The sequence below is a fragment of the Cyprinodon tularosa genome, unplaced genomic scaffold (assembly GCF_016077235.1).
Source record: "Cyprinodon tularosa strain WSP-4 unplaced genomic scaffold, ASM1607723v1 ctg531, whole genome shotgun sequence".
Lineage (NCBI taxonomy): Eukaryota > Metazoa > Chordata > Actinopteri > Cyprinodontiformes > Cyprinodontidae > Cyprinodon > Cyprinodon tularosa.
Genome location: NW_024039265.1, coordinates 881993 through 1026171, shown reverse-complemented (window position 1 = coordinate 1026171; position 144179 = coordinate 881993). Strand labels below are relative to the sequence as shown.

At 39.3% G+C, this 144179-nt stretch overlaps 4 protein-coding genes across 8 annotated transcripts; all 4 read right to left on the bottom strand.

Moving 5' to 3' along the window:
* Positions 1 to 4505: 4505 nt before the first annotated feature.
* bsk146 (brain specific kinase 146) lies at positions 4506 to 27540 on the bottom strand. The gene is made up of 5 exons (XM_038304364.1): positions 27295 to 27540; positions 7242 to 7504; positions 6938 to 7140; positions 6173 to 6364; positions 4506 to 6090 (listed from the first exon to the last, which is right to left on the bottom strand). The coding sequence occupies exons 2-5, from the start codon at positions 7477 to 7479 to the stop codon at positions 5356 to 5358; spliced, it is 1368 nt and encodes a 455-aa protein (XP_038160292.1). The 5' UTR covers positions 7480 to 7504; positions 27295 to 27540; the 3' UTR covers positions 4506 to 5355.
* Positions 27541 to 33368: 5828 nt separating this feature from the next.
* Positions 33369 to 97580, bottom strand: wu:fj29h11 (protein NO VEIN). 5 transcript variants are annotated; one of them, XM_038304326.1, is made up of 49 exons: positions 97278 to 97580; positions 96964 to 97031; positions 85654 to 86428; positions 81314 to 81400; positions 79578 to 79764; positions 79153 to 79490; positions 78889 to 79008; positions 78618 to 78815; positions 78404 to 78544; positions 75717 to 75977; positions 70884 to 71067; positions 70632 to 70798; positions 70390 to 70530; positions 70138 to 70319; positions 69878 to 70050; positions 67412 to 67636; positions 67208 to 67317; positions 65855 to 66070; positions 63437 to 63560; positions 63100 to 63322; positions 62875 to 63022; positions 62585 to 62762; positions 60176 to 60353; positions 59970 to 60096; positions 59728 to 59847; positions 56839 to 56989; positions 56644 to 56756; positions 56395 to 56545; positions 56058 to 56306; positions 55751 to 55966; positions 50415 to 50596; positions 49815 to 49998; positions 48669 to 48811; positions 47467 to 47648; positions 46233 to 46492; positions 45924 to 46161; positions 45660 to 45843; positions 44644 to 44770; positions 43548 to 43634; positions 42802 to 42975; positions 42433 to 42713; positions 40813 to 40961; positions 40104 to 40183; positions 39378 to 39497; positions 35348 to 35479; positions 35098 to 35262; positions 34462 to 34609; positions 34204 to 34369; positions 33369 to 34115 (listed from the first exon to the last, which is right to left on the bottom strand). In XM_038304326.1, the coding sequence occupies exons 3-49, from the start codon at positions 86422 to 86424 to the stop codon at positions 33711 to 33713; spliced, it is 8886 nt and encodes a 2961-aa protein (XP_038160254.1). In that variant the 5' UTR covers positions 86425 to 86428; positions 96964 to 97031; positions 97278 to 97580; the 3' UTR covers positions 33369 to 33710. The 5 variants fall into 5 exon arrangements, with proteins under 5 accessions (XP_038160254.1, XP_038160259.1, XP_038160258.1 ...); XM_038304331.1 differs by having other exon boundaries at positions 39378 to 39492; positions 40105 to 40183; XM_038304330.1 differs by having other exon boundaries at positions 79153 to 79487.
* A 15649-nt stretch (positions 97581 to 113229) lies between these two features.
* On the bottom strand, positions 113230 to 136198 carry LOC119796021 (sulfotransferase 2B1-like). Its single transcript, XM_038304318.1, is given in 7 exon segments — positions 113230 to 114325; positions 116342 to 116525; positions 116635 to 116729; positions 118269 to 118395; positions 119692 to 119850; positions 119852 to 119904; positions 135956 to 136198. Coding segments are annotated over 7 exon segments (867 nt in total). The 5' UTR covers positions 136095 to 136198; the 3' UTR covers positions 113230 to 114215.
* LOC119796020 (zinc finger BED domain-containing protein 4-like) lies at positions 126453 to 128254 on the bottom strand. The gene is made up of 2 exons (XM_038304317.1): positions 127163 to 128254; positions 126453 to 127032 (listed from the first exon to the last, which is right to left on the bottom strand). Exons 1-2 carry the CDS (start codon positions 128159 to 128161, stop codon positions 126766 to 126768), a joined length of 1266 nt encoding a protein of 421 aa, XP_038160245.1. The 5' UTR covers positions 128162 to 128254; the 3' UTR covers positions 126453 to 126765.
* Positions 136199 to 144179: the final 7981 nt, after the last annotated feature.

Here is a 144179-nt window from a genome sequence, read left to right as displayed (position 1 = left end):
TAAAATTGAACATTTTTATTGCTTCAGTCAGCCAATCAGCTGTCTACAACTTCTTTCTAACATTTTAAGAAGGTTTATTATTATTTCTACTCCATCCAATCTAGAATAAAAGGTGAGAAAGAAAGGTCAAACATCAGCATCTGATCAGAATACATCCAGAACATGTATTTGAACATATTCATATTCATATTCAAATGCTGCAGATAAAAATCTAATCCAAATGAAATAATCAACAGGTTTCTTGGCCAAAAATATCAGCGAGCAGAGACAATTATTTTTTTTTTTTTAAGTTATGTTGAAATGTATGTATCAAAAATGTTTTTCTTGTTGTTTTTCTTATTTGAGAACTATTTCATCAAACCTGCTTTATCTAACTAATCTTTTTAGTATTTGTAGAATTTAATATTTTCCACATTTGGATGCATTTTATGAGCAACCTAAAATGTTAGCGATTTTTTTTTCTTGGTTTGGACTTGTTTTAAGTTTTATTATTTTATCACAGCCGTGTCAATATCTGTTCTCTTCTTGTTTAATCAAACACTGGTGTTTCAAATACATTTTTCATTTTTTTCTCTCCCACTGTTTACTTTATTTGCACTGGAAAAAAAAGAGAAATGTTGATTTTAAAGGAAGCATGGGCAATTATGAGGATCTCAATGCATGATAACCTTTCAATTCAGAACATAAGAATTTGTTCTTTCCTATATGGGAAATTTCAAACTTCACAAACTTCAAGTGCAGCAATTTTCCACAAAATCCACTTTAAATTTCCAACCAATCACCCACCAGATGTTGGAGGCCACAGAATAAGAAAAGATAATATGTGCTTTGAGAACTCTGAACCCTGGATGGGTTAAAAACTCTTCCATTGCAGCCCTGAGAGAAAAAAAAAAAAAAAAAAGACTGGTCGTAGTGAAATTTTTACAATATTTGCATATAAACCTTAAATAAAAAAACAGTGATCAATTCTGCATCTGGAAAATCTTATATAGAATATTTGTTATTACTCTTAGAACATTATTCTAGCTTGGATTCAGAGATTGAAGGGATAACAATAGAAAAGACTATTGTTGCAGAGAACAGGAGAGTTTTACATCATTAAAAGCTTAATATTTATTAGTTCAGGCTTTAAGCCTACAGACGGCTGAATTAAATGCAGCTCATAGATTTACAGTTTTCAAACTAATATGTTTGTTCTCCGTGCGCTTTAGACAGCTTGTTCTGACATTTTTAACCGCATCTCACTAAATAGACTTTCAACCATAGAAAACACATCACAGATCATCGTAACTATTTGACACGGGAACTTTTTGAGTCTTTTGTTAAACGTAGATAACAGGATTTGGAGTATTGCTTTCTCAGATGCTGGAATTATAGCGTCATTGTAATTAAGCAGGGATAAACAAAGGCCAGCAGAGTTAGGACAATAAAACACAAGGCTGCACTGACTTATCTATGGGGAGCTTTAATGGCATGATGAGCTCACATACAGGTTTTATGTGGTCATGTGAATTTGGTTTGCTGCCCACAGCCAGCTGGAGAAAACAGCAGAGCTACAGTGTCTGTATCAGGATGCTCCTTTGTTCTGAGTCAGAAGACTGCTGATGAGGTCAGAGATTGTCACAAGATGCTGGACTAAGTATTCGTACCCACTGATGCGCGAGAACGAGATGAGAACGCACAGGGCTTTAGCTGGGTCTAGCTGTTCCTCAGTGGGGAGGATCCATGCTGAGGTTACTGACACTCACAAGATAAATAAACTTTTTTTTTTTTTTTCGGGGTGGGGGGGGTAGCTACACTACATCTATAGGTTACTATGGTTTGGGATCCAGGAAACACTGAGCAGGTTTGCACAAGGGAGCTTTTTAGCACGTACACATCCATGCAGGTTTATGTATGGAAAGCAACGGCCATTTTTATTAGTGTTGCACCGATACCAATACCAGTATCAGGTGGGGCAATCCAGCACTAAAATGGTGGTATCGGAATCGGCGAGTACCAACAAATAGGGCACCGATACCATTTTGAGAGCCAAAAGTTTATTCAACAAATGTCATCCATTCCAGGTAGGCAATAAATCGTTCTACTGGATTTAATTTGTTTTAGCTGCAGCAGCTTGAAAAAGCCATGATGGCAATTATTTTACATCCAAGTAGTATGCAGTTCTTCATATATACACACACTCATCAATTCCAAACAGATGGTATCATTGTTGTATCAGTATGGTATCGGTATACCGGCCAAATACCAGGTATCGGGTATCAGGGCCAAAAAATGGCATCGGTGCAACACTTATTCTTATACATGTTTTGCTGCTTTGAAAAAATCTTTTTCTTTAATCATATTCCTCACAAAAAGAGTTGGTTTGCTTTTTTTTGCCACCATTCTGAATTGATAAAAATACCTCACTGCCTCTTTAAAGGCCATTTAGAAGAAAAGTCTTAAAGCTTCCTAATCATCTCACTCTAACGCCCTCATGCTTATTTTTTATTAGCTTTTTTTTAAAGTGACAAGATAATCTCACGATAACAAATATTTCACCCAGAGTAGAAACTAATTGTGCTACTGTAAAAATAATAACATAGTTCTTCAAAAACATTTTTTTTTCATAACTAAGGTCTTATTTATTTATTTTTTTACTGTAAATGTGAACTAGTCATGCGATTACAAAGTTGGTGTGGGTTTTTTTCGGCTTCTTTTCTCTGAATTTTGTTAAGGTAATCTCTCTTTTAGTCTACAGACAGGATTTCGATATGAAATCCAAAAAATGGGTTCAGTTGAACCAGAAAATAAATAAACATAATTTAAAAAAAGCTTTGCTGACAGACTTTTCCTGTGAAGCTTCAAAGATAAAAGTTATAGGAAAAGAATTTTAGGAGTGAATACAAAAATAAAAAAACAAGACATCAGAAGTCTTTTTTCTCTTAAAATCAGGACAATAATCATCAGATTTTTTCCCCATCAGAAATCTGTTGATCTTGTCAAATAATGTACATTAATGCCAGTAGGGGTGTAACAGTATTTACTGATATAAAATATGAGATACTAAAATGTAATGAAATGGCTTGGTGTTTATTATTGGACTGATGTCGTCTATTGAAATAAGCCTGCTTTATGAAAGAAAGTCTTTTCAAGATACATCTAAAACTTTTTTCAAATTATTTTTCAAAGTAAGGAAAAAAGGTATATTTCAATGGTTGGCAAAATGGACCATTCATTGAGCTGGGAGATCAATTAGCTTTTAGAAGTTCACGGAATGACTTTGAAAACATTTCTGAATAAGTAATTCAATGCCCAATAGGGAATTAAACTAGAAAGCTAACAACGCTAAAGCTAGCATCTAATCTGAAACTTCCTATCAACAATAAGCTAATTAGCTTTTAATTGTCCTCTAAAGCAGGGGTCTTCAACGTTTTCCAGGCCGAGGACCCCTAAGCTAATGCCGAGATGGAGCGGAGGTTTCTACCTGTTAAAAAGGGAGTTTTTCCTCTCCACTGTCGCTACAAGCATGCTTAGTGTGAGGGATTGCTGAAGAGTCAATGAGTTCAGTCAACTGGTTTTCCTTAGATAAAAAACTTTGAATCAATTTAACTGTATGATCAGGTGAACTGTAAAGTGCCTTGAGATGACATATGTTGTGAATTGGCGCTATAGAAATAAACTGAATTGAATTGAATATTTTATGAAATTGTGTTCTATGAAACTGGTCTTATAGTCACTCTATTACAGACGGAGTAATGTAATGACAGTCATTTCTCCCTGGGATTATTAAAGTATTTCTTATTCGGATTCCTCGTTGATTGGTGTTGTGAATGAAACGGTAGGATTCTCAGTAAACTTTCTCTGAAAGGTTTGTGGCTCTTGACTTTGACTAGGCCATTTCAAGACTGACTGTAAGCATCAGCTCCATAGGTGCGACTCGTCTCTCTGGAGGTTCCCAAGTCTTTTTAGGTTTATTTTAAGATTACAATCTTGAGAGTAGGGGGTCCCTTCCAGGGGTCGCGGACCCCCTGTTGAAGACCTCCGCTCTTATTCATAAACTATGACTGAGTATTAGGGACCAACTAAAGAGAATTTTGTTTTTTACAGACTGCAATTAGAGAATAAAATAGTAGAATTACCAGAATGAAGTCATTATATTATAATAATAAAGACATAATATTGTAAAGTTGTAATTTACGAGAATAAAGTCAATAATATTTAATGAGAACTCTTGCGCTATCATCCCCTGCATTGAAATGAAGACTGTTGAGGAACATGTAAAGTTATACTTTCATATCAGTTTTACAAATAAGGAAATAGTAAACCTTTTTACACATTAGTATCAAATTATTACTATTTTCGCACAAGGAGGTCAGATTGCTGTTTGGTGCTTTGGCTGCGCTGGTGGTCGCTGCTCAAAGATTTTTTTCTGAAAGGATTGATAATCTGATTACTTTATTATCATTACTTTACTCTAATCTCTTCATATTGCAAAAATAAAGTTGTAATATTCTATTATTTTATTTTATTTTGTTGTTGGCCCTAATAGTCCGTCGTAATAAACACTCCAAGATCTAAAAGTAAAATCTTTCTACTTAATAAAATGTTTGTGATTGGTGAAAAGTTCAGATTATTTGTAAAAATAAAAAAGGTTTACTGGTTGTAAACCAGGTATCATGTTGTGTCATAACACACCGTTACACCCCGACTTATTAGGTAAGTGGAATTAGACGTTACAGTGTTCACTAAAACAGAAAACATAGACAGTTACTTTACAAAAATAACAAAAAGAAAGAAAATAGTAAAAAATAGCTTAGTCTTTAAGGAGTCAATAAATAAATAGTATTTCAAATTAAAATAAATACACTTTTCTTAGATTCATACAGACACAATCCACAAACATACTTTTCATATTTTTTTACACATTGTCCCACTCCTTGATCTCTTCTTCATATTTTAGTCCTCCTTATAAAACAAATCCTGCGTCACTTTGTCAAAGCTTTTTCCTTGTCCTTCCTTTCATTTTTTTTTTGCTGCAAGTATTGCTCTATAAAATAAGTTTTGGTTTTCTTTTCTGGTTTCCTTTTTATTAGTCTGTTCTCTTTCTTTTTCGAATGAAATGCATTTCAAAATGTCACTAGATTGTAAACAAAGCCTCTCTTGTTGACATCCAATGAAAAATGTTTCCTTATGAGGAAAGTTTGCCTTCAGTCAAGATCTTCGTAGCCTTATTGTGTTTTACCATTCTTCCTAACATGTTGAAAACAAGATACATTAGTGTTTTTAGTCTGGTCATTTTTTGAGACATGCACAACTATTGCAGTTTGAGAGGTATAAAAGTGTGGGTTCAGTCTGTCGCCGAGCCGGCCATGCTCACACGCAGATTTCAATGGGTGTAGCCACCAGGAGGCGACCACCGGGGGAACCATTTTCTCGTGGCATTCGGTCATAACTGTTGGTGGACGACACAGAGCTGTTAGTGGAAACAGACACAAAATGTCCCCCGCCGGGGTCCATCATGTTTCCCTTTGCGCCGCCACCACCGCTGCCCCTGTCCACTGCCACGGGAGAGAGTGGCGAGAGTGGCGAGCGAGGCGACAAAGTCTGCTGCTTCATCCTCTCTACCAGGAGCTCCTCGTCTTCTTCCCCTGATGAAGAAGTTGAGATGGTACCGTCTATATCACCACGCATATTCCCTCCTCCGCTGCCGCCTCCAACCATCTCCCTGCTACCTCCCCAACCTCCATTGCCATTGTTGTCATGCTCTGAATCTAGCATCCAAGAGTGGCTAAAGTATCCGAAGACCTCCTTAACGGAGCAGCGGCGGTCCTGCTCCACTGACAGCAGTCGGCGGAACATACGGAGCGCCTGCTCTGTAAAGCGCCTCCACTGAGACGGCACCGTATTTGTCCTCCTCCTCTGCCAGTGGATGAACTCTTGATAGAAAGTATCGGTGGGAAGCGCCTTCTCCCACGGGAAGTTCCCAGTCAGCATGCAAAAGAGCAGCACACCAAAGGCCCAGACATCGGTGCTGTAGTCCACACAGAAACCCTCCTGGCGAGAGGCGTCACAAAGCTCAGGGGCCGTGTAGGGAATGGTGCCACTCACCTGGGGGGAAAAAAACTCAGCAGGTCACATCTAGGTCAGGCAAATAGCCAGAAGCAACCCAGATACCTAAATAGTTACTCACTCTTTTTACAGGCGAGCCAGCGCGACGAGTCATTCCGAAGTCTGACAGCTTGACTTTGCGACACTCTCTGTCAAAAATGAGAATGTTTTCAGGCTTGATGTCCCTGTGGACAAGCTTCTTACAGTGCAGATAATCCAGAGCAATGGCCACTTGATGCACACAGCGCTTTGCCACCGACTCCGGGAGACCAACCTGAAAGGTCAGAAGAAAGGAATATTAATATTAAGCACTAGCCGAGGAATAGACAAGGTTGAATGGTTTACAGAAGGTGTAAATTTAAGATTCATCTTCCACCATCTGAAGTACTCTGGGTAGCAAGAAAATTTATGAATTAGGACAATTCTAGCTCTTTGCCTCAGAATGGAAAAGTTTTGTTTGGAAAAATGCCATTAAAGTATCCAGTTACATCAGCTATTTTGGGTTGGTTAAATGGCATTACATCTTTTTAGCATCTTTTTAAAAAAGCTCAGATTGCATCGCTGGTGTGCATATTCAACTGCTTGCTTCAAGAAATAATGGAGAATTGCCATATTCAAGCCGGAAGAGAAAACTATTGGTACAATTGGAAATATACAGAGTACAGAGTTTATCAATTAGGAATTCCATGTCTATGTCGCTTAGAAATGTGGATTTCTTTTGAAGGACCAGAATCCTGGTGATGCACTTGATGTACAGTGATGTTCTATGTTAAAGGGAGTTTTAAAGGGAATATCAAGAGTTTTGTAAAATACAATGAAACAATCATCAACTGTAGTATGTTGGCACCTGTGGAGGAATGATGTCAAAGAGGTCTCCTGCCACAGCGTACTCCTGGGCAAAGACATAGTACTCGTCTGTCTCAAAGGCGATGCCGAACATGTTGATGATGAAAGGGCAAGGGGACAGGTAGAGTGAGATGCTATACTCGCGAAGAAACGATTTCAGCTTGGTTGTCTTCTTCTTCAGAAACTTCAGGGCCATTTTTGTACCTTTTGAGAAAGGACAAATTAGAAATTCTGGATTATTTTCCCAAGAAACACCCTACTGTATCTAAGCAGGATGTAAACTGTGCATCCGCCTGATCCCTCACCTCTGATCTTGTGGATGACCAGGTCCACCTTACCATAGGTGCCCTTCCCCAGCTCCCTGATCACCTCATAGTACTTGTTGACCTCCAGCCTCTCCAGGTTCTGTGCAGCGATCAGCTGCAGCTCATCCAGGATATCCACGTTAGAGCGAGAAACCAGCGGAGAGGAGCTCATGGTGGGGGCTGCTTCAAACGATGGACTGGGGTGAAGAAGCGGTGAGTGAACTCTCAGGCAGGACATACGAAGCAGCCAACAGCTGGTTTCACTGCACAAAAAAACAGGAAGGGGAATGAATCTCTAATATTTTGGCCTCATTTTTATTTTTCACTGACCACATGCCATGTACCAGCCTGCATCACAGCCTCCACAATCATCTCTATCTGCAAACAAACAAAGACTACAGGATCGGTGCAACACTAATTTTTGGATCTCCTGCACTTCACTTACAGAGCCATCAAAAGTCATTAGAGGATTTAACTAACATGTCATTTACTACACCCTGCCTCATTAGAATGCCCTAAGAACCTACACCAGGATCCTCCTTATGCACTTCAGCTCTGCTTTTACACCATCATCCTGGTCCTGCAGCAGGACCAGCTCCCCCAGCTAACCATACCTGACCTTTACTACAGCCGCCACACCATCCAGCTCCTGAAGTTTATGGATAACACCACCCTTATTACGCTCATCTCCAGGACAAGTCTGCTTACTGGTTAGAGTTTACTATCTGGTGCAGAATTGTCTGAAGATCAGAGCTTTGAAAACAATGGAGAACAGAGGAGTTGTATATTTTTTGACATCCCCCCATGCTCCCCCATCATCCTGTGGCATTCTACAGTCACCTCCGTAGACTAATTCTACCACCTATGCACTGTCATCTCTAATGACCTGAAGCAAGAACTGAACACCGTCTCCCTCGTCAAGATGAAACAGTAAAGGATGTGCTTTCTGCGGTAGCTTTAGATTTTTAGCCTGCTAAAGAGATTGGTGATGCTTTTCTACTCTGACATTATTGAGTTCATATTTTTTCACTCTGCAGAATGAGTGATTGACTGCAATCTTGCTTTTCTAGAGGAAATGAAGCTAAAGCAAAAATGAAATCTGGAAGACTCTTATCAGCTTCACCTGAACCACCTGTGATTTCCCTCTTTCAGCTCCAGTCAATCAACTCGGGAGCCGCATCTTCTTCGAAGCCAATCATTTTGCCTTTATTTCACACCTTGCCCAGCTTCTCTTTTTCATCCACCTCCACCCCATCTGCTCCCACATTCTCAGTCCCACTAACGCTCTGGCTTATTCCACCACCACTGTCCGGATCCCAGGTTTCCCATCCAAGCGTACGCCGATTCACAGCATCGAAGTCTTCCGCCGGGGCCCGAGCCCCAAATAACTTATTTCGTTTATCTCTTCTTCTCCTGTCTCCTTGAACCTCATTCGGCCTCGGCAGATAGCCACTCCCTCTTAACTTGGATCTGCCAGAGGTTTCTTCCTGTTAAAAGGGAGTTTTCCTCTCCACTGCTGCTACATGCATGCTCAGTTCGAGAGATTGCATAGAATCATTCACTCCTTGCAATGAGCTGTTTTTCCTTAGATAAAAAATATTTTGAAGAGTATGATTGTGTTACCTGTATAAATAAAAACTGCAACTGTTCTCTATGTGAGTCCTTCCAGGTGAACTGTACACCTCTAGGACCCAGAGGCATACCAGTAAAATTGCCTCTGACCCCTGCCACCCTGGACACAGAGTGTTCCAAACTCTCTCCTGTAGCAAGAGGCTTCAGTCCATCAGAACCAGAACTTCCTGCCACAAAAACAGCGTCTGCAGATAGATTAACAAGACCTGCAGTTGAAATTTCTTTTTATATTGTCCTTATTGTATACTCACACTGGAAAAATTATCTAGAAATAAGTATAAATTTCTTAGATTAAGTGGATTTACCCTTAATTTAAGTAGGTAAATGAGGTAGTCTGCCAATGGAATGAGTATTTTTACTCTTAAAATATGATAATTAGATAATATGGACTTGAAATAAGACAATGCATTTTTTTTTTAAGTGTAAACCGTCTTGTTCCATTGGCAAAATGTCTCTTTTAATTCCTCAATCCAAGAACAAATACACTTATTTTAAGAAAAAAAAAGACTTATATAAATTTCAATTTTTTTCCATTGTACAAGATCTGCTATGCTAATCTTCCTCTGGAAAATCTTTCTGTATTCTCACATCATTCCACACAACTTGCTGTTCTATACTTTGTTATTCTACATTATTTTATGTGAACTCCAGGTTTCCTTGTTAATCCAACATCGAAACCTGACAGTAAAGCTTCTCTGGTTCTGATTTACTCTTAATTTAAATAGCTCACATCATTTCTCTCCATGGATGAGTTTGTGGTTTGCCATGAGCAGACTGTGAACTTCCAACACAGCTGCACTGTAAAGAAAATCAGCGGTAACATATTGACGGCGCATCACCATCATCAACAACCTCTGCGGTTCTTTTTACACCTTATTTTCCCTCCAGACTGCTGGGAGAAATAGAACCCTCAGTGCTGCAAGCGAACGCGGCTGAAATGATCCTATTTTGTACCATTTCAATCTTTCCGTTTAATGCATGACTCTAAACTTGCCTCATAAGATAAGGCTTGATCCTGTAAATGTTGTATAAGGCTTAAAAGCAAAGGCTAGGTTGCTTTGCAACTGAACATCTTCAGGCAAGGTTTCTCTGAATCAGAGTGAAGTTTTAAAGTAATAACATTGGTTTCTTGTTTCAGCGCTTTAACAGAAGTACCTGGTTCAGCAAAGGAAAACAACATTGAAAACTGTGTTAGAAATCATTTAGGTAGATACATTTCAGGTTAAATTTGATTCTTTGTGGGCTCTAAAGGGTCAGAGAAAGGATCTTATCCAAAATAATTACAAAATATGACCAATAAATACATATTTTCTACAGACAGGCTATAAAGCAACCAGATATCACACATTTGCTCTATCGTTATAGGAATGAGACGAGCAACAGTTCAGGTTTTGTTTGCATCTTTCTCTGAACATTTAAAATGTGAAAGAAATCTAAAATTTTTGGCATCATTTGTTCATTCAGGTTGGTTGAGCGATGTTAAGGTGGTTGCCCGTCAGGTCTGCAGCGTGGTCGTCGCTGAAAATGCTTATTATCTGCAGTGAGGGCCTAAGTAATTTTAAATGCTACTCCCCATGGGTGGCTGCTGGAAGCTGAGTCACACATACACAAACAGCCAGCCAATAACAGTCAGCTCCAGAAGATCCCTTTCCTACTGCAGTGTGTTTATTCTTACCGATTGCTTTCTTTTTTTCCTCCTTCCTGAGCAGGCTGATCTGCCAAGTCCTGACCTACAGCCTTATAGATCCAGGCGCATGTGGAGGAAACACGGGAGCACATACAGCCCAACACTCAACAATTATATAAGCTGCTCAGAGAGTTGGATTGCTCTCATATTTACAGCTTTTTTTTCCTCCTTGTCTTCAACACTCTGCTTTGCCAATCTCCTCAGAAATCCTCTTTACATCATACTTCCTACAGACGCTTTGCTATTTGCCACCAACTTCTCTTTGATGTCTAAAAAAAGCACCGGCGAGCTCTCATAACTCCTGGCTTGTGAAGTCAACTCTTGTCATTCCCACTGCAGGTCTTTATGTTCCTCTGTGGGGGTTTTATCTCCTTGAGCGATGCCGACTGGGAGAGAGGTTGATGGCAGCAGGTGAGGAAGAATGAGTCAGTTTGGGTGATGCATGGCGCCACAGAGAGCTTGCACTTTTCTCTTTGTTTCTCTTGTGCAATAAAATACAAATACACATTTATAGGAGAGGCCAGGGAGTTGTTGTGCAGACTAGGCCATTTGTTTCTGTCATGGATCAGAGTTGCTTACTTTATCTAAACACTTTTTAGTTTTTTTGTTTTGTTTTTGTTTTGGTATTTTTTTTCGTGTTTGTGTCCATAAAATAGAACTGCAGATTAGATAATAATGAGTGTCTTGTAGCAAAGATTGCCATGGATTGTAGGAACAAAATAACAACTTGATTGGCTGTCAGAGAGAAAAATTTGACTTTTGTTTTTAGCAGATCAAAATTCAACTAAACACTACATTTCCAGTGATCCTGTCTTCTAGCTTATCATCTATGCCGACATTTAAGTATAAAATGGAGTTTGATGCAAAGAAACCAAGCACAACTTGTGCTAAATTATTTCCTGTCCTGCATTTAAAGTGTCACTTTTGGTAGCGTCCGAATACTGTCCCATTTTTTTCTTTGTTTTCTAGTTTTATTGGTTTAATTCCTATTTTGTTGTGTTTTCTGGATATATTTCAGTTCTTAGGTATTTCTTGATTGCCCTCTGTTGCCCTCCTGTGTTGCTCTCTTTTACCCTTCTAGAATCCTCTGTTCGCACCTGCTCCCAATCAGCTCATTAGTCCAGCCTTTGTTCAATCTAACATATCTACTCTCTCTATGCAGTTCCTTATTGTTGGTTCCTCATCTTTTCCTGGCTCCCCATCTGAGTTTTCCCATGAAATTGTATGGTTTTTCGTTCCATTTATTTTGTACTTTGTTTTTTGGATTTTTTTTTTTTGCCTCAGTTATTTAATTAAATCTTCAAGAACTCACCTCTGCCTCATTTTCTCTACATTTGGGTCCTCAAAACCTCAACCCAACCCTGACAATTACTGTATGCAGATCCATAATGTGGAATTAGCAATGATATGCTACATCATGCCGTCAAACTGGATGCATTATTATTTCAACAAATCATTTTATAATGGTGTAGTGAAAACTTGAATATATTTGGCATAAAAACATATTTTTGAATACTTATAGAGGAGGGCAGGAATGGATGGGAAAATAGATTTCTATGTGTTTAATTGCATTTGTATGTTTTACGTCAATGCATACCTATAGTTATCTAATGTGTTTTACATTTGTGAAATTAATGTAATTTTTCTGAAAAAAAAAAAAAAGCTTCTATTCACCCCATTTTAGAACAGGAATCTGTTTTGAGTGTGGAAGTTTTCTATGTGTTTATTATCCATATTCTTTTGTTTGTATTTGAAATACATGTCTTTCTTTCCTTCATTCATAATAATAATTTTATACAGTAAAGAATCAACTGAAAATCCAGGAATTAACTTTCATTGAATTGATTGCCTCCATCTCATACATTTATATATAAAATTAACAAATAAAGGAATAAGGAAATTCAAAGGTTTAAACTTTTTAGGAGATAAAAAAGAGGTTTTCTTAAAAGTCTTCTGGGTTTTCATGTTTGAGCTCAGTTTCATCTATTAATTTAGCACCGATTTAAAACACGTCATCTCAAGGCTCCAATCAGATCAGACAGTCAGATCGGTAAAATGTCATCTACAACCATTGTGTCATTTACTTTGCAGGATTCTTACGGAGCTAAATTGGGGCCATAAAGTTTATTCAAAAGAAAAACAATTTAACCTGAAAGAATGAGGTGACAGTACATATTTGCTTGCATTGTGTCGTTGACTACAGCAAAACCTCAAACCTGGTATGCATGCAGCGACTGTGGAGAGGAAAACCTCCCTTTTAACAGGAGAAAACCTGCAGCAGAAGCAGGTTCAGTGCTAGTGGCTTTCTTTGTCTTTGGTTCATCGACACTGAACCAGTACTCCATGGACAATTGAAAGAAACGGTTAAGCAGAAGAGCTTCAAGTTGGTTTTTATGTCAAAAGGCATGAACGAGAGCGCATGCACTTAGCAACAGTTAAAGCTTTTAATGAACGCACTCAGAGAATGGGCTGTCGACTGGAAGTGGAGGAATTTGAGTGACTCCTCTTCCTCTGACCTGTGTATGTATCATAACTGTAATCCAATCACAATAACACTCTATAGTTTAGATTCTTTTAGAGGGAAGAAAACATGCTCTGTTCTGTCAATTTTAAACATACTAGGTCTGTGGTCTGGGAGATGCTGCTTATGGAAATATTGGTATCCTTCTGAAGAGCCTAGAGTTAAAACACTGCTATTTTAGTAAAGCAAGCTGTGCTTATAAACATGTAGGTTTAAAAAGCCAAACCCTCTGAAGAGAAACCTTTGTTTTAATAAAGTAAATCCCTGTTTCTTTTCTTCTCTCCACATTGGACCAAGATAATGTCTGAGACTCCGGTCTCAGGCTATAGGAGTCCAGGTCAGTTCTCAGGTCTTATGGGAACAACTCAAAGGTCGGTCTGGTTTCTTGCACCTTAAGAAAGAAGCCGTTTCTCAATTTACTAGAAAGCGAGTTTGTATTTGTGTCCTCGCCAAGTACCTTCTTGACAAGAACACAGGAAAGTATAGACTTGGGGAAAACGGGAGGACACAGCATAAATCTGGGTGAATTGGAACAGAAACCTTACTGATGATGACATCACCACACAATCGTTACCTCCTGTTATTAATAGTCTCTAGATAATAATGAATTCTTACTTTTTTTATTTAGTGGGGGACTAATCATTAACACAGTCAGATAAACACAAATCAAATTAACCTTTTGCCAAATAAAACAAAAAAATCACCATCAGAGCCAGAGGCGTTGCAGACGGGGTGCGGTTAGCCCTGGCTGCCGTTACCCTCGGAGGTCCGCTGGTTGCTGCGGTCCTCTTAACTTCGGAACATTTTTTTAAATTACACACTAAACCAGTAAATGGGCCATATAGTGAAACTTAAAAGTATTATACTGGACAAGTTTGCTCTGTTGCATACTGGGTAAATAGGGAGGGGTAAGAACAACATCCTGGGACTTTGTCCGTTCTCGGTCTGCTGTTCTTGTGAATTGGAACAGTACTAGGGCTGAGGTTCATGACGTTTCACGAGTACACAAGAACGCACAAGTACACATACTGAGAAATGGCCAGAGTCTTGAGCTCAAGTCTGTTGTAAATCAGGATAAATGTTGTGTAAGGCATCTTAGCTGTTGGCATGGTAACGTCAGCAAGATTAATGGAATAGCAGTTTCTGTGTGAATTCCCCAGATTATGTAGGCCCTGGAGGTGAGATTGCAAAAAGTCGAAAAGCATTTCAATAAAACATCATCTAACAGAGAATTTAAAAGAAATTTAATGCTATACCTTAAAATAAAATCACCTTAAAAATAAAGCCTTAAAACTCAGAGCTCAAACTGATTTAATTGTTCAATTAAATTAAACTGATGCTAATAAAGGCTTTTTGGATTCTCTGATTTATCTGAGCTTCGCTGGAGGCAGAAGTAAAACGAAAAGAGACAACATTGATCACAAGAAATACAGAAACCATTGATGTGAAAAACAAGAACCTTTAGGATGAAGGGGAATCTGAATTATGTCTTTGGGAGTAATTCAAAAATATTTTCTTCCCGTTTTTAAACATTCATGCTCAGTATTTATCCAAACAAGTAATTAGGCTACACCTAATGCTGCCACGCTCATGTTGCTGTTCACCTGAGCTTTCTTAAGCCTGCTTTTTTTAAAAAGCCACTATTGGATAGAAGTAATAAAGAAATGGCTCCTTTTTTAATCCCACAGAAATGTTTAGTCCCACGAGGAGGAACATTCAATGTCCTGGAAACAGAAACAAAATACATCATGTTCCCTTCAGCTGATCTCAAATCCTCCCTCCGCCTCCTCCGTCCTCTGAGCTCCACACTGACACTCAGTGCCACCAGGTTTAAGGCTGTGTGAAAACAGTGCCGCAACTACAGGCCACAGCTGACTCAATCCCAGACTGCTTATGCAACCAGCAGGCAGCGCTGACTCTGGCCAAGCATATTCAGCTCGCCAAGGCGATGATTGCGGCCACGTCCGCCTCCACTGATGCAGAAGCAAAGTCCCCCAACAAATACAGCTACACCATCTTCTTCTTCTTTAATATTTTGTTTTTTTTTAGCCTGATGCATGTGCAGCATAAGCCCATAATTCTGTTCTCAACATGCAGAGACTCAAAGATTTAGACATAGATTTTCTGTAAACAAACTATTTGTCTTTGATTGCAGATCCTGGCATGGATGGAAGAAGTTACCGACCACTCAAAATATACACAGTGCACTGACAGGGACCAATCAGAATGAGAAAAAAGGAGATCAGGGGAGCGCAGGGCACTATGACAAGGAGTGGAGATAACGAGTGCATCTCCAGGCAACAACCTACGGACACAAGATGCAGCAGGTTAAGGACAAACCTTACAGATTAGTGTATCAATTTCAGCTTTTTTTCATATTCAGCATGTTTTACAAGTCAAGGACTTGATGCAAACTGTGTTTCCTTGATAGTAACTTTCAACGGTATTGTCTCGGTAGGGTGCTTTAGATGTGAATTGTGCTGTATGGATAAACTGAATTCAGTTTAAATGTACAGTGCCTTGGGTACATCACAACAAACAACCTTAAGTGCTTTATTATTGTATTTTATGTGATTGTCCAATTTAGATTAGTGGATAATTATAAACTCTGATGGTGCATTAACACAAAAGCATAGGTGCATTGAGAGGTCCATTGGCATGATTTGAATGTTGGGAATTGCAAGTCTTGCAGCGTTTTCGTGTGGTCAAGAGTCTAGCATCCAGAGCTGCTGACCTGGAGTTTGGAGATCTGAACTTTCGCGTTAACAGTGAAGCTGATCCAGGATCAGCCCAGGAGATAAACACTACATATAAGCTGTGATCACTACTATGGAACTGTCAGCATATAACTATGAAAAATGAATCGAAAAATAACTATTTGAACACCCTGCTATTCTGCAAGTTTTCCCACTTAGAAAATTGTCATCATAGGTGCATGTCAACTGTGCGAGACCTAACCTAAAGAAAAATCTAGAAATCCTAATATATGTTTTAACTATTTGAACACCTATCAGCTAGAATTCTGACCCTCAAAGACCTGTTAGTCTGCATTCAAAATGTCCACCTCCACTCAATTTATTATGCTAAATTAGATGCACCTGTCAGCTGCATAAAGACACCTGTCCACCCCATACAATCAGAAGAAATCCAACTACTATCTATACTATATATATACTTCTTTGGTTCTGTTTGAAAAGGGCAGGTGCATGTCCCTGATCACAATTCCTTAAAAAATACTTTATCATTCCCAAAGGGAATTTAAATGTTGAAGCAACTTATTGCAATAATTCTGTACTGTTAGGTTTCTTTCTGTGTTTTCTAGGTCATTTGTTGTTTTCTGAATGTATTTGGGTTCTTATGTACAGTATTTCTTGTTTACTCTCTGCTGCCCTCTTGTGTCAGGCTTCTTTCCCCTACCTCCCTTCTAGATCCTTCTGTCCACACCTGCTCCCAATCAGTTGATAACTCTGTTCTTTGTTCTGTTTGGCAGTTATACTCCTCCTCTGCAGCTACTCAGTGCTGGATTATCTTCATTCCTTCCCATTTTGACCTAAGTGTTCCTCTTTGTTCTGGTTCCTGTGTGTGGTGATAGTTATTTCTGGATTTAAGCTTCTGTTTCCACCACTTGTTATTAAATCTGAAAGAAACCACTTCGGCTAGCTTTTCTACATTTGGGTCCTCTAAAAACCTTCACACAACCTGACACTTATCTGCCCTAAGATAAGATATGCCTCACCCTTGTCGGAGCGTGATTCTGGATACAAGCACCCCATTGGGTTAAAGCTCCTCCATGCAGGAAGGTGGGGGGCAGTAGAGCTGCTGCTACTCTGCAAGCGAGAGATGTCAGAGTTTTTCCTTCTGGTCGTTGTGATATTAGCACCCTGACCCGATCATGGATGAACAATGGAAGGATAATAAAGTAGTTCCATTCTAACCCAGGTGTCTGCAACCTGTGGCCGTTTTCTCCACTGACTGATAGCATTGAATTTCTAAAAAAGCATTGACTGATTAACAGAAATCAATCTGTCTGTCTGTCCGTCCACACATCCGTCCATCCATCAGTCTATCTAGTTTTTTTTTCTCCTTTTTTTTTTAACATGAATTTCCAAAAAATATCAGTAACCTATTAAAGATTTATGTTTGTAATGTTTGCTCTAATACAGTTCTATTAGCCTAGCAGAAGTCTTAATTAGATGTTTTTTTTATTTAATTTACAGAGTAAATCAAATTATTACAGTAGAAATACATATTTATCTTTTTTTTAAGTGGGAACAATTTTGGTTTTTCAACATAATTTTCCAAAAATATTAGCAACCAATTAAAAATATGTTTATTCACTTTTTGAAACCTAAAATGAATACATATAAAAAAAAAAAACTAAGATTGAAGAAAAATGCAACAAAATCTTTTTGACAGAAAATGTGTATATATATATATATATAATAACTAAAAACATTGAATGTTCCTGCAGCATTTCACGTTAGAAGGAAAAATCCCTTTCAGCAGTAGGAGACCGATAGCAGCAGCAGACTCAGCATGGGTGGCCATCTGCCTTTACTGGTTGGGGGTGAGAGGACATGTAAGTTCTTCAAGGCTTAGATAATAAACATTTAAACAGACATTTCTTTTTGGATTAATATACTATAATTCTATGAATTCCATTTATCAGCATTAGAAATCTGTGGAGGTTTAATAAAAAGAAGGAAATAAAAAAAAACAGTAAAAGAGTAGGAACAGCGGCATATGGCAATAAGTCGAGTTTATAGAGAGGAGGAAGCAATGATGCAGATTTTAAAAGGGAGAAACAACCTTACCGCCTCTATAAAACAGAACTACGTTTTTTTTAAAAGGCTTGTGTCTCTAGATTTCACCTCGCGGTTAAATCCAAAAACAGAATCGGATTTCTTGGCTTATTTTTAGCATTTTTAGCAAAAACAAGGGATCTGACTTTTCCTGCACATGCTCTTAACATATAGACATCTAAATATAGATAAGAAGGTGCTGGTGTTAAAATTAGAATATCATGAAAAAAGTTTTTTTTTTTTCAGTAATTCCATTCAAAGAGCAAAACCTGTATATTATATTCAGTTAATACACACAGACAGGTATAGTTAAAGTACTCATTTCTCTTAATTTAAACCAAGCATCCCCAAAGTCGGTCCTCTAGGGCCGCTATCCTGCAGGTTTTAGAGGTTTCCCTGCTCCAGCACAGCTGATTTACACTGATGGGTTGATTAACAGGCTTTTTGCTGAACTGCAACGATCAGAATCAACTGTGGTGAATCAGAGAATCCTCTAAAACCTGGGATGCCTGATTTAAACTGTTATACTTGACAACTAATGAAAACCCCAAATATAGTACCTCAAAAAATTCGTTTACTTAAGATGAATTAAATAAAAACTAATCCTAAAATGTTTATAATGTAATTTACTGCAGTAATGCGGTGTGGCATGGAGTCGATACATGTGGTGTCTGTAACACCCTGTTTAGGCTGATCTAATGGTGGCCTTCAGCCCTTCTGCATTCTTAGGTCTGGTGTATCCAATCATCCACTTCTCAATGCTCCATTGATTTTCTATGATGTTAAGGTCAGGTGGGTTTGCTGGCCAATGAAGAACAGCTAGCATGGTAGTTTTTGCACGGGGTGCAGGAACCATGATATATTGGAAAATGCATCTCCATAAAGTTGGTCAGCAGTGAAAGGCATGCTCTAAAACGTCCTGGTAGATGACTGCGTTGATCTCGTGTCTCGCACTTTTGTTCACTTTGTACACTTTTGTTCTACAGCATCTTTGTCTTCCCTTTACCTCTATGAATTTGCTTGGACACAGAGCTCTGTGAACAGCCAGCCTCTTTAGCAATGATAGCGCCTTGTTCACCATGTGCAAGGTGTCAAAGGTCGTCTCAAGGAACACAGTATACTCAGCAGTTTTCCTCAGGATTCTTTAACCTACAGAGCTATAGTGATAGACCATTTAAAGGCCTTTGCAGGTGTTTTTTACTTTTTCAGTGGAACGAAACATACTTTTTCATAATATTCCAATTTTATGATCAGCACCTGTATATTATATATGGTACTGTAAATAATACAATTTGCAAATTGACTTAATAAAAGGTGTATATATAGTTTTCGGCTGCCTTTTCATTTAAAATATACCCCAGCTTTAGTATGAGGCACTAACAATAGTTATCAGCATCTGGGTTTCAAATAGAGCTACACAATACTGAACTGCAATAGTCAATGCAATATCAATGTGGGAAATTTCACATTTTGTTGCTGAGATATTAAAGCTCCAAGTGTGATGAGACATTATAAAAATGTAAAATAGACAGTATCGTGTAGAGCACAGGTCACGGATTAGCGGACCAGGGTCTGGATACGGACCCAACCTGATTTAAAACATTTATAAATTACTGCATGTTGTCCAACAGCAGAGTCTAACTTCACTTGCACCGCTTCTGTTATTATGATAAAGCTCTCAAGAGCGTCCGGCACCAGGCTACACGTGATCCACATTAGCCAATGAGCTGCTGTCAGTCTGGGTTGCTGCTGCTGCTACTTTTAGACACAGCAGGCAAACCTGTGGCAGGCCGGGCGATGGGAAAGAAGGAGAAGACGATGAGAAAAAGAGAGCAGAGAAAGTGTTGACTGCTGGAAGAACTGCGGTGAACTAGTGAAAAAAAAGTGAAATGGCGTGCTCAAAGATTACCCTGCACATTTAGAGTATGTTTGGCTCAACCTGCTGCTGTGAAGCAGGATTCTCCACCATGAACATAATCAAAAATAAATATGGATCCAGGCTCAGAATGAGCTCCTTGATATGTGCTTTAGAATGGGTTTATCTCCATCGAAACACAGGTTTAAAGCCTTGCAGGGCAGCATAAAGCCCACTGCTCTCATTAAGACATGAAAAAAGAAAGAAAAGAACAAACAAACTGTCAGTTCAGGTGTTTTATAAAAGGGTGATTTAGGAAATTGTCAATATATACCAAACTGGACGATTGTTGTTCTCTACTTAAAAAAAAAACAGTTTAGATTTTAAAAAGGAAATATGTTCTATTTTTCTTATATATATCTTTTTTATTTAAAAAGTCAATGTATAACATGGATGCATAAAAACCTCATTTCATTTTAGTGTTAAATTTTGTGTAAAGTAATAGATTATAATTTAAAAAGTCTTCTGACCTTTACTGTTTGTTGACTTTCTTTATTTAGACTGCGCTGATTTTTAATTGGTTACCCCTGGTGTAGAGGAAATGTGTGTTAATCTTGACCGGTTTTGTCAGCATTTTTCCCTGATATTTTTTCACCTAGTTTGAACACTGATTGCACTCCTTGACCTGCATCACCCAGCGATCCTTGGCATTGGTCAGGACATCCTCAGATAACACATTAGGCTTAAATAAAGAGCTTCTCTAGAAAACAAACTGCTTATTGAGCAAATTGATCCATTTAACTTAAATTACATTTTCAACTGAATTCGCTAAGGTCTTTGCTCTCTTGCATTGATCTCTCCGTAAACCTCAATCAATAAATGTCTTACTATGTTTCAAATTTAAACCACTCTCAAAGATAATATTGTTTTCTCTTCCTCCTCCCAGCTGGGTGCCTTGCAGGTTGCCAAATCAAAAGAGGACGCATCGCAGTTAAAATTTAAAATGACTGGTGAAGACAAAACAGCCATAGTAAGTTCTTAAGATACTTTTGAAGGATGCGGAGGATGATTAGGGTTGATTGAGGCCATTTCTCATCCTGTTGCTCTTTTTTTCCGCCCTGCTTTGGTAACCCCGGGAACTAGAAACTGACCGGTCAGATCAGTGTCTGCTGATCACTGCATCAAATCCATATTTTCTTCAACTGCTGTCTGATGTACAATGACATTATGTTGTTTGATATCAAAGTCAAAGGAAATGAGAACGTATTACATATTAACTAATGTTTTAGTGAAGGAGGCAGTGGAGAAGAGCTTTTTTTAATCAAAAAGGAAGCTACAGAAAATAATGTTGACAAAGGATGATAAGAGAATTCTCTTATCAGGTTTGTAGTTGCTTTTAAAAAAAGCAGTTTTAATTTAGCCCCAGAAGGACTGTTTCATCATCCTACCTCCAGCTTAATTACCGATGAGTTCACCGTGCTTCTTGGGTTCTTCACAGTCTAGCCTATGTCAGCTGTAGCCTCTCCCCGCCCTGTCGCTGTTCCTAGGTCCGAACTTCCGAATTGTGCTCCTCTGCTCTCCTCTTGAGCTGCCCTATCTCCCCGCTCCGGTGCGCTGTCTGCCCAGTGATCTATCACTCTCATACCTTATCCCCAGACAGGGGCAGGGCTGGCTGACGGTTATGTTCTGTTACAGCCGCTGTTCTCACACTGATTTCCTGCTCCCCCTCCATTAGATCAGGAACGCTTTCTCACCTTACCTCTGTTGTCTGGGTTATACCCTTGTTTTGGAAACTCTGACTAAAGAAATGTGGCCCATGTGCAAGAGAAAAATGTGCATCCGCTCAGAAAAAAATTATTAACAACACATGACAGGCCGGTTGCCGATCAAATGAAAACTGGACGATTTCCGAGCACTGCCGATTGACCGGTACAATTCTACCGGGACCTCTCATATGATTGACTCTGAACGGCCGCCCTAACCCCTATATGGAGCACTATATAGGGCAGGGGTCATCAATGTTTTCCAGGCCAAGGACCCCCAAACTTATGGCGAGATGGAGCGGGGACCCCCTAATTATATATATTGTATGAAATTGTGTTATATCAAACTGGTTCTACTCTTTTATAGATGGAGTAATGTAACGGAAGTAATTTTGCCCTGGGATTATTAAAGTACTTCTGATTCTGATTGGGACAGGTGTTGTGAATGACACGGTGCCCAGATTAAAAGAGCTCCTGTGTGTCGCTGAATGTGTGCATTGATGACTAAAAGACATCTTCTACCTCCATTTATCTGTTTTCTACAGTGTGTTGAATAATGTTACGTGAATTTAAAGACATTTCAATTAGTGGAAAAAATTGCAGGGGAGGATATAAAAAAAGTCTAATCAACCAAAACTTTCGCAACCCCCATGCAGTACCTCTGTGGACCCCCTAGGGGTCGTGGAGCCCCTGTTGAAGACCTCTGATATAGGATGCATGCCCTTTTAGAAGAGTGTCTGAACATCTAGTGGAGGAAAAGTAGTGGACAAAAACTTTCCCACAATGCACCTTTAAAGTAGTGATCATCAAGCAGCGACAAATAACAAAGATGGCGCAGGCACCATGTGTCCCAATGACCCTGATTAGGACATTTAAAAAAAAAATATGTATATATGTTTTTTTATAATTTAATTTTAAAACGTCAGGATCTGAGCCATCATGGATAAAGACAGATAGGACCAATTTAAAGCACTTTTTAGAAAAGGCAAAGAAGAATAAACAATCTGGGATTTACACGGAAAATAATATAATATAGTGTACTTTTTCTAGGTGTTTGTTAATTTGCATAGTTGCTCTTAAATAAACATGTTCTTAGAAAATAAATAGTTTTAATATATTAAAACTATATAAAGCTGACCAATCGCTTCTCCATTATTAAACTAGTACATTATTTTTTTTTTCTTTTTAGGTTTGTGACACAATATCGGACAAAAAATATCCAAAAACAAAAAGTAAACCTATACATAAAATAGTTTTGTTTTTATAAAGTGTTTTTATAATGTTTTTTATTGTTGGAATTCATACGAATATACTGGTGTGATAACTTAGCATTTGGTATACAACTATCTTTATTTCATAGCTCCCCGCTGGAGTAAACACCAGCCGCAACTGCAACGTGGAGCGAAAAGTAGAAATCATCTGTCCGAACGGTCAGTTAACTGAGTTTGCTATAAAGTCCACTATGTAGTTCCTGCTCTTTAAACCAATTAAGGGGTCTAGGGTTTAGGGCCGACGTTCGGAAACAGCTATAGTGTTGGGAACGCCATAAAAGTTCAACATTGATTGTAGCTTTGTTTGCATCAACAACATGTCCTGATTCATTCTTTAGGTGGCTGTAAAAACATCCAAGATGCCTACTCTGGTTCTATACAAAGGTTTCCTATAGGCTTATTATATTATTTTTCTATTTTAAACTTTGTTTTAACTTTATTAGTTAGTGAGTGAAAAATATCTTTCTGTAAAAAAGACCAAGTGTGCAATGAATAACAAGGAAATAATGGATTGAGGTGAGGAGGCGACTCCTTGCGGAGGTGTAAAAAAGAAAGAAGTTCAATATCAAGTGTGAAAAAATATAAAAGACAAAAAAATAGGTATAAGAAGTAAAGCTTGGAGCAGAATATGAACACTGGTGTGGATGCGTGAAAGCTGCCAGCGGATGGCGACAGCGCACGCCTATATGTCTACTGACCGCATTGGTATATTTTTAGGCTCAAAAGGGACAAATTAAAGATTATCAGGATGGAACTTCTGGTTTTGTACATTTTCTGGTGTTTTTCACCATCAGCATAGCTCATGACTAGGCGCCTTTAACTGTCCTCTCAGCCGTAGTTTAAAATGACAGGATGTTATTAAAAAGCATGCTAAAACATAATTATACAACTTAAAGCAAACCTTTCAATTCAAACAAGCAAAACTGCAGGGTCGTGGTCAGACGAGGACAAATCACAGGTAAAGCATGAAACCTTAGCTGGACTCTTACTGGTTGAGGGATTATTTAGCCCCAGATGATTGATGTAGCCCATATTGGAAGCTATGACTCATCATGCTGGAGTGTTTGTGGATGTGGAGTGGATTTACTTTCATTTGAAATGAAGGAGCAGGCCCTCTCTGAACTGCAGACACACAACCAGACAGCTTCCCATTAGTTTATAATGCAACACCTTTACATTGATTAGGTTTTTGTTTTTGTTCCTTAACTAATTATTAATCCTTGTACAGATTTAGATTCGGCCAGAGATCATCATTTTTGCATAATTTCTTCTTATTATTTATTTATTCATTTATTATTATTATTATTATTATTATTATTATTATTAACACAGAAAGCCTAAAAATGTCCACATTGTTTAGTCTATTTAGCACTTTCACATCTTATATTGTATTTTGGTAAAGATCTGCTGAAAGTTGAAAAGAAAAACTTTTGGGTTTTTGTTATTTGATTTTTATTTTATTCTTTCTTTAATTCAAACCTGCTAACCTAGTAGTAGTTAAAAAAAACTGCTAGAGATGTTTCATTCTGTGTGCTATTGTGTTTAGTAGTAGGGCTGTGACAAAATGTTTATACTTTTAAATGATATTTCTATAGATTCAAAATACTAATATTGTGATATTTCATCAGACAGCGTTGGCACTGATTCAAAATATGCAGAATGGATCTTACATGTAAAAAAATATATTTCTTTAGGCAAACATTTCATAAAACTCTTAAACCTCCAGGCACTAGGTGGCAGTGCACAAAATAAGCTATTATTCAGCTGCTCTGAGGCAGCCATAGCTGAAATATTACAAATACCATAATATATTGTCTTTTTTAATGTATTGGGATATATCTGGATAAATCATATCGTTATGTGTTATGACATGCATCAAATCTCCCGATTGTTGCTAATTCACAACCCCTGCTTAGTAGGGGTTTAATAATATTAATATGGGAGGATACTTCCCATCAAATTTAAATACTTTTTTTAATAAATAAATTACAAAACAAAAGTTTGGGCACACCTTCTCAGGCAAAGAGTTTTCTTTATTTTCATGACCATGAAAATTGTAGATTCACATTGAAGGCATCACAACTATGAATTAACACATGTGGAATTTATATACTTAAAAAAGTGGGAGAAAAACTGAAAATATGTCTTATATTCTAGGTTCTTCAGAGTAGCCATGCACAGTCTTGGCATTGTCTTGATGAGCTTCCAGAGGCCGTCGCCTGAAATGGTCTTATAATAGTCTTGAAGAGTGTGCGAAGCAGTAATCAAAGCAAAAGGTGGCTACTTCGAGGAACCTAGAATATAAGACATGTTTTCAGTTCTTTTACACTTTTTTGTTAAGTATATAATTCTATATGTTAATTGATAGTTTACATGCCTTCAGTGTGAATTTACAATTTTCATAGTGATGAAAATAAAGAAAACTCTTTGAATGAGAAGGTGTGTCTAAACATCTGGTCTGTAATGTGCATCTAATTGTCTTCAGTGTAAACCGTTCTTGATAGCAGTAGTTCTCTAGGCGAGTGCTTTAAGTTCCATTTTGCATATCTAAGGTGTTTCCTGTTTAATGTATAACGCCCTAGCCAACCAGATTCCACTTCCATTTTGAAGTAATTTCTTGGTGGCATTACGTGTACCAAGCAGAACTCATATATACAGAAATACTGTAAATCATAACCAAGGAACTGTAAGCTGCTACGGACCCTGAACATGGTGCTTACTTCATACTGGAGCTAAAGGATTAGTTTAGTTTAATGAGGAATCTCTCTTCACCATTCACTCAAAATCAGAGTTAAAATTTAAAATCCTGAACTTGGTACTTTTACAATCAAAAGTTTTATAGACCATCTGTGATTTTCAAAACCTTTATTTGTCCTTTTCAAAACGCTGAGGTGTTAGAAATGACAGTCAGTGTGTCACTTTGGTAAAATAAGTATTTATTTTATTGGCCAAAGTGTTTTTATCTTGAAAATAGGTACTAGACTCTTATTTATTTGTGAGAAAGGAAACATTCCTTAATGTTTTCTCGTGTCAACACAGTTGATGATAAACACATTTTCAGGATACTCAGAAATAAAATCAGAAAGGTGCAAAATCAGGGAAGAAGCCTTACTGACTGTTCAGGGTTGTGGGTTCAGAATTTGGGGTAGAAATGAGAAGACAGGATGGAAAATTTATAAAATGTAGGCTGGTGTTTTTGTAGTCGAGACTGATTTAGATCTAAAAGAGATTATTGAGATGAATAAAACCCTTTCTTTTTACTTCCTTTATCAAAATACAAAAAAGTTATATGGCTTTTTTAGAACCAAATAAAATACTGCTTAAATCTTAACTTCTTTTCACCTCCTGAGCTTGATGTTCATTTTACACACTGATTCTTCAGAGAAAATGTAAATCTGTCAAAATCAAAACAGTCAGCACGTCAGACTACAAAGAGAAACTAAAAACAGCATCGGTCAGTGAACCTCTTCAAAAAAGGACGAATCTTTTTCTCTCAGTGACAAAGCCGCCTAAATCTGCATCAGAGTGTTGAGCTGCAGCCATGCAAGATGTAAACACTGTACTGAGGTCCTGAAGGGGCCGTCAGCACTATGATGCATTTTAAACCCGCTTAGAATTGGAGGAAAATCAGGGGTAGAGCTAGATGGGGGGCCAGGGGTGGCCATGGACACCCTTAGCCAATCATTGGCCACCCCTACTGTTTTCTTCTCTTAGGTAGAATATTCAAAACAATTTAATTTAATATATATTATGTATTATATATATAATGATTAGTACAGAATTCATGCTCTTTCAGAACTAGATGATGTGTCTCTGCAAGTCATCTAAGAGTCTTCAGTGAAATCATGTAAATAACTGTTATTATAAAAACCAATTAAATTATCAATTTATGTAGATATTAGTGCTTGTAAATAACAATTTAATGCAGAATGATATTGATAAAAGTAGGTAAGTAATGACGATGGAAAAGATGTTCGCTCCAGAACTCAAACCTGAAAGAATTTTATCCCATATACCTTTTATCTAGATGGGTGTTTAAATATATGCATCTATTTGTTATCAAAGGCTGTTGGAAAGTATAATTTGTCTTTATTTAGAAATATAGACGTTGTGCTGGTTCCTGTTGGATCAGTGTAGACTGACCCCAAGGTTCTGGTGCCTGTCCGCTTTCGGCCACCCCTCAGTGTACATTGGTTATTGCCTGGGCACCCTTATAAACATTTTCTGGCTACGCCTCTGAGTAAAATCACAGCCGCTTTACATTCAAGGAGTCAGAAATAATCACAGAGGATGCAGCAGAACCCCACCCCCCCATCAGACCCCCCTCTAACCAGCATCGAAAAACCAGAATGCATAGAAGAGATGAGAGGAGGAAGCAAACACACTCTCACAGCATCATTCCTTTGCAAACATTGTTTATAATGATGCTCTAAGGTGAGTTAAAGCACAGTAGGATTTCACATGCTGCTTCTGTCTGCACGCTCCAGGTGATGATAGACTGGAGATTTCTCCCTTTACTCACCCTTCAGTGGGTTCCCATATGGAGGCTGCGGTGTCCACCCTGTCCTCGCAACAATAAACACGCGTGGCTCATACTACAGCCTGGCAGGAGCCTCCTGGCTTGAGAGCAGCGCGTCGCTGCTGGATGTGCGTCCGGGCATCCTGCTGCCTCCCTGCGGATCTGCGTCCTTATTGTCTCCGCATCGCTCTGATCTCCAGGATGGGAGGAGAGGACCGGAGATGCAGAATGTACAACCCTCCCCCCTAAGTCCCCCCCTCCTCTCCTCAAGGATCCGACCAATCACAGCGCTGCTCCGCCGGGAGCCGCTGCTGCTTGCTGTCTCCGTACAGACTATGCTGCCTTCAGGGCTCATCGGAAATATTTTAAGTGAACGCAAACAAGCAGAAAATAATGGAAAAACCAAAAATATTCTAGTATATTAATATATATTCCAACATCTCTTTACACGCATATCTTGTATATACATTTATTTCTTAAAATAATACAAACACGTTACACAAGACCAATAAAATGTGCATTTTATAGCACATGTTATAACATGGAGTAATAATTAAAAGTCAATAATAATTATTATTAAATAGTCATTACCATCCTCTGCAGAGAAAAAAATTTTGTAAGTTACAAGGTTGGTTGTTCATAAAGTGTTATATACGTAATAGTTATAGAAAGTTGAGTGGAAGGAAAAGCTGTGCTAAGCTTACAAGCCACAGTAATAAAAATGGACTAAACTTGGAAGTTGGAGTACCCGGTACTTTATCTCCTCCCTCTGCTGACAAACTTTTTTGCAGATGATTATTTTGCTTTTCCAAATTTCCAAATCCCTGTCCACACTGTTAAATGAAGCAATACTGATTTAAAATGCATGAAACAAGAAGCAACAATCTTCTAAATAAAGCAAAAAAGAACACATTTATCAGGTATTATATTATTGTTTATGGCACAAAATTTTATATGCGAATGCTAGAGAGCATATCAAGTAATTGATTATTGCATCAGCTATCTCTAAACTAAGATATTTTGTTCATTTAAAGATGCTTCAAGCTTTGTTTAGAGCTAATAAAAGAGGCCTGGTCATGTTTTGGCTGAGGTTTTTGGCTCTCATTGGGCTGTCCGGCCTTTGCGGGGATGCCGGTTCCTGGCATTGTTTGGGGGTCTGGGATGTTTGAAAGGTTTTGCACCGTCCTTGGGGAGATGGCTGACTGTACGGCAGGTGGGATTGCTGCCTGCCCTGACAGTATGCCTGCAGTCGGGTGGGGGGACTCTGGTGGGCAGGCTCAGACTGGTAATCTGTGATACCGGGCATTTGCCCGGTGGGCCGTTCCTAATTTCAGCGTAATTTACACTTAAAATAAGACAACACAAATGCATTGTGTTATTTCAAGTGAATATTATTTAATTATCTTATTTTAAGAGTAAAAATACTCATTCCATTTGCAAACTATATCATTTACCTACACAAATTAAGGGTAAATACACTTAATTGAAGGAATTCTTTACTTATTTCTAGATCATTTGAAAAAGAGTGGGGATCCAGGAGATAAAGTGTTGCACCTCGCTCTTCTAGCTGGTCCATCTTCACGAGTCGTTTTCCACAATGGCGGTCATACAAACAAAACAAGCTGGTAAGGTACCAAACAGGAAATATGCATAGAGTAGAGCGGATGTAGATTTGACCAATCAGAGGCCTCCTGTCTGCAGTCACCTACAATTTTGGAGAGCTGCAGCAGAGCTTCTGCACATCTGCGTTAATTGCGACACACCCGCAGATGACCTTGTTTCTGAGTATAAATCAGCCTTAAAGCTGGGATTGTGTGAATGTGACTGGATGAAGGGGTGTTTGCCCCCTCTGCCTTATCTAATGAACATTCTAGCCCCCAAGTATGAGCAGAGTCTGCCTTCTCCCCCTTCTTATGCTTCCCGCCCTTGCCAGGTGTCTGCTGTCACTCTGAAGGTTCTCTGGGTGCGGGTTGGGTGCTTCATTGGGCTCTGTCTCAGTCCTGTGGCTGCCGGACCGGGCCTATGGGGTCCCCGCTAAGGGGTGATGCTCCCCCAGACCTCGGGGCTTTCATCTGGGTCCACCTTAGGCTGCTGCAGCCCCATGGAACCTCTGCACTATGGCCTCCAGGGTCAGTGTCTGGGCTCCTTTTGTGTTTGGCCCCTGGGGGGATTGAGCTACGGGTGCTCTGTCAGGGACAGATTTCCTTTGTGTTTATTATTTATTGATATTTTGGGATATGGAAAAAATATCAACCCTATATAATTACTATGAAACCAATAATTATTAATAATTTAGTCACAGCAGTAAAGAATAAATGTAAAAAATGGAAATGGGAAAGGACCAAATAGGAATATGTAGTTGCTGAGGAAGGATTGGCAAAGTTACAGGTGCTGGTCATAAAATTAGAATATCATGAAAAAGTAGATTGATTTCAGTAATTCCATTTAAAAAGTGAAACTTGTATATTATATTCATACATTACATACAAACTCATATATTTCAGATGTTTATTTTGTTTAATTTTGATGATTACAAATGACAACAAATGAAAATCTCAAATTCATCATATCAGAAAATTAGAATATTGTGAAAAGGTTCAAAATTGATGGCCCCTGGTGCCACACTCTAATCAGCTAATTAACTCAAACCACCTGCAAAAGCCTTTAAATGGTCTTTCAGTCTAGTTCTATAGGCTACACAATCATGGGGAAGACTGCTGACTTGACAGTTGTCCAAAAGACGACCATCGACACCTTGCACAAGGAGGGCAAGACACAAAAGGTCATCGCTAAAGAGGCTGGCTGTTCACAGAGCTCAGTGTCCAAGCACATTAATAGAGAGGCGAAGGGAAGGAAAAGATGTGGTCGAAAAAAGTGTACAAGCAAGAGAGATAACCGCACCCTGGAGAGGATTGTGAAACAAAACCCATTCAAAAATGTGGGGGAGATTCACAAAGAGTGGACTGCAGCTGGAGTGAGTGCTTCAAGAACCACCACACACAGACGTATGAAAGACATGGGTTTCTGCTGTCGCATTCCTTGTGTCAAGCCACTCTTGAACCACAGACAGCGTCAGAAGCGTCTTGCCTGGGCTAAAGAGAAACAGGACTGGACTGCTGGTGAGTGGTCCAAAGTCATGTTCTCTGATGAAAGTAAATTTTGCATTTCCTTTGGAAATCAAGGTCCCAGAGTCTGGAGGAAAAGAAGAGAGGCACTTCATCCACGTTGCTTGAAGTCCAGTGTAAAGTTTCCACAGTCAGTGATGGTTTGGGGTGCCATGTCATCTGCTGGTGTTGGTCCATTGTGTTTTCTGAGGTCCAGGGTCAACGCAGCCACATACCAGGAAGTTTTAGAGCACTTCATGCTTCCTGCAGCTGACCAACTTTTTGGAGATGCAGATTTCATTTTCCAACAGGACTTGGCACCTGCACACAGTGCCAAAGCTACCAGTACCTGGTTGAAGGACCATGGTATCCCTGTTCTTAATTGGCCAGCAAACTCTCCTGACCTTAACCCCATAGAAAATCTATGGGGTATTGTGAAGAAGAAGATGCAATACACCAGACCCAACAATTCAGAAGAGCTAAAAGCCACTATTAGAGCAACCTGGGCTATCATAACACCTGAGCAGTGCCACAGACTGATCGACTCCATGCCACGCCGCATTGCTGCAGTAATACAGGCCAAAGGAGGCCCAACTAAATACTGAGTGCTGTACATGCTCATACTTTTCATGTTCATACTTTTCAGTTGGCCAACATTTCTATAAATCCTTTGTTTTTATTGGTCTTCAGTAATATTCTAATTTTCTGATATGATGAATTTGAGATTTTCATTTGTTGTCATTTGTAATCATCAAAATTAAACAAAATAAACATCTGAAATATATGAGTTTGTATGTAATGTATGAATATAATATACAAGTTTCACTTTTTAAATGGAATTACTGAAATCAATCTACTTTTTCATGATATTCTAATTTTATGACCAGCACCTGTAGCTTTCACCAAACAGACAATGTTACAGACTGTAAATAATAAAAACACTTCTAAACATACTTTGTTTTCAAAGAAATAAGACACGTGTATAAACTGATTAATCTCCAGAGAACCAGAGAACTCAGCCACCAAAGACTTTCACTGAAAATTATGTTAGTTAAATGTAGTAAATGAAAAACCAACACAGAGGAACATCAACAGCGCCCAAAGTGGCTTTTATTAATGATAATTCGACCAGAAACTCAAATGTACGAGCTCCACCTGAACGTAACACCAATTTAGAACAGAGGGGCAGCTATGCAGTGCAATAAAAGATTCCCTTTTAATCCAAATGAGGCTTTATTGAAAACAATGTACCTCCAAGCCTCCAGCTAAGCTAGGGATGCAAAATGTCCTTCCATCGATTCAATCAGCACCCGTCTCAGAGGCTGATCCTTTGGAAGCAAACAGCTCCATAAACCAGGGGGAGGTGATCAAGCGTGGAAACTGTCCCTCCCCACAGGCTGTTTTCTAAGATCTCCACAAAAGACTGTTGGAGAAGAACTACGCCGTTTCAAAAAAACACCCACAGCAGACTTATGGAGATATTAACCGGGGCTTCAAGAAACGATTTTTATGATAGAATTCAGAAGCAAGAGGCATGAGGAGAGTGCCTATTAAAGGACGCCTGAAAGAGTCTGAGGAGGGGCTTAAAGTTAAGTTAGGGAGGTCAGAGTGCATCAGGCCTGTAGGGGTAAAGGGTAAAACTCTTGGATGAGGGTCAGTAATGGAGAGGATGTTTGGATTTACGTTGTGTTTCATAGGAAAACTCAAACATCCCCACATCATGATGCCGCCACCACCGTGCTCAGGGTGATATGCAGTCTACAACACGGAGCTCTTTGTCCCTCCTCTCAGTTCAGGTGGATTGTCATGTTCACAGCTTTGGATGTCGGCTTCCTTTCTGATAAGCTTGATGTGTTTCTTGCTCACCTGAGAAAAGTTGCTCCGAAAATCTGAACAGAAATGTGTTCAAACTGTTGGTTTGTACTGCTGAAACTTTGTCATTTTGATTATTTCAGTCACCGTCCATCCTTCCTTATATAGACCCCCGAACAGCACAAGCCTTTGGTCTGGAAAGCACACTTTGCAAACAGGCAATGCTACAAAATATGTTTAAACAAGTACTTACATTTAGGGTATTTTCTTTATTGTACCCATTTCCAATTATGATTGTTTGTATAACTTAAAGAAAACACTTTTTTTCCAACGCCGCATCACATTTTAACCGATTAATAAATGTTTCAGCAATAGGTTGATGAAAATAACAGAACGAAAGTTATAAAACCTCTTAACTGTGTGTGTGTAGTGGGAGGGCCTGTCTTAATATCTGTCAATACCTCCAGAAGGTCTTGTTAGAAACACATAAAAGGGAATAAAGTAATCTTGGTTCCCTCTCTGCTAAGGTTGGAGAGCTAAAATTTAAATCCCCAAATATTTCATGTAAATATTTTGTTACAACTTAAATTTGCTCAAAATGTGTAAAAAAAATGCCTCCAGGACGGGGCCGCCTTTTACAGCTGCTTTTTGTATCTCTGCTTCTGTCTCCTTGAACCCCAGTCGGCCTCAGCAGATGGCCGCTCACACTGAGCCTGGTTCTACTGGAGGTTTCTTCCTGGTAAAAGGGAGTTTTTCCTCTCCACTGTCGCTACAAGCATGCTTAGTGTGAGGGATTGCATTCTAGTCAATGCAATCAACTGGTTTTCCTTAGATAGAAAACTGAATCAGTGTAACTGTATGGTCTAATGAACTGTAAAGTATCTTGAGATGACATGTTTTGTGAATTGGCGCTATAGAAATATCATATTTAATGATAATGGGGAAAAAAAACTCTACTATACCTATTTAACCTATTTTTCTTAGGGTCCCCCGTGGCCCCCACTCCTCTAAGAAACCATCACAGAACAGACTAATAGTGTGAAATTACACAGAGATGGATTCTTTTTCCTTTAAGGTGATATTTCTAGATATATTTCTGAATTGGTTGCTCCTGCTTTTATTTTAGGGAATCAGAGTAAAGGGAAGTTGAGAACAAATACAGACTGTAATTAATTAAAATATTTTTATTTGTAAAAGAACCAAACATGGAGCATTTTCCTTCCAGTTAACAATAATACCACATTGTTTTATGACATTAAACTACCCTAAATTTCACCTTCATTACATTCACTGAAGTTAAAGAGACAGGAATCACCTTTTCAGACATAGAAACTTGTATCGATTGAAAGTAAAAACGTTTAATTTTAAAAAAGTGCTTAGTTAAATAAAAAACAGCTGAAATAAAGTTTGTGGTTAAATGCCTGCTGAGCAGCAGATAAAACTTTAAAAAGGTTTTAAAAACGACATCGTCAGTGAGAAAAAGTGCAAATAGTAAATGAACGGCTACACAAAGAGAAACAGGGACAGGTCCTTGGTGTGGAGGTGCTGCGCCAGGTTCTGGATGCGGCACAGACGGACGCTCTGAGCGTCCCCGGCGCTGTACACTCTGTAGACGTGGTAGCGCTCCTTCTCTTTCAGGGCGAAGTCCAGCTCGTTGGCCGACATGTGGATGAAGGATTTCTCTCTCTTCATGGTGGATTTGACCTCCACGAATGTGGCCCCCGCCTCGCCGAAAGTGAGCTTGAAGTCGTAGGGTTGGCCGCTCTCTCCGCTCTGATTGCACCACAGGACGTGTGTGGGCCGCCCGGGGTCGTCGCTGTCTCTCCACTGGCACAGGAAGGAGTTGACCAGCTGCTCCCCCCAGTCGCCGATCGCCACCAGGTCCATCTGTTCGTCTGAGAAAACCACCTGCAGAAGAAACGGAGCAGTTAAGGATGAGGACGGCAGGAGCTGAACTAACGGAGCCCAGCATGCCGGGGTTGGGGGGAGTACTGACGGCTTTGGGTATCTGACAGGGGAGGTCCATGTCCTCCAGAGTGGCCTGCGGAGACTGGTCTTTGTCCCACAGAGGGAAGTCCATGTTCAGGAGAGGACGCTGAGAATCCCCGGCAGCTGCCGTCCCCTGGAATGTACCGCAGGGCACCACCGCCTCGGGGCCCACCCTGAGGGGTGGAGGCACACAGAGAACAACGAACACCAACGTTAGCTTTCTGTGTGAATTATCAGATAACTGAGGCACGTAGCAGAAACCTACAGGCTGGTTGGAGGAGGCGGGCAGCTGGAGGACTCTGAAGCCTGATCAGATGGAGGCTTTGGAGTCGGTTCTGGTCTGGGAGGAGCCGGGCCTTCCTCTCTCCTCTCAGCTCTGTGGGACTCGCTGGTCTCAGTCCGCTGGCTGCGTTCTGGTGGGTGACAGACGGCACCAAATGGAACAGGAAGCTTTAACACAATGTGCTGAACATTCAATCTGGGAGGCAGTTTTTTTTTTCTTTGTGTATTTTTCAGACTCTCCAAGCTTTAAAGTTGTTTTACTCTCAAGATTGTAATTTTAAAATGAACCTAAAAAGACTCGAGAACCTCCAGAGAGACGAGTCGCACCTATGGAGCTGATGCTTACAGTCAGTGTTGGAACGGCCTAGTCAAAGTCAAGAGCACGTGTCTTAGAAGTCACAAACCTTTCAGAGAAAGTTCACTGAGAATCCTGCCACACTTTTTCAATTTTTAAAATCCTAATCCTTTTTTTTTCAGCCTTTTCTAAGACGTAACACTTATTGTTGGTCATAAGGTCCCTATAATACCCTAAAGTTTGTTGTGAAGATGCTGGAAGATGTGAAAGAGGATGTGAAAACTTTATGGATAGAGAGGAAAGTGGGAATCGATGTGTTCAGACCTGTGCTGACAGCTGCAGCATCATGGCTGGGGTCTCTCTGAGGGCCTGCAGGTCTGCTGCTCCTGGGTTCCTGCTTTCCTTCCTTCTCTGGGTCTCTGTCTTTAGGACCAGCAGGAGGGGGCCACATCTTTAAGACGGCCTCCACAGCCTCACTATTCTGCTGACCTAGAGGACAAAGCAGGATTAAAAGGTCATTAAAAGACAAGCTTATGACCAGATGTGTTGTACGTCTGTGAAAGAGCTGCTGTACCTGCATGGCTGCTGCTTGCGTTCAGCATAGGAGCTCGCGGAGGCCAGCAAGCCAGCGTCTGCTCCCCCTCTGGTTGATTGGGACAGTTTGGCTCCACCGGGGAGCTGACGGATGACAGACTCCTGGAATAAACTGAAAGAACAATTTACTGATGAGTTTTGGATTTAAGGCCAATCCGGCTCCCTCGTGTTCATTTCAGACACCAACCAACTGGCTCAGACAGTCACACTCAAATGTCCCTAAACCCAGATTGCTCAGGAACCGTCAAGGAACCAAATTCAAACTTGGTAAAGATTAGTGAGACTTTCAGACTTGCAAAGACTTCAGCTTCTTCATCCTTGTATATGTTTGTGTTCTGCTGCAGTGAAGGATTTTCTCCTCTCTCTCTAAGCTTTGGCATCAGCTGTGCTTTTATGTCGCTGCATCCAAGTTAGCACACACAAAGAAAAAAGCCACACCAGATAGCCTGCTTGTGCAGGGGAGAAAGATGTTGCTGCAAAGATAAAACCTTAATGTCACAGAGAAAGCTGGGAAGGCTGCAGTCGATCAGACAGCAGGAGGAGGTCAGAAACTCATCTCATGCTTCAGTTTTCTCTCAAACATCAACATCAGGCTGGACACCAGGATCGATGCTGATGATCTTTTGGGATCTGGGGCTTGTGGAATTAAAACTGCACCAAACTGACAACTATATGTGCTATCAAACCAGGAGCTCTTAGCTTCAGGATGCTTTCAAATTTACCTACAGACTTTTACTCCCTCGGTTTAACCTCTGCTCTCTACAAACCCCACACACCCATCCATTGGACGCTATATAAATGGTAGCAACTTCATCTGACCATTTAGATACAAGTCTATTAGTAAAAAAAGTTTTTTTCTTGCATTTTCACTCAAATAAAGTAAAGTACTGTCTAATCTGGTGGCAGCATTACACACAGTAAGACAAAGTAGGAGAGGGGTATAGAAAAACCTGTGGAGATGACCCACAGCCATGGAAAGCCCAGCCTTTTAAATCAAAGGAGGACAAAAACTCAACTATTTCATTTGTGGAGCAAAAATGTTGAAGTATGTCTGTTTGTAGCCTTACAGGCTCCAAACGAAGGTCATTAAATATATAAATGAGTCACACAGCCTCCTTCATGGCACGAAGGGGAGAACTGTTGTTTTGAGGAGATGCATCTGGCCAGTGAAAGATATATTAACCTAACAGCGAACGGCCCTGATGAACTCAAGTTCTTTTCCCTCCAAATGGTCAAGTGTGAGAAAGTTCTTTATGCAGGGGGTGGGTTGGTTCCCCTGGGGGGAGTGTGTGTGTTTCTTGCAAGAAATGCCTCCGCCTCAGCTTCCTAACTTCACACATTCCTTTTAAAACCTGTGTTAAAATGATTCAGAGTGATTATTGTTCAGGGGCAGATAGATCCTGTCTCATAACTTCTGAATTGATGTATTTCTATTTTATAAGTGGAACTTGTGCATAAGGTTCCTATGTTATGACCTGGACTCAGTTTTGTCTGTTTTTCCTTATTTAACAATGGAGTACTGGACAGAAGGATGACCTTTAGAGGTGAAGCAGCTGAGAAACTACTAAAGAAGCTGGACAAAAGAGGAGGAATGATCCTGCTGTTGAAGAGGTAATGAGAGGTAAGCTGGTTTGGTTACAGAAAGTAAAGAGCTGAGAGTGATTTAATACGATGAGGAGAAACCAGACTAAATTTGAGGTACAGTTGAGGCAGTCAGTGAAAGACGTAGCCTTCCTCAAACCCCAAAAAACATGGATACCAAAATAACTAAATGATCAATATCTGCTTATAAACATATATAGAACTTGCTTTTTTATCTGTACATTTTATTTGATAGCTGAGAAAAATATCGAAATATATAGTGATATTGCAAAATCATGATTATATCATATTGTGACCCAAATATCGTGACATGCATCGTATCGAAACATCCATGCCAACACTCACCCCTATTTTAAAGGACAGCATGTTAATCTGAAATTAAAGTTAGATAACATTCATAAACTCTGAGCTGATGTAATGAAACAGTTATCAAGAATAGATAGATTCCTCTCCTTTATCTACAGTCAGTAAGTGTCTTCTGGTCTGCATTGTAGAAGTGCTTCAGCATTTTTTTATGTATTAACAGCTTAACTCTGTTGAGGACATTAAAAACATTTGCCCTCCGTATTTTTTTACAAAACTAATTAGACAAACAGCTACACCACTGACCTTTTCTTTATTAGTCCTTCTTGTGGTTTAATGTGTTAATGTTAATAAATTCGATTCAAACGGCTCTTTAGCACACAGCTATTATCTGTCATTTGCTGCCAATTTATAAACAGTTGAAGCAAAACGCTCCTCAGCTGTAGCTAAAAACAGGGCTTTAGGTCGCTGACGAACGCCGACTTGTTTCCTTTTAAAGATGAAAATAAATACACATCATGGGGTTTAGCTTTTTCTTCCTGCTGTTTGTCCTTTTTTCTTGGATTTAATAGATATGTATCTGAGAAAGAAACAGGTGGATTTTTTTCTGATTTGTGTTTTAGTTAAGTTTCAAAATCTGCAAGAAAAACTGACAGTGCAGCTTTTTTTTGTTTTGTTTTTTTTAAATCCCCATATAGAGCTCTGCTCCCCTGTGTTGCTAGAAGGCTCTGCATCAGTAGCGCAGCCTGGATGGAGTAAACGTAGCGCCTCAGTGAAGACACAGTGAGGATCATTCTGTCCAGAATATAAAGTACATTTCAAATGTAGTTTTCCTTCTTATGCTGTTTCACATTTTCTTCAAGTTCCAACCAACTCTGATAGATTTATTCAGGGATGTTTGAGAAAAAGAATGAAGTAATGCCTACTGAAATGGAAAGATGCTCTTTCAAACACACAAATAAAAGCCTGATACATGCGGCAGACATTTATATTCAGCTAGCTATGAGTTGATAGTCTGTGGAGGTTCTTTTCGCAGCAGCTCTAGGTCTTTTTGGGCTGCTTACGTTGTGCCTGGCTGAAACATGTTCATGTTTAATCACTCAACCTTCTTTGAAAGGGATGCTCATTACCTATAAACCCCAATTTTAGCCTCATTACACTGGCTCACTGTACATTCTAGGATTAATTTTATTGCTTGCTCCATCTTATCTTTGTGAGTTGCTGCAGCTTCATGCACCCTCCTGTTCGCTCAGGTCAGTCGATCAGCTGCTTCTTCAGGTGCCAAATCTAAACGTAAGCTTTGTGGCGATCGTGCTTTCTCTGTGCAGCTCCAATAGTATGGAACGACCTTCCATAGAAAATTAAATTGTCTACTTCTTTATGTGATTTTAAATTGCTCTTAAAAACTCATCTCTTTTCCTTGGCTTTCTAAACTGAGTGAGATGTTGATTTTAGTCTGTGATACATTATTTTAAAATTACTTTTATTTTTATTTTATTATAGATTTTATAGTTCTGATTTTAATTTTGTCTTTTATGCTGTATGTTTTATTTCTTTTGAGTCTGTGTAATGGTGTTATGTTGTTTCACTCTCCAGCACTTTGGTCCTTTGAGAAATTTTAATGTGCTTAATAAATAAAGTTGGATTGGATACAAACAGAAGGTTTAAAAGCTTTACCTCAGAGTTTAGAAAGGATTTATACACGAGGTTGTATCAATGTAAATGGGTGCTCTGGATTGTATTTAAATGGTTTTATTAGGGATGAATACAAATGGAAATCAAACATGGTGTATTTTTGTATTTATGACAAAAAAATCCCCACACAATTCAATCTTTAGAGCTTTATGACACAGTCATCCGGTCTCCGTCCATCTTTCACCTCCGTCTGTGAGGCCATTTTCCCAGGAATAAGCTACTTAGTGGGATCTAACTGGTTCTTGATCAGTCAACTAGTCACCATGAGGAGAGTTAGATTTAGGACTATAGGAATGCTCTGGTAATGTTTAGGTTTATTCTTAAGGTTAGGAAATAGAAAGGACTTAAAATAAGCAATCAATAGAAGTCAATGGAAGTCCCACAGCTGTGTGGGTGTGAATGTTTGGTACCTCTGTCCATAGTGGGCTCTAGCGTGCGGGGCTCTGGAACCTCCCAGTGCTCCTCGTCGGCGGGCAGCTCTCCGATGTTCTCTTTCCTCATCAATCTGTCCAGAGCCCTTTGATCCTGTAGACGGTGGTTTAATATTACTTCTTTTGCAATTCAAATTTCCATAACAGTTAATTAAAAAATAAAGGTGAAACTTTTTAGATTCAAACAATAATAAATTCAAAAACTGATGGAAAAACTGAAGGATTTTATTTTGTCATTTTTGTGCACCAATTGTATAAAAAAATAAATTTCGTTAAGTAAAGCTCACTAGACTTTTTCTTTTTTTAAAGTGCACCCTTGATAAAGGTTACAACTGTTTCTAGTATCTTTATAATTCCTGAATATTAATCGATGTTAAATTTCTAACATAATTTATCAGGAAAATAACTCCAATATGTTCCAAGAATTCAGCTGAATTTTATGCAGACTTTCTTTTGATCACCATGAGCTGCCTTTGTTCTTCAATGCAGAAGAGGTGAGGAGAGCACCTTCATCAGAGGAGGATCAAAGAGGAGGCCCAGTGTGAGCCCCTCTGCAGAGATTAACGGTAAGCCGCAGTATAACTCCCCTCGGGGGGAAAAAAGCCATTTCTTGTAGCTACAGTGAGGGCTGGTGACAGGAAGCGAGTCTCTGAGCGAGAGAGGACTCTCTTTAAAGGGAGAGGATTAGCGATCGTATATCACTTACGCTGTTTATGGCGATGCTCAGGAAGTGCTTCAGGTCTTTTCTGTGGCTGCTCTCAGTGCAGAAGAGCTTCACCAACTCACTGCAACAAATAAACAACCTCATCTCAGACATTTCACGGTTAAATCAACCAGTTGATTTTCCTGGAACAGATGGTTATGTTACAGCAACAAACAAACACATAAAAACCAGCATCCCTTCAGAGCAGACCTGTAAGGCCAACAGCAGGGATTCATATTGTCATTGGTACATTTTGTACGTTTTCAGATTCGATGAAAAGTTCAGTTCTTTTGGATGAAAGGAAAGGATTTAAAACCAGGATTACAAATTTCTGTATTTCTTCAGAGTATAAAAATGCTTTACTCAGAGCGCTTTAACTGCTCCAGATTTTTTCAGACTGTATAACAAAAAAAGTGTATTTTACTTAACCCCAGGATCAAAGAAGTTAGGGCTTAGAAGAGATTACTAGAGGCACTATGAGATGATTTAAGATTCACCTATCTAAATGAGCATAACTGAAAGAATGTATCCAGAAGACAGTTTAAACCACACTCCCTCTATGACAGATAGATCTATCTGCACAGACTATATCTATAAAAAGAAGAAAATGTACAGAACAGAAGAGGCGACTCGGTGCGACCAGATGATACGAACAGCAATGGTTTGATGAACGCTTAAGGCTTCAGGTGAAAGTTTGAGCAGCACACAAACCTCAGGATTTCCAGTTTCTCTGTGATGTGGTCCATCTGGATGTAGAACTCCTTCTCATCTGTCAGCAGGCAGATGACATCCTTCAGCTCTATCACTGGAGCCTCTCCTTCAGCGATGTCCAGCTGGTAGCGAATATACAGCTTCCCCACCTGAGAACAGGCAGTGAGATGGAATTAGATTGTAAGTATGTTGGTTTCAGCAGAAGAGGCAGGAATCCAAACCCAGATCCATTTATTTTGTGATATATTAAAACATCACAGAACCTAAAGTGGGAAGATAAGATTAAAGTGACCAAATATGAAGTTGACCTACATGAAAAACCCAGTGACTCTGACTCATTAAGGCACGCTGCTAAGAAGGACAACCCTTCATCTAGATGGGCAAATGCTAGGGGTTAGTATCGGCATGGGTGTTGCGATACGATTCGTGTCACGATACGGTATTATCACTATATTGCAATATCATCATACATTGAGATATTTTTTATATATTAAGATATTTTTCCTGCTATCAAAATAGCAGTCCGCTATGAAAAAGCAACCCCTGTTTATGTTCGTCAGATGATATTGATCGTTCAGTTATCTTGGTATCCATGTAGCTTGGGGTTTGAGGCAGTCCCTGATTGCCTCAACTACAGATATAGTGCTGCTCTGCACAGCAAAAGGGCTCCACAGCGCCATCTGCCAGAGTGGTGGTACAGAGGTAGCTCATTTTTCTTTTTCAGGTAAAAATGTTTTGCTTTAAAAACTAGGATACTAGGAACTAGTGTTGCGCTAATGCCTTTTTTTGGCCGATACCCAATACCTGGCTGTGCATTATTGGCCGATACCGATACCATCTGTTTGAAATTGATGGTAAATGGCCTGTACTTATATAGTACACTACATTAAGTTGTTAAGTTATTCACCCATTCACGCACACACTCACACACTGATGGTGGAAAGCTACACTGTAGCCACACCTGCCCTGGGGCTCACTGACAGAAGCGGGGCTGCCGTACACTGGCGCCACGGGGCCCTCTGACCACCATCAGTAGACAATGCAGGTGAACTGTCTTGCCCAAGGACACAACGACACTGAAAGTCGGAGCCGGGGCTTGAACCGTCAATCCTTCGATTTCAGGGCAAACTCCTACATCCGACGCCACTGTCTCCCCATATATGTATATATATGAAGAACTGCATACTACTTGGATGTAAAATAATTGCCATCATGGCTTTGTCAAGCTGCTGCCTACCTTTGTGAAGCAAAGACTAATACAAAGAACTTTTTATTGCCTACCAGGAGTGGGTGACAATAGTTTATTAAACTTTTGTCCCTCAAAATGGTATCGCTGCCCTATTTGTTGGTACTCGCCGATACCGATACCGCCATTTTAGTGCTGGATCGGGGCCCTGCCCGATACTGGTATCTGTGCAACACTACTAGGAACTGAAAGATTAAGATAATATCAGGCAGCCAAAAATTATGATATATTACCAGAAGGGTTTTTTTTTCATATCACAAGCAAATACTGGTAGAGAAAAACCAAAATACTCCAGATTCTACAACATGTCAGTTCACATCTCTCTAGAAATGAGAGCATCTAGAGGGGAATTTCTCTCAAAATGACTTGCCCACCTGTCCAAAGGAAAGGCTCTTGAGTTTCTCTGCTATGTTCCTGTCCTTCAGCTCAGAGTAAACCTCTGCCAGCTCCTCACGGTGGTAGAGGAACCTCTGGATGTAGGGGATGACCGAGCGCACCAGGGACTGCATGGGTGGACAGGGCCTCCAGCTCTCGGTTTGGGACTGGGACTTCACGCAGTCGGAGAGCTGACGAACGCCGCATATCTCCAGGAAGGAGAGTCTGTCCTCCTCTTTGAAGGCGGGTTTAGTGGCTCGATCTCCTGTGCCTGCTTGACCTGCCCGTCGACCACACAGCAAGTAAGAATCTTTTAAAACACTGCATGAGATTAAGAACTTGAGATCCTTCAGGCGGCAGCTTCGTACCAGTCTTACTCTTTTGAACGCTCTTCTTCTCTGGTGGTGGCAGGTGGAGGAGACAGACCTCATTGCGATGCTTGAAGATCTTCTCCAGCTCTTTGTCATCATTGATCATGGGTTTATGTCTCAGACTCACCCAACTGTCCTTCGTAGGGAAGACCCGCTTGTCAGACACCATGACTGAATGGAGAGACAAAGGACAGCAAGATCCAATCACTCGCTTTGGATCAAACTGTTTGTTTCTCTGTTTAAAATTAATCAAATCAACAGTGAGTGTTTGGGGGAGACAGATTATTTCAACTCCATGTTTCACATTGCTGACTGACCAAAACTAGATAAGAAAACAAGTAGAAAAATTAACTTTCCAGAATAAAACTCCATACGCTGGAGGTAAATAACTTGTGTGAAACCCAGAGAGGTGATGCAAGCAGCTGCAACCTGTCCCTTTAATTGCTTACTGATGCTGCGGCTGAAATGATCCGTGTTGCCGGGCGAAGAACCCAGTAAAGTCCACCATTTTTAGAATACACCCCTGCAGGTTACTAAATATTTCACATTTTAGGCAGGATTTAAAATACAAAGTGCCTCTAAGATAGATGATGAATCTGCACTATAAATCACTCCTTTCTTCCTTCGTTCTCCTGGGAGAGTTTTTCCAGGCTGCTGCACCAAATTCTCCCCACCGACAGACAGCATGTTGGGTCTCAACAGAGGGTTTGTCTGATTAAAGAGGTAAGGGGCATGTTACTCACCTTTCAACTGGGAGGTATAATTCTTATCAAATCTGCTCTGAGGAATGTTTTCCTGCTCTCCAGTCACTTTGCGCTTACATTTATGAGCTGTGAAAATAGAATAAATGATATCACTGTATTTATGTATATCACTGTATTTAATGGTGCCACATTAATCCCAACTTGTTGCAACAAGACGAGTCATCTCACATTTTTGTTGTAATTTTTTATCTAAATCTACTTATGGGTAATCTTTTATTCTAGCACATTGCTTCAAATTGACTACTGACTGACCTGCATATCACCACCTTCTATTATGGGAAGGTTGTTTACATGTGGGAGCTGTTAGTAACATGAGCTTACACACAAAGGTGATGGCACCCTTTTAACTTTAACTCATTGCACATTACCATCACAAACGTTTAGACGCTTCAGTGGATTTAAGTGACAGACTAACAGTGAGGAGAAAATGACACAAATGCAATTAGGAATAATATAGAACAATTTAAACTACAGCTACATTTCGGGGGCAAATATCTACATATGCATTATTGCAATGAAAATATGCAATATCGGGTCTGTGCAGGAAGCCTTTGATCCTGCATTAATGGATTTGCTGCATTTAGGGACATGTATTAACATCCTGCATGTAAATATATTTAGACAGTTGCATGCAGTCTTACTGCATTTGTACTAACCTGCTGCAAAATTCAAAGTGGTTAGAATGTTATGATGAAAAAGAAGAATTTTCCTGCTTTCAATAAACTGCATGGTAATTATTATCTTTGCCCATAATGAAGTCTGAATTGTTCATTGCAAAACAACTTAACACATATTTAAGAGCAGCTTCTATCAACAACAATTTGAAGTCCCGTTGCAAGAAAGAAAATCTAGTAAAATGCGACAGACTGTGAAACAGTTCACAGGGTATGAATAATTATTAAGAATTTAATACTGAATGGTACTCATTACAATAAAGATGATCAGACAAAGAAAACTAGTCAGGATGTAGCAAAATGTCTTACTTCCTCTTGAAGACAAGACTTGTTAACAGATGGGACAGAGTGAAGAAGTGTGAGACACGGAGTGAGAAAGTGTCTGCAGCTGAAGTCCTTACCGAGTTTGGCGTAGAGCGCAGAGACGTCCTGCAGCACCTCAGCAGTCGGTATGGCTGCAGAGGAGCAGATGAGCTCCAACAAACCCACGTACTGCTTCATGCTGGGACTGTCCTCAACGTTCAGCCGCTACAGATATAACCACAGATGCATCACTACCTCACATTGGTGCACATTTCCTTCTTTATCCCACCTCATGTTTCTCTAAGCACAATCATTTCTTGTAAAATGTGGTATTAGAAATATTATAAATAAAATTTGATTTTTAGTATTTTTTTTAAGTATGGGCTAACTCAGCAGGCAAACTAATATTAATACACTGAAAAGCAGACATCCCAAGTCTCCTGGAAGTTCCGGGATTCACGGAAGCCCACGAGTCGGATAAATTATCCCAGATTTTAGACTCTTCGAGATGGTGTTTTTTTTATGCGAGTGAGAGCATGCAGGCAGTACAATAATTCGGGCATCATGTGCGGATTAGAAATGATTTGATTGCACAGACACAACAAGAGAGAGCGGGGTGTGAGGAGGAGGTTGCTAGTGAAACTTGACCTAATCTGTTCAAAGCGATGCTCTCTTCAACGAGCGTTTCAGGAGACTGGTTGTCAGAGATCGCACTGATAATCCAATCATTTTCGGTTTACTCTCACCTAGTTACCACTCAAAGCTGTGCATCCTGTGAAATGGCAGAGGTTGATTCCTCGAGTACAAAACGGAAATATAAGACTCATTTTACAGAAGAATATACTAAAGTATATCCATGTTTAGTGAAGGTGAAGAATGACTAAGTCCCCTGACGTACATGTACATGGGTCGTGCACACTAACCACTGCACCACCTGCACGCCCCAGAACCTGGATATTTTTTAGGTTTACGAGCCGTATGAGAGGAATGAAAGGTCCCAGGGTGACGTCACATGTGTGACTCAGTCTGAGTGATTTAAAAAGGTTAAACAGCAACCTTTGCTGTGAATGTTGTTAGCCGGATATATTAGAACGACCTTATCGGAGGAGCTTACTTTCAGGAAGAAGTCCCTCATTCCCTCCAGCTGGCTGTAAAAAGGAGCCAGCACTTTGGGCTGCAGGTTGGGGTTGTCTTCTTTCTGAGTTAGCAGTTTGTAACGCTTGAACATTTCTGTGTTGTCACTCCAGCACACCTCCTTCAGGTGGTAGAAGCGTCCCGAGCAGACGCAATCATCAGGCCTGCAGGAAGTTTTACACAGTGCTTTAGGGTTAAACCCAAATGTTAAACCAAACGGCTGCGCATGGTCTGCACACTATACCTTTTACTTCCTACAAACACAGCGGGGGTGTGCTGGAAGAGCTCCTTCAAGTCTCTCTGGTTACATTTGTCATCCAGGTAGGTGTAGACGTTGTGAATGTGCTCTACGGTTGTAGTGAACTGCGCCCCCTCCGTCTCCTCTTCGGCTGAGCTTCCTTCTTGATTGTCCTCTTTAGGTTTGATGCACCACTTCTTCAGGAACTCAATCAGAACATCCACTGAGACAGTTTCTCTCATCCCTGGAATTGAGACGGACGGTTCAAACAGGTCCACTACATCAGGACTGGCGTTCGGAATTTTTTGTTCTCACCTAGAGCTTTGCTGAAGGCGCTGGAGCTCATGTCCACATAAAAGACGTGCATCCCCAGCAGCCTGGTGACCTCGTCTGATTTCAGATAGACTGAGCTCGGACAGAGGTACTGTCTCTTCTGGTTTTCTTCCTCTGTTGGCCGATAAGCAGGCACCCATTCCAGACGGGACAATAAGTAGTAGAAGGAGGACCTGGTGTTCTTGACTGGTCGCCTGTCGCTGTCAATAAGCTGAGCTGTGAGGTACTGAGAGTAACAGTGTCTGGAAGAAAGAATGTTAGAAAAATGTAAATGTCATTATTTTATTTGAACTGTTACAGGCATTAGCCCTGCTAGGAACGTTTTGTTTTTTTAACTTCAAACAGGGAGAGAAAATGTTTGTTAGAGGAAGGGCCTGGCCTTATCCAGCTATGCTGTTGCAGGTGACTGATCACCATCGGTGTAGGTACCAGATCTGCTCGGGTGGTCAGATCTGCCTCTGCAAACGTCAAATCTGTCTCTATGCGGGCGACCACGCCTCCTGCGTCCGACTATGTGTCAGACAGTCGCAAACCCGCATAGACCTCAAGCGGAAATACGCAGACAAAAAGCAGCTGTGATTGGTTCTTGGTATGCCTTTCCAGCTGGCTGTGTGGTCGTCCTTTTCGATTCGATGCCGGGACGCGCCTTTTATAAAAACTGAGGAACAACTACAATAGAGAACCTATGTGCTCTCCTTTGTAAATGGTAAATGGCATGTACTTATATAGTGCTTTTTCAAGTCAGGACACAACGACACTGAAAGTCAGAGCCGGCTTGAACCGTCCTTCGATTTCAGGGCAAACTCCTACATCCAACGCCACTGTCGCTCCAGTGGCCTGGAGTTGTCTTTTTGCCAACTCCATTAACAGCACCTGTTCCTCTTCAATGTCTAGCAACTCTAGATCCATCTCAGTGACCGGGATGTCTTGCAGACGCGCCGTTGTTGTTTTGGAAGATAAACACTTCCGCCGAAAACAGGTTTGCAACCAGACCCAAGCGACATTTAATGTGTGCGGTTGCAGAAGTCTAATCTGCCCTTGACTCTGCTGACCGACATGGTCTCCTCCATAAATCAATAATGACCTCATGGCTACAGCAGAGGTGAAAAGGTTTACAGTCTGTCTTAATATAATCCCTAAACCATTATCCATAGCTATTCATTTAAACCCCAACAGGAATCTTCACATAATTGCAATTTTCGGATCAGAGGGTTACCCGGTGTCCCAGTTGGTCTCCAGCAGCTGTAACAAAGCCACCCTCTGTTGCAGGAGAACGGGGTCTGGGAGCTGAGCTGTGGCCAGGGCCTGGAACTCCTCACAGGGATAGTCATCCAGCACAAAGTCCTTTCCTGGACTTTGGCGCCATGTTGAACTTTCAGCTGACCAAGGACTCGAAGCCTGGCGGAAGAGCAGGGAAATAATGAGTTGAATAATGAGTACAGGAGAAAATTGGGCTCTTCCAGAGTTTAGATATTTTCATAGATTTTCCTCTCTGTGACCTTTCCATATAATCCTTCCATAACTTCCAGGTATTATTAGCATGCAGGGTGTACTGTTTGAGCTGAGTACAGTTTTTTTTTTTTCGTGTGATGTATGAAGAAATCACAGCTGCTCGCTTAGTAATTGTCTCATCTTATATCCATGTTATATCCCTTGCAGCTGTAGCCCAGGATAAAAGAGGAAAGCAGGAATGTGGGATGTCGACATGTCACATCAGTCACCTTTCTCTGCCTCAAAGCCACCACGGATCTCTTGTTCTCGGTCTGACTCATAATCCCTCACATTTTCCTCTTTAATCACTAACCTATTCGTCACGATGACTCACTGATGCAGAACAGGATCCTCAGCTGCTCTCACAACCCATCCAGAGGTTTTCTTCCAGCGTGCTCACAGACTGTGAGGTCCAGGGTTATATTTGTAATTATGATCCTCAGGGTTTATGTGCTGGGGAACATACTGACCGCTTTTCCTCGCCCTTATCTCGTCTGCTACTCTCCGTTATTAAATTGTTCACATCAGTTATTTTATTATGAGTTTTGTGTTTCGTCTCTTTCCATCAAAGCGACATCTGACCCAGTTTAGCTGTGTCTCTATCCAGGTTAAAGCCACGGCTCTGTAGTTCTTTCCAATAGAAAGTACACCTGGCTCACCTGTTCCCTGTCTCTTCCTAGGAGAGTTATTGCAGGGGAACTAGCGTCACTAATTTAAAAAAACAATTAACCGGATTTATCAGTGTTGTATAACAGAATAAAGATGATTTTTAAGTAGATTTAAAAGTAACTTTTTCATTATTTTTAAATGGATTTTTAAATGACTGATAGTATATAACAGCATTTTAATGGTACAAATAAAGTGGCTTATTTTACATAATTAAAATGATTTGGATCCCTTGATCTTGTAACAAGATGCCCTCCTCACCAGCTCTGCAGAGGTGAGCTTCCGGCGCTCTTTGCGGATGATGAGGCCGTCTCTGACGCCCAGTGTGCTGAACAGCTCTCTCCATCCCGCTACATCGCCGTCTGACTCCACGTAACAGGGACTCAGCAGGATCCAGTCGCAGCCTGGTGGAGGGGAGAGCAGACAGGCAGCGAGATGAAGGTTGAACAAGAGAATAAAAACAAAAAAACCACGAAGAAAACAGAAAGGTAAGCAGCTAACAGTGTGTGAAGCTTTTAAAAGCTATTTTTAGTTATTAATCATCTAAGTAAGGTAAAATATCAGTTTGATGAATCTGCTTTGTTGATTTTTAGAATTACCGACTGTAACATGGCAACTATATTTCTATGACAAGCTGAGTCAAAGTAACCTCAGGTTCTGGCAGCAATGGAAGGCAAAAAAAGCTAAAAGACATTTGTTATTTTAAAGGAAAATTAACTAGAAAACTCACATCTCCACATTAAATATTTGCCTTCAAACGCATAAAAAATGCATCAGTTTATCAGAGATGGATCCTAACAAAATGGGTTTGATAGAGTTTTTAAAATCCTTATCACCAACAGATCATAAGCAAATACATGGAAGAAAAACTGAAATAATAAACATTAAACATAAAAACCAAGGATGCAGGCGGGGTAGGAAGTTCGACATTTACTCTATGCTTTTTTATTTCTACAAGGTCAAGAGTAAACACTTAAACAAGAATATATTCTGTAGGTGAAAGGAATATAAAAAAAACACAATTTTGGAAGATTTTAGATTTTTTTAGATCTTAGATTATTTACTGTTAATATAAACAATATACTTATTGATAATTGGTGTTCTTTGCTTTTCTTTTGTTTTTTTTACTTTTATGTAAAAAAGGAAGGAAGGAAGAAGGAAGGTAGGTAGGTAGGTTATGGATCTGTTTTTCCCACAGTATTATAAACGCTTCACAGCTACTTCTATAACACTCACATTGTGTCCTGTTCAATATTTCCTCCAATTTTAATGTTTTTCTTTTTAACACACATTTCTAGACTGAGAATCAAACACAGGTGATCTCAGAAGATCTGAGACTCTTAATGCATCTCTGCAGTCTGAAACGAGCTTTGAACGTCTGTTTGATTGTGCGTCTGTTGTTCCTACCAGGCAGAGCTTTAGGCAGGTTGATGTTGCCGTACTCCTCAGAGAAATGCACTCTTTCGGTAGCCGGGCACAGCAGCCCCCTGCAGGTGAGGACGGGTACTGCGATGTCTGAGTACTCCTGGCTAGAGGAGGAGTGCTGCTTGATGAAAACCAAGTAACTGACAACCACCGACTGAGGCTTTGACTTGAGTTGGAATAGACAGGAAGATCAGGTAGGAATAAAACAAAATTAAGAGAAAAAGGTTAAATAAAACAATTTCCAAAGGTTTCTCTGTGATATTTGTTCACCTTACCACTGCAAAAACAATCCAGAAATAAGTAAAAAATGGCTTAAATTAAGTATATTTAGCCTTAATTTGAGCAGGTAAATAAGATGATTTGCCAATGGAATGAGTATTTTCACTCTTAAAATAAGATAGTTAGATAATATTTACTTGAAATAAGACGATAAAATAGTTTTTTCTTATTTTAAAAGGAAATTGTCTTGTTCCATTGGCAAAGTGTCTTACTTACCTCCTCAAATCAAGGAAAAACACACTTATTTTAAGAAAAAATAACTTATTGAGATTTATATTTTTTGCAGTGTTGAAGTTGTCTTACCTTCCATTTGTTGCCGTTGATGGTGGGGTAGATGTGCTGCTCCAGCAGCTCCTGCGGCTCCATTTCATGGACTCCGAGCCTTTTTAGCAGCTCCCGGACCTGCTGGCTTTCCAGGGGATCCAAACAGTTCAGCAGGGTGGGGGGGACCATGCTAAGATCCTTGTACAACGCAGAGAGTGGACCTTCAAAAAGATTTAGATCAAGGACTGGTCGGATTAGTGATTCTACATGGATACCCTGCCAAAAATATAAATATATATAATATTTTTTCTTAAAAGAAGTGCATTTGTTCTGGAATTAAAGAGGTAAGTGAGACACTTTGCCAATAAAACAAGAAAATTTACATTTAGAATAAGAAAAATCAATTGCATGTGCATATTATCTAATCATCTTGTTTAAGGGTAAAGAAACTCATTCCATTGGCAGATCATCTTATTTACCTACTCCAATTAAGGGGAAATACACTTAATTTGTGAAATTTTAACTTATTTCTTGTTTTTGCAGTGCACCAGGCACTAAGTACTAATATAAGCAACTTATGACCAATCAGGAAAAGACTTCTGTATAGTTACAGTCTATGAATGAATGAATGGTGTTACAATTTACCATTTCTCAGCATTTCTTAGCTGGAGTTTATGGGAAAAAATATAAAATAGAAGAGAAAAAGTAATTTTCAATTTGCCACTTTTAAAAGAAGACTCAGAATAATTATGTCACAGATATTTGAAGAAGTTTAACCATATATAGATTTTCTGATATAGAGAGAACCGGCTAAGCTACTGACAAAATCTTTGCTTTATTTTTATGACAAAAAGATTTTCATTTTCACTTTATCTAGAAAGAGGAATAATAACAATAACATTTTTGTTTTTAAGGAGAAATTCAGCAGATAAAAACTTTATAAGAATGCAAGATTAGAAACCTGTTACAGAGAGTCTGACTTCAAATAAACTAAAGAGGACATATTCAATACATTTAGGCATAATCACAAGAATTGATTTAAAGCCTGTTTTTTAGTTCCAAATAATAAACTGTTTGGCTTTTGCTAAGATTTACCCTCATTTTTGATTTATTCACAAACATCCATCAGCACTTTGAACAGAAAATCTCTACTGACCTACTTTGCTGCTGTGGTCTGAAGCCCACTGATGCCTGCACTGCTGAATATTTCAGGAGAACACTGTCTTCAACTTAGCTGTCTCTGAAGTTAAACACACTCATCTCTGTTCACGTCACCTCCAAGCACAGCCTGCACACTGTTAATGCAACAGCAATCTCTGGCCTGAAAACTAACCAAATCTATTTCTATGACAACGCAACAAAATGCATTTTAAATTGCATCTGCAGCCAGAAAAAATTCACACTTAAGATCAGGGATAACCAATTAAAAATCAGCAGGGTCTGAATAAAGAAAATCCTCAACCAGTAAAGGTCTGGAGACATTTTTAATTATAATCTGTTACTTTAAACAGCATTTAACAACAAAATAAAATGCTGATTTTAGTGCATCCATGTTATACATTGACTTTTTAAATAACAAAATATATAAAAAGAAAATAGAACATTTTTCAATTTTAAAACCTAAAGGGTTTTTTGAAGTAGAGAACAACAATCGTTGAATTTGGTATGTAGGCAATTTCCAAATTAACATGTTTCATAAAACACCTGAACATGAATGTTTGTTTTCTTTTCTATGCCTTAATGAGAGCAGTGGGCTTTATTCTGCCCTGCAAGGCTTTAAACCTGGGTTTGAATGCAGACAAAGCCATTCTAAAGCACATATCAAGGTGTTCATTTTGAGCCTGGATCCATATTTATTTTTTATTCTGTTCATGTAAGGCTATTGATAAATAAAGCTGTGGAACATCAGCCTTCTGAGCAGCTTGCAAAAACACAGAGCCACTTAACCTACAAGATTATTCAAGAGGCTAAATGGCAGAAGAAGAATGCTTACATCAAAGTGAGAAAAATTAATTATTCATGCTTGGCACACCGAGGCTGGGCTTTGGTTGCCGTTTCTGAGCGTTCTGACGCAAAACGAAGGCGGTGAATCTGTACTTTCATGTTCAGATAGAAGAGTCTTTACATCTGTTCATTTTTAGAAACAGGTCAGCTTTATCCTGACTGTGGAGCGATTTCCTACACCTACAGCGCTGCTCTGAATGCCTGAGTCTGCTGACTCCTATAAGGCAGGTGCTCTGAGTTTTTATGAGTCAGGTTTCCATAATTCTAAAGCTGCAATGTTTACCCAGGTGTTTTTTTTATTATTTTTATGAACTTTTCATGCTTTTAGAAATATCCTCTCAGAGAGATCATCTATTTTTTGTCTCTTTATCGGATTTTTATAAACTAAAAACTTAAAAACTGTGAAGCTTACAAAGCTGCCTCATTTACCTCGATTTCTGAAGCAGTTATTTAAAAGCCTCATTATTCCAAATCTATCTGATAAACAACAGTGTGACAAAGCTCCATTCAGCACCTCTCTCTATCTATGAGTCACCGCATATGATTATGCTTCTAGAAACATAGAGTGCTAAGGTTTTTAAACAACATAAAAGTGTTTATAACTACGGAAGCCGAGAGCAGCCATATTTGATTTTTCATTTTTAACTTTTTTCTTCTCAAGATAGCAACATAACTATCTCGTTAGCACATTAAAGGAGAAGTTCGGTTTTTTACACTTTAAGCCCATTTTCTGTAGTGTCCAGGATGAAATCGAATGATCGACACCAAAAGTTTGACAATTGCTCCTGTCTCTGCTTTTTGGCTCATTTAGAATCACCCCCTGGCTGCTTCATAATGGCTGCCATAGTGCATGTCGGATAATGTCCTTAAAACAACCTTAAACGTTCTTTTTTTAAAATATGCTACTCACCGGGTCGTCAGCGCTATTCAATGATGTTCCAAAAAAAGTCGAGGTGCTAACGTCTCTGTTAAACACTTTAAAAAACTCTGAAAATGGAATACGAAAGGTGGATTCTTGATTCTCGACGTCGGAGTACACAGAGTGAAGCGAAAAGACTTCAACTGTGTAAACAGGCCCCATTTCCGTTTCCGGTGGCAGGGGAATATTGACTATTCCTACAGAACTCAATGGGATTTACAAAATGCTAAATAAAACAAGACAGGAACGGTTTTTCTTTACGAAACTTTTTTTGGAACGTCATTGAACAGCGCTGACGACACGGTGAGTAGCATATTTAAAAAAAAGAACGTTTAAGGTTGTTTTAAGGACATTATCCGACATGCACTATGGCAGCCATTCTAAAGCAGCCAGGGGTGGATTCTAAATGAGCCAAAAAGCAGAGACAGGAGCAATTGTCAAACTTTTGGTGTCGATCATTCGATTTCATCCTGGACACTACAGAAAATGGGCTTAAAGTGTAAAAAACCGAACTTCTCCTTTAACTGTTATCTTGTTGTAACGGGATAATTACAGCTATTAAACCGTTATTGATTTCTTGAGATAACGAGTAACGATTAAACTGTATGAGTAATGAATGAGGCTGGCCAACCAATTAACCTAACAGTCTCTATGCAGAAAGACCGGGGATTGTTTTTTAATGAAAATCTTTAATCTGGACTCCTTTTGGACGTTAATGCATCTTATACCTGTTACAGGCTTAACACTGTTCAGAAAACACCCAGTGACAGAACACTGCATAGGTCTAATTGCTTATTAATCAGAAGAGGAAGCAAATTATCATCAAACCAGAGGTGTCAAGTAACGAGGTACAAATACTTTGTTACTGTACTTAAGTACACTTTTTAGGTATCTATACTTTACTCTATTACCTATTTTTCTTCCTACTTCTGACTTCTACTCATTACATTTTCACACTGTTCTTTCTATTGCTTACATTTTTAAAACAACCGTTACACGTTACTCTTGTCTTCGGTTTAATGCAGAGGTCAGGGCTTAGCGGACCGCTGTCTGTTGTTATGCCGAAAAGTGCATCCCTGCTGAGATATGCATCCCCAGTGGCGGGCGGGAGCATGCCTCGCCCTGTACAACTGCATATCAACGAGGAAAACTGATCAAAATAGGACCAATGGAGCTACTTGTTGTTATATTAATGATATAAAAACGTTTAAATATACCTCTTGTGGGAAAAAATTTTGGTTATTTGGCAGATTCATTTACAAAAGTAGGGGTGTTATGAACAACATTAAATCCAAAGATTTTGTCCGAGGTACAGCTGATTTATTTGTTGTTGTCTCTTGTTATTCACACACAACAATAAACAGTGATAGCCGACGTGAGTTTTGAAACTGCAAAGTTTGTTTTAAGCGGAAAATCAAGCGGGCATCTACACAGACCAGTGTGAAGCATTCACGAGCGTCAGATAGCTATGGTGCATTCAGGACCATGGGACATTTCACACTTACAAGGAAAGAGGCATAAATGGAACAGAACTTAAGTCATACAATAATGTATCTATTCAGAAACAGTGTGGGCTTTATTATAATACTGAATGCCTGTTTAAAAGCTCCAAATGAGGCTTCAGATCATAAAGCAACAATTACGCTGTTATTGTTTTACAGGCAGAATTAGCATTTGCTGACCCTTGTCCTTTAACTACTGATGGATATACAGGAATAAAGTCATACAAGTGTCAACTCCTCTGAGATAGCACGGGATGCAATTTTTGGCAATTTCTATTTTATTTTATTTTTTTAACTCAGTGTATAACATGAATGCATAAATACCTCATTTTATTTCAGTGTTAAATTCAGTGTTAAAGTAACAGATCATTAAAAATGTCTCTAGACCTTTACTGGTTGATGATTTTCTTTATTCGGACCCCGCTGATTTTTAATTGGTTACCCCTGGTTTAGTGTTTATAAATATTTATTTCACGTCACATCTAGTGGAAACTAGTGTCATTGGATGAGTCGTATAACGCAAACACTCATTGGTTAGCTAAAGGAAATCATCAGAAGCAAGCAGGTGTTCTTCAAACTGAAAACGTGAATTGTCTATGCCATGCTACAATGTCGGAATCAGAAAACGATGTTGAAATGTCTGAAAGGTCGGACACAGGCGCTAGCATATTGGGAGATGGATACCAACAAGACTTCCCTCATCCTTGGCCCTATCTCAAAGAAATTTTCGAAATAGTTGAAAAATTGAGGGACGAAAACTCAATGGTAAAGTAAATAATTCTTATTTCAACTGTTGCGTATATTAGCTGCGACATATAAATCTATAGTAGTCTTTATTGTCTGATCAAGAGTACATTTATATATATGTTTAAGCCAGAATGATTTGACATTTAAATATGTTTTCCCTACGACTTTAATAAAGGTTATGAAGGTGGAAACCATCACATTACCTGTCTGAACCTGAGCTTTCTTCTTCTTCTTCGTCTTGGTTTCTTCTGGGGGGAAAAACACGCTCTCCGCGCTGAGTGCCACCACACGTCCGTCCGCCAGAGGTATGATGGTTAGCTCTCTGAGGTTCTGGAGAATGGATTCCGCCTCTCCGTAGCCATGCTCAATCGCTCGAAAGTTACAAACCAGTAGCCTGGCCAACTGGCGAAGACCCCCCTCTGAAACCGTGACAGATACAGTCAGTTTCTCTAAACCTCTACAACTTTTCTTTTTTTAAATCTGGTTAGTTTGAACTGTTATGCCACACACCTGTATGGATGCCCTCCGCTCTCACCAGCTCCTTTGCCATAGCGGTGGTTACTGTGGTAACGTCTGCTCCCCGCAGGTACCGGACTCCCATGTTAGTGAGCAGGGAAGCGGGAGGTGGGGGGCTCAGACCTGGATGGAGGTAAGACAGAGACAGATGCCTTTCCAGCTCATTACTGCCGATCACGTCACGGATCACGGCGTCCTGACAGACGGCCACCTGGGACGGCAGCTTGTACACCACCTCGCCACCTGGGAATCACAGTTACTCTATGCTGAGTCTGAACTCTGCCTGATCGTTTTGAGTTTTCTTTTCACAATATGCATTTGGGAGTATTACCTGAACCAAGTGTCGGCAGGAAGGCTCTGCCTTTCAGCAGCTGAATAATCTGCCCAGCAACAGGCTTGAAGAAGTCCAGCACCTCATCAGGCAGGGGGATAAAATGCAGGAACTGACAAAGACCTTTCAGCCCACTGTACTCTGGATGAGCCTGAAACACACGAAAAACCTCTCATTTCTTTTCCTCATTCATAAATGTATCACTAATATTGTCTGTATTAATCCTGTTTAGGACCATTTTTCCCTTACAGTGAAGACTTCCATGGCTTTGAGGAACAGTTGCGGTATTTCTGATCGAAGCCACTGGTTCCAGGAGCTGTCTCTATCAACATCTTCCCTAGAAGAAGGGATGTCGAAATCGCCTAAAGGAAAAAAATGAAACTAATTCATCCCAGAAATTTCTTTTCTTCCACAAACCATTTATTCTGGATTCTCTCTTCTCACCTTGGATGATAAAACGGAAGCCAAAACTACGGAGGGGCAGGTAAGCAAAGACTGGCTGCTTTTGTGGCTGGCAAACGATGTCAGAGTCTGCCTCGTTGGCGCCCAGCTGAAAAGCCAGAGCGAGCTCGGTCGACTCAACGTCTTCTTTTATCTGAGAGAGAAACATCTGTTTGAGCACAGCTGACAGACAGGCTGGCTGCTTCAAGTAGATCAAAAAGGGAGGCCTAATTATAAGCACATTGCTGAAAACCGTGTTATGAATGGAAACATGCAAAGGAAATTGATGTGACAACCCAAAACAAGTCAGTTCATAGTTATAAAATGCAAAAATAAAAATAATAATACTTGGTTTTTTCAACCATTTTTTAAAATAGAAATAAAATTTTTGTTATTCTTTGAGTTGGTGAAGTTTATTATATCCTCATAAAACAATAGTTTTTTTTCTGATGTGACGGTAGCATCTTTACAAGGCAAGGCAAGTTTAGCTATAGAGCACAATTCAGTACAAAGACAATTCAAAGTACTTCAAATGAATTAAACAGTAAAATAGAAGGTAAATTAAAGCATAATAAATAATAATAAATAAAAACACCATAAAGTAGGTAGTAAACTAAATAAAACTTAAACAAATGATAACAGTTTAACAGTCAAAAGAATCTAAACCAATGAGTTTTTTCCTGGCTTAAAAGAACTCAGGCTTTTCATTAGTTTTACAGCTCTCTGTACTTAATTTCCCTTCGGGTTTAATAAAGTATTTTTGATTTGAATCTGAGCTGAATAAATGGAGTATATGAACCAAATGCTGCGTCTCCCTGCGTTAAGAGTAGGCCTGAACTAGAATATCTGAGCATTAAAAGAAGGGATGCTAAAAACGCTAATGGAACACTGCAACAACGGCTTGATTTTTGCAACAGAGATTCAGTGATAATTCTCAATGACATGAGCTTTATGTTTATGTGCACAGGCTAAAAAGTACAATACAGTGAACCCTCGCTATAACGCGGTTCACTTTTCACGGTCTCACTGCTTCAAGGATTTGCATCATGCATTGTTAAACTTTATTGTCAAACATAATCGATGGTGACATGTCGGTTTATAAGGATCTTTTGGCCCAGAAGAAAAAAAAACCGACAACAACTACCGATAACTATGTTCTTCTCTCCAAAAAACACACCTGCACCGCAGGCTTTAGAAGAAAAAAATGCCACAGAGCAATCAGGATGCAGCGGCTCCATCAAAGAGCAGTGAAATAGTGTACTGTACACGTCAGTCACTATTTGTCCTACTGTACTTTGTATTTTTTTTAATAATCATTTTTCATTTTCTCCCGTTCCAATCAGTCACGGTGGGGCGGTGCTGATCCCCGCAATATTAACCCTTCAGTTCGTATTGATGATTAAAATTATTATTTATTTATTTATAACTATATTATTTTACAGTACAGTACAGTAGTTATTTGTTAAAAAAAAAAAGCAACAAACGTTTACACTTAACTTGTATTTGTTTAACAAATGCTTGGGCCTGTAAAAAGATTTTGTTCCTTGATTTCAATGTTTTATGGAGTATTTCATTGTATAACTGTAAAAAAATAAAGGTTTCTACTTCATGGATTTCCAAGTAACTCAGAAACTCTAAATCAGGTCACAAATCGAGACTCTGCATCACACTGATAACGTCATACTTGCACTACATGGTACCATATATATTTATTTATTTTTGCAATGCTCTCACACTATGTACATTTGATCACTGCTTCACTTTATGAATGGAAATGTTCTTTTTCACTGCTAAGCTGCTCATTCACCGTCAAAATCTGTATAAACGAAATTTCGTTTTGTATACACTGTGTATACAAAATGACAATAAAGTTTGTCTAAGAAACATCCAGATTTCAGTAGCCCCTGCTCATCTTCTTAGCTCCTGTTCCTTCTTCTTTCATGGGATCAGCAGTAGAAACATGGCAAGAAATCGGGACAGCCGGATGACCTGAGTGGGCTGGTTGACCTTTGATGACCTCTAAAAACATCTCTTTATATCTTTAAAATAATTGCGGCACAAACAAAAATTTTTGCTGCACAAACCAGCACAAACGTAGCACAAACTTTTGACACTAATTTTGTCTGATTTAAAGAAGGTGGGGGGGCCAACTTCACTCAGGTAGCTGGATGTCATTACGTGATAGAAATTAACATCAAAATGGGACTACAGCCGTCCAGAAAACAACTAGAAAGTCTCATCAATGCAGCGAACGCCTGAAGCTCTCCGTTATAAACCCAAAACATAAAGAGGTGTGTCTCATACAGAGTGCACATTAACAAAGTCCTGTCATGCAAAGGATTGTGTGAATCCACATAAATCTTAAGTGCCAAATGGAAACATTTGTAGGTTCCTTTGCTAAAGACTATCAATAATAAACCTTTGGTTACTCTTCCTCATTTCTTCTTTACTGCCAGACAAATTCGGAGAGCACCTTTCACGACAACGGCTAACACATTTCCATTTTGGCTTAGGTGTCCTGACCTATACGCACTATTCAGATGAATCCCTTAACTGCATATTGAGGAGGTATTTCAGTTATTGGATTCATGAGTGTAGAAGCAGAGAGAGCCTAAAAGGTGCCGGACTGTAATTTAAGACTCCCAGAGTAACTTAACAACCCCCCAAAAATCATACAAAGTTGTCTGTAGATTTCTTGTCTGTAGAAGTATTTTTGTAAATGTATTTTGAATTTCTTTAAACTATTTTCACAAATTAAGACAATGAAAAGTAACCTCTGGTTTTTATTGTTGGATCTTTATTAGAAATAATTTGCCTCTATATCAGGAACAGTATCAGTTTTAGCTGGTTCTGAAATAAAAAGTGTGACTGTATTTAAGAAATATGCTTTACCTTCTTGGGCTGCAGTGTGGTTTTCACCACCAGCCAGCGCTCTGTACCCTCTGTATGCTCCACCTCCAACACATTGTGACTAAGATCTTTGCGAGTCATTGTCACGAGACGCTTCTCGCTCTGCAGATGGAGGCAGGAGTGATAAAAAAAAAAAAAAAAAAGATGTTGCTTTTATTAGAAGGGTACATTATTAACGTAGACAAACTGCATACACACATCTGCATGTGCAAACAATGACCGACCTGGTTGCAGATGGTGATGGAGCGCAGGCGGTGCAGAAAGAGCAGCAGGGAGGGATGAACGTCATGGAACAGGTTCCTTGTTTGATGACTTTCAGAACGCAATGGAAGGCAGATTTTTGTGGTCCAGCTAAAAAAGGAGGCAAATAAAAGATGGTCTTGGCTGGTCTGTGTAATAGAGCAACATAAAAAAGACCCAGCAATCCTACCTCTGTAGATGGATGCCCTTGAGCTGTGCATCCAGAGGCCTCTCCTCTTCGCTCCAGTGGGGGAGGATGTATCCCATGGGGCCGCAGTTCTTGTCGAAGCGCAGGTGGAAGCCGTTGGAGTGGATCTCAGGACAATCTGTGACCTTAAACACAGACTTGAAGCCAATCCCTTTTTGTCCTGCACGAAGCAGCAAACATAAAAAAGGTAATAATATAAAGATCAGTAAATGTACGTTTAGACTTCATTTTAAATGCTGATGAAAGTGGTAACAACATAATCTTCTCTTTAGTTCCATGCATACAGTCAGAACATCACAAATACTGTCCAAAAAATAAAAAAACACTTAAACTTACATTAGACAAGTGCTTTTTTTGTTGTAAAAATAGTTTCAACAGCAAAAAAAAAAATACATGAGTATCATCATCCTGCAGCGAGTGCTCCCATGGTAACACTCTTCAATGTTATTGCTGTTACTGATGGAAGACGTTAATATAAGTAAATGATTTAAAGTAGTCCTGGGATTTTAATGCATTCAAATCAATGAATTAATTGTAACACAATTAATTTCATTTTCTCATATACACACTAAAGTCCCACATTGGAACCTTCGTACTTGTTGTTTCTTATACACACGTAAATCTGATGCACGAGCAGGCATCTGACAAGGCATCTGGCCTTTTCTCAATTCACGAGAACGTGAGTGAGCCAGCAGCATAAATCTGGGTCAATTGGAACAGAAGCGCACTCGTGACGACACCACACGCTCGGCTCCTTTGGAGCTGCATTTCACCCCCTGTTATTAATAGTCTCTAGATAATAATAATTCTTAATTTTTTTATTTAGTGGGTGAATAATAATTAACAAAGTCAGATAAACACAAATCAAATAAACATTTTGCCAAATAAGACAAAAAAACGCCATATAAGCCTGCAGTCCTTCACACACGACTATGCTGAGAGAGGGCTGCTGAAGAAGGGCTAACGTTCGACCTGGCTCACGTTACCCTCGGAGGTCCGCTGGTTGCAGCGGCCCTCTCAGCTCCGGAATTGTTTTTTTGAATTACAAATTAAATCGGTAAATTGGCCATATAGTTATGCTTTAAAGTATAATATTCTCGCCTCAAATTATCTTACAATACACTTTTATTGCACAACAGCAACAGAAAAGAGAACTTTTAACTGAATACTCTGAGCTCTGTGAGCGCTCTATTGAAAGCTGCTGCAGTGCATGCTGGGACAGCTGTCAATGTCAAGAACAGACAAGTCTGCTGTGATGCATGCTGGGTAAAGAGGGAGGGGTGAGAACAACATCCGGGGACTTTGTCCGTTCTCGGTCTGCTGTTCTTGTGAATTAGAACAGTACTATCTGTCTCTGTCTTACCAGGAGTACAGGAGATGGTCCTCCTGGGATATTCCAGCTTTGGAACAGTGGTTTGATCCAAATACCACAAATTGGTAGGGACATCTAAGCTACGGCAGAAGTGCTTCTGTGGTCGTCATAATAAGGTCTATCCAAATAAGCCTGGCAGTAAGGAAGGAAAAATGACCAGGAAGGATTATATGTGTTGGTAACTGGCTTAATGAGAAACAGTAGCCTCAGTGGTAGGCCTAAATGTTTAATGGTACTAAATGCTAAATATTAAATAGTAATTGTTAAGAAATGCTTAATGCAGAGCTGGACTTTCATAGTTCTGTCAGTATTAGAATTCCTCCTCCCCACATTTAGCGTCCTTAATGTTCATGGACTGGGCGCACTTCTATAGATGCGTTTTTTTTTTTTTTTTAAGAAGGAACATAAAATATCAGGCATTTCTAAATAAAGCTAAATAGTTTCAACCAATCTGAGGGTTTAATAATCTAAATAATTCATTAAACCCAAGAAATATATGTGTTGCTGTGCTGCTTATATGGTTATTTATTCAATAATTGATGAGCAAAAAAGCTCTATGAATTAAAAAATTGGTTTATTTTGTCCATATGGTTTTCGAATAAAATTGGATTATTTGGGATTTATTCATTTCAGGCCCTTTTTAAAAAAATCACATTCCACCTTTGGTTTAAATTAAAAATAGAAGACTCTATTCAAAGTTAAATATATTTCCTATTACATTGTGGGAAGTGATATTCATACAGGCTAGGAGAGCCAAAGTGCAAATCTTTTAATAAAGAACAAGATGGCTGAGCCAATCAGAGAAAAGCAGTTTATTCTTTTTGGCTTTTTTTGTTTTTTTTACTTTCTCTTTAAGTTTCACTCTAATTATATAAATCTGGCGCTGTTGCACATAGTTACAATTAATTAAATTAAAAACTTTTATGTTTATTAATCTGAAAAGAAATTAAATTACACTTTTAAATCAATTAAACCCCATTGAATTAATTAAATCTTTATTAATTAAAATATTAAATTACCAATGTATCCATATTTGTGTTTTCCCTTGGTGCTGCGGCCAACATCACAGATGGCTCTGATGTTCTTCTCCTGGAAGCCCGACTCGTTGTTCAGGACAGTGATGCAGTCTCTCTCGACCACAAAGGCGAGGGCTGGAACCACGCCACCCTCACAGGGATAGCTGTTGTCGTCGGCATTCTGGCAAAAGATTGCAGAAAAGTCAAAAGAAAATCGAGGGGATTTCGTCTCGTTTGTTGGAAGTCGATTAAGGGGTTATGTTTTAAGGGTTTTCGAGTGTTTGAGGAGCCACCTGAATGAGTTCCAGGACAAAGTGTGTGTCTTTGCTGTAGAGCTCAGTGGACAGGCGATCCAAGCTGCGGCCCAGTCGCTCCTGGTGGACCTGCATCAACTTCTGGCCTTCTGCATTCAGCTCCACCCCGATGCCAAACTCACTTTTCCTGTAAGAACAGCAGGAATTATCAATAAGCTCTAATCAAAAACAAAATTGACACCTAATTGCAATAAATACACAAACCTGATGTCTTCAATGATGCTTTTCTGAGGACAGAGGGATTCCTCTGCCTGACAGCTGACTACGTCCTTTTCTTCCTCCTCAGACTTGTCGATCTGTTCTTCGCTCTGACCGCTTTCAGCTTCACTGCTCATGTTGGAGGTCTCTCCATTAGGAATTGAGACCAGCTCATACAGCTCCTCCTCATCCTCCTCTTCATCGATCTCTCCTGCTTGGTCTCCATTCACTGGAGGAAGATAGTTGGGGAACAATGAAGGAATAGGTTATTTTTAATTCAGAGAAACAATACAAAAACAACCCAGAAACTTGATTTAAGTAAAGAAAAAAAGGTTTTATCCACCCTGCTGAGTGCCGTGATTGAGTGAAGACACAGAGCTGCTATCCGCGATGTCCTCCTCATTGAACTCGTCTTCACTCATATTCAAAGCGGACAAACTGCTGCTGGCAGAATCTAGGAGATTTGGCTAAAAGAAGAGAAATGAAAGGATAAAAAGATGATTAACATACCACATTTTGCTGCTGAACCATTAGCTCTCCAATCTGTTTACTGGACTCTCTGCATGATGGCCTATTTAACACAGTGCTCTAGAAAATCCTTCTACCCTTAAATTTATTCTTTTTTTCCCACTCACTTAAATTTTTTGGACTTTTTTACACTAATTGTTATATTAGGCAAAGAAAAGTTGATAGAACAAAAATTTTTTTTTTTATTATTGTTATCTAAGCTACAAACTCTTTCCAAAAAAAAAAATATACGGCAATGGAAAAGTTGTAAAATTTCCATAATGTTATATATTATAGCTTTTTGGACCCAATATTAAAATTATTTCAAGTAATTTTTTTTTTTTTTTTATGGAATTCAGTTCATAAAACCAGGGGATGCTCAGTGGAGCAGTGGGCAGCTCTGCTGCCTTGCAGCAAGAAGGTTCTGGGTTCGATTCTCAGCCCGGGCACTTTCTGCATAGAGCTTGCATGTTCTTGGTGTTTCTGTTGGTTCTTTCTGGGTACTCTGGTTTCCTCCCACAGTCCTAAAACATGACTGTTAGGTTAATTGGCTTCTCTAAATTCTCCTTAGGTGTGAGTGTGTGATTGTTTGTCTCTGTGATGGACTGGCGACTTGTCCAGGTTCTACCATGCCTCTCGCCTGTACAGCTGGAGATAGTCACCAGCACCTCTCGTGGGTTCATATAACCAACAAATATAATAAAATTGTTTTATAATGAATATAAACCAATGAAAAATTTAGAATACTGTGAAGAATTTTGCAGGAAACTAATTTTCTACACTAACTGTCACATCCTAAACACCCAAAATGGTTAAAAAAAAAAACAATAAAGGTTTCCACAGGTGTTCAAACTGTTTAAATTTGGTTTAATATGGGGAAGATCGCTTTCATCACTACTGAAGAAGACCACCATTGATACCCTTCATAGGATGGGTAAGCCACAAAAGTCCATAGGTAAGGAGGCTGGCTGTCACAGAGCGTTGTGTCCAAGCATTTCAAGCAAGAATTCTAGTGGAAGTCAAAATGTGGCTAGATGATGCATCAGCTAAAGAGAAGACTGTGGGCTTCAGCCAATTATCAAAAAGAGATGATTCAAAGATGTGGCAGAGATCTAGAAAGAGCAGAATGAGGCGGGAACCCAAACTATAAAAACCTCCTCACTCAGTAGGATCTGGTCCCTGCCCTTACCTTCAGATGCACCGAAACCTGGTTCGATGTTCATGCCACCAATTCAATTCAATTAAGATTATTTATATAGCTCCAATTCACAATACATGTCATCTCAAGGCACTTTACAGTTCACCAGATCATACAGTCAAATTGATTCAAAGTTTTCTATCTAATCACCGTGCTTGATTGGGCAGCCAACTTGCCCAAAATGAGGGGTCAAGGAAATTATGGTTTCCATATCTCCCAGGCAGTACCAAAGGCTTATTGAGGCAATGCCACGTTCCATAGAGGCAGTGTTTATATCATATAAAAGTACCATATTTTGATTGATTCCACCTTCCACTGAGGCTACTCTGAAAGTGAGGTTCCTGGTTTCTTCATAATTTGCTTTTTAGTATCTTTTAGTCTATTTCATGTGGTCAGACTAGTTATTTTCTTGTAATCTAGGGGTCATTATAAGCAACGCTGTGTAATCTTTGACCAAAGTATTGGCTTACTTTGATGTATATTAAACTATTTTTAAGGTCAATATGCAGCATTTGCCATGTATCAATGATCTGTGTGGGATAGTCTTTTCAAAAATGTATCTATGTATTAAAAAATGTCAGATTCCATCACTAAACAAGTCTTATGACCCAAAGTGCTGCTTTACGGCAGTCTCAGCTCCCTTCAAGCTTATTAACTGTTTAAAGCCAAGTGTATCATATTTAATACATGAGTTTTTGACTCTGACATTGCAACATCAGTGCAGTGTTTTTGTTCTTGAAACCCTGACCTACACAATCAAACACATGCAGTGAACAGAAAACATAAAATATTATACAGAAATGCCTGTATCAAAATTGATCCAAATAGATGATCTAATTTACCTAAGTACCAGGAAACTGCTTAATTTCAAAAAGTGCAGCGTTAACAGAGGGGGGATTCGGGGTACAATAAATCTAGGAGTTGTAGGTCAAACACCGCCTGGTGGCTAGAGAGTACAGTGTTGTTTGATATGATAAGTGGGTGTAGTGAAATACAGGCCATTAGCTGATTAGCTCTCCAAGTTAAAAAGAGTAAACATTTTTCTTGCACTGTCACCTTGGTGTGATCCCGATGGGCTGAAAAACCATTACTGTTCAGGTTCTGCTGCGGGGTCAACTTTCTGTGGTAGTCTTTGACCCAATCCGTGATTCCCAGCAGGATGCCCAGCTGGTGCAGGCAGTTCAGATGTTTCGGGTCAGACTGAGCCACTGTGATCAGGACCTCTTTGGACTTGGCTTGGCCCAACACACGGGAGAAAGGCTCCAGGAACACCTGCGAGTTACATTCAAACAGAACAATAAGCTTCATATCTATACATCTACAAGAAGTGTAGGGGACTTACCTGAGGCAAGGTACTTATTCTACATTCACTCCACAAGCAGCAGGAGCAGCAAAAATGCGCATGCTGCTTAATTTTTAATACTTGTACAAGTTTAGTCCTGATGCACAGCTGAAGCAACTTTGCTGCTCTAGCTGAGCGGTTGAAAAGTGAGTCTGATGCATGTTGGGTGGAGCTACCCTATCCTTTCTTTGCCAGTAACAATGGCAGCTTTATATGCTGTGAAGTAGCTTGAACGTTTTTAAGTGAAAGAGTTCACCTGAAAACTTCATCTTTGCAGTCAGTTCATCCAGCTTACCATCCTGCCTTCACACCTAAAGCAGGACTCTGCTGCTTTAGGTGCAAACGTAGCATAAGAATTAAAGGTGGTGACAAGCTAGATGGTGATACATGGAGATGGTTCACCAACCAGAAAATGATACTAGAGATGTCCCGATCCAGGTTTTTGCACTTCCGATCCGATACCGATACTGGCCGATACCAGCCTATCCGAGCATGTATTTAAGTTTAAGTTAAAGTATTTAGCCTTAGTTGTAAGACTCATGTTGAAAAGGGTTTTAGTGCTCTTGATAACATCTAGCCAGCTAAATTAGGTGAGATTGAATAAAACACAATGCTTGGTAACATCAAACTTACCTGTTTATTAAGAGATAAACACAAACTGGACAAAATTATGAATAGCAATCTAATATTGCACAGTGAACAGTAAAACCGTAAACAGTTAAAGGTGCAAGTATTACTGTAAGTTTTAATAAAAATGCAAAACAGGGAAACACTGGCGCAAAAAAGTGGAATGGATCGTTTCAATCGGCGAAACTGGAAAATACGGACCGGATTTTTTTTTAAAACTGGATCGGCAGTCTGGATCGGCATTTTTTTTGCCAATACCGGCGTCCGGATCCGATCCACGTATCGGATCGGGACAAGCCTAAATGATACAACCTTGAAAAACCTGTCCTCGTGATTTTGTTCTTATTATTGCAATGTTTGGCAGCTATTATAATATGGTCTCTAAGAACTGATCCTAATCAGGTCTCTCCAATAATTCCCAGTGGCCAGTAGTTACTGACCTGCTGCAGAAGCGCCTGGCAGGTTCTCATGGGGATTTTTGTCAAACATTGCAGCAGAAAGTTAGCCACTCTGCTGTAACACCTCACATCCTCTTCCGCCTTGGACAGATCTGAGGAAACACGTTAATTTGCTTCCAAAACATGCAGCTGCAGGTAAAATCAAAGCTCTGCTTGGTTATTTTCTTCACCATGAAACCGACCTACCTTCTTTAGCAACGGCTGCTGCCAGGGAGTTCTGCATGTGATTGGCCAGGAGAGCTGTAGGAGCATTGTCGATCCCGTCGGCCACCACCATGGAAACCAGGTGGCCGGCTGTGCCCACAGGGTCCAGGGCCGCCACCGCTTTGCTGAAGTGTTTGTCCCCTGTGTCTGTGGTGATCCTCAGCAGCAAACCTGGTGATACCTCTAACACGGCCAGGCCGGTATTAGCTGTAAGAAGTAAAAAAATAAATAAAATGCATTTAATCTAAGAGAATGGGACTCTGTGTGATAAGCCAACACATAGCAATGCTTAATTATAAAGAGAAAAAGAATCGGTTTCACCATCTCTATCACCTTTCAAACTCATACAGACTGGACAGCATGTATAAATATATAATATATATAAACAATGGACCTCAAATCCTACCTAATCCAAACACAAGAATATGCTTTGATCGGAACCGTTCTGGTTCCAGCTGTCCAAGAGGAAGTGAATCCTAAGCAAAAGTCCAAAGTCTTAGCAGCTTCTAACAGATTTTTCTCTTGGATTTCCCTGTCATTAGCTCAATCATCTTCCCTTCAAACCTTAAAGGATTCCCCTACCTCATAGAAGGAAAGAATAAACACAACATGATGCTGCCATGCCTTATAGTAAGGTGTACAGTGTCTTTTTTTCACCAATAGGTGCATGTATATCATATTTTCTGCTTCCCCTACAATGCTGTAGAAAAGAACAAACAGAAATTTTCCAAAAGTGGCTTCTTTCTTCACATTGGTGTGAGGGGAAAAAAAAAAAGTCTTATATTACCATGAAATGAGCATCGGTGCTCTTTATTCAAGCAGTAATTGCTAATCTTTGCAAGGGAGAACATATAGTCTTCTCTGCCTGCTCGAGACAAGGTTTTCCTATGTAACCTTAAAGTCTGCAAAGCATAAATGTACAGGTCTCTACATTCAGTACAGCTAATCAAAACAAGCTACAGACAGTTGAAGAAAACATTAAAATGTTAAATAAACCTCCAGTCTAGAGGAGTTTTGCCTCTAACCTAAACATCTAAATCTGGTTTCAAAACTTTTTTAAAGGCATTAGCAAGATAAGACTCTCATCTGTCACCTTGAACCCCAGTCGGCTTCGGCAGATGGCCGCTCACACCGAGCCTGGTTCTGCAGGTTTCTTCCTGTTAAAAGGGAGTTTTTCCTCTCCACTGTCGCTACAAGCATGCTTAGTGTGCAGGATTGCCTCAAGTCAATTGCCGTTTCTCAATTCACAAGAACGCGAGTACGGACTTGTGTCCTCGCCAAGTATGCTCTTGAGAAGAACACAGTAAAGTATGGACATGGGGAAAATGGGAGCATGCAGCATAAATATGGCTCAATTGGAACAGAGGCGTACTTGTGATGTCACCACATGCTCGGCTCGTCTGGAGCTGCTTTTCACCTTCTGTTATTAGATAATAATATATTATGACATTTCATTTAGTGGGAGAAAAAAAAATTAATAGATAAACACAAATCAAATGAACATTTTGCCAAATAAAACAAAAAGCTCGCAATCAGAGCCAGCAGTACTTCACAAACAGCTATGCAGACCTCTGCAGACGGGCTAATGTTAGCCCTGGTTGCCGTTAGCCTCGGAGGTCCACTGCTTGCCATGGTTCGCTCAACGTCTGAACTTTTTTTTTTAATTAAGAATTAAATCAGTATATGGGCCATATAGGAACACTTAAAAGTATCATATTCTTGCCTCAAATGATCTTAAAACGTACTTTTATTGACTAAACAGCAACAGAAAAGAGAACTTTTAACTTAGTACTCTGAGCTTTGTGCGTGCTCTACTAGAAGCTGCTGCTGCCGCAGTGCGAAATGACCAATGAGTCGATGCATTCAACTGGTTTTTCTTAGATAGAAAACTTTGAATGAATTTGACTGTATGATCTAGTTGAATGAAAGTGCCTTAAGATGTCATGTGGTGTGAATTGGCATTATAGAAACAAACTGAATTGAATTGAATCTAGCCTTGTCTAGCAGGTGTTCTGCTTGAGTAAAAACTTTTGGTCAATAAAGAAAACAAAACAAGCTCACAATCACAGTTATTAATTCAATAACCTAACAGGAATTGAGTGTAAAATAATTTTTTCCATCATATTTATTGAGAAAATGTCAATTCTATAAAAAAATAATAGTCCTGCTAACAGAATTTCTCACCTGTGCTGTGAATGTCTTCAATCCCTGCAGAGCTGTTCCGAGATGTTCAAAACTTGGCATATGCTCTTAAATTACTAAACTACATACTAAATAATAGATATTGTTTGCACTAAAATATATATCCAGAGGCCTCAGAGTGGTGGGGATACAATATGAATGCATACAATGCAACCTGGTTTTTATTTTAAAGCATTTTCCACACTGTGCATCATTTTCGATCTGAACAAAACTTCATTAAAAGGTTCAAGATATAATGTTTTGTACCTGCGTTTCTCTCAATGAAGTCTTTTAAGGGGCCATAAGATGGTTTAAAGATCAGCTCCCATTGGCTCCAGGTGTTTAAATCCTCCAGCAGAGGGCAGGAAAGCAAGCTGGCCAGTGCCTGGGCTTTAGACATCTGACCCAGGCGTCCCACTGACTCATAGCCACTTTCAATACTGTTTAAGGTACAAAAAACAAACATAAGAGGTAAGTTGCAGCACTTTTTCTCGGTTGAGAAATTTCTGCGTAGCAACAACACCAACCTTGATTTGCTGTGTTTGGCCAGCAGAACAGACTCGTAGTATATGGGACTCAGTCCTCCTCCTCCAGCAAGCTCTCTTTGCCTCCTGACCAAGTCAGATAGATGCTGCAGCGTCCCATAGCCTAAGTCCCGACTATCCCGGACTCTGTAGTGGGACCTCAGGGCTGATTCAATGTGAGCAAGCTGAGAAAATACGTGAAGATATAAACGCTGATCTCTACCTTCACAGCAAGACGTGATATCAGGCACTCACTTCCTCTGGGTCAGTGGAGGATATGCTGCCGCACTGTTTAATGAATTCAAACACATCTTGTCTGGAGGGTCTGAAACCACTGCCTGTGACCTCAACACTAGTTCCCAGAAACAAAGCTGATCCCAGAGCTTCTTGCAGCAGCTGCACACAAACACAGACAGGTTGGGATGTTGTCCACAATTCTAAAAAGATTCTAAAGATTCACATTTTACCACCAGAGACACAGGAAATAGTATATGTACCTGGATGTGTTTGACCAGGAAGTTCAGGAAGGTTCCTTGTTTTAAGGAGAGGAAGTCTTTGATGTGAAAGTGTTCGGTCAGCTTCTTCTCCAGAGCAGCGATGTGTCCCAGACTGATGGCTGACTTCTGAGCTGCCAGGCTCTCTTTCAAATACTGCTTCACTTTGTCTGTAAGTTATAAATCACAGGAATCCATTCATTGTCAACTCAGGCTGAAATCAAGACTTTAATGTTTTATTTTCTCATTAGAAACCTTCACTGGGGAGGGTTGCTGCTGCTGAGTTGTCCACTGTTTTAGCCTCTGCAGCGGTTTTGGGGGTCTTGTCTTTGGGCACCAGATCAAGGGGAGCAGCCAAGGAGCCTCCACAGATAGCCAGCTGGAAAAGAGCTCTCGCCAGCCGATCAGACGACATCATACTCAGGAAGCTCTGGACTTGCTGCAAGGGTTCAAAGAAACATGGCTCTGTATCAGAAACATGACATAACCTCTGAATAGGCAGAGAAACAGGGCTGCTCGGTTAGACTGAACTGAACTGTAGTAATCCTTGCATGCAGGTAACTTCACAAGGGCCGATTATCCTCCCGCAGCATTGTGACGAAGTGAGCTTGTTGCAGATATTTTTGATTAATGCCAAATTTTGAAGCGTGGTCTGCGCTATGTTATGCCATGCCACGCCACAACGCAAGAGGGACTACCAGGAACTAGCTGTGGGTCTAGATACGGCCAAGGTGGTGAGGAAGTGGGGGCAAGTTTGTGCGACAACGGAAGAACATGAGGGCGAAAAAGAGCGGGAATCCAGGTGGGAAAAGGGTCCCAGCATTCTCTGGCACTTCACTCTTCTAGCTGATCCATCTTGACGAGTTGTTTTCCACAATGGCGGTCATACAAACAAAACAAGCTGGTAAGGTACCAAACAAGAAATACGCATAATGTAGAGAACGGATGTAGAATTGACCAATCAGAGGCCTCCTATCTGTCCTGGGTCAATGTTGGAGAGGAGCAGCAGAGTTGCCCCCGCCTCTTCTGTGGAACGCAGACAACCTGGTTTCTGAGTATAAATCAGCCTGAAGACTGTGTAAAGTAGAAATAACTGTGTGTTCTTGGTTTGTCACACTACAAAAATATGTTGTATTAATCACCCATCCGATTTACCGTATTTTCACGACTATAAGGCGCACATAAACGTCTTTTTTCCCCTCAAAATGTGCGGTGCGCCCTATGGTGCGGTGCGCCCTATGTGTGTTACAACTGCGACTTTTGAGACCACCTCATTGAGGAGATGATAAAAGAGTGGCTGAATGTAAGGAGACCAGGTGTTTTTTTTTCCACTCATCACCAGACCATCGCTGTTAATCTGACTCCATGCGTGCCCATCTCACAGCTGATGTGAAAAACATGGTGAAACAAATTAATGCTGTGCTCGCTGTGAACCGGACGCAGCAGGTGCAGCAGAAGCAGCGAGTTTACATGCAAAGTCAACGGTTGACGAGCGTATAGACGCAGCAAAAGGTCCCGCAGCGCGTTTTGAGCGAGTCGGGAGCGCACCGCCAACGCGCTGCTGCTGCTCGAGATGGAAAAAATTGAAGTTTTGCTGCTGGAAGCGCCGCATCAACCAATCAGAGAAGCTGATCTGGGAGCTGGCTGTGAGACGACACATCGCTCTGATGACATATGATTTTAAAGCAAATGAAAGGGCTGGATGGATGAGGAGATGATGAAAGCGTGGCTGAGGGAGGTGTAGGCTATGTGAGGAGACCAGGTGGTTTTTTTCCACGCATCACCATCGCTTTTAATATGTGACTCCATGCTTGCCCATCTCACAGCTGATGTGAAAAACATGGTGAAAAAAAATAAACGCTGTGCTCGCCGTTATCTCGGGGGTCTGACAAAGGAACTTCAACCGCTCGACATCGGTGTGAAGCGGCCGTTCAAAGTAAGGCTGCGAGCGGCGTGGGAGCGATGGATGACCGACAGAGACCACAGTTTCAGGATAAGTGGAAGGCAGCGCCGGGCAAGTTACGCCACCGTTTGCGGATGGATTGTAGATGCTTGGACGAACGTGTCTGCTGGCTCTGTTGTTTGAGCTTTCGCAAAATCCGGCATTATTTCTGAGGAGCCGCCCGGCACGGAAAGTGACTCTGACAGCGAAGAAGGGGAAATTGGCATGTCTGATTTAGCGCAGCTGTTTAATTCAGAAACAGAGGATGATGACTTTGATGGGTTCGATTAATACTTTGTAATAAATACATGAATAAAGCACAATCATACTCAGTTTTGCTCCCGCTCTATTTTTCTACCTGAAAACTTAATTCAACAGCAGCCTCCGGGCCGTGTCTCCTCCTCTTCACCGCGGTGGCTGGCAGGTGTTTTTTCATCTAAATAATCTAAATCTTGCAGCTATATTTGCTGTGATCAGTGGGAATAAAGTAGTTTTAATATGTTTTTAAGTGAGAAAGTCCACCTGAAAACTTCATAATTGCAGTCAGTTCATCCAGATTATCTATTTCTGTCGGAGGCGCTCAGACCCCCAACATACCAGCGGTGCGCCGACAGGAGAAATCCTTTCATCAGCAGCCTCTAGGCTGGGCAGCCTCCAGGTTCACCGGCGGCTGGCAGGTGTTTTTCATCTAAATAATTTTAACTGCAGGCACCAGGATACCGGTAATAAAAGCGAACATATTCCGTCGGCAGGTTTCAGGATTTTAAGTTAATTTAGGAGTGACCACAGCGCTGTGTCATCTGCGATGTGTCTGTCTCACGGCCAGCTGCCAGGTTTGATTAATGCTTTGTAATAAATACATGAATAAAGCACAGTCATACTCAGTTTTGCCCCCGCTGTATTTTTAAATACGCAGTAGAGGTATTTAAAGTTAGTAGAGGACATGTACCTGTATATAAAAAACGCGCCCTATAGTCCGGTGCGCCTTATGTGTGTGTTAAATACAGAAATGGGACACATAACTGAGAGTGTGCCTTTTAGTACGGTGCGCCTTATGGTCGTGAAAATACGGTAAATGATTAAAAATACTTCTGGTGAGACGTAACAGATTCACTTCTTCTTTTGACTGCTGGCCTACGTTCTGTGGAGCTGCTCAGGCTCTCTCCGTCTGAGCTTAAGTATCTTTTCTACAATAACTCTAACTTTCCAGTAGCACTTTTAAACTTGGCTTGTACAGCTGCACTTTTCTATCAGACGGCTTGATGCATTCACAGGTTTTTTTATTTCCAGTAGTGAGGGATAGCTGGCCTAGGCTAGTTGTACGCAACCGGTGTATTCTGGCCTTAAGGATATGTGAAGGTCCTTTCCAGGTTAATTACAACACTGTGAACGATAGTATTGGATCTCCTACTGTATTTGGGAGGATTTTTCTTGTTTCTCTTCAGCTGCAGGACAAATGGCCTCACATTCAACCCTTTACTTCAACCAATAACTTAGGCTCAAATCGCTGACCCCAATGTACCCAACATCAGATTTGCAGCTGATCATCAAGGTCTTTCCCTCTTAGTGCTGTGTTGACAACAGACTTGAACGGTCCAGAGGACATTTCTATCTCAGTTTTAGATGATTTCATACACTTGCAGAGAAGGCAAACCTTTCACAACATGGAGGATACCACAAGCTGCACCAGAAACAGGCTGGATTTCTAACAGTATTAATAATAATCCCCCCCACATAAACCTAGAAGCTTCCATCATGAGTTAATTTGTCTAATTAAAAGCGAGGCAGCATGTTCCAGTTAAACCCAGCAGTCTGCGAATCTCATTAAGGATTATGAGATGATGGGTGGGATCTTTTTGATGAGCTTGGCTCTCATGTTGGAAGTTTTTTTTGTTAACCGCGAACATTTCTAAGTGTCTGGCACCCACCTTTTTTTTATTTAAATTTTTATTTGATTTTACAACTTTTAACATGAACACTTCAACTGCAGTAGTCATGTAACTTACATCCTTGCATATTTTACGGGCCCATAACATATTTAAAAACCAAAACAAAGCCTGTAGGTAAGATGTGCAAAATAAAAACATAATAAACATATATATATAAGAAAAGGCAGAAATGTTATCCCAGTCGCATTTATAACTAGTCAACAATCTGCCCCGAGGATTCATTAAAAGTATTATAGTCATCATTTATTCTAGACATTTTTTCATCTGAAACTATTTTGAATATATCGTCTTTCCGCTTTTACGCACACTCAGTGCATAGTGCATCCAGACACCCAGAATTACTCTTGCTGATGTTATTAGCCCAACTTTTACAACCACATACTCAGATTTCCTTTATCCTGGAATCAGAGATTTATCACCCAACCAACTTAACCTCGTTGACTTTAGTATGGTCACGCCAATACATGTGCCAATTTGATCTAATACTTGCACCCAAAAAGGGTAGATCTTATTGCATTCCTGGACAGCATGTATAAACGTTCCTGTGACTGATTAACATTTCCAACAGTTACCATTTGTCATAATCCCCATTCTTTAAGTGTAGAGGGGGTTAGATACCACCTATGTGTTAATTTATACCGAATAAATTTCCCCTTGGCCTCCTTTACAAATTTACAAGAATTTAAAAATATTTTATCCAATTTGTCCTTATTTATGGTAAACGCCTAATCATTTTGACAAATAGTTCTTAAAACAATCCACTGGACTCTGTTTCCAAGTTTGAAGATGTTTTGCTTCCCATCCAGGAAGGTTTTTCTTAGGTTCTTGCATATTCCCTTTCTTAAATTATTAAACTATTTGTATAACAATGCTGCCCTTTGTCCCCCAATGGACAATTTACAGAAGTCCATAACTGGATTTACCTCCTGTGTAATATTTTTTTTGGTAGTAGAGTTCCTCAACTGCAAATACCTCCAAAAGTTACAATTTTTTCCAGACTATAATTTAGTATCAAATACTCAAAAGACATAAGCACCTCATCTTTATAGAGGTCACCAATTATTTGTATTTCTTTGTCAATCCACTCCTTCCAATAGAATGCTCTTTCCCCAATCCGTAACGCCGAGTTATGCCACCATGATGCATATAACTCTAACTTTATGCAATTCTCTCCATACATGTTCCTCTGGCACCCACCTTTGACATCCTGGTGCTAAACACTTCCGTGGCGTTTGACAGGACCTCCAGTACCACATCCGCTGCTGGCATGGAGGCGTACTTTTTCCTGAGATCAGAGTTTCCTACAGAGGAGAAAGAACCTGCGCCCTGCATTGGTTCTAAAATGCTCTTCTTGACTTTTTTCAGTCGATCCATGGTTTCTTCCTCAAACTCTCTCTGGATCACCTCTCTGGCTCGCTCCAAAATGCCTTGCTCGCATCGGCTCACCTTAATCAGGCTCTTTAGAGGACACAGAAAAAAAGTTTTGAATTAGACCGGATTATGTATATGATACAGGAATGTTTTTAGTTTTTAGTAATCTGTTACACTTAATTCTGCTTCCATTTTCTTCCTGCTTCAATTTCTTAAAATTGAATTGAACTGATAGACTGTATTGATCTCTTAAGTGGAGATAGTCAATAGTCAAAATGAAGGTGCCAAAAGGAGAAAAAGGTGCATGGGGTATATATATATTATACAATAAAAAAGAAAATCCCTTTATTGTACCACAATTGGGAAATTCTGGTGTTACAACAACAAAAAGATTGTAGAAAAAAAATGGTCACACAAATGCAGACACACACACACATATAAATATATATATATATGTGTATTAGGGGTGAAACGGTTCACAAAATCCACGGTTCAGTTCGGTTCACGGTTTCGTGGTCACGGTTTTCGGTTCAGTTCGGTATATGTTGATTGTTAGCCTGACATTAGGGGTGTAAATCACATCCATCATGGCGATTCGATTCAGTATCGATTTCCTGACCCAACGATTCGATTATTTTCGATACTCAAGAATACACCACGATTCGATTCGTTTCGATTAATTGGTTAATTTTTTTTTTTTTTTTTTAAACACCTTACAGGCTAAACAAAGTTTCAAGTTTGAAATAGATCAATGAAAGCTGTAATATCATTATGCATTTTCTTTAGAAACAACAGCAAATAACAGAAGTAGAAAAGTTGCATCAAAAAATACTGCAAAAATACTGCACAATATCAGTGTAATGAGTTCAATGCAATACCTCGGCTCCAGAGAAACTGTCCAACATATTTTTTTAGAATGTAATAAATATACTCAGGAAAGAGAGATGTTGCGTAGAGAGTTAGACAGGAATAAAAATAAACTAGATATAAGGGAATTGTTTCAAAAATCATCTGGGGATGTAGTTTTTGGTAGTATTTTTAATTTTCTAAGAAGAACGGGTATTTTAGGGAGAATATAATAGTTTGTCTGGTCCATACTCCATTCTGGAAGGTGGCGGTAATGCACCTATAAGTTGTTTGCCAACCGCCATTAAAAAAAAAGAAGAAGAAGTGACGACGTCACCGCCCCCTTGAGAGAAGCTCCGCTGCACCTCTCCTAGATTGTAGCTGACCGCAAACAGTGCAGCAGACAGGAGGCCGGCTTGATTTGTTTTTATGACCGAAATTGCGGAAAACAACTCGTGAAGTTTGACCCGCTAGAAGAGCGAGGTGCGCGAGAACGCTGGGACCCTTTTTCCAGCTGGATCTCCGCTCTCTTTGGCCCTCATGTCCCTCCGTCGTCGGACTAAACTTGTCCCCACTTCCTCACCGCCTCGGCCGTATCTATACCCACAGTGTGTAGCTCAGACCACGCTTCAATACTGAGCATAATTTAAAAATGTCTGTGTGAAGCTTGCTGCAACACACTGCTGTAAGAGTATAACCAGGAAGCGTGGTAGGAGGGCAAAATAGGTTTAGCGGCACCGCAGGGAGGGAGGGAGAATTACGCCCAGGAGCAAATGGATGAAAATAGACCGGAGAAAAAAAAAACATGAATCGAATATCTTGCGGACGTATCGATGCATCGGATCGTCGGCTTTTGGATCGATGCATCGATACAAAACGATTATTATTTACACCCCTACCTGACATGTTGGTCGTATTGCTGTTAGCATAAACAAAACGTGTTGCACAATGATTGCACACTGTTGCACTTTTATCTACAACTTTCTTTCCGCCGTCATCGTAGGTCACTCTAAATGCAAAGTGGTCCCATACAGCAGACCTATAAAGTGCTGCTGGCGCGTCTTCCAACACCTGTTCTTTCCCACTCACCATACCCACACAAAACTCCTCAACAACTGATTATTTTCTGCTACACCCGGCTACGCTGCTTCGCTTCTTCTTCTTCTTGCTTACTACTGGTGGTTGGCTTTGGTCGCAGTACCGCCACCTTCTGCTCTGGAGTGTAAGCACTTTGCCTATGAGAAAAAGGAGCAGCGCACGAACCGAACGCAACACACGCGAATCGAACCGAGACAGTCGAACCGAATGGTTCGGACGGTTTTCATAAATCGTCCCATCCCTAATATATATATATATATATATATATATATATATATATATATATATATATATATATATATATATATATACATATATACACTTACTGCACTTGGGATTTAAATATAAACATTTTCATCTAGTGACTAAACTTTTTTCTAAAAATCTTTTCTAATCCAATAAAATATTTTTCTCTGACTGGTTTTAAAATCTTTAGTCCAAGCTGATAACAAGGTCTACCAAAGAAAAGGTTTTATTAAAAAAACCCAGAAAACCCACATCCTGTCAGATGAAGACGGCGATTAGTCAACCGTTTATTTATCCTTACTGCAGAACATCGGGTGTCTTACCGAAATGGGCAAACCAAAGCCGTTTATCCGGATCCCCAGCTCGTATGGAGATTCACAGTTGTAATGATCAGCCAGGTGCTGCAAAAACTCAGCCAGGTCTAACCTCTGCTTTGAATGTCTCTTCCTAAAAACGTTAATTTGCTGAAAAAGAAGAAGAAGCAGCGACGTCAGGCATATCTGATGTTACCTTTAATTCGGGTTAACTGAGCCTTACCTTTAAGATGTCTACGGTCTCGATCTCATAGATGTCGTCATCTCTGGTGTCACTGTCAATCTTGAACATGCGATGCACAAGAGGAAGCTTGCAGAGGGGCCCCATGTTCAGCTCCTCAAAGCGCTTCTTGTCCTTCATACCTGCTAGCGACTGACCAAGCTCGTACAGCGTGCAGATGGACGTCACCGCCTCACTAGCCTTAAGTTAAAAGCAAGAAAGATCTCAGCACGGCAGCATAACACTGGAACATTTAGGACACCTATCTACCCACCTCTATGAACATGTTGATCTCTCTTGTGAGGTACAGAAGATTATGTAGAGCTGGAACGGCCTTTGGGTGTAGCTTTCTAGGGTCTAAAGAAGGATTCATTTGACAAACTCTGGATATCACCTAGAAGAAAGAGCAAATAAATAAAGTTTTATTTCTTCTCTTCCGTTTATATCAAATGTCTGATTTAAATAATAGAAACAAATAAATCCTAATCATTGTCTTTCCTTCCACCAAAGGGATTTCTTTTATATTGTTCCACCTCACCTTCTCCTTTGTGACAAGCTCCCCCTCAGAGGCGATTTCTCGTATCACGCTTTCCGTCATGCTGTTGATCCATTCCGGATCCATGGCTCTGTTCCTCCCTTTGGCCCTTTCACCCTCATCCATCTCCATGGCTTCCACGGCCCTCATGTTGCCCCCATGGACCTCCCTCTGCTGGGCATGAAACCGTTCCCTGAAGACAGGTGCGACGGCCTCTTTCTGACTGGCTTCTTTTGCTTTGGTTTTCTTTTCTTTGGTCTCTCCAGTGCTTGCTCCCAGCTTTGGGAAGTCTTCTGCAAGTCCAATCTCTTCTTCAGCATTCTTTGTAATATGTTGTGCTGCTGTAAGAAAGAAAGAAAGCAAACATTTATCTTTTAGTTAGAGGTAATAGAAATATGGATTATGATAAAAAAAAATGTGTTGGTTACCTTGGGTTGTCTGCCATGCGTTAGTTTTGGGTTTTGCTGCTGATTCAGCTTCAGCCGGTAGCTTCTGCACTTCCCTGTCATACAGGGACATGTACTGCTGGAATGGAAGTGGTTCGCCATATAACTGAGAGTATCCCATTTGGAGCTGCTCCATTGTGGGAACTAGTGGCTGAAATGCCTTTATTACCTGAAACACATCAGTACAACGCTTATTCAGATAAAGTACCCCATACATTTACAAAAACACAGTCTCTAGGTGAATTAAGAGTCCCATCTATCATTATAAGGATATTCTACAGTAAACCCAATAGGGGAAAAAACCTCTATGTTGAGACATATTTTTTTTTTTTAAGAACTATACATAATTGGAATCCCAAATATTTTCCTTTAATTTACCAGCAAATTTCATCTATGCTTCTACTTTCAATTTATTCGGGAACTTCTAAATATTAATTCATGACTTTCTGTTTTCCTGGGGTTTAAAATGGCGGGCACGTAGGTCTGCTCCACCTTCCTACTCTTCAAAATAGGAAACAAAACAATGCACACCATTCATCACATATTGAAGTTACCAAGGAAGGACAGGGATACAGTAATATACTACTTGGCCAACATCACTAAAATCTATGGTTAGGTAATAATATCAAGGTTTTAGTTTAAAAGGACTGTATGGATCAAGGTTGGAAATGATCCTATAACAAGAAAACTCATTGAACAGTAAGAAGGCTTGTCATTATGCAAAAAAATGAAACAGAAATTATCAATGAAATTGTATGTTTTAGTATTTAGGCAAGCTTATTTATATTTACTATTTATTTATCGCATTCAGTGGGAAGAAAAATATAAGGGTTGTACATGACCGAAAAAAGAAAGAAAAAGAAGAGTACTCAGTAGTGGCGTAAAGGAGAAACAAATAATTAAAGAGACTAAAGGTGAATAATCAAAATAAGACATAACATAAAAAGTTATAAAAAAAAAAAAAATAGAACACAGCTTAGACCTGGAAATGAACTAATAGTAATTAGATAGCATAGTCAAAGGCCGCTCTAAACAAACATTTTTTATTTTAGCATAAGAACCTAAAGCGCAAAGAGCATAACAACCCAAAGCTTCTTCTCCATGTGTGGTTCTGGATTTGCAGAGTAGACTTGCTTCAGTACACTGAGAGCTCTGGATCAGGCTTTTAGCTAATTATATTTTATAGGTTGTACACCTCGGAGTATCACATCTTTAAGCTGTATTTGGCGTAGGGGGGTCTGAGGGTATCCTCCTCCAGAAAATGTATGAAATTAGAGTCTCTGAAATGCTATTTTCTGCATTTTGTGGCAGCTAACTTTTTGTCTTTGTTCCAACACTACTTTTGTCCAGATTACGGAAGTATGTGTGCTTGACTAGAGGTGTAAATTTCATAAGACATGAGATCCTTTTTTTTACAATATTGTGTTTAATTGGTTAATTCAACAATCAGAAAGCATAGTACTAAGTTAACACCGCGATACAAGCAGAAAAAAAGCATCTGCCGCTTCGTTTTTGATGCTTGTAAACATTAAGGTCAGACTAACTCAAGAGCATCCTTGATGCTCCTCAAGCGCGTCAACTAAAGTGTATCCAGATGTGTCTGATGCTTCTGCTGCTCCTGTGTTCAATGGCAGAGTTGCTTTGCTATATTTGCTGTGATCAGTGGGTAAAAAGTTTTAATACATTATTATGCGAGAAATTCTCAGACCCCCACATACCGGTGTTGCACTGCTACTGGGAATCCCCGGCAGCAGCTGCCTCAGGCCTGGTCCCCTCTTGGGGGTTTCCGCTACAGTTCGTGGCGACTGAAAGTAGATATTAGTGTTTTTGAGATATGTGGTACAAACTGCAGGCACAGGAATAAAAAAGCGACCATATTTTTCTAGCAGATTTTGACATTTGAAGTGAATTGAGGAGTTATTTATCTGTTTCATTGGGGCAGTGCTGTATTTATCTCCCTGCAACTCGCAGATCAGCTTCTCTGATTGGTTGATGTGACGGGTTGAGCAGCAAAAGTAAATTTTTTCCTACTCCAGCATCTGCTGTTTTTGAAATGTTGAACATTTGAGTGACGTTTCTAGGGGAAAAACAGGGAGTACAATTTTTATAATACAGGCCGTACACATTTCTAGCTAAAAACCTGGTCTGGATGATATACTGACAACAGTTCTGTGATGTATTTTGGAGCTAAGCTATTCAGTGATTTATAGACTAACAGAAGCAACTCTCTGAAATACGATGACTGAGTGCAATGACTTTAGAACTGAGCTGATGCGCTCTACTTTTCAGCTTTAGTGAGGATGCTGGTAGGGCATTCTCTATCAACTGCAGCTGTCTGATCAAATTTAAGGCAGACCTGTGAAGACATTGTTGCTGTAATTCATTAATTAAAAAAGATCAGCACATGTTTTACTTTTTCAAGATCCTACTGAGAATTTTTTCCTTTTATCCTGGAGGGGATAGTAGGCCAAGCTAGTTACTGTCTTTATGAGCCTCTGAAGGTTCAGATCTGAGTCCACTGCTGCACCTAGATTTACAGCCTAATTTGTGGTTTCTGGCTGTATTTACTGAATCTGTGTGTTTACTTTTAAATGCTCTTCCTTTGGTCTAAAACTATTACTTCAGTTTCATTTTGATTCAGCGGAAGAAAGTTTTGTCCCATTCAGTGTAACCTGATGTGTCGTCTGCATAGTTATGGTAACTGACGTTGTTGTTTATTACCGTTTGAGTTATGGGGAGCATGTAGATATTAAATAAGAGGGGCTCTAAGATGGACCCTTGGGGAACGCCATATACGATTTTTCTGGCCTGTTACCTTAGGGTTCTTGCTGCCATACTTTAGCGTACTGGACCGGCACACTGAAATGTGTCTTTGCTAAGCTGAAAATTAGGCGGCTACACAAATTTTCTATGAGTATATCAGCCCCTTGAATTAACTATGTTGTCTTTGTGTCATCTTTATCATGTCAATAGACAATGATAAAGCAATATTAGCCTGGAGAATCTTCCCAATAAAACAATCAGCAGCCCATATCGGTATTAATTAACTGACATTAAAATAATTGCTATTAACTTCACCCTTTAAAAAAACTATAAGTAGATAGACATATTAAAAGCACGATATCCAGACATAAATCCTCAATCCGCTAGAAGACCTGATATTAAGAGAGCAGAAGAGTAAGGACCAACGGCCCGTATACATATTATAATTTCAGTACGACGTTAACCATCTGCTATGAAAGCGTTTTTACAGATTTTAAGCAATAATAATTAAGGATAAAGCAAAAGTACTTAAAACGTCAGCAATGTTTCAATGCCTGTAAAGTTCCAGTAACCTGTCAATCTCATAATTGACCAAAGATATGTCAAGATGATCTTACCAAATCCTTTCACAACAATAATTAAATGGATTGAGCCTTAAAAAAAAGTGCTCATTTACATCTGCAATATGAAAGCAGTTTTAAAGTAATTCTTGATACATTTTTGTTTATATCACATTTTATGAAAGTAAGAAACAAAATTTCCTACTTCAGCTCTTTAGGTGTACAGGTGCTGGTCATAAAATTAGAATATCATGAAAAAGTACATTGATTTCAGTAATTCCATTTAAAAAGTGAAACTTGTATATTATATTCATACATTACATACAAACTCATATATTTCAGATGTTTATTTTGTTTAATTTTGATGATTACAAATGACAACAAATGAAAATCTCAAATTCATCATATCAGAAAATTAGAATATTGTGAAAAGGTTCAAAATTGATGGCCCCTGGTGCCACACTCTAATCAGCTAATTAACTCAAACCACCTGCAAAAGCCTTTAAATGGTCTTTCAGTCTAGTTCTATAGGCTACACAATCATGGGGAAGACTGCTGACTTGACAGTTGTCCAAAAGACGACCATCGACACCTTGCACAAGGAGGGCAAGACACAAAAGGTCATCGCTAAAGAGGCTGGCTGTTCACAGAGCTCAGTGTCCAAGCACATTAATAGAGAGGCGAAGGGAAGGAAAAGATGTGGTCGAAAAAAGTGTACAAGCAAGAGAGATAACCGCACCCTGGAGAGGATTGTGAAACAAAACCCCTTCAAAAATGTGGGGGAGATTCACAAAGAGTGGACTGCAGCTGGAGTGAGTGCTTCAAGAACCACCACACACAGACGTATGAAAGACATGGGTTTCTGCTGTCGCATTCCTTGTGTCAAGCCACTCTTGAACCACAGACAGCGTCAGAAGCGTCTTGCCTGGGCTAAAGAGAAACAGGACTGGACTGCTGGTGAGTGGTCCAAAGTCATGTTCTCTGATGAAAGTAAATTTTGCATTTCCTTTGGAAATCAAGGTCCCAGAGTCTGGAGGAAAAGAAGAGAGGCACTTCATCCACGTTGCTTGAAGTCCAGTGTAAAGTTTCCACAGTCAGTGATGGTTTGGGGTGCCATGTCATCTGCTGGTGTTGGTCCATTGTGTTTTCTGAGGTCCAGGGTCAACGCAGCCACATACCAGGAAGTTTTAGAGCACTTCATGCTTCCTGCAGCTGACCAACTTTTTGGAGATGCAGATTTCATTTTCCAACAGGACTTGGCACCTGCACACAGTGCCAAAGCTACCAGTACCTGGTTGAAGGACCATGGTATCCCTGTTCTTAATTGGCCAGCAAACTCTCCTGACCTTAACCCCATAGAAAATCTATGGGGTATTGTGAAGAAGAAGATGCAATACACCAGACCCAACAATTCAAAAGAGCTAAAAGCCACTATTAGAGCAACCTGGGCTATCATAACACCTGAGCAGTGCCACAGACTGATCGACTCCATGCCACGCCGCATTGCTGCAGTAATACAGGCCAAAGGAGGCCCAACTAAATACTGAGTGCTGTACATGCTCATACTTTTCATGTTCATACTTTTCAGTTGGCCAACATTTCTATAAATCCTTTGTTTTTATTGGTCTTCAGCAATATTCTAATTTTCTGATATGATGAATTTGAGATTTTCATTTGTTGTCATTTGTAATCATCAAAATTAAACAAAATAAACATCTGAAATATATGAGTTTGTATGTAATGTATGAATATAATATACAAGTTTCACTTTTTAAATGGAATTACTGAAATCAATCTACTTTTTCATGATATTCTAATTTTATGACCAGCACCTGTATTTTATCAATAAAATAAAAATATATATACCAGAGGTCAGGGATTAGGTGACCCCCCTACAGGCTAATCCGGACCCAACCTGATTTAAAACATTTATAAATTACAGCATGTTGTCCGTCTACAGTGTCTAACTTCACTTGCACCTCTTCTCCTGGTAATATGGTAAAGCCGTCCGGAGCGCAGAGACCAGGCTACACAAGATACAAATTAGCCAATGAGCTGCTGTCAGTCTGGGTTGCTGCTGCTGCTACTTTTAGACACAGTAGGAAAACCTTTGGAAACCCAGGCGATGGGAAAGAAGGAGAAGATGATAAGAAAAAGAGAGCAGAGAAAGTGTGGACTGCTGGAAGAAGCAAGGTGAACTGGTGACAGAAAAGTAAAATGGCGGGCTCAAAGTTGACCCTGCACATTTAAAGTATGTTTGGCTCAACCTGCTGCTGTGAAGCAGGATTCTCCACCATGAACAGAATCAAAAATAAATATGGATCCAGGCTCAAAATGAACTCCTTGATATGTGCTTTAGAATTGCTTTGTCGCACTGCTCTCATTAAGCGTAGAAAAGAAAAAATAATAACAAACGGTAAGTTCAGTTGTTTTATAAAGTATGCAAATAAGGAAATTGTCTATAGACCAAACTAAATTATTGTTGTTCTCTACTTAAAAAAACACTTTAGCTTTTAAAATGGAATAATTTTCTATTTTTTTAATAAATTGTTTTATTTAAAAAGTCAATGTATAACATGGATGCATGAAAACCTCATTTTATTTCAGGGTTAAATTCTGTTTAAAATAACAGATTATAATTAAAAATGTCTTCGGACCTTTACTGGTTGAAAATTTTCTTTATTGGACTCCGCTGTTTTTTAACTGGTCACCCCTGATAAATACTTTATACATACCTCCATCACTCTCTGTAGCAGCTGGTCTTGGCTGAGCTGTATAGCCGGCTGGGATGCGGTGAGCGGTGGGTTCCCAGGAATGTAACGAACTGAGGCCATCAAAGGCGAACCGATAAGGTTATGGTCCAACTGTGACGCAGCTACCTGAGCTGCTGGTGGGTTACCGTTCCGGCTCTCCTGAAGACATTCTGCTCTCTGTGGTGTCGTGGGTCGACTTGCCTTTCTGATATTTGCTGATGTTTCAGCCAAGGGTTGACCTCCAGGGAGGTATATCTTATGGAAAACTCTCTTCTGCTTCACAACTAGATCCTCTTTCAGTGATTCTACCAAACATGAAATATTTTTGAAACCCAAATCAGATAGGGACAAGTTCTGCTTATACGACAGGTCGTAGAATATTTCCAATTTCTTCAGGGGAATCCCCTCTGGGTGTTCCTTTACTAAATCAACCACATTTTCCAGGATAACTGCAGCCTGAGTCTGCTTTGGTTGAGCCTTTGTTGATGTCTCAGCTTGAGATGGAGCTGGCCTGTGTCCATCTGCGGCAGCCTCCTGGCCTTGGCGACGATGTTCCTTATGAAACACCACCTGTCCCTCCATAACCAGCTCCTCCAAAGAGGCAATCATGCTCTGCATGGAGTTGAAGTTTAAGTCACGTATAGCTAGGTTAGTGTGATATGTCTGGTTGTAGAACTGGGAAAGCTTTTTCAGTGGAATCCCATTCTGGTGCTGCTTCACCAAAGCAACTACGTTTTCCAGAACAACATCCATCTCACTGCAAAGGGAAAAAAGACACATCAGTTAAAGGATAAATAAAATCTGCCAGGGATTATATAAATGAAACTAAAAAAAGAACTGATCTTCTCGCAATTGAATTGATTGATTTCCATCCATCCATCCATCCATCCATCCATCCATCCATCCATCCATCCATCCATCCATCCATCCATCCATCCATCCATCCATCCATCCATCCATCCATCCATCCATCCATCCATCTCCTACAGGGGAATCCCAAGGCGTTCCAAAGCCAGCCAGAAACATAGTCTCTCCAGCATTTTGCTGGGTCTCCTCCCGGTGGGACGTGCCCGGTACACCTCACCAGGGAGGCGTCCAGGAGGCATCCCTGGGCTGTCACCCTATAATGGTGGAAGGGTTTCAGTGTCCCAATGACCCTAGGAGCTATGCTGTCAGGGGCTTTATGCCCTTAGTAGGGTTACCCAAGGATGACAGGCCCTGGGTGAGTGACCATACTTTTAGACTTAGATGAAAGGGCTGGTTATCCTCCCGCAGCAGTGTGTCGCAGTGAGGTTGTTACAGATATTTTTGATTTATGCCAAATTTTGAAGTGTTGTCTGTGCTATGATATTCGGGACAATCAGGAACTAGCTGTGGGTCTAGGTACGGCCGAGGCAGTGAGGAAGTGCGGGCAAGTTTGTGCGACAACGGAGGGACATGAGGGTGAAAAAGAGCGGGGATCCATGTGGAAAAAGGATCCCAGCATTCTGGCGAGCTTTTCTAGCTGGTCCATCTTCATGAGTCGTTTTCTACAATGGCGCTCATACAAACAAAACAAGCCGGTAAGGTACCACACAGGAAATATACATAGTGTAGAGCGGATGTAGATTTGACCAATCAGAGGCCTCCTGTCTGCAGTCACCTACAATTTGGGAGAGGTGTGCTTTTTTTAGGACGCTTTTTTTTTTTTGTAAAACTCCATTTTATACCACATTCAGCAGTCTAATGGCAGTGGGGAATCTTCTGGACCTGCATCGGATGCTTCGAAGCCTCTTCCCAGAGGGCAGCAGGGAGAACAGTCCATGGTGGGGGTGTGAGGGGTCATTGATGATGTTATGGGCTCGAGCAACGCAGCACTGGGATGAAATGTCTTAAATGGAAGGGAGAGGAACACAGAGGATCGTCTCGGCTGTTCTCAGTGCACATACAAAGAACAGCCCAAAGACCCCTTATGATGAATACAATAGATAGACATATTGTTCCTTCTCCTGGACGCGGGTCACCCCGGCCCCACTCTGAAGTCTGGACTGGAGGTGGGGCACGCTGGCAAGTGCCTAGTGGCTGGGCTTTTACCCATGGAGCCCAGCCGGGCAAAGCCCAGAAAAGAAACATGGGTCCCCTTCCAATGGGCTCACCACCTGCAGGGGGTGCCAAAGGGGTCGGGTGCAATGTGTGATGGGTGGCAGTCGAGGGCGGGGACCTTGGTGTTCTGATCCTCGGTTGAAGAAGCTGGCTATTTGAAATCAGATTGATTAACTCTAAAGAATTTTTTTGTCAAAGAAAGGCCTCGGAAGCTTTTCTGAAGAAGTGCCAAAAAAGTTTGCTTGGGCCTCCAACGGACAACCTGGGATAAGCTCTCCTTTTCCCCACCCTGGGTATTTTTATTATTATTTTGATTTTATATATATATATATATATATATATATATATATATATATATATATATATATATATATATATATATATATAAAAAAACTAAAAAAAAGTTACAGTTTACCCTCCAACATTCCCAACAATCCTTTCGATAAGACCCAAATAAAAATGAGCCGGGTTTTAAATGCCACCCCCACCTGCTGCTGGACACCGTTGCTAAGATAGCTGAAGCTAGGCTGGTCTGGTTTCCTTTTGTACACAACGAAGAGAAATTTCCCCTGTTTAGAAACACCTCTGGAAAAACTACAACTCTCTCTATTATCAAGTCAAATCAGATTGAAAAATAAATGGCAAGCTAAAAGCAGCATTTCTGTTAAGCAGCTGACTGCAGACTTTACCAGAGAAGGAAGCCTGATCGATTTAGCAGCTAATAAAAGGTTGTCAATGTTTATTTCGAGCAGAAAGACAAAAAATGTGATATCCAAGAAATAATAACCGCTTAAAATCAATTGATTGAAGTTAAATCTGCACATTTAAGTGTATGAATATATGTATTATTATTTCAAACAAACAAGTCATTATCTGCACTATAAACCCACACTTCCCTCATCAATAGGTCTCTGAAACTCCCTATATTAAGCATGGACATGCAGGGGTGTCCAAAGCTCGTCGATTTTCTGTCCCTTGGAATGATTTTAATTTGCCAGTGAGGGGAGGCCGATACCAATGAAAACTCTGTAAATAAATAGTTTAAACCCCTAATAATAATCTTTAGAGACATATTTTCTTTTAAAGCTTAAAATCTCCTTAAAACATTAATTGTGGTGCACAACACAAGACGTTGCACCCAAAGAGAGTAACCCATTTCCAATTATTGGAAAGAAGAAGAAAAAAAAAAAGATTTAAAGAATGAATAATTAAACAATTAGTCGCAACACAGGTCATTATTCACGGCCGAATAATGACCTTTCTACAAGAATCAGACTACTTTGTTTATCGAAATAAAACAACTCAAAGTTAGTTATTGACTGAGTAATAAAAATAAAATAAAATAATTAATGAGTAACTTCTGTGTCTCTATTTCCTGCCTTATGTATCTGACATTAAAGGCGATGCTGGGTTGTTATTTTCCTTTTGGAATCGTCTCCCATAGCACTAAAAACTAAGACAGCTACATTAGATGTGTGACAAATTTAAACATTATATGACAAGAGCATTAAAAACATGTGAACTTTGAGACCCAGCAATTTTATACATGTATCACTGGCAAACAAGGAAAATAAATGTCCCTACATACAATAGAATTAGACAAATATATATTGTTTTAAATGTTTGGGAACATTTCAAAGCAAGTCTAATTAAACTAGTGTACAATGCAACCAGAGTCAGACTGAATTAGGTGAATAAAACAAAAGGCTGTCAGTAATGATTAGGATTTCATCAGAGGGGATCCAGTCTGCTTTTCCAATGAAAGGAAAACAAATGTACGCTGCTGTGGCAACAGAGATGATGACCCATACACCGGCTGTCGCAGGTTTAAGGAACGTATGTTGCTAAAGAACATCAACTGAGCGGCTTATTTAGCTTTGCATTTAGGATCAACGGGTCTGGCTTAATTAGTCAGAGGAAAACTTCTGAGGCAAAAACAAAACAAAAAAACAAACAACAAAGCACAAAAAAGAGCAAACATCTTTTATATTTATTTATGACCTGTTCTCATACATATTGTTGTGGATTAATATTCTCTGTTTGATTAGGAACACTTTAATCAAGCCTTTTCTAACAACATGCTATGAGGTGTCAAGTAAAAAAGTACAAATACTTGGTTACTGTACTTAAGTACACTTTTTAGGTATCTATACTTTTACTCCATTACTTATTTTTCCTCCTACTTCTGACTTCTACCCATTACATTTTCACACAAGTATCTGTACTTTCTTTTAAAGGTTACTTTATAATTTTATACTTTAAGTAGTTTTTGCAGCACATACTTTTTCCACTTTTACTTGAGTAAAAAGGTCAAGTTGATTCTTCAACTTTTACCAGAGTGTTTAAACTGCAGTATCTATACTTCTACTTGAGTAACAAATGTGTGATTTTGACACCACTGACCGCAACAGAATGAGTAATAAGTATGTATGATTGAAGCTAATATTGTTATTACAGGTTAATACTCAAAGCTGCAATACTGGTATTGTATCGGTAATGCTAGTTTTATAGGGAGATAGAAGAGGAATATAAAACACACCCAACCTGCTGTAAGCCAACCTTTTGTTTGCAATTAACTGTGGATAAATATTCTCAGAAAATGTGAGTCATTTTACCCTAACTGCTTAGGATAAAGATTTACAGTAGAACAACAAACAACAATAAAGAGTGAACGCTTTAAATGATGTTACCCAGCGGTTTTAAACTCTAAGAGAAAATCCTCAAAATCTACTTTATATTAACCTGAAACAGGTTTTAACCCCACAGCAGCAAGCCTGGCTCTAAGCTACACCTGTATATAATAAAAATATGTGTCTCACCTTCTTCTTCAAAACAAACCACATCTACGGTGAGCCTCTTTAACCATGTCAAACACTGAGCTGCCAACTTCCTGCTTTGGTTTATATACCTCCCCCGCTCCTCCCCTCCCTTCTCTCACTGTGATCCAGGCAGCCAGCTGAGGGAGAAATGAAAGTGAAACTAAAATCCTCGCTCAGTCTGTTGCTGCTTCTCAGCTACAGACACAGTCTCTCTTTCCAGGAAAGGGCCTGGCCTCAGGCAAGGCGTACAAACCGAGAGCTACCAGAAGCGGTTGGGTGTAGCCGAAAAATCCATATCTTTTAGTAGTGACAAATTCAATTAAAAGTTTCATTTTCCTTTCACAGACAGCATTGAAAGTGAATCCTTATTAATAAGGTGAGCTATGTTGACCTCTGAGGGCAGGGGTGATGAGGCAGAGGAGGAAATGAAACTGTTGTATTGATGTTATTTCTAGTTTCCAGCTAAAATATTAAGCTTATCAAAATAAACAAAAGAGAATTTGTCTTCAGTTGCTCAGTGCGAAGCATCTAATCAGTCCTCAGGGTCTCTATAGAAACTGCCTCGACCCTGATCCCACCCACTTCAAATTAAACCATGCAATACATAAAATAAATATAGGTATATTGAAAATGATCCATTTATTTAAAAAATGTCTTTCAATTATTTAATGTCAAATTCTAAAGGTATATCACATTTTAATGGCACATTTAATCCGTTAGTTGTCCATTTCCATTATTCAAAGGTATATTTTATTATTTAATGACTTTCAAGGTAAATTTGTTGACACATTTATTTATTTTTGCCCCTTTTAACTCTTCATAGAGAACATCAACACATGGCTAGTTGCTGGGCAATAAAACAATAACACTACTACAACAGACACCTTTTCAATAACAATAGAACGTACTGACATATTATCCAAACTCCAATCCAGAACCGCTGCATTCCGGGACATGTAGGCAGAGAAAAGGATTTAGCCAATCACAAACACATATAAGTATAAAAATATTTAAAATGAAAAAGAGATCATATCTCTTACATTTTATTAGTCTTCTTCTGTTCAATCCAGAATAGAATTTAGAATTCTCATTCTCATCTATAAAGCTGTATAGATGAGGAGAGTATCATGAAGTTAATTCTTATATCACATATCAGATTGCTTCTTAATACTTTCCTTTTTGATAAAGGTTTCAGTTAGAGAGGCTCAGGTTATCCTTAACTAGTTAATCTTTTATAGGCTTAGGCTGCTGGAGGACATAGGGAACACTTTTCCTTACTTACACTCTACTTTTATTATCCAATTCTGTATTATTTGTTAGTTCAACTTTTTACTTTATATTCTGTTTTTCTCGTTATAGTAGCCTCTGTCATGCCACCATCCTGGATCGAAACACAAGGCTGCCACTCCCCCTCCAAAATATACAGATGGGAGAGTTAGGCCTGTTTTTTAGTGCTGTCCTGATTCTGTTAGAAATAGTTATGGACTCAGTTTTTAGCATGACATCTGTATGTGTTCAATAACTAATGTGTTTTACTTAAAAACAGTCTCAAAGCTCAACCACTTTACTGACTCTTTCCCAGACAAAGATACCTATTGAACTAGTTTACTGTTACCTTTTCTAACATAGGAAGTATTTATGGTTCAGTGCTGGTATGTTCCTTTTTAGTGATTGTATCTGTCCTCTCAAACCCGCAGTCGGTTGCTCAAACAGCTACTATAGCACTACAGGTTTCTTCCTTTTAAAGGGGAGTTTCTTTTCTCTGCTATTGCTACAAACATGTTTGGAGTGGGAGGTTGCTGCATTCAACGGCGACATGCTCATCCCTGCGAGTCAATGACTAGAAATCAGCTGGTTTGATTGAACCGTCTACCAGAGGTCAGGGATTAGCGGACCCCCCTGCTGGCTAATCTGGACCCAACCTGATTTAAAACATTTATAAATTACAGCATGTTGCCCGTCAACAGTGTCTAACTTCACTTGCGCCTCTTCTCCTGTTAATATGGTAAAGCCGTCCGGAGCACAGAGACCAGGCTACATGTGAAACAAATTAGCCAATGAGCTGCTGTCAGTCTGGGTTGCTGCTGCTGCTACTTTTAGACGCAGTAGGAAAACCTTTGGAAAGCCAGGTGATGGGAAAGAAGGAGAAGATGATGAGAAAAAGTGAAAGAAAGTGTGGACTGCTGGAAGAACTGTGGTGAACTGGTGACAGAAAAGTGAAATGGTGCTCAAAGATGACCCTGCACATTTAGAGTATATTTGGCTCAACCTGCTGCTGTGAAGCAGGATTCTCCACCATGAACAGAATCAAAAATAAATATCAATCCAGGCTAAGAATTAGCACAATTAGCTGATTTTTACTTGGTTACCCCCAGTGGCGTATCTAGGGGGCGGCTACTTGGGCTACAACGATGGATTTTTCCCCAAGAGCCCCGGATGTGGCTTCTGAGCTGATCTGAAGAATGAAGAATTTCTGACAGGAATCAAAGTCAGTCACCAAACAGTTTTCCAACTCGTAATGTGTATTTATAATTTTTCATTGCTGATATAAGAGGATGGAAACTGGCTGATAGCAGGACACAACAATTAAGACTTCCTGAAAGATGAGTGTGTAGACTTTCTGGTAAATCCCGTTCTAATGTAAAATATGACAGATTACTGCATTAAAACATTTTTAGTATACGACATGCTATCACACATAAACAATTTTAGAGAATTTGGAAACTGTTGCTCTTTATTTCCCAAAGATATGCAAGGAGGAGAGGAGAGAATGGATGTTTCAGCTGCCTGAATCAATCTGTTCCCCCTCTATAACATGGAAAGAAATTAATTAACCTGCAAGTCTTTAACTTTAACAACAAACCCTGTGGATTTGGTGATATTTGATCATTGTTTGCCACAGTTATGGACGAAAATCATATATTTTAGCCACCTGAAATAATCTGTTCCCCTTTGTTGATCCTCATTGAATGAATTTTCTGTTTAAATGTTAATCTAACAATTTACAAATATTCCCAAAACCACTGGACTTTGTCTTTCAAGTTTGAAAATGTTTTGCTTTCCATCCAGAAAATATCTTAAGTAATGATATTCCAGATATTTTGCATTGAGAATTGAAAATACATTAAATAAAACTCCTCAAAGCAACAGATATATTTATTTTAAATATTTGGATTTCAAATTATAAAATAATGTTTCAAACATAGAAAAATGACAGCATAATGAAGACGTATTTATTACTGGGACTATTTTTATGAAAATGGCTTTTTATGTAAATAGCTTGTAGCACTTTAAAGGGGCCTTTGCACTTTATTAAAAAGCAGCTTGGTTATCACTAGGACACTTTATTTAGCATTGCACTTTAAGCATAGATTTTCACATAAAGAACAGTTTGCACACAAGGTTTTTAAAATATTTATTGAATATTGCGATTATACTTGGTTATTTTAGCTAATGAGCCTTTGCATTGGTTTGCTCTAGTAAAAATATACAGAAGATTGGGTATAAAAGCTGCCAAATGAGGTCGCTTTAGCCAAAAGATTGTCTGAACACAACTTCCAACCCGATTAAAAACCAAAAAATGTGGAAAAAACTATGTTTGAATAAAAATGACTAACACCTTTCCTTATACTCATCATTGCCCAATTTCAAACACTTTCACTGTCTTAACTTATTTCACTAAAATGGCAGAAAAACTGCACCTTAATTGAAAAAAGGAAAAAAAAATATACAATATTTTATTACAAACTGTAGTTCAGCACTCAACCAGTAGGTGGTGACATGTTCACATGGAGCCTCATGAACTGTGGGGATGTTGAAGCAATTTGGCCGGATGGTTCAATGGCTCATGAGGCCTCATCTCACCAGACAAATTCTCCCCCGTGGATCCAGACACCATTTATAGGTTCTGGGAGAGACCATGGACAATATAGGGGGAGTTGTGCACATAGTTTGTGGGATGTCTATAGTGTTGGGTGTAAGTTAAATCAGAAAATGTCTATAAAACAATAACCTTAAGTGTTTGTGTTGGTAGATATTTGATTTAAATGTGTGTTTTTTAGATGGGATTGAGGAGTTAAATTTCATGTAAATGGTTTAGTCCATCAGCTGTTTCTATTTAAGCCAGAGATTGTGTGTTTGATGGAGACTAAATGCTGTGGAGCCAAATAAACTCTGCCTGAAAAGTTCATTTTTTCACTGAAAATCCAGCCGAGAGGTCGCCAGTTTACAGACAGTTTCAAAATATACGCAGAATTATTTTTTTTTTTCATATGTTATGGGGGAAATGGATTATATCAGGTGGCTAAAATATTTGATTTCCCTCTCATAACTATGGTAAATAGTGATCAATGGTCACCAAATTCCCAGGGTTTGTTGTTGAAGAGAGGAATAAACACAGTTAAACTAGTGATGGTGAGATGAGGCCTCATGAGGCATTGAACCGTTTGGCCAAATTGCTTCAACGATCCCCACAGTTCATGAGGCTTCATGTGAACATGTCACCACCTACTGGTGGACAGCAGAACTACAGTTTGTAATAAAATCTGATTTTTTGCAATTGTTTTTTCTTTTTTTCCCCTTTTAAGTTCCCTTGAAATTGTTAATGGTTGGTGTGTATAATAAAATTTTTATAAGTGTAAAATTTCTTAGAGCAATCATTTAAGGTGCACAGATTTTCTGCCATTTTATTGAAATAAACTCAAGCAGACAGTGAAAGTGTTTGTGCAAATTGGGCAATGATGAACAAAATGAACGGTGTTAGTCATTTTTATTCAAACATGATAGTTTTTCCATGTTTTTCTTTATTTTAATCAGGTTGGAAGTTGTGTTCAACCAATCTTTTTACTAAACCGACCTAATTTTCCCAATCTATATTTTTACTCGGGCAAAACAATGCATTTTAGTCTCATCAGCCAAAATAATTAAGTTTAATCGCAACTTTCAAAAGAGAGAGACAGGTCTTGAACCATCAACCTCTAGGGTGAGAGTCTGTCCCTTTCAGAGGATGCCACTCTTGCAGATGGTTTTACAGGGAGAAAATACTTCTTAAAACTGACGTATTAACACTGGCTTTGTCTGGTGGTTTGCTCAGATATTGATCATTACATTGTTTATTCAAACCAAATTAGCTTTAAGCAACTAGATTGGTTGGAAAAACAACCAATTTATTCTTAGAATCTATCCAAACTTTATCCAGCTGAGAGCAGCTCTCCTCCAATCTCCCACATCTTGACTGAACACTGAGGCTGTTTAGATGCCTGTCAAAATTCTTGCTTCCCGAACCACTTACCGAACCGGTCACGTGGTATCACGGTAGCGAGGCCTCGGACGTCATCAATTTTGGCCCCTCCTCTAAATGAATCACGCCTCGACACGCGCATCGGGGAAACGCCCCCTCCATTAATCGACACACGCCTCGAAGCCTCGGCTCATCTCATAACATCACTAAGTTAAACACTTGCAGGTAAATTAATTTCTTCCGATGTTATGGAGTGGAATTGTTATCTGTGATAGTATATAGTATACTAGAAATTTCTTTAATCCAGTAATCTGTGATATTTTACATTAGAACGGGATTTACCAGAAAGTCTACACCAGGCATCCCCAAAGTCAGTTCTCAAGGGCTTCTGTACTGCAGGTTTTAGAGGTTTCCCTGCTCCAGCACAGCTGATTTACATTGATAGTTGATTAACAGGCTTTTGCTGAACTGCAATCATCGGAATCAGCTGTGCTAAAGCAGGGAAACCTCTAAAACCTGCAGGACAGCGGCCCTCGAGGACCGACTTTGGGGATGCCTGGTCTACACTCTCATTTTCACCCTCAGGGCTAAGCCCCTGATCTCCTAGAATCCTAGATCCGCCCCTGGTTACCCCTGATCTATTGAATAAAATCTTGTCTTTAACACCCTTGTTTATATATGCTGGAGATCGGCGTGTTTTTCCAGTGTAGTCCTGTTTCTCTGACAGTGACTGGCTGGATGTGCTCTCTTCATCCTCTGTCATTGGAGCTGGCTCAGAGCTCGTCTGCTTGGCTGTTTGTTTCCTGGACGGGGCCGCCTTTTATAACTGCTTTTTATATCTCTGCTTCTGTCTCCTTGAACCCCAGTCAGCCTCAGCAGATCACACTGAGCCTGGTTCTGCTGGAGGTTTCTTCCTGTTAAAAGGGAGTTTTTCCGCTCCACTGTCACTACAAGCATGCTTAGTGTGAGGGATTGCATTTGAGTCAATGAGTCAATGCAATCAACTGGTTTTCCTTAGATAGAAAACTTTGAATCAATTTGACAGTATGACCTGGTTGAACTGTAAAGTGCCTTGAGATGACATGTGCTGTGAAATAGCGCTATATACCAGTAAATAAACTGAATTGAATTAAGAGGAAGTCAGTCACATACCTTGCACTTGTCAATTTGCTGGTGAACTCTCAGTCTACCATAGTTCTCTCTTCAGTAAAACTCTGGAGCTAAATGCAAGAGAAAGTACTGTACTGATGAGACATGAAAAAGCTTCAGAACTATATATATATATATATATATATATATATATATATATATATATATATGGCAATATCATTAAAAAGTAACAGCTGAGACCTGATTTCTGCAGAGATGATTGAATTAGTTTAAATAATGAGGCAGATAATCAAAATATATGCTATTATTTAAAAACGAAGCTATTTTAACAATTTGTTGAAACTGTATTTTGCTACCTGCTCGCACAGTTGCAGCATCCTTGCGATGCTGTTTTCTTGTTTGTTTGCATGACTTTATTTTCTGAGATAACGAAGTAGCAGCATGTTCATTGTGGCTAGCTGAAGCTAGCAGGAAGTAACAAATGTTTGGCGACGATTTTTCCTCATTTATTTCCATTTGCTATTTGTTTAAAGGTGGATACAGGAGCTCCGACACAGCCCCGGGACTTTGAAAAGATCAAACTGTTTGTATTTTCTCCATTTTATGGCAGCAACGTTAGCATCACAGCCATATATGAAGCTAACACGACGATGCGTTCACGTTCCGCTAAAATAAAGTAAATCCGAACTGTTTCAAAGAGAAGCGGGTGATACATTGTCCTATGTATTATGTAATGTATTTTATGTTTTTTATTTGTGCGCTAAAATCCTTTCTTTCTGAGTTTGCGTGGTAAACATCAGCAGTTAGACTTAAAGCTGTGGTGACAGTCTCAAAGGTTTTAGCAGGTCGTGAAATTTTTTTTTCTTGGATAACTTGAACGCAGCATGGCTTGACATGTGAATAGTGAATAGATATTTTAACATTTATATAAATTATAGCTTCATCCGCTGATAATCTAAACATTATATGTAGTAAGAGTAGTAATATTATTATTGAAGTTTTGTTGCCAAATAAATTCCTTGAACCACATTCTTTGGTTCAAATGAATGATGAATTTAATATTGGCTAGTTTATGAATTTAATATTAGCTAGTTGATGTTATTATTATTATTATTATTATTATTATTATTACTATTATTGGTAGTAGTACTAATATTAAACCGATACGATGGAGATTTGTTGTTGTAATGCTACAAACTGACCAGCAGGTGTCAGTGTAGTGTAACATCTGCATTTAGCAAATTTGAAACATTTCAAGTATTAAGATAAATGTCTGCTTCTATGTAGCAAAACCCTTGCTTCGTTATTTTTCCTTGAAGTCAACTGAAGAAACTGGCTAAATGTTCTGTGTTTGCTCTAAAATTTTAAAACCATAATTTTAGGCTTCATGTAAAACCAGTCATTACGGCAGCTTTAAACATGAGCGCTGATGACAGTTTTTCAGCAGAGCGATTTTCTCCACACATGGGTAAACTCAAAAGAAACAAAGAGCATAATTAAAAAGAAATGGTTTGTCTCGGGCTAGGTCCCACAGAGAGCAGCTTTGGTCTGCTAATACTGATACTTTACTTTATCATCAGATTTTACATGCAGAGACAGAGAAGTTAGACCGTAGAGTTGTTGATGTTTTAGAACATCAATATACAAGGCACATGCACATCTATCTATCTATCTATCTATCTATCTATCTATCTATCTATCTATCTATCTATCTATCTATCTATCTATCTATCTATCTATCTATCTATCTATCTATCTATCTATCTATCTATCTATCTATCTAAGATGCTGAAACAATCAGACTAATTGTGTTTAATCGATTATTGAAATAATCATTAACTAATTTAGTAATCGATTCATCATTAACTGGAATATAAAGACTCTAAAACATGCCTTTAGCTGAGAGAGTAACCCAGTGATTATACAAATATTTTTAAACAATTTAAGTAAACATTTGCTTTAGGATAAAAATCTTTTTCCTCTCTCAGTATGTTCTACCCAGAACTCCTCAAGTGGAAAAGTTTTAGTTTAACCTGGTTTAATTGGTTTCATTTCACAGAAAATCTTCGTTAAGGAGCCTTTAGTTATCAGTTATTAATCGAACAATCAAAAAAATAATCAGCACATTAATTGATTTGCTAAATAATCCTTTAGCAAATCTCTCTCTATATATATATTGATATATACATATCTATCTATATACATATATATGTGTGTGTGTGTGTATATATATATATATATATATATATATATATATATATATATATATATATATATATATATATATATATATATATATATATATATATATGGTAATGGCAAACCAATCATTGTGGTGGTGGACAAAAAGCAAGGAAAGCTGTTTTGGTTGACTGCAATGCCAAGTGATTGCACCATCAGGAAAACAGAACATGAAAAACTACAGAAATACCAGGGACTCAGAGAAGAGCTGAAGAAAACCTGGAAGGACAAGGCATCAGTTGTGGTGATTGAGGCACTCAGGGCAGTGACCCCCAAATTTGAGGCGTGGTTTTAGTAGATCCCTTGAAATACATCCGACATCTTGGTCTGCTGCACAGAACCCTCAAGCACCCGAGCTTGGAGGAAAAAAGGGAGACCGCCTGCAGTGGGTGAGTTTTTATTTTTGCTGCCCAATCTTTGAAAATAACAAATTTGTGGTGGTTATCAAGTCATCATAACCCACCTTCAATACAACACAGAACCTGTGAAATATGTTAAGTGGGTTGACATTTTTAGTAGGTTGTATCTTCGTTGCCTTATTGTCACAAACATGACTTTTTTCATCTGCCATCATCTGTTGGTGGTAACAGCATTGGAAAAAATGAATTACATAAAGTCAACAAGTGAATCTGGCTCTGTTCTAAGAACTCCTGTAGAACCTCTCTATATTACTTCAATAATAATAATTATTCATAAAGTGAAGAACATTATGGAGAGAGAGTGTCTCCAGTCACAGGCTTCTCCAGATCCACTGCAAGACGGACCGCTACTGAAGATCCTCCCTGCCTATAGCTATCAAATACCAACAACTGGATAAAAAAGAAACTATGAGTTACTGCAACTTTTAATTTCTATTTCACGATACCAACATATTTTAATTGAATTTGCAAAAGAGTGAAGCCTTCTGATAAAATCCATCCATCCATTTTCTGTCACACTTATCCCAAGCGGGTTCGTGAGGGGCGCTGGTTCCTATCTCCAGCTGTCTACGGGCGAGAGGCGGGACATCCTGGACAGGTCGCCCGTCCATCACAGACAAACAGGACAAACAACCATTCACGCACACACTCACATCTAAGGAGAATTTTAGAGAAGACAATTAACCTAACAGTCATGTATGTGGGAGGAAGCCGGAGTACCCGGAGAAAACCCACGGATCCTCAGGGAGAACATGCAAACGCCATGCAGAATGACTTTCTTGCTGCAATGCAGCAGTGCTACACACTGCACCATTGAGCAGCCTCCTTCTGATAAAATGTAAACTGTAACTATGTAGATTTTCTAAAACAAAATCCTTATAAAGATGTGTGAAAGCGATTCCCCTCCTAAAATATCAAATAACAAAGAAGCTTTTCTTAAAGATTGGAGGAATTAACATAACCAATACAGAAAATGCTCAAACCAGTACATTTGAAAGGTACTACACAGCTCAAATTCTATACAACCAAAAGGAAAGTTTTCCTGGAATTAACTCTTTATTAATATACATTGGAAAGAGGACGCATTATTCACGTTAAATTTTCTATTTCAAATAAAATGAGGGAGCTTAATTTGAAGATTTTGCTAAATGATTATCCTTGTAAAAAAAACTTACAATGTTTAAAGACTAGAATGTTACCTGTAACCTTTGTCGAGGTGAACCAGAGACTGTTATTTATTTCATTTTTACTGTCCTTTCTTCAGGGTTTAAGGGGTGTGTGGAGAAATTCCTTATATTGAAATCTAAACTCATTTTAACATTCAGACCTAAAGATGCAGAAATAAATTTAAATTTAATGATCAAAGTTGGTGCTTTACAAGGAATTTATTGCTCCTGTTAGACAAATTTCACTTAGATATGACAACGCTTTCTGTGTCTTTTAGAAACTTTGATGTGTTCCTAGTAGATTTCTGTGTCAAAACCTGGACGTTAACCAGAAATAAAGCCAAATTCACCCCGCTGCATCTGAAAAAATTGCTCTAACTATTATGTGTGAGTGGTCCGACCTTCATGCTTTCACCATAAAAGTGAGACTTTGTTCATACTTTCAGATAAAATAGCTTTCCTTAGATAACCCATTACACCTTTTTTGTGTCAGTGTGCAAAATCCTTAGATTTTCCTCTTGGTGTCATAAAAAAGGGACAGATGGACCCAGTATTCAGGCGAGACAGACAGTGGGAAGTTTCAAAATGTTTAATGACAAAAAAATAACAAAAACGGAATGCAGGATTCAGTGGATCAGCAGACCTGCAACGGCTGCGGGGGAAGGCAGAGCATCGGCGTTCACTGACACTCTGGAGGGAGAAACACAGGTAAGTGACCGCGATAATCTGACAGAAGATGATTATCAGTATGAGTCACTTACCTGGGTTTAGTTCATCCATTCGGATCAGGATCACCGGCTGGTCTGCCAACAAGATGCGGCACTGAGCCGTCCAGAGTGTCTCCGATGCAGCAACCCCAGTGAGCAGGTAGGAGACCGATCCAGGTGCTGTTCAGAGCAGGACTGTTCTGAGATCCAGGAGTCCGTAGCCCGACCAGGGGTTCCGATCCAAACAGGAACAGACAAATCCAGGGTTCCGGGACCCACAGAGTGTTCAGGCAGGTTCAGAGTTCTAAGAGTCCTGCAGCGAGCTCAAACAGACATGTTCAGATGGATACAGATGGGCTCAGTGGTTGCGAGGAACAGAGATAAGACATGGTACCAGGAGAACTGCAGAACTTTAAACTGGCTCCTCCTAGGAGGCAGGATCATGGGGGTTAAAACTGGCCCTCCATTTTTTATTTATTTATTATTTTTTTTGCCTGATGGATATTTCTAAGTATGGAAGCTGTGAACTTCTTCAATCTTCCACTTGCTCACTTTCTAAAACCAACGATCAAACAAAGCCACAAGCTCTTTGGGAGTCACTTTAGTTTTATACACTCAGAACATTATTCCTAAAAAAAAACAAAAAGTTGTTTGAGGTAGTTGTTACAGTAAATGCAAAAACAGGAATCAATGTCTATTTACAAAAAAACCTCATGTTAAGTGACACATTTACATTTGTGACCTTACTGAGTAGGCTGTTATTTGTAGGGTTGCTCTTTTTTTATTTATCTATTTCTATGTCAGAACTAGGCCGGGTGTTAAACTTTTAGATCATGTAAACACAGTGGCACGGGAAGGGGGGTGCTGTGGGGGCTGCAGCCTCCCTCGTCATAGCATCAGCCCCCCATGGTGGGGGGCTGTGGAGTAACATAATATTGTACTTAAAAACATGAAATTATTTATGTATTTATTTTTTAAAAGACTGTGTTTGATATGGGATTAAAATAATGGGCTGTGTATAAGATATAAACAAATGATTCATTATTTTGATATTTCATAAAAAAACTAGGCTACTCCCCCAGAAGCATCCACCACCTCACATTCATTTAGGCTTGGCTAGCAATAGGCAGCAGAAACGTATTTCTGACAATTTCGAGGTAAGAAATGGTTTTAATTCCCCTATACTGCCGCATTTAGCTTTATTTATGTGCCTGTTCGTCTTAGTCCTGTGGCTGAAGAAGTCTACGCTAGAATAAGGCTGCATATCATTAAATATTATATAAATATTAAATTAGTTATTTTTTTTTTTGTGTGTGTGTGTTTTTTGTTTCAGATATGAAATCATTCCCCCATATCCATAGTCGAATGGACTTTCAAGACGTGCAATGCTCAGTTTAGGCTATATTTAGGCCATGTTTTATTCAAGTATTCCTGATCCTGTTGATTGGGAGCTGTTGTTTGTTTTGAATGATTAAAAGAGAAGAAATAAAGTTTAAAATGTTCATGCTTTGTTCCGATGCATTTTAAATGGAAGTTTTTTGCGACAAATATAGGCCTACAATATTATGTTAAAAACGTCAGCCACAGCCCTCAACATAATGACGTCATGTGTTTTCCAACCCAGCCATCAGCCCCCCTCGCTTGAAACAGCTTCCAGCGCGCCTGTGTAAACATTAAGCAAAATGAGCTATGCCTTAAAAATGCCTTCTCCATTGCTGAGATTCTACCAAACATTTCCCAACCTTCTACATGCTGCTTCTTGTTTTCATATTAAGAACATTGTCAGTAAAGAACAATTTTATGACTACAGACATGTTGACTTTTCTGTTTTAAAGCCTAAAATCAATTACAATTACTCTTTTTGCAAGCATTTTTAACAGAAAAGACACTTATAAGCACCCAATACTCATTTTAACAGGGTTTTTGTGGAAGTTGCAGATCATAGAGGCTTAACTGATTGAAGTTATGCCATACATTCCTGCAGCCGACCAGACATCTAACTTACAGTGAGGATAATAGGCATTTGAACACCCTGCTATTTTGCAACTTCTCCCACTTAGAAATTATAGGTGCATGCCCTCTGTGAGAGACATAATCTTAAAAGAAAATCCAGAAATAACAATGTATGAATTTTAAACTAATTATATTTATGATACACAAGGGTGTAACTTTGTGATGAAAGTTGGTGGGGACGCTCTAAGGGTGGCGGCTTGTGGACCTATAGTTACTCAATCCGATCGCTTGCATTAGGTTTTTGTATTTTCCAAAAATGAGCTCAAACATATATCTATTGAATGCTTTCCTATTATTGAGAACACAAGATAACTATAATACACTGATATTTATATTTACAGATAGTTAGAGAGATGTCTTTTAGTGCATTACATATATAGGGCCCAAAAACATTAATGTATGTAATGTAATGTAAAATAACGAATAACAGCCGATTCCGATGCCAAAATCTATAAATTCATTTTAAATATAGCATAGCATAGTTTTTTTCTTGTAAATGTTGCATATTCCAGTAAATTTGTTTCACCTTTTAAATCTGCAGCCCTCCCTACTTCTCTCTGTGCTCTGTTTAAAAAAGATTTATGAACATCTTTACTAATATAATGATGCCAGAAACAAAATTTCCAGATATGTAGAAGCTCAGCAGTCTGATTCTGTCTGTTCAACAAGAAAAGACGTTGATTTTAACCTGTAACTGGGAGTCATGGTCATCTGAAAAGCCCAGCTTTTTTAACTAGTAAAGAAGAACCAACTATGTTTTCTCAAGCTTCTTGCATTATAATACTAACTTTTATAAACTTACAATTTGTTGCCATTTTTACCTGAAAAAGCTCTGTATGTCAATCAAACAAAATTTTCAGTGGTATGATCTCTAATTCTTTTTAACCAACCCGTCTCCTAACTTTTACTTTAACATCAAAGTAGCTGCCGTTTAATATTCACTGAGTGCTGCTGTGTGTCTCTTCTTCAACCATGTAGCGACTTTGTACGCAGTGAAATGCGACTGCAAATCAGATGTCTCAAAGTGACAGATCCGATGATGTTAGACCAAGAGGCGGGACATGGGTGCAGCAGGAGAGAAGAAAAAAAACACTGACTCAAAATGCTCTTAACACAGTTAGCTTCACCTAATCTCTGTTACCTTTGGCTAAAGTAAATAAGCGGAAAGGGGAAAAATAGCCGTAACTATTTGTGGGGACATATCCACCCCAGTCCTTCAGAAAGTTATGCCTGAGATGACACAGCTGCAAATAAGTATTTGAACACCTCTCTATCAACTAGAATTCTGACCCTCAAAGATCTGTTAGTCTGCCTTCAAAATGTCCACCTCCACTCCATTTATTATTATCCATAGATTAACCTGTTTCAGGTCGTTAGCTGCATAAAGATGCCTGTCCAGCCCATACAATTGGTAAGAATCAAACAAACATGGCCAAGACCACAGATGTGCCCAAAGATACTAAAGACAAAATTGTACACCTCCACAAGGCTTGAATGGGCTTCGCGAACATTGCTTTCTCCCTCAGACTGAGGCTCCATGTAAGATCTCATGTCTGCTTAAGTTTTCCAATGAGCATTTGGATGATCCAGAGGAGCCATGGGAGAAAGCTATGTGGTCAGATGAAACCAAAATAGAACCTTTTGTTCAGAATTCCATCAATTATGTGTTTGGAGGAAGAAAAATGATGAGTACCATCCCAAAAACACCATCCCTACCGTGAAGCATGGGGGTGGTAGCATCACACTTTGGGACAGTTTTTCAGCACATGGGAAAGGGTGACTGCACTGTATTAAAGCTACAGTGTGTAACTTTTTGCGACATCTAGTGGTCAGACTGCAGACTGCAGCAACATGAACATCTCCCCCCCACCGCTTCTCCCCCCCAACAGTATGGCAAGCGTTACGGGACAAAATGTCTTCCACGACGTCCGCATCACCTACCTTCTCAAGTGATGAGGTTTGTTTACATAGATAATTTTACAGATAGTATTTCATTAGTCTGTGTAGGGTATAGATTTCATGTAGACTTAAGATAATAAATATAGCCGTTATTTTTTCTACATCGTTGTGACGTTTTGGCATCTCGCAATCACTAGTTTGTTGGCTCTGCGCTGCCGTAGCGCAAAGATGTCTGCCTCCATGGCTGCGAGACCCGCTCCTATGTAATTATAAATAACGAATTCTAAGGCAACGCAAATATTATGGTTAAAAGGCTGAGCTCGTAGATGATGATAAATAACATAGTTATGTATAATATATTACATTTCTGACTGTATATCCCTGTAATTATTACACACTGTAGCTTTAAGGAGAGGATGACCGGGGCCATGCATTACAAGACTTTGGGGAACAACCTCCTTCCCTCAGTTAGGGCATTGAACATGGTTCGAGGCTGGGTCTTCCAACATGACAATAACCCAAACCACACAGCCAGGATAACCAAGGTGTGGCTCTGGAATAAGCATATCAAGGTCCTAGCGTGGCCTAACCAGTCTCCAGAACTGAATCCTGTAGAGAATTTTTGGAGGGGCTCTAACTCCATGTTTGTCAGTGACAGCCCAGAAACCTGACTAATCTAGAGAATATCTGTGTGGAGGAGTGGGCCAAAATCCCTCCTGCAGTGTGTGCAAACCTGCTGAAAAACTACAGGAAAAGTTTGACCCTGTAATGGCAAACAAGGCTACTGTACCAAATATTAACATTGATTTCTCAGGTGTTTAAATACTCATTTGTAGCTGTATCATATAATTAATAGTTAAAAAATGATTTATTGTCATTTCTGGTTTATTTTAGATTGTGTTTCTCACAGTGGACCTACACCTACAATGAAAATTTCAGACCCCTCCATGATTTCTAGGTGGGAGAATAATGATAGCAGGGAGCTCAAAAATGCATTTTCCTCACTGTAAGAGCTGTTTATTTCAGGGAGATATTTAATATGAAGCTATTTAATCAGACAAATAGATTTAATTTATTATCCAAATATGTGAAATATGGTTTGGTCCGAACAGTTTATGCTCATTTTAAAACAGTTAACTTGATTTTGAAAACGAATCGTCAGGTTAACTTCATATTTTACACACAGTACAATTATCCCTTAACTACATAAAACAATACAGTTATATTATTATTAAATCATGTTTTGCCAACTACTACCTGCGTAAACAAGCCAAGCTGACAGAAGTATGATGGGTTGAAAGGAAGGGTTCAAGTTTTAAGGTTCAATAGCTACAGTATACCTTTATTGTCCTACAATGGAGAATTGTGTGTTGCATCAAAACAAGTACACAAAAAACCTTAGGTAGAAAGTTAAATATAATAAAAATAACAGAATTTTTAAGTTAAAAAGTACTTTTCCTCCCACCTTTCGCAGAAGCAGAAACTCAAGAATGTCTTTGAGACATCCGCTTTACTGGCAACCTCTCCCAGATTGTATCTAAACTCAGAACTCATCAATTCATTAATGGTTGCCTTTAATGTATTTTTTTATTGTTTTATTGTCTTTATGCTGCTTGATGTGTACAGTGTTCTGTAAGGCGCTTTTAAACCAAATGTATTAATAATATTATTATTTATAGAAACCAAATCCATCAGGGAGTGGGATCAAGAGCTGCAGGGCATAGAAAGAAGCAAAACAAACGCATCATTGCTATAAAGTTGTCTGTGTGTGCCCTAGAATCCTAAGTATATGACCTATACAAGCCTGTACAAGCACAAACACAGCTGATGATGCCATAAAGCCTCTCCCTGCAGATGTGAGTGTTTTCTTTCCTCCCACTTTCTCTGTTTCTTGTCAGGTTTAGATTGCATAGTACTGGTTTGGAATTCTGAACTGATTGGATGGAATATTTTAAGGGACCAATCAGAACCATCATCTTGGTCATGAGGTCGGAAAATGTAGTCTCTCTTAGTTCATATATTAATTTATGCCATTTACTCACTATAAAATTTTTCACTCAGCCTTTTTCACATGCAAGGCCACACAATCCCCCTGTGTGAGGGTGTTTGTAGACAAGACATACCTTCTTCTCATAACAAACCAGATTCTTTCTCAAGGTTTATTCATAACGTGTTACTGTTACCTTTCCATCATTATAAGTAAGGGGGAACGAAGGCTCCCAGATCAGAACAGGGCTGATTACTTATTCTCTTTGCAAAGATAAAATCAATCGCCATCTATTTAACTGGAGTAAATAGTTGAATACTTTTTTCCACTAGTCATCATACACTGACCAATTCTTGCTGCTCTTCTACTTCCAATTTAGTCTTTTCTCTCACCAGAATCCTAATAACTTTTGTGTCTGTAAGAGTTAAACTAACTTTGTTTTTCTCAACAAAATGTTAATAATTTTAGCTTTTCTACCTTACACAGACCTAATTTCAGACTCCAGAATTACATGTATAAACATGAAGGCTTTTTTACTGTCTCAGACTCGACTGTAAAACTATTATTAGCACCAAAATTTAATTATTTCCTCTTTATTATAATATATTATAGTTATTTTATCTCTTTCCTTTCGTATTGCTTCCTTCTGTCTGCTCCTCCTCGTGCCACTTGAGTTCTAAAGGCCAAAATATGTTTGAACGTTGGGTTGTTGCGCCAGTCTGTGCTGTCAGTGTCAGTTCTGTCGGCCTATAGAAGTGTTGTCTCTTTATATTTGTATAGGTGGATGTAGGTGCAGTACTCTCAAAAACCACAGTGACAGTATCAACATAAAAAGCGGAAAGGCAAAAAAAAAAAAAAAAAAGCCCACTTTTTTTATTATCCCACTTGCAAATTGGCAGAGGCACAGTATTGTCTATTAAAGAATTGCTAATTATTGCGCTACTCAAAGATATACGGTACAAACCAGATTCCAAAAAGGTTGGGACACTAAACAAATTGTGAATAAAAACTGAATGCAATGATGTGGAAGTCTCAAAAACAAATATTTTATTCAGAATAGAACACAAATCGCAGATCAAAAGTTTAAACTGAGAGAATGTATCATTTTAAGGGAAAAATATGTTATTTCCAAATTTCATGGCGTCAACAAATTCAACCATTGTGTGGCATCCCTCCTTCTTCTAACAACACTCAACAGACGTCTGGGGACAGAGGAGACCAGTTTCTGAAGTTTAGAAATATGAATGCTCTCCCATTCATGTCTAATACAGGCCTCTAACTGTTAAATCGTCTTGGGCCTTCTTTGTCACACCTTACTCTTTATGATGCGCCAAATGTTCTCTATAGGTGAAAGATCTGGACTGCAGGCTGGCCATTTCAGTACCCGGATCCTCCCCCCACTTAGGCATGAAGTTGTGATTGCTGCAGAATGTGGTCTGGCATTATCTTGTTGAAAATTGGAGGGTCTTCCCTGACACAGATGACGTCTAGATGGAAGCATATGTTGTTCTAGAACCTGAACTTTGGTCTCTGCATTTATGGTGACTTTCCAGACATGCAAGCTGCCCAGGCCACAAGCACTCATGAAACCCCATACCATCAGTGATGCAGGTTTCTGAACGGATCGTTGATAACAGCTTGGGTTATCCTTGTCCTCTCTGGTCCGGATGACACGCCGTCCCAGTGTTCCATAAAGAACTTCAAATCGTGACTCATCTGACCACAGAACAGTCTTCCATTTTGCCTCACTCCATTTTAAATGATCCCAGGCCAAGTGCAAACAGCTGAGCTTGTGGATCTTGCTTAGAAATGGCTTCCTCTTTGCACTGTAGAGTTTCAGATGGCAACGGCAGAAGGCACGGCGGATTGTGTTCACTGACAATGCTTTTCTGGAAGTATTCATGAGCCCATTCTGTTATTTCCTTGACATTAGCATTCCTGTTTGAGGTGCAGTGACGTTAAAGGGCCCGGAGATCACGAGCATCCAATAGTTTTACGGCCTTGACCCTTACGCACAGCGATTGTTTCAGATTTTTGAATCTTTTGATGATGTTATGCACGGTTGATGATGATAACGTAAAAGTCTTTGCTGTGTTACGCTGGGAAACACCATTCTGGTATTGCTGCACTATCTGTGCAACAATGGTGGAATAGGTGATCCTCTTACCATCTTGGCTTCAGAGAGACACTGACACTCTGAGAGGCTCTTTTTATACCCAATCCTGTTTTCAATTGACCTAATTAGTGTCAGTTGGTCTTCCAGCTGTTCGTTATATGCTCAATATCCTTTTCCCAGCCACTTATTGCTACTTATCCGAACTTTTTTGGGATCTGTAGACACTGAAATTTTGAATCAACATATTTTTTATTTTTACATTTACTCAGATTAAACTTTTGAGCCGTCATCTATGTTCTATTACGAATAAAATATAGATATTTGCCATCTTCACATCATTGCATTCAGTTTTTATTCACAATTTGTTTAGTGTTTTTTGGAATCCGGTTTGTAGAATAAAACGGTAGATTTACTTGCTGCACAGGGGAAACAGCCCCCCTGTGAAGCCCGTACAGATCTTTCTTTTTTTTAATAACATATTAAAAAAAATAGTTTCACTAAATAAAAGCTGAATGCACTGTATAGTATCGTATGTGACTAAAATTATTTTTATGTACCACAAAAAGTTTATTGGCCAATAAACTCGCCCCTGTATGCTGCTTTCAGTCATTGAATGAACAGTAATATCACTTCATTTAAGCTTTTGCACCATTTCAAATCAGTTCAGGCAAAGTTGTCCATGGAGAACAACCTTATATCCTCAGATTTGGAACGAGGCTGGGGGGGCAGTCTGTGCCAGGTTACAAAAAAATCTGAGGTCCGCGACCTAGTGCAGAAGCTGTGCTCGCAGTCTGCGCACGGGTGGCCCGGGACAGCATGATTGCCTTCTTTGGCACATGTACCCTTGTGCCCTGTGCGACGCTTCGAAGTATAAACCAAGCTTAAACAAAGCAGTACCTTGGCCGCCATTGCGCTACCCCGTATTGCATTAAATTCGGTTGGACATCAGAACTTTCCACTCAGAAATGTACAAATTGCTATGGCCTGATTCTCGATTTTTGGAATAGCAGCCAGGGTTGCAAGGCTTTTTTGGGGGGTAACAAATGCAACCGCATTCCAACCTGGTTGATGCGCCCCTGCTGGGGTTTATCTAAATCGGAGTTACCCAAGCACCCTTGCGTAAAATTGTGTTGGGTGTGATTATCTTCGTTGACTTTCAATTAGCTTAAACACCACAACCTCGTCTGACACGATTTTCTGTCAAATCAGACGTAAAATCGGATTCGCTCTGTTCTAGCCTTTAATAACATCTTTATGTTTGTCCTATTGGGTAAGGAAAGTTATTCCATTTAATATTTACTCAATTGATCATATGATGATGCCCCAGGGTGGACATTGAATACATGATGTTCAAAGAGAGAATGTTGAATTTAGACATTGTCTGGAACTTTTCTGCGCAAACAAACTATTGGAAGGTTCTACCTTAATCTTTCTGCTCTATAAAAATGTCATCTGGATTGCTTTTGCTGCTTGATCAGTGCACAAAAAGGGATATATAGTACATTATACATTATTTTCAATCATCTGACATGCAGCCCCAACAGTAGAAACCAAGATCTTGTCCACCATTTAACAGAAAATATAAATCAGAACAAGCATTAACAGAAAGAGAGTGTTTTGCATGAGAATTTGATTTGGTGCAAATTGACATAACATTTTAGAAATCTATCAAGGGAAAAGTCTGAACAGTTCATGTCCCAGATAGGTGGGGGTCAGCTGCAGTCTAATTTGTTTCACAGAAAGCCATACTCAGTTCATTATTTAAAAAAAATTTTTTATACGAGAACTAACATTAAAACAACTTATGATAAAAAGACAAAAAAGTACAGCTGAACTAATTAAGAAAGGGGTCAGCGTAACAATCTTATTGCCTCTCGATGTTGCTGCATGGTAATCATTAGTTAATACAAAAAAAATTCAAAATAAAAGTCAGCAAAGTGAATAAAACCAAAGTCTATTGAAACTCGGTTAATTTGACACAGAGTCAATTCGCACAGATGCAGTTCAACAGCTTTTATTTTCTACAGAATCAACCATAATGAATCAACCATAATGAAAAGAGAAAGATTTAGAAATTAAAAGAGTAACCAAACATGTTTATAAGTTACTAAAAAAATTAACAAAAAAAAAAATCCAAAATCTAAAGCCAAGCATTAAAAAAAATAACTACAGTGAAACAGAATAAAATAAACATGAAACTATGCGGTTATCTCTCGACACTGTGTGCACATTAAGATTTTGACAGCAGGAAATCATACGAAAACTGTTTGTTTCTGTATGTTACATCACTTCCTCATTTTACTGCTGTATGTAAAGTGCTTAGTAACAGGAAAGCAGTAATAACTAAAGGTTTGTTAAAAGGTCATTGCTGCTCAAGACTTGTCTCCTGATGTTTCTGTTTAGTTTAGGTTGTGGACTTCAAATACTGAAAGCTAGTTTGTCTCAACTATTTTGCAGAGCACCAAAGAAAATCCTTCTCATCAGGTGGTAACTGACACATCATGTACATCCTAACGGCAGAAGCTGTCATTTAAACTGTACTATAGCTATTTTCTATTGTCCCACAAGAATCAAGAGAATAAAGGTTAGCTATGTCTTCTTTGTCCTCCAAAGACCAGCTGTAAAAATAAACACTGAAGACATCCCACTCACATGTCCTTAAATATATGTGTGAAGATTGAAATCTCACCTTTCTCATCTAACTGAGCTCTGTCACACTTATGCTCTGGCCCAGTGACAGAGTCTGTCAAGAAAAAAGTATAAAAGTACAACTCAATTTGATTCTCATGCAAAAATGCCATCTATAACTATTCTGCCACTCAGAGGATTGCTTCACTTTGCCAACAATTCACTTCTGTTATATCTTAGTTCTGGTTGGAAAAGTAAATACTTTAGAGACCCTTATGCAGACTCGGACTGGGAACGATTTTCGGCCCTGACATTTTTCCGCCTCAAAAAAATAAATAAATAGGGGAGCATTCAAATGCGTGCCTCTCAAGTGTGAAAAACAATCTATCTTCAAGCATCACACGACAACCATCACCAAGACTTCTGTAATGCGGTTTCACTGGCTTTGGTTCTTAAAGGCCAACTTGTACTTCTGTATAAGTGTAGTCCTGTTTCTCTGACTGTAACTGGCTGGATGTGCTCTCTTCATCCTATGTTACTGTAGCTGGCTCGGAGCTCGTCTGCCTGGCTGTGTGTTTCCTGGACGCCGCCGCCTTTTACAGTTGCTTTTTGTATCTCTGCTTCTCTCTCCTTGAACCCCAGTCAGCCTCGGCAGATGGCCGCTCACACTGAGCCTGGTTCTGCTGGAGGTTTCTTCCTGTTAAAAGGGAGTTTTTCCTCTCCACTGTCGCTACAAGCATGCTTAGTTTGAGGGATTGCATTTGAGTCAATGAGTCGATGCAATCAACTGGTTTTCCTTAGATAGAAAACTTTGAATCAATTTGACTGGATGATCTGGTTTAACTTTAAAGTGCCTTGAGATGACATATGTTGTGGCACTATAGAAATAAACTGAATTGAATTGATACTTCTGAAGCATAGCCTCTGCAACCGTCAAATCTTTCTCTGTGCACGACCATGCCCCCCGCACAGAGGTTCTGCAACGTCGGACGGTCGCAAACCCAGGCAGACCTCAAGCGGAAGTGCACAGACAAAAAGCAGCTGTGATTGGTAGTTGGTATGCCTTTCCAGCTGTCTGTGTGGTCGTCCTTCTCAATTCGGTGCTGGGGTGCGCCATTTTTTAAAACCAAGGATTAATATAAACAATGGATGGGGTGTAATTAAAATGGAGCTCTTTCAGTAAAATTGACAGAGCGTAGTAGCTACGTTTGCTCCGCCATGTTTTTGTCAAAAAATGTTGTCGCCTTTTTGTTTAGGGCTTTCAGCACACAATCGCCAAGGCAGTGCGTTTCACTCTAGTGAACTTCATATTCCTCTTCTGCTTGTTTGGCTTCTAGATAGACGAGTCAGAGTAGCGCCATCTCACTGCGTTGGAGTCCGACGTGGTTTTTAGACGTACAACGTGAGCAGATACATTGCATCAAAGCGTCGGGTCGCACAGTGTGAGAACATGGATAGTGAGCTGTGAACTCACACTTTACGACAAAACCCTGCAGCTTTGTCGTACAGTGTGAGCTGTAGCTGCATGCAACTGTGCAACTGTGTATGTCCGGCTTAATGTGTCCATTTGTGCCCCAAACTTAGATTATGTGAGTTACAAGTAGCATAAACAAGTGGAAAACACACTGGAATAACCAGCTGGAAAGTCAAACCAACAACCAATATGGCTACTGAACCTATAAACTGTTGAAAATGTGCTATAAACAGTTATATTAGTTAAATAATCATTTACATTTAATTAGAAAGTCATAATATAAACTACAGACAGTTTATGGTAGAACAGCTTTCATAAGGTTAGAATGTATCTAAAGCGAAGAATGTATTGTAATAGCTTACATTGATTTATTTCAGTCTCGTCACTCGAGACAAAAGGTAGATATTTGGAATATTTGTTTTAACTAAACACGGTTGAGGTAAAAGTTTTTTTTTCCTAGATTCAAGTAAAAAGACTTAATGGATCAAAGCACTGAGGTTCTGTATTTTGTTTGTAACTGAACAAAGTCAAAAAAGGAGGTCTGAATTTTAGTCTTTGGGGTTTTTTCATGGTATATTTTAGTTATTGCTCTAAGAAGATCATAAGTTGTATGCAAAGCTAAAAATAACTTGCATCATCAGCATTTAATCCCAAGCAAATTTATATTTCACGTCTTTCATTTTTTCTTTGAATACTGCATCAAAATGCTTTGCCTCTTCTGGAGTGAGCAGATTCTTCCAGTCTCCAACAACCCCTGTAATGAAACAAACGAGAAGTCCTTATTAAGAGGAAAGTTCATGCAACACATTTTTATCTTAAAAGAGCATCTAAATGTATCAAATCCTTTTGAGAAAATATTTGAACACCAATAAAGAAAAAATCACAGAAAAAAGAAAGTGTTTCTGAGGTTTACTCAAATTTTTACAACTTTCTTTACATCAACATCATAATTAATTTTTCGCAAACAAGTGTAACCAGTCTGTTTTGTGTTAATACACTTAAAGTGGATATTTATATAATTTCTGAAACAAATAAAAAAAATAATCCCTTTAAAACCCATAAAATTCATAAAGCTCTATTTAGGGCTGGCCTAAGCCTCCATGAGGCCCTTAAGTAAAATTAGATTTTTGGGGCCCCCAATTTCTGCCAATGGACTCAACTCCTTGATCAAATAATTCACACACCTATTATACACTCTCTGGAATCCTTGTAGTGCTGTTTACAGTCTCCAATTTACTTTTTCACTTTTAATTGAGTAAAGAGGTCAAGTTGATACTTCAACTTTTACCAGAGTGTTTTTAAACTGCAGTATCTATACTTCTACTGAAGTAACAAATGTGTGTACTTTTGACACCACTGTTTTTTTTCTCACATATGTGAAAATAAGGAGGTGCATTTATTTAAAAACTGTTTCACCAACCAATGCGCTCATTAAAAGTCAGTGAAGCGGCCTGAATTCAGCATAACTTTGAAAACTTTCAGTGTACCCAGTGTTTGTGCTGAAAGGTGCTGGAGAGAGCCTTGGGGAAGGAAGCCCAGAAGTATGTCAAAGGGTCAATTACGTATAAAAAAAGAACATAGTGGCCTGAATTTTATTCTAGCGGGAACAAAGCTAAGCATTGTGGCTCACTATGCTGAAATACACCGACTATAACCCTGGGCTGGACCCAGCAGAAGAGATCTGGATATGGGCTCCTTCCTGTAACCTTTGATTTTTTTCCCCAAAATATTCCAAAAATTCAAAATTTTTATCTTAATTAAATAGAATCAAATATTTGGTTAAATCATGCATAAAACGCAACATTTTTAAATGTATATTTTTTATAAAGAAGCACATGATTAAAGTTAGCTCTGGGTCACCTCAACAATTCAAATCATAAAGAATGATTTCCATTGCAGGAAGATAAAATGAATTTATCAGGCCATGAAGTAAAAATTGTATATTAACTTAAAAATATTATTTAATTGCTAATTTCTTAAGGATAAAGATATTTTTATGAATTCGATGCAAATTACTCAAGTTACTCTGGAAATGTTGATGTGAATTAATGTGTGGCTATTTTTCTCTTTCCATACATGCTGCAGTCTCAATTGCTCTTACATACAGACTTTTGGTGGTTTGTCATGTTTGGATTTTATTTCAACATTTTATGGTTAGAACATCTTTTAAATTTAATGTTCTAAAGCAGGATGCCGATTCTGTCCACCTCTACCCTTATCCTGCAGGTGCAGTGATGGACACACATGAAATGCAGCACGTCAATTTAGTACAAATTTGAAACATTGCAATTGCGATTGGATCTGTCCTAATAAAAGTTAATCTAGATAAGATACACAGCATCTTTCTGAAGGAAACAGCTGTGGTTTTAAGCGCCATCAGAGCAGAGGCACAGAGGGCTGTCTAAAGGTTAAAGCAACCAAAGGTTGATGTCTACAGCTTAAAGCCTGTGATTGTCTTTTGCATAGAAGAAATGGAGCAGTTTCCTGAGAAACATTATAATCCGTCTTGCATTGAACAACTAAATAAACCCCACTTTGTCCTGGACTAGGTGTGACTGACACAACTGTCCTCCTCTGGTAGGTATGAGTACAATATATGTTCTTAATAAATACAATAAAAAAAAAAAAATGCATCATCATTAACTGCTGATGTATGTTAGTACTGGATTATTGTAAAAATAATAAAAGGTGAGTTTACTGGAGTGGAAGAAAAATGTTATTCTAAACCCAAAAAGCTTTTGATTCCCAATAATCCGTTACTAAAACCTACCTTTACGAAGGAACTGGCACTTTGTTTGGTCCATGAACTCCTGAGGCACCACTGAGTAGTTGGACATGGGGTTGTTTTTCATGTTTTCAAATAAACACTTGTCAGCTATCTTCTTAATTACTTCAGGATTCAAATTTTTTCCCAGGAACCGTGCGATTCGGCTCACAGAGTCATTCAGGTCCTGCTGCACAGGAAAGCACAATGCAGTGCATTGTTAGAGCTTGGCGAGAGTTTCACTGTATGTTTCCTGACTTCTGTATGAATGAAAAAATTCAAAAACATGTAGCAATCACCTTTATCATCTCCTCGTAGGAGATGTACATGATATGCTGCTTCTCTTCAGCGTTCAGCCAGCCTTTAACATGATCAAACCAGGAACCAAATATAACTGAAAAAAAGAACAGTTTGACTTTTTTTTTCTCATTACCAATATTTTTACTTTAGTATTTAAAATACAGCTGAGATTTAAAGCCTGTTGTTGAATTCTATAAAGCCCAGAACACACTGAATCCGATATTGTTTCCGATCCGACGGAAATTCATGTCAGATGAGGTTGTGGCGTTTAGCTCTCATTGAAAGCCAATGGGGATGATCACAGTTAACACGATTTTACGCAATGGGCTTGCATAGGTCAGACTGAGATAGACCCCAGGTCCATTTTAGTCAGACTACACAGCAATTCAGTTGTAATTACATGGGTCTGATAGGAAGAGGTTATAAAGTAAAACACATCCGCTTTGTGGGAAAATACTAACTAAAATCTAACAATTGCACAGGGAAATTTCACTTTTAGTAGTGCAGCAGGAGCATATATAGCAAGCGGGACAGACTCGTGCAAAAACAATGAATGAAACATTAAAAAACTAATATTTTAGCCACGATAGGAGTAAAAGTGGTGATCCTCTTTGAGCCTTACAAAAACAACAAGGGACAAAAAAGCGCAGTTTATCAATCTAAAAAAATAACTTCACGAGGAGTTAAAAAAATGGACATATCCTGTTTGAGCCTCACAAAAAAAACCCAAACAAAAACGAGGGTATGACAAAGTGCTTAAGCGCGGAGTATCTCTCTCACCTTTTCATGAGAAAAAAGAAAGAAAAGCTTTAAAATACTCAACAGATCTCTTTCTGAGAGTCACCTCTCTCTGCCTCATTTATTGTTGTTTTTCTTTCTTTAGACGCAGATCTTATTGTGTTTTTAATATAGACATATAAACATTCTCTATCTGATCTGGTTTGAGATGCTGCACAGTGGGGCTTTGCTTTATTGAATGCGTGTATAGCACATAGACAGAAGCAAAAAAAACATCTGTGCAGATCTGCTCACCCTCTCTATGCAGTCAGTTTGAGGTGGAAAAAAATTGGATCGGAGATTAAAAAGTCGTACGCCAAGGGTCTTCAACGTTTTCCAGGCCAACGACCCCCAAACTGATGGGGAGATGGAGCAGGGACCCCCTATTTGTATATTGTATGAAATTGTGTTATATTAAACTGGTCCTATAGTCACTCTATTACAGATGGAGTCATGTAATGAAAGTAATTTCTCCCTGGGATTATTAAAGTATTTCTGATTCTGATTCCTGGTTGATGGGACAGGTGTTGTGAATGAAACGGTTGAAAGAGCTCCTGTGTGTCGCTGAATGTGTGCATTCATGACTGAAAGACATCTTCTGCCTCCACTTATCTGTTTACTACAGTGTGTTGAATTCATGTTAATGTGGATTTAAAGACATTTCAATTAGTGGAAAAAATTGCAGGTGGGAATATAAAAAAAATATATATAATCAAATATAATCAACCAAAACTTTTGAGACCCCCATGCAGTCCCTCCACAGACCCCCTAGGGGTCGCGGACCCCTGTTGAAGACCTCTGTCACATGCAACCGGTGTGTTCTGGCCTTAAGAAATAAACAGAGCATGCTAGATACCTTTTCCATCAAGAAACTTTTGGAGAAACTCGCTCTTAGGACCTGGTTTCACCAAGAAAGAGGTGATGTTGTAATAGTGATAGGAAGAGGTAAACACATCTTTGGGGTTCCTCATGACGTAGATCACCTGCAAAGACAGTATGACATTACATTTAAGAACACTAGCTTTGCTCCGCAATTGGAAAATATGTTCCGACTGACACTACTTAAGGTAGATTTTTGGAAATTTTTGAAAAGACCCACCCTCTCCACTTAAAACCCTATAGCCACACTTGCTTCTCAGGGAAAGCCTATTAAACGTGTGAGAGAGCATGAAAGAGCCCATTTCTCCTCAAGCACGCTCTATTTCAAAGTTGCTGTTTGCATCGCTCATACAAGCTTACTTTCCAAAACAAGATTTGCATTTTTTCCACTATGTCAGACTCACCAGTGAAAATAGGGAGGAGCATGTAGGACGGCGTTACATACACACATCACCAGAATGATTGACAATTAGGTGGACTGCTTATTTTGATGCTCCACCCAGAAAAAGTACATCCTCCACTATACCTTTAAAGTTTGCGTTTTGTTTATAATGTTTTATTTTCCTGCAAACTTAAAGATGTTTATAGCAAAGCCTGCTGGTTACCAAATAAATTGGGGGCAACCAACTAAAACAGTGATAATAGGATATATAACTGAGAAGAGAATCACAATATCCACCAGGAGTCCTCTCTGTAGCTCTGGTGAAACTGAAATTATCATTCATTATTTCTCTTTAAAATAAAATGTTTGAACATATCTTAGCCAGTCATATTTAACTGAATGGATATGTATCTTGGGTGTAGGTCTTTTAGTATTTTCTTTAATATCTAAAGCACATTTTGAAGTACTCTAAATTTAGATTTGGGCATGTGAGCTTCTTACTTTTTTGTTTATTTTTTCACGGAAAATTTGTATTTTGTAACTAAAAAATAACCAAACCAAGAAAAATTCACCAACAAATAAAATGTGCTAATTTTCCATTTGCTAGTCTGAGCAGTTATTTAGACAAAACTGCACAAAAAGTACATACACTTCTTTAACTTCATATTGAAAGATCCTTCTTGACTGTAAATATGCTCTACCCAAAAACATTAAGCCACTTAGTTTTACCTTCACCTTCAAATTCTCTGAAAAAAACAACTTGAAGCACTTTAGTTCAGACAAAAAAATACAAGATGCATGAATCTGAAAACTAACTACTAAGAAAAGAGACCTGCTGGTTCAAGATTAGCATAGACTTAGATCTTTATTCAGGAAACAGGTGTGTAAAGTAACAGGCAAAGTTATTATAAAACTTGTAAAATAGGAGGTTTTTATCTTGTCAAAAAAATGAAATGTGTTTTTTTTAGAACCCGAATATGATTCAAGGGGCTTAAGGGTCACACTTTGTTAGGGTTACCTTTGGTTTTACTTGAAAAAACGACGGCGGCATCATGCTGTAGTGGAGGTGCGTTGTGAGCATGCGGGGAGACGTCCTCTCCTCCAGGTTTAGATTGGAGGCCCGGGTCTCCTCCAGCCAGGGAACACGGTCCCAGTTGGGCAGAGTCTCAACAGAGGATGGTATCCCCGCCACTTATGGTCAGGGGAAGAATTTCCTGCATCCAAGTTGTTCCTACAAAACAAAAACCATCTGTGAAATGCTGTTAAACTTTCCAACATGTTCTCTAACCATCCTCGTCTAATTCTACTCTGCAAAACTATCTGAATTATCTAAATATGTTTACGCAGCTTAATTTTATTGGATATTCTTTAAAAGAAAGAGGAATAAAGGTGAATCTCTGTTATAAGGACGGTTTTAGGCCCTAGGGGGAGTTTTTTGGGGTAGATCTTAAAAACAGCTTTGCCAGAGACGTAGTGCTTTTGAACTGACCCTGAACTTAAGGTGGGGCTTAGTTCACATATGCTAAATATTTCTACTCTAACATTTGATATACTTTATCTTCCAATATTTACTTTGCTTTATTGTTTTTGTTCACATTTAAAACTCCCCCACTGAGGCCGAATATCACAGTTGGTAGGATAATTATCATCGATGATGAGGGAGTTTATTACATTTTACAGTCATAGGGAAGCGGCTGTTCCAACCGGTGCATTTCCGAATTCTCCTGAGTGGTGCACGACTTTATACGAGTGAATAAGGTGAACGTAATTGGATGAAGATGTTGTGGAAGAGGACGCCAGGGCGGCAGAAGCTTGGTTTAATGTAGAAGGCTTACATCCGTACATGTTTGAGCCCTTGCCTCGCAACGCTGCCAGTTCTGTTAGCTCTACGCCTGCCGAAGACACAGACGTCCATCCCCGTGAACACTGGGATGGAACTCAATGGTAAAGCTGTGACATATGAATGAAGATGCTATGACTGAATTTAGGTGCACAAGCTGAAATATAACTAACTGGTCTGCATAAGATAACGAAAAGGAAAAAAAAAAAACAGATTTTAAGACATGATTTATTTTTTTTAGATAGAAATTTTCGAAATTTTGGGACAATATGGTTTGATAAAGAGTACATTTATATACATGTTTAAGCCAGAATGATTTGGCAATAATTTTTAATAAGATTTCCATGGGTCTTTAATATTAGCTGCCTGTTGCGTGACAGAACTGATGTTTTCCTCGGTATGATATCTAATTAAGACAGTCTTCTGTCCGGATATATAGTATGCACATAATCTTCATTCTGTATGTGGCAAATATTTAGGAATGGAATGAGCGGTATCCTTCAGCTAAGAATAAAGTGTACCTGTAATAATTTAATAAGGCTGATCATCTACAAACGTGTATGATGTAAAATATGATGATGTGGCAGACTGGAGATGTATAAAATGCTTCTTTACCTAGTAATCGGGGCCACTTCCCGAGAAGTGAGCCCGGGGGTATGCAGCTGCCTTCTGTAAAAAAAACCTAAGCAACTTCTCTGATCTGAGTCAGATTACAATTTCTATAAAAATCTGTTGTCATGTGTCCGTGTTATTCAATACATATAAGTTATGAAGTGTTATTAGAGTTTTTCCCGAGTGATTTCTTTTCAGGAAAAAGAACTAAAGAAAGAGAAAGCTTCAACGTGCATACACCAAGCCTATCTTTAACAAAGTGTTTCAAAGAGTTTTCATTTAAATAAATTGAGAAGATCCAATAAACTTAGTATTTCATTAAAGGAAGCAGATTTTTTAACATCTCCACAGAGAGAGGGAAAGAAAGTACCAAGCTTTTTTTTTAGGCTTTAAAGTAAATATAAAGGTTATGTTTGCAGTGTTTATGTTCTGACATACAGGTTAAAAATCGATCTCCAAAGCCCAGGATGAATGATCATTAACAGAATTTGAGTCTGTATGGAGCAGGAGCTCTGTTAGAGGCCCCATGAGACAAAATGTTCAGTTTCTCTTGCATGCCTATATAAACTCTAATCGAATCACAACGATGCACTTGCATGAAGTCAACCAAACCCTTTCACAAAAGACATCATAAGTTTAATTTCTCACAAACCATCAAACTTTCTTACATATATTACCAAACTATTTTATATATACTTTTAAACTCCCAAAATGTATTGTCTTCATTCAAAAGCTTCTTGTTATGGTTTTGGTTATGTTGTGCTTTACTTTGCTCCTTGTTTTCTAGTTTTATTGATAAATATGCATAATTGCTTTAGGCTATATAAAAAATAAAGTCGATTAACATTGATTTAACAATACAATCACTCCAAATGTCAAAGCAAAATTAAAAAAATAAAATATCTTCACGTAAGAAATTTCTGCTTCATAAAAATTGGTAGGTGGTGGCCAATAATAGAAACTTTTATGTGGTAACCTAATGGTAATTATCCACCAAAAGTCTCCATTGTTACATACAGTTGTAGTAATTAAATGCTGGTAATTACTGTAAAATATTGTACATTAATTTTGCAGTAATTACCAAATAATTTACCAAAGTAATATAGTGTGACTTGCTATGTTATTACCATGTTATTACATGGTTATTTATGTACTGTAAAAGAAAATCTTACTCCCTCATCTTTACCAGCTTTTTGTGAAAAATGCAATGTGTTGACCAAAGCAATTCGAAAAACAGCTTGTAAGACTAGTTTTGTAATTAACTACCACAATCTACTTAGGTAAGAAATTACAAGTTTAACCGAATATTTTAGAGATTGTCATAGTATAAATAAGAAAGTTTGATAGCACATGAGAAGGAGTTTAATAGTATATTTAAAGTGGTTTGGTTATATATGTAGGAGAGCTTAAAGCTATTTTTGTGAGATATTTAGAGTATAGTGGTATTTGTGAGGGTGATTAGTTGTTATTGAGTTTATTTAGGTAAAAGTGAAAAAATGTTCTCATGCTCCTCTCATAGAGCTGTGCTCTTTGGAGACGTTAAGAAGAACATCTACCAAAGATCAGCAGACGACTGACTTCTTTGAGTTAAAAAAAATATTTTTAATTCAGATTTAGAGTTTAAGCACTATGAAACTAGAGATGAGCGAAATAAAAAGAATATTTTAGTGTCCACAGTGTTGTTATGATTTCAAGCCGTGAATCCATATAACAGATTATATTTATTCAAATACATTTATTTAATTCATTACAAAAATCAGATCAGAACACAACTTAAAGTAACTGAACGAAAAGGAGCAGAATGAAGAAAATCTTCAAATCTGCAAAATGGTTAAACTGCTTCAAAATGCCATCTTTGGTGTTAGGAATCCAGTTTGTGTGGGTTGTGCTTTTGCTTGTCTTCCCTCCACCAACAGGCGGCGCCTGGTTCTCGTTTGCCTCCTCACACACCTGCAGATGGTTACCTCATTACCAGAGGACTCTTAAGCTGCTGACTGCCCCTACCTCAACACCAGAGTGTTTGCAAGTTTTGGGTACTCTAGCCAAGCTGAGTTTTGCTGAGTCAAACTGAGTTTTTGTCAACCTAAGTTTTAACCTTGCTATTTTGTCTTTGCTTCTCAGCAGGAAGTCATCCTGCAAACTGGATGTTATGGATCTTCTCTCCCCTGGAAGGATTCTCTGAGCATCAAACTGAGCTGAGGATTCAAGCTAGTAGTTTGGATCTACTTTTCCCCAAGGATTATTTGAGCGACTCTCTGAGCAGGGGATTCATCTCCACAAGAAACCGTTCAAGTACCGCAGGAAAACTAAGTAGCAGTCAGCTCCTCCATTCCTCAAGAAAACACCGCAACCTGGGTAAACCCTGTACGCCCTCCAACGAGCAAATCGATTACTGGAACAACCCACACCGACTGGATTCAACAAGAGACACCTTTTTCTGGAAACGTGAGTCCTGTTGCCTTAATTCTTTTCTTCAGATCAAAGACACAAATTTCCCACTGAGCCTGGACTAACCGCAGAATCTTCACCTTCACTTTTCAGTCCCGGTTCGACAGTGTTCAGAGCAGCACTGGACTCCTCTCAACCTACTCTCAATAAAACCTGTTAAACTTTTCCCTGGTCTCTCTGTGTGGTCTTCTGCATGTGGGTCAGAGCTTTAGATAAAATCATGACATTTTTGATGTTTATGTAGATAACCAAAACCAGGCTTTTTAGAAAACTATGTCATAGCCCAAATTTCAAACCTCAGCTCTTAGAGTACATCCTCTGTGCTCTCTGGGTTTCAGGTTTATCCCTCTAGCAGCATTAAAGCAGCGCCTTAGAATCAGAATCATAGAGCTTTATTGCCTCATAGTGCTTCAGACATTGGAGGAATTAGCTTTTAGATAATGTGTTTTGCTCAGACTTGCAGACATAAAGTTGACAATTAAATTAGGAAATGTGTAATTTTGAACAACCAAATGCTAGTTGTATAGAAATATTACAAGAATACAGGAAAAAGAGTAATTTTTTAACAGAGGAAGATCCTGGAAATATATAACAATATGGAATTGGGTCAAATTTGATTAAATTTATAAGATTTGGGATTTTTTTCTTTCAAAAATCTACAATTACAGACCAGCAAACAATAACAGAGCACCAAAAATGATCAATCTAACACCTGTGGGAAGACTCATCCTCCCTAATGAATGACCTCATTGAGGGTGGTGTCATCTGTAAAGTTCAGGAGCTTGTAGAGGACTGGTCAGTGCAGGTGCTGCTGTTGGTTACAGGGAGAAGAGCAGAGGGGAAAGAACAATCTTCCCTTGCAAAATGTGCCGTGCAGCAGTCCTCACTGGATGGGACGCTGGAATTGTCCTTCTGATGGCAGCATATAGTATCACGCTAAATTTGTTTACCATATTGTTTTTTTCCTTTTCACTTATATTATTTGCCATTGGTTAAGACATTTGGTTGACTCATTTTGCCACATTTTACTTGTATGGTTTACTTTAAACTACTACTTTCATTTAGAGTTGCCAGTTCTTGGGAGGCTGCCATGTGGGCTCCGCTGGGCCAGTGAAGCAAGAGTCCCAGCTGCAAAGAATCATAGTGGCACTTAGGCTACATTCATACTGCAGCCTGAAGTGATCCAAATCTGATTTTTTGGCCCATATGTGACCTGGATCTGATCTTTTCATGGCTGTCTGAACAACACAGATCCGATTTTTTCCAATATGACCCAGACCACTTGGCTATGTGGTCCTGAATCCGATACGAATCTGATCTTTTCAAATGCGTCCTGTGTGTCAATGGCCAGGTCGGATTCGTACAGTATGAGCAGGGGTAGATCGCATCAGAGCATCAGGGCCCACAGTATGAGAACATACATCACGAGCTGTGAACTCACACTGTACAAGGAAACCCTGCGGTTTCGTCGTAAAGCTGTAGCTGCGTGCAACGATTGAAAAAAATCGCACAGTGTATGCCCGGCTTTTTTTTTTTGGTCCCAGATTTATGTTCACTGTGCAGATCTCCTTTTTTTAATAAATCTGTCATGTTTTGCTCGAACTTCTCTGTGATTTTTTGTATTTATCTTTTGGCTCAGTCCCTTGCACGCCTCTTATTTGAAAACTTTTGCTCCATCATCCACCAATACTTGACCTTTTTTAATATAATTATTATATCATTTGTTGTTTATAAAGATTGCTAGATGTAAAATATTTTTGAAATTATACTGTCACTAAGATAGAACTACTTCATTAACTTCAGTTGTATGAGAATAGAGACATGATACAACATAAGAAAAAAGTAAAAGCAATAACTATATTCTGTATATATACTAGGGATGGGACGATTTATGAAAACCGTCAGAATCGTTCGGTTCGACTGTCTCGGTTCGGTTTGTGTGTGTTTCGTTCGGTTCATGCGCTGCTCCTTTTTCTCATTGAGGAAGCGATTACACTCCAGAGCAGAAGGTGGCGGTACTGCGACCAAAGCCAACCGCCAGTAGTAAACAAGAAGAAGAAGCGAAGCAGCTTAGCCGGGTGTAGCAGGGAAAAATCAGTTGTTGTGGAGAATTGTGTCGGACTGGCGAGTGGGAAAGAACTGGAGCTGGAAGACGCGCCAGCAGCACTTTATAGGTCTGCTGTATGGGAGCGCTTTGCATTTAGAGTGACCTACGATGACGGCGGAAAGAAAGCTGGGGATAAAAGTGCAACAGTGTGCAAGCATTGTGCAACACGTTTTGTTTATGCTAACAGCAACATGCCATGCTAACCCCGAAATCCCTCATACTCCGTCAGCAACCCCCGCTCCGCCCCGCTGCGCTCCAGACCGGCTGCTCAAAGCAAAGCCTACAGCCCCCACTGTGGCTTCGTCTGCTCCCCTCTGAGTTCCTTGGAGATGGTAGAGAGTAGTGATGCACGATATTAAAAATTTCAACCGATACCGATAACCGATAATTTCCTGCTTCTCAGGGCCGATACAGATACCGATACCGATATGTTAAAATTTTATTTAATTTTCTTATTAACACAACATTAACATAATATATTGATATAATCTACTTTGTGCAGTATAGATAACTGATGAATTAGCTGATTTGACCTATCTATAACAAAAAATAACAACTTTGGGACACTGCAAATGTTTATTTTTCATTTCACCAAAAAAATAAGGTAATCTGCTATAAAACATGTAGCAAGACACAGATATGCATCAAACATGCATCATAATTTAACAAAAAAAGTGCATCTCTTATGGAGGTATGTAATAAAGTAAAGTGCATTCTGAAAACCATTAAAGCTTGTCATTTAGATAAAAAAATGCTTACAATTTCAACTTAAAAGTTAAATGATTTCCTCTTAACATGTCCTTTGCTAACCACTCCCCAATCTTGTCACTGTTTCATGTCATTACATGTGGTCATATGCCATCATAAAACGTATAGCAAAAGTTCTAACAACAATAAGCATAAAATGTGCCTCTTAATTTTAACAAAACGTACATCCCTTAGGGACGTAAATATTTAAATCTGTTTCAAAAATAAAATGCTTAAATTCTTCAAAACTTCAACTTCAAAGATTTTTCTCTTCTCAACATTTCCTATCCTAACCTCCCCCCAAACTTGTCACTGTCAAATTATCTGCATTATATTTTCTATATTCTGGGGGAGGGCACCAGTGGGAGATTTTTCTTAACAAAGAGAAGCATCTCTGCTTTCTCACATCCAAGTCGGTTTCGTTTTTCACCAATAACATTTGCAGCAGCAGAAAATAAACGTTCACTGTCCACACTTGTACAAGGAGAGGACAGATACTTCCGTGCGAGGAGGGCAAGTTGTGGGAACCGGATTTTGTTGCTTCTCCAGTAGTCCAAGGGGCTCTCGGATCGAGGAATTGTGGGCTCTGAGAGATAGGCTTGAATCTAAGGTAATAGAAGAATAACAAAAAACAAAAACAAAATTATATTTAATGTTATACATAGCATATTTAACATAATATAACATTTTTTTATCAGATAGCCCAAAGCTTTATATAAACAACAAATCAATTACCTGCTGATCAGCTTGGCTGTGGTTCAGCTCGTTTGTGGCATTTTCGTGAAGGATTTCTTCATACATTTTCTGCAGGGAAGTATTGTTGTTGTTGTCATCTGTCCTGGTTCTCTTCTCATGTGGCTCTGGCTCATTTTCTGTCTGTGATCTCATTTTGGCTGTTAAGACTTCCATTGCTTCCTTCTTTATTGCTTGGTCAAAAAAGCAGTCTTTATATCTGGGGTCCAACACTGTGGCCAGAAAGCACACGGACTCTGTCGAGATGTGACTGAAACGCTGCTCAACAGCTTGCAGTAACATACTCTTTGAAGTTTTGATTCCATGATCTGTTGCAACAGTCTTGTTTAACAGACGTTTCAGGGCCTCAATGGAGGGGATCACATCAGCTGCGGTGGCTGTAGCTGAGCTCATGTTTTTTGTCAGCTGCTCACACGGGTCAAGAATTGTTAGCATGTTTTCGATTAAAGCCCACTGATTTGGGCTCAGAAATGCAGGCAAGTCGAAATCGACGGCATATGCTGCCAGGGCTCGTTTCTGCTGCAACAAGCTGGTCAGCATGTAGAAGGTTGAATTCCAACGAGTAGCCACGTCTTGTTGAAGCCTTGCCTCTTTCATGCCAAGTTGTTTCTGTAAGTTTCGTAGGCGGGAGGTGGCGACGTTGGAGTGTTTAAAGTGTCCGACTATCTTCCTGCTTATCGCGACACAGTCTGCGATGCTTCTTTGGCTCAGTACAGCCTCGTTCACAGCTAACTGTAGCGTGTGTGCTACACAGCCCAAACTGGCAAGCCCACACTCCTCCATGGCCTTGATCATGTTGCGTGCGTTGTCCCTCAGCACGACATGCACTTGGTCTTTCGTTATATTCCAGTGTGCAAGCATGGTGTCAAACGCCTGACATATCATTGCGGCAGTATGTGATCCGGGGCACTCCTGAGCATGCAGCATGGCTTGTTGCAAATTAAAGTCCTCGTCTAGCCACTGTGCTGTTAGACTTAGCATGCTAACAGGGCTAACATCGGACGTCCATATGTCTGTTGTGAAACTTATGTGTAGTCCGTTCTGGTCGATTAGGCTGTGGATGTGTGTGGCAACAACATCCTAAAGTGCAGGGAGGGACACGTCTGAGAAAAAGCGGCGGCTTGGAAGAGTGTAGCGTGGCTCCAAGTGTGCCAACAGGCTACGAAAAGATGGCTCTTCGACCACGGAGAAAGGCTGGTCGCCGAGTGCAATGAACTCCATTACTTTGCCGTTAATGGCTTTGGTCTTTTCACTGTCTCTCGCAAAGGGTCTACTTTTTTCAAAAGACTGCAGAATGGTAACATCGGATTTTCTTCCTTTAGTTACCGCATTGGTTTCACTGCTTGTGCTAGCGGCTGCAGCCGCTGCCTCATACTCTTTTAATACCTCTTCGCCGCGGGGCCGACTTTTCAGGTGAGATATAAGATTACTTGTGTTAAAGCTTGACGACCTTTTTCCTCCTCTCGGAATCCGCAATGAACAGGCGTTGCATATAGCGAAAGCATTGTCATTTTCTGCCACTGTGAAGAACGACCATACTGGTGAAGGCATGTTTGTCTACTTCCCCACTCACTGGCTGCATGCATTGGATGTGACGTGCCACTGCGCGTCATGGCTTGTGTCTTCAAAATAAAAGTCGTTACTCTTGAACGCAGTTTCCGCGTTTTTATTAAATTATCGGCTATTTTTATCGGGAAAATATGGCTATCGGGCCGATAGAAAATAAGCCCAAATCGGCCCGATAGTTTAGCTGACCGATATATATCGTGCATCTCTAGTAGAGAGCATGTAATCTGGCTGTTGTCAGGTTAGAGCAGTGGTTCTCAAACTTTTTCTGTCATTCCCCACTTTGGACAAGGGGGAATTTTCAAGCCCCGCCTGTCCCCATCGCCCCAACACAATGCTAATGAAATATTCAACAATCTTAAAATGTTCCAATTTTATTGAAGTAACAAGTAGTATCTAAATACAAATCTACATCAAATAACAGCAAGCTCAAAAATAAAGAAAATAAAAATGCAGCTGTGTCAAAATTTGTATCAAGCTCAAAGATAGAAAAAATTAAAGTGCCACTCTGCAATCTGTTAATAAAAGAAAAGAAGTGAAATCCATCTGGCAAGACAGGTCTATTTATCCCTGCATTAGTGGCTGCAATGAGCCTGTTTTGCATTGCAGTTTCTCAAAACGGGGTTGCAGGCTTGATACTGCCACTCTCAAGTCATGCTCAATGTTCAGCTGAGATCTGTATTTTGTTTTCATTGAAGCAGCAGCTGAAAAGCCCATCTCACAGAGATATGATGTGGCAAAGGGAAGAAGAATGCACACAGCTCTCTGCCCGATGAGTGGATACTCGCTCTCCACTCCTAACCAGAAACATGAACATGTGGCTGTGTGAATCAAACGCCGTTATTTATTTAAGATAAAATATTTCAAATTCAGTTATTTATGATCAACCTGCGCCGTCAATCCCGGCGCATGTGCGCTTTATTTGCAGTCTGGACGCAAAAGTTAAACATGCTGTGTCTCTGCTCTGACTGCAGCGCTGATGGGGACTCCTGCAATAGCGGGGGAGAACGGGGTTGGGACGGGGGAGGCGCCCCACGGCAGCACCTGCCGCTGGAGGACAAGAAAAGGAATGATACGTGCTTTCACGTAAGAGTCTCCAAAAGGCGCTAGATTTGTTTTTTTGAAAAAGAGTCGCTGGAGGGGTCTGAAATATAGCGACAAAGTCGCTGAGTTGGCAACACTGGGGCGCGAAAGTTTATTCTGTTACAAATAATATGCCGACGTCACGTCAATCATTATTTTGGCACTTCAGTTCCAGGGGAAATTTTTCTCATATCTAATGTTCTTTTAATTAGACTGCATGTAGGCTAGTAATGATTACTTTGTGGGTTTGATTGGTCTAAAAAGCGGCAACATACAGCTATAAGGACAGTTTGCTCTCACACATTCTACATTTATAGTCACACACACACACACACACCGGAACTTGGCGCGCCCCACCTGTCACGTCTCAATTCCCCACCAGTGGGTCGAGCCACACACTTTGAGAACCGCGGGGTTAGAGAGCATGCGCCAGATGATTAAATTCAAAGCAGCAAAACATACGGAAATGATCCAGGGTTTCCGCGGATCATTTAAAATAATTACAATCCATTATTTTTGGGGGGATTTTTTCATTAATGTCATAATTTTTTATGGGATTTCGGTGTAACAATCAACATGTATCGAATCGAACCAAAAACCGTGACCAGAAACCATGAATCGAACTGAACCGTGGATTTTGTGAACCGTTCCACCCCTAATATATACATTCTGTACATTCTGTTTTACAGTATTACAGTATTTACATACCATAAGACAGCAAATTCTTTATACTATGAGACTTGCAGATCCATGTATCCATGATAGTAACATCTGAGGGGTAGACGTGAGCAAACAAACCTGAACTCTTTATACTAAAGATAAAATAAAACCAAGTTCTTAAATCTAGGGCAATTTGAATTCTACTATATATATCTTTACATATGGAGTGAAATAATAATCTACCTTTATAAAGGTAGGATGCCTTGCTACTTCTGTAAAAGCTTATCAGATCAAACAAAAGAGAAAAAAAACTGTAGGAGGAAACCACCTGATGTGCTGCTAAAACATGTTGCATGCATAGAGTTCACTAAGTATTTTAGTATATAAAAAAATATGATTTTAAGGTATGACAGTATGAGGTAGAAGCGAGTGACATCAACTTGTCTGGTTTTACGGGATCTACAGTAAGGGCTGCTTCTGACACAGTTGTTTTATCTGATGAACCGACAGGAAAGGGTGGTCAGGAAGTCTGCAATGTAACCAAACTAGTTCAGATCTTATTTGGCAGACCTAAATGACTTGGCGTCATTTCGAAATGATAAATCAAAGCAAAGAAAATCAACATGTCACTGAACAAGACTAAATGGGTGGACGGGAACAAATCTGTGTCAAATGGAACAGAAGCATACTTGTGACGTCACCACATACTCGGCTCGCCTGGAACTGGAACTCCTTTTATTATTACTCTCTAGAAAATGATAAATGACGACTTGTTTCATTTATTGGGGGAATAATGACTAAAGGCTGATTTATACTTAGAAACTGTCAGGGTCCTGGTCTGATTGTTCCTGTTTTCCTTAGTTATCCATTTGTTGTCCTCTGCTGCCCTCTTGTGTCCTTCCTTGCTCTGTTTCTCTGTCCTGCCAAGCACCTGTTGCCAATTTCCTTGTCAGCTCTCTCTGTCTCTGTCCCCTTTAAAAGCCCTCCCTGTTCAGTTCCTGTTTGCTGGATCCTCGTCAAACATCCTGTCTAACTTCTGTCTGTGTACCTCGTCTCTCCCTGGCTCCTAGTTTGGATTTACCACTGATGTCTCCTTGGTTCAGGTTTGTTTCCTGTTTTCTTTTGGACTCTGATTCCTGCTCCTGGATCTGTGAACTTTAATAAAACCACTTTAATTCACCTCTGCCTACTGGTCTCTGCGTTTGGGTCCTCCATACAAACACCGTTTCATGACAGAAACCAGGTCGTCTGCGTGTGTGTCACAATGAACGCAAATGTGCCCCTACCCCTACACAGACACTCTGCTGCACCTCTCCAAAATTGTAGGTGACCGCAGACAGGAGGCCTCTGATTGGTCAAATCTACATCCGCTCTACACTATGCATATTGCGTGTTTGGTACCTTACCAGCTTGTTTTGATTGTATGACAGCCATTGTGGAAAACGAAAAGAGCGAGGTGCACAATAACGCTAAGACCCCTTTTTCACCTGGATCCCGCTCTTTTTGGACCACATGTCCCAAACTTGCCCCCACTTCCTCACCGCTTCGGCCGTATCTAGACCCACAGCTAGTTCGTGATTGTCCCTCTTGCGTTGTGGCTTGGAATAACATAGCACAGACCACACCTCAATATTGGGCATAAATCCAAATATCTGCGACAAGCTCACTGCGACATACTGCTGCGGGCGGATAACCAGCCCTTTACACAGTCAGATATAAAAATAAAATGAACGATTTGCAAAACAAATCTCCATCATAGCCAGCGGTCCTTCACACACACCTGTGAGAGGGCTGCTTCAGACAGGCTAACGTTAGCCCTGGCTGCCATTAGCCTCCAAGGTCCACTGGTTGCTCTGGTCCTCTCAACATCGAAACTTTTTTTGTTCAATTACGCAATAAATCAATATATGGGCCATATAGTGAAACTTAAAAGTATAATGTTCTCCCCTCAGATGATCTTAAAACACACTTTTGTAGAACAACAGCAACAGAAAAGTGAACATTTAACCTAATACCCTGACCTCTGTGAGCGCTCCACTGGAAGCTGCTGTTACTGCAGTGCATGCTGGGACACCTGTCAATCTCAAGAACGGAAAAATCTACTTTTATAAAGGAATTTTTTTGGCTTAGAAAACATGCAAGTTGAACCAGAAGAACGGGCCCGCCCTTTAGGAATGGGGAGTCGTTTTGTGGTCTTTGTAAGCCTGCAATACCCGATACTGAGCTATGCCTCTGAAAGGGGGGTCGTTAGGGACAATTGTTGGCTTGGCTTCCCAGGCGAGATGTTTTGTCCCCTGCAGGGGGGTCGGGGATTTAAATCATAGCAGGAAGGAATCAACTCTATCGCTGCATTGTAGGTTTTTTAGAGCTGAAACCTAAGTCCATCCTCTCTACATAGAGATTGTATCACATTTATTGTGAAAAACATTTGTCCCCAGTTTGGTCGCTTGTGTCCTCCGAGAAGATCCAGACCCTCACTTTAGAAACCCCTGCTTTAAGTCTCAGTTTACACAAAAAGAGATAAAAAGGGTGTTTACAGTAATATCGCTAACGGAAGTTGTCAGTTTTCTCTTGTCTTTTCCTTTTCTGTATCTTAGTGACCAAAAGACAGAACCTTAACAGTGTCATGAGTCTAACAGCCAACAGTCAGAGAAGCTGCTTCTCTAGCAAACATATAAAGCTCTGTCCAGAGAAACAACACTGAATTATCGAGAAAAAAAAGTAACTTCTGCATTGATACACATCAGTATTTTCTCAGCATGAAATGAACTTCAGGCAAGCACATGACAGGAGGCTGGACTTAGGGCAGAAAGGCCAATTAGCGAATGGTGTAAGGAGTCAAGGAGGGGTGAGAAATAGAGAAGTGAGGGCAAATAAATCATTAAAACAAGGAGGAAACTGACTGGAAGTTCAGCCTTCTCACAATGAAAAATGCCCATGTAGACTGCGGTTGTGGCAGCCGTGGGTAGTCAAAATACACGCAATTCTGATTTCATCATAGTTTCAGAAACATGACTCAAACCTTTTAGAGTGTAGGAGTGGCAAACAAAAAAAAGGATTGGTAACAACTTTACCATTAAAAAGAAATGCTCTCTGTAAATCCCCTCTGTTTTCAATCTCCGGTTGAATACAGGGGGATCTTACAGACAGATTAGGATACAAAAGAGTAGAGCAAAGGAGAGGGAAAGAAATGGAACAATTAGAATGACCAGTGGGAAAACATGAGAAAACCCAAGGGAAAAAACTATTGACAGCTAAGAAAGAACTAAATCCTTGTCCCCCTGAATCATGTTGAATTTTATACAGTGGAAACTAGATCTGGGAATAAAAGCCACACCACAGATGTCCAAACAGTGACCAGCCTTAGCAACACAAGTTAATAACGCAGCTAAAAAAAGATGATTCAGGGTAATGTATTTAGATTTTTTATTCATATTGGATTTTATGCTTAGATTGCTAGTCCCTTTTTAAACAGAATTTTTCTGTGAACATGAGGTACGGAAAATTATTTCAAAAAGCAAGAATAGACTTAAAACATTGACCTCTTTTTAGAGGGTTAGACAGATATTTCTAAGGATTTAGAAGGGCAACTCGAGTATTTAAAGTGTTTGCCATCTGCGTCCACTTTTCAAGAACCTGAAGGACTTGCCCTTATTGCAAGAATCATACATTTTATTCTAAAGTCACCTCAGGTTTAAATTAGTGTTGCCATTTTTTGGCCCCGATACCAATTCCTGATACCTGGCTGTGCATTATCGGCCAATACCATGCCAATACCATCTGTTTGAAATTGACGTGTGTGTATATATGAAGAACTGCATACTACTTGGAGGTAAAATAGTTGCCATCATGGCTTTGTCAAGCTGCTGCCTCCCTTTGTGAAGCAGGACAAAGACTAAAACAAAGTGAATCCAGTAGAACTTTTTATTGCCTACTTGGAATGCTGTAACAACACAACATTAGGCCTGCAAAGAACATTATCTGGGTGGGCCCCATATGAAGTACAGCCAAGGGGGGCTGTGAAGCTCAATGTAACCCTCACCAACGCTCTCAATTCATCTTCTGGTCACAATCTTTACTGACTGTAGCAGCAACGTCGTCCTTCCATCTTTGGTTCTTTGAAAGAACGTGTTTATTTTGGGAGGTTTTTTCCATTCTTCGAGCAGCTCTTTGCTTTTTTTTTCTGGAATCTGCTTAAGTACCTCTTTTTGGGTATCCATCGTCGCTAACACATTATAAGTAACGGTTATGGTTATAATTGACGCACTGGATTACCCATAATTCCAAGTCGTAGTGTAAAAAATAAAATACATTGTTCTTTTAAGATCTTTATTGCGGTTTGAAAGTTATTATATGAGTGTCATTTTTACAAACCATCTAATGAACTATACACAGTTATTAACATAGTAATTAAAAGTACCACTTTGCTATTGGTGTTGTGTTTAAATACCAGATTTCACCATCGTGTTGAAATCTGGCATATGTTGCGGTATAAATACGGTCCGGTGCGGTCAGTCTCTTTAGTATCAGGTGGGTTTAAAAGGCATTTTTTGCACCATTACATCTGCAAAGAGACGTCCTAGTCGACAATTGCGTAGGGGGCCTACCAGGTGTCAGTGATGGGGCCCCTAGGAGGTCCTGGGCCCCTAAGCAACTGCTGTCTCTGCGTACCGATATTTACGTCATTGCCTAGCTGGAATGAGTGACAACAGTTGAATAAAATTTTGGCTCTCAAAATGGTATCGGTGCCCTTTTTGTTGGTACCCGCTGATACCACCATTTTACTGCTGGAATCGGCCCCCGCCTGATGCCGGTATTGTTATGGGTTTCAGCATTTTTTTAAATGTTCCAAAATAAACAAACAAAAAGAATATAAATAAAAATTGAATATCTCAAAGAAAAATATATATTTTGCAGTGGCCTAGTCAAAACCTGGATTTTAATCTGATTGAGAATTTATGGGGTGATCATTTTAAAATCAACAATGAGAACAAATGAAAATACATCTCTAAAGAAGAGGGTCAAAAACAGAACTGATATAAAAGATTACCTTCCAAGTTTATGAAAAATATATTTTCTTATTTATTTCAAGGGAAAAAACAGTACACTTATTTTTTTCACACTCTTTCACACTTATTTCATGTTTTAGCGCATTTAAAAAGTTTAGGTTTCATGACAAAGTAGCAAGCATTAAAGTAGGTAATTTGTGTTTGAATGCAGTGCCTGAGTGACTTTCTACACAAAGTGTTTCTCAACGCCTTCAGCTGCTCTGCGATGGTGAAACCTCACCTCCGGCTACGTTAAGATAACCCTGGGCTGCAGTGGAAAGTCCACTTCTTTGTAGATTTTGTATTAATTATTCTACTAAAACACATTATTAGCTGTGCGTCTTTTTCAGTTTGGCGCAGGAAAAAAGCGCAAACTGTCCCCCTCCACTCGCGCTTCGGACGCATCGGGACCCCTTACCTGACTTTGGATAGGTCACGATGATAACGTCGTCAGGGCGAAACGTAAACTCCTCGTAGTATTCGAGGCTCTCCGGTGTGTGTACCGCCTTGGGTACATAAACACCTTTGTAGAGAATGTATAAGTCCGCTTCGGTCATGGTGCCATGCAGAGTGAATGGAGCTGAGTGTGTTTGGTTTGGGCAGGTCCCTGCTGAATACTGATGCACTAATGAGTAGGTTGGGGCCAGGATCGCCTCTTCCGCTCTCTGATGGTTGCCTGCAGGACCAGTGGCGGTTCTAGATCAAATTTACCACTGGGGCCCTGTGGTGTCAAAAGTACACACATTTTTTTTTTACTTAAGTAGAAGTATGACACTGTCAGAGGCGTACCCAGGAAATTTTTATAAGGGCAGTGTAGGGCACGTTACTTTGAAAAAGTTATTAGTTATAGTTACTTCTCCCAAAAAGTAATTGAGTTAGTAACTGAGTTACTCCACAATAAAAGTAACTAGTTACTAGTAAAAGTAACTATTGCGTTACTTTTGCGTGTGTATGAAATTAATAACTGTGGATGTCTAATTCTGAAATCCTGTGTTTGGGTTGTTATAGGTACTGCAACGTAGCTCTATCTATCTATCTATCTATCTATCTATCTATCTATCTATCTATCTATCTATCTATCTATCTATCTATCTATCTATCTATCTATCTATCTATCTATCTATCTATCTATCTATCTATCTATCTATCTATCTATCTATCCATCCATCCATCCATCCATCCATCCATCCATCCATCCATCCATCCATCCGTCCATCCATCCATCCATCCATCCATATTTCTCCCTTTTTTCCATATAGGCTAATGATCCTTCACGCTCTCTGTAGTTCTCCTGTGGCGCGAGCACAGGGCGGCTGTTACGCACCTTTAGCGAGCATGCGCTTTTCTTGTTGCTTGCACGGTGAATCCTGCCGCCGCGCTGTGCGGAGATGCAGGGGAAACTGTATCTGATGGAGAAACGCAGCTCGACGTTACACCAGTATTTCCATCTGGAAAACGCTGTTTTGCCGCTGGAGTCCTCCTCACTCTCCATCCTCCCCTCCCTCATGACGCGCGCATGAGTCCTATCATGAAAAAAGGTTAATTGTGCGACCTGAGTAACGTGCAGTAACGGGGTGTCAGCAATTGTAACTGCGTTATAGTTACAGTAAGAGTAATCATTTTGATTACTCGTTACTAAGAAAAGGTAGCGGCGTTAGTAACGCCGCTACTTTCAACGCCGTTACTCCCATCACTGTATAAGGGTGGCCAGGCAATAACCAATGCACACTGAGGGGCAGTGTTGGGCGCATTACTTTAAAAAAAGTAATTAGTTATAGTTACTAGTTACTTCACCCAAAAAGTGACTACTAACTGAGTTACTCCACAATAAAAGTAACTAGTTACTAGTAAAAGTAACTATTGCATTACTTTTGCGTTTCTGGACCCCGTAACCCTCAGCACCCAGCCCCCACCTTCTCGCCGTGTGTTTCTAAAGCCAGATGAATAGAGCGGACGACAAAGACAAGAACCTGCAGACAGTTTTGCATTTATTGCAACTCAACGTAAATGACATCAGGGGGGAACGCTATCTGAAGGGCCTATAAACCCCCGTCAGATAGCGTTCCCCTTGCTTAACATGGGGGGAAGAGTATCTGAAGTCCATCCATCCATCCGTCCGTCCGTCCGTCCGTCCATCCATCCATCCATCCATCCAGATTTCTCCCTTTCTCCATATAGGCTAACATGTGATCCTTCACACTCTCTGTAGTTCCTCTGTGGCGCAAGCACAGGGCGACTGTTGCGCGCCTTTAGCGAGCATGCGCGTTTCCTGTCGCTTGCGCGGTGAATCCTGCCGCCTGTAATGTGCGGAGATGCAGGGGAAACCGTATCTGATGGGGAAACACAGCTCGACGTAACACCGGTGTTTCCATCTGCTGGAGTCATCCTTACTCTCCATCTCTCTGTGTGTGCTGTATGTTAACACCCACCAGCGGAAACACCCACCTACCCAACTGACAGACATAATCTCACTATACATCAGCCATTCTCATCCTCCCTTCTCTCATGACAAGGCGCGCACGAGTCCTATCATGAAAAAATGGTTAATTGTGCGACCTGAGTAATGTGCAGTAACGGGGTGTCTGCAATGGTAACTGCGTTATAGTTACAGTCAAAGTAATTAGTTAGATTACTCGTTACTAAAAAAAGGTAACGCTGTTACTAATGTTTCCCATCACTGCTGAGGGGTGGCCCAAAGTGGATAGGTGCCAGAACCTCAGGGTCAACCCAAAGATGAGACAAACTAAACTTTCCTACAGCCATTCCTAACAAATAGATGCATATATTTAAACATCCATGCTTTCTAAATAAAAGGTATAGTGGATAAAATCACTGGCATAACTTTCTGAAGGACTGGTGTGGACATGTCCCCACCAACTTTGAAATGGGTGGGGACAGTCCCCACCAATAATTGGTACATTTGTGTTTGACTCATTTACTTTAGCCAACACCAGTAACCTCAGGACGTGCCCAGCTTTGTGTGCTCAGAGAGTTTTCAGTCAGTGTTTATCTCTCGCTATTCCGCTGCTCCTGAGTCCCGCCTACTGATATATTATTGGCTCCTATGTCCATAGCTCCACGTCTGTCACTGTATGATAGAACATGATTGGCTGTCGCTATTCACCGCGTCATCAGTAGCTACTTGATTGGAGGAGAGACGACGCACAGTAGCACTCATTAATATTAACCAGCAGTTACTTCAGGTTTTATTTCGAATAAAAAAGGAGTAGACGGGTTGCTTTAAAAAAAAAAAAATGCCAACGAAAAAGTGTTCAGACATACGGAGCTTTTTCAACCAAAAAAAAGCAACAGAGTGTGGGTAGCCTTGAAAATTTGTATTGTAATGCAATAAGTTTGACAAAAGCAAGTGTTTAAATGGTGTGTTCTTTGCTGGTTTAAAAAAAAGCAAAACATCTCCTTTTTTTTCATGTTTTTATTTGTTATTAATGTTGCTGATGTTTCTGAGTTATTGCAAAAGAGCTGCTCAAAGGAACCAGTCTATCTGTACATTATGATATTTTTATTTTGTTATTGTTGCATTCTCAGCAATATGAAAGCACTGAATAAATGTGTGGCATTCAAATTTCTGTTTGGGCTTATTTTTAGCTAAATACAAAAACCAAACAAAAGCCTTTAAATCCTGTAACTGCAGGTTCATCATCCCCAATCCTTATAGCAGGGGTAACCAATTAAAACTCAGCAGGGTCAGAATAAAGAAATATCATCAACCAGTAAATGTCTGGATACAATTTTAATTATAATCTGTTACTTTAAACAGAATTTAACACTGAAATATAATCAGGTGTTTATGCATCCATGTTATACATTAAATTTTATAATTTAAAAAAAATGAAATTTTTTCTATTTTAAAATCTAAAATGATTTTTGAAGTAGGGAACAACAATAGTTTGGTATACAGACAATTTCCTGATTGACTTAATTTATAAAACACCTGAACTGACCGTTTGTTGTTTTTATTTCTTTTTCTGTCTTTGTTTGTGTTTTGTGATCATAATTGCTTGTTGTTCAGTTTCTTCCAGAAATTAGTATTTATACTTTGGGATGCAGTAGAAATTAATTTTAACCCTACTATATTTGTCAGGTTATTTGCTTATTTTCTGACTTTCCTGAATATCTCTTCAATGTCCTTCTGTATATTCTGGGGTTTGCAGGCCCCAGATGCTAAATATCTCCTGTTTCTCTTTCATAGTTTAATTCAAGCAATAGCAGCCTTAGTCCTAAGCATTCAATGCAAGAGCTCAATTATTCCCCTTGCTGAACCCATGGAACATCATCAGCTTTGGAAATACTGACAGACAGAAAAAGCAGCTGAGTCATTCTTAATGAAGATGAGGAAGCTTTTCCTACTTTTTGCTACATGCTTCATCAGAATAACAAGCAAGCTGCCACTAACAGAGCAGACTTTACCCCCACTGGAAATTAACTGCTAAAGCTCTAGCTGTCAGAAAGTTACAGACTGTCCACAAATAAAATGCTCTCTTTGCACCTTGTCTTTATTTGCCAGAACAAGTTGTCAGTTTACGAGTGTCAGAAAGCAATTTGGGTTGTTCAGAATCCTGTTGGAAAGATGTTGAGTCAAAGACTTCTGGATAGTTGCAGAGTGACCATTAAAATAAACTAGGGAGTTTTGGCAAAGGACCGCATTAAAGATACAGTAAGCATCTTTTTAAATATATAATTGGAGAGTGAATTGTTCCACTAAATAATGATATGCCTATCTGACCCGCACATATATTAGCACTGTCCTCCATCATTAATAATTAATGTTCTTCCCAGATTTAAAGCTCTGTTGTGCTTTTTTTTTTTTTTTTACATAAACAAATTCCTGTCAAAGGATGCACAGAATACACAGAATTTGATCTCATATCATTGCCTCTATAAGAGAGAGGTTTGCATTTTCTCACAAGAAATTATCTGTATGTAACTCTGAGTATTTGCAAATTTGTGCTCAATGTACACACAAATACTTACATGAAAAAATAGGTGTACAAATTTGATATACACACACCTATTTACTCTTACACTTACAAATCTGGGAAAATTTGCTATCCTGATGGATGAGAGAAGGTCAATCCAACCTTCCCCAGTCTTTGAATCAGTTTATGCTTCTTCTACATGCATGGTATTTTAACAATCGTCATCACAGCCTACTTAATAGTGAAGTGCTAAGAGAATATTTAGGATATTTACTCATACAATGTGGAAGTCCCTAATGGTGGTTAAGAAAGCAACTAATTTTCACAGCAATATACTAAAATTAAAAAGAACAAATACAGAATTCATGCTCTTTTAAGAACACGTTTTTATGTCTTTATTGGGGTGAGCTTGTCTCTGCAATTATCTAGAAACCTATATATATAGTTGGATGTGTGTATATATCATCTAAAACTGTAACTAGAGCATGTAACAAAAGTAATTTCCCTCTGGGATTATTAAAGTATTTCTGATTCTGATTCTGATATAATTAAATATAAAGACCAGCTGCTAAACCCATTTAATGTATCTAATATGTAGGTACATAAATTAATTTAAACAGCAATCGTGTATAAATATGTTTGTATCTTTTTAACGAGGACCTGATGAAAATCTGTTCTGTTTTCAGTGATTTATTTGGAAAATACAGATGTGCGTGTTTTAGTTTCCCTCTATGTTCACATTGTGATCAGGGTAGGTTGACTCTGAACTGGTTTCGGTGCCAATCGCTCAGGGGAATTATATAATGTTTAAATTCGATCTCATCTGTAGACCAAAATCTTTATAGTTTGTTATTAATAAGAATACTCTTATAATTTGAGGGTTTCAGCATAAGCCACAAAGGATATTTTTAGGATTGTCACAGAATTGAATGAAATAAACAGGTTTTCTCAGCAAATGTGTAAACATTAGTTTAATTGTGCAGATATCAGGATTGCTAGATCTAACTGAAAGTTTCTAGAAGAAACATGATAAAAAAAACATGCCTACCGCAATAAAAACAAACCCAGATCTCAACCTCTATTCAGCCATAAATTAAATGGAAAGTCTGTGAGTAATAAAACTTAAGTAAAACTTAAGTATGGCTTTCATAAATACACAATCTTCTAAAGCCTAATAACAATGGCATTAGCAATGAATGAAGGTGTTTCATTTCCATGAAGACCAAATAGTTACATTTAGCTCCCATCTGAAAGGCTTGCAGCAACTTGCAAACAGTACTTCCTGTGTTTTTCTATCAACAGTGGCTTTGTGGAGAGCACGAAAACATGTCAACAGATTCTTCCGCCTGAGCTGTGTATGGTTTCTGCAGCTTCTGCCAGGTTAGCAAACATTCACTCAGTTTCTTCTCAGATTAAGGCTCTTGATGCCCAGCCTGTTAGCTGAGGATGACGATCCCACCTTGATAGGTTGGCAGTTGGTTGATTTTTTTCAAATTTTTCTTTTCTTTAAACCATTTTCTCTGAGATGTTCAAGGCCAAGCTATTGTTCCATTATATAACCCTGGTATAAACATTGCAGCATAATGGTATTTAATCTTTGCTATTCTCTAACAAACCTCCAAGGCCTTCACAGCTGCATTATACTGAGATTAGATTAAAGAATTATGGTCTGCACCCCATGAACAGGTGACTTCAGAGATTTTATTGGTCTATCACATGTAATCCCAAAGAGTTAAAGTGAGGAACGTAAATGTAGCAGGAAATATGGAGAAGATATTAACAGTTTTTTAAAGCTCTGTTTTAGGCTAAGAACCCTGAACCAACTCCAGAAGTCCAGACTATTTCCTGCGATGCATTAGTAACTGTAAGTCAAGTATGAGTAACAGCTAAATGTATGGGTGAGGCCACATGTAACTGCAACCAAATCAAAGAATAATCAAAATGGTCCTTGTTTCTTTTTTTATTAAGAGGCAAAGAAAGCCATTGGTTTAAAAAGCAGATGTAAGGACAGATAAAAAAAAAATGTAGGTAAAAAATGAGACCTGATGGGTGTGCTTTGGCAGTTGTTAGCGCACACAACCCATGTAAGGAGGCCTTAGTCCTCGATGCGGCCGACCCGGGTTCAAATCTGGCTCAGCTTACTGTCAGAAAAAAATGAGCCACTAGTGCCATAAATGTTGTTGCTAACAGCCTAACCTACCTTTATTTATTTTTTTTGCCTCAGTCTATTCTTTTTGACAGTGTGCTCTTTGTTCTCTTTTACAGTAGATATTTCAGCAATGTGTATCCAATGAAAGGACCTCTTTCTTTGGCTAAACAAAGCTTTCACAAGGACATTCAGAACTGATAAATGCACGCATAGTTGAGCACACAGACATTTTTACCATCCTTTAATTTCCTATAAGCATGAAAGTTTGTTGAATGTGTTTAAGAAGGGCTACAAGATATCAGTTTATGTTTAGGGAAGCATAGTTTAACACAATAAATCTATCTATCATCTATCTGTCTATCTGTCTGTATTAAAAATCACTGTCATGATTTCCATTTCTTATCATTCTTAATTTGTCATTACCTTTGTCAATTTCAATTTATTTTACTGGCATCTGATGTTTTTCTTTCTTTAATGGAAGGGTTTGTAAACTGTCAAGCAAAATTTCCCCACTTTCTTTGATTGGCCCTTGGCTGGTCCCCTATAATTCCTTTTTAAACATCAATCTTTGTACTAAAATATTTTTTGTCATGATTTGTGGAGATTAAAATCTAAAGAGAATCAATATCTCCTGGTGAGACCCTGTAATTCAGTGAAAGGGTGGAGTCAGAGTAAAAAAAAATTGCGGGGTGGGGGAGGTGGGGGGGTCACTCCAGGGTCTGGAAGTTGGGGGGGATTTTGCTGGGAGTTTCAGGTGTGCTGCCATTCGGCTGGTGTTTGATCAGGAAGGGCCATTTTGAATGGCTGCTACTGTGGGTAAATTGGGCAGGTCTGCTTCATGGGATTTTTTCTCTTTGTTTACAGCAGTGGTGATGACTTAAATAAGTTTGTGTACAACTCAATTCAACTTAAGTTTATTTAGAGAGCCCTTTAAAACTACCACAGCTGCTGCCACAGAGTGCTGCACAAACCAACGAATCGAAATTGTATTGAAAAAAGACAACAGTTTGAAATAAAACAGGTAAAATAAATGATTTACGTTAAACAAAATCAAATAAAAAAAAAACAATGAAAAAAAAACACAAAACACATACACAAAGAGAGCCTTATACTGTTTTGAGGAGGAGCTCATTCAACAATTTTGGAGCAGTACCTCCAGGAGCAGCACCAAGTGGGAGCAGAGGGGTGGAGAGGCTCAGAGAGGAAATGAGGAGTCAAACCATTTAAAGTAAAGACTTGCAAACAAATGACAAAAATCTTAAAATTAATTCTAAAAAGCACAGAGAGGTCTGGACAACTGGATCAGGACTCATGAAGAATGTAGTTAGTGTCTTGATTGCTGCAATTCTTGGCTCCATGTGTTGTATTCTTGGTCAGACACTAGGTGGAGCAGATGACCAGAGAAGGATCAGGAGATCAGATCCTTGGTTGCTCTGTTTATGTAGGTAAGGGGGGACAAGATCTGTTGAGGATTTGCCTCAGCTGAACTTAGATCTGAACTGTGCTATGCTAAAGCAGACAAGGAAGAGATTGTTTTATTCCTCTGAACTGTCATA

What these genes read in the sequence shown, in the direction of transcription:
- bsk146 (XM_038304364.1), bottom strand. Translation starts at nt 7,479, where the DNA reads ATGTCCTGCCTGAGAGTTCACTCACCGCTTCTTCACCCCAGTCCATCG. An exon ending in GGTCATCCACAAGATCAGAG is followed by an intron (nt 7,141 to 7,241) that starts GTGAGGGATCAG and finishes CTTTCTCAAAAG; the next exon opens with GTACAAAAATGGCCCTGAAG. An exon ending in CTGGCTCGCCTGTAAAAAGA is followed by an intron (nt 6,091 to 6,172) that starts GTGAGTAACTAT and finishes TTTTCCCCCCAG; the next exon opens with GTGAGTGGCACCATTCCCTA.
- wu:fj29h11 (XM_038304326.1), bottom strand. Translation starts at nt 86,424, where the DNA reads ATGGATGTTGTTCTGGAAAACGTAGTTGCTTTGGTGAAGCAGCACCAG. An exon ending in GAAAGCTCAGGTTCAGACAG is followed by an intron (nt 50,597 to 55,750) that starts GTAATGTGATGG and finishes ATCTTTTTGAAG; the next exon opens with GTCCACTCTCTGCGTTGTAC. An exon ending in TCAACGGCAACAAATGGAAG is followed by an intron (nt 49,999 to 50,414) that starts GTAAGACAACTT and finishes TTCCAACTCAAG; the next exon opens with TCAAAGCCTCAGTCGGTGGT.
- LOC119796020 (XM_038304317.1), bottom strand. Translation starts at nt 128,161, where the DNA reads ATGCTAAGTCTAACAGCACAGTGGCTAGACGAGGACTTTAATTTGCAA. An exon ending in ACAGCCAAGCTGATCAGCAG is followed by an intron (nt 127,033 to 127,162) that starts GTAATTGATTTG and finishes CTATTACCTTAG; the next exon opens with ATTCAAGCCTATCTCTCAGA.